Source organism: Homalodisca vitripennis, chromosome 6, assembly GCF_021130785.1.
Source record: "Homalodisca vitripennis isolate AUS2020 chromosome 6, UT_GWSS_2.1, whole genome shotgun sequence".
Taxonomy (NCBI): domain Eukaryota; kingdom Metazoa; phylum Arthropoda; class Insecta; order Hemiptera; family Cicadellidae; genus Homalodisca; species Homalodisca vitripennis.
Genome location: NC_060212.1, coordinates 123,723,227 through 123,867,405, shown reverse-complemented (window position 1 = coordinate 123,867,405; position 144,179 = coordinate 123,723,227). Strand labels below are relative to the sequence as shown.

Sequence of the window (144,179 nt, the reverse complement as noted above, 5' to 3'; positions counted from 1 at the left end):
CATGAAGTTTGTATACTCAATTAAGAAACTTTCAGTTTTTAATTAAAATAAATATAAAGTGAACTTCAAAATTGTAATTGCTTAGATTTATTAGTGTATGAAGTACAAAAGTTTATTAAACAATCCTATAAAAATCTCATGCACACGATATACTGAAGTGCAAGATATATATTTTGTGTATAAAAAAAGAGGTAGTTTAGATCATTTATAAACTCCCTTATCCACAATAATTATGACGTAGTTTATCAATGACAAGGATGAAATTGCCGGTTACATCTATACCTTAAACTAAGTAGGATTTAATTAGTATAATTATTAGCGGTTAACTTTTTTATAGTTAAACTCTCTCATCTGTTCCAATTTTAACCATGTATAACAACATTTTAAGCAGATATAATTATAATGCATATATATATATATATATATATATATAATTTTTACATAATAATAATAATGGTGATAGTTTTACCTTGAATGAATTATTAAAAGATCAACTATATAGACCTAAGTTTTTTGTAATTTTCTTGAATATTTAGCAAAAAACTACTACCTTAAATAATTGAGCTAGCTTATAGTAAATTCCAGCAACTAAATCTAGTTGTTTGATTATTGTTTCATATTAGAAGCTGGGGAGATATGATTCCGAACAATTATTATACTTTCGTCACTGCCGATTCAAATAAGAAATAACTCCTGTTAAACTTACCCGTAAACAGAGAAATAGGATTTGGTGGAAACAATTTAGCATTTGTTTTTAAAGCATAGCAGTAGGCCTACGTAGGCTTTGGTAATTGAAAGTTACAGAAACATTATAGTAATGTCGGTAGATTTTGCAGGAATGTGGTTATCGCAGGAATGTGGAATTTTATGAAGTATGTAAATATTAATAAAAGTAAATCAATTACTTGAGTAACTGACAGGTCGTTTGTTTTTAAACTATCTAGATTTGAACCATGAACCTGGGAAAAAATGTTCTTTAAAGACTAATATTTGCGAAAAAGTAAAGGATTACATAAAACTAACCGTAAGTATGACAAAAAATAAAGACTAATTTTAAGTAGTACATCTTGTCTAATTTAATTTGAGAAAGGACTGAACGAAATCTTTTTACAATATATCTTATGCTACGGGCTACATTTGAATCTTAAACTATCTAAAAGCTTATGAATCAATAAAATATCGTTCCTCGCATATAAATCTTAAATATTGTTTATCGTAATTTTTTTACATTAGAGACTTCAATTTCTACAAGGTGAACCAATTTTACGTCGCGTAGTTAATTTTCAGAAAATTGGAAAATAATTTAAATATTTCAAAGTCTTTGCCAGTTTTTCAATAATGCTATCCAAACTTTCTTGCGACAATAAAATAATAAAAAAATATCTGATAAGGAAATACATAGATAAAACTACCTCAAAATAAAAATAAAAGAATGGCAGCTAAAATTTTTCACTTATAATACATAAATACTAGAAGATAATAGATGCACTTTTAAGAAACAAAATACGTCAATAAAATAAATTTAACATATTTTTAAGATGTGATATATCACATTATGATTATTTTGTTACAGAGATCCACAGAAATGTTTGTGTTAAATATTATTTACAGGTTTAAATTAACTAAATAAATTCCGACTACCTTATATTGATCTGATACTTTCTATATTGCTATTTAGATTATGTTTTATTTGTTTTGTTGACTAAATATGTTTCTCGCAAGCAAGGCTGTAATGTTATAAATATATTACTTTGAAATAATTATTCGACTCGTTATGAACTAAAATACGTAAATATTTGTGTTATGCTACTGGCTACGAAAGCATAACAAAGGTTTAGTTTATTGCCATTCAGAGAATTTATAATAGAATTTTTTCTATTTGACTTAGAAAACGTTTATATATATATATATATATATATATATATATATATATATATATATATATATATATATATATATTTAATTTCCTATGTCTACAGTCATTTTATGTTCACAACGTACGTCTTTAGAAAATGTTACTTTAACCAAATAAGTAGGCGCAATTTTTAACACGCATGTGAGGAAAAACATCCCTCGTTATTATATTGGAAATTAGTTAATTTTATTATTTTCTAACATATCCTAGCATATATAGCCCATTAACCAAATTTAAAGTTATTGTGCATTAATGTTGCATTAAAAAAGAGAAGTACAGGTCCTTACAGGGGCAATTTATATCTTTTTTCATGTTCTGTCTTGACAGTTTTTACAAATGGATATTTCATACATTTGTTTAACTCGAAACATCTGGGCTAGTATATTTTATAGATAATTGTTTATTTGAAAATGTTAGAAAATTTAATTTTTGACTAAATTAGTTAATAATTCCTTTGGAAAGCAAAAATATTAATGCGGTGTATACAATCAGAGATAAACTCGAAAATATTCACAGTGGACGCTTGTCGAGATAACTGCGAGATAAACGTGTTGAGACAATACATAATGAATCTTCTCACTCTCCTATTTACCTCCTACTCAATTTATCTCGACTCTTTCCTGATTGCCTCAAATGCAAAGTTCAACATCAACATTTTGTTTTCCATTCGTTTTCCTTATCTATGCTTTATGTACTTTTGTGTATAGCATTTTTTTGTTAAATTATTTTGATACCGGACTGAGATGGTTGTTCGTAATTTAAAGTAAAAGATACTTAAAGAAAAAAAAATGTTTTATTTGTAATTTTTACTCTTTAAAATTCATAAAAATTATTGAAATATAATGTTATCTGTATGGACATTATTGCACGTTCTAATTTGTTCCAGGCTTGATTTTTTATAGCTTATATTTCATAAAACCATGAGTAAAGCACTGTATCGTTAATTTAAATAAAAAATAATATGTATAAAAATCTTAAAAGAAATTACATTATAAATTATGTAGAACGTAAATTAGCTCATTATTATGTGTTTACCAAACGAGGAAATCAATGTATTTCTCTATTATAAAATGCTATAAAGTACATGATTGTAAAACACGTTTGAGTAGGTTGGTTGACGAACAAGTCTGAATATAATGATGACGCAAACATTTGTCTTTCACTGGTTTACTCAGCGTTATATATGCTTGTTCTGGGCATCTAATTCAATTAACATGAAATTAAAACGTTCTCAGTCGAAATGAAATTGGGAACCAATGGATTCTAGATTTTATGTTTGTCCCACGTATTAAGCAAACACGTAATTTTAGATGAGGTATTCTGACAAAAATGCTGTTATAAATATACAAATATACATATAAAGTGTAATTTTACAAGAGAACGCAGAATAATGCTGTCTAAAATAACTTTTAATACCTACATTGTCAATTCTTGTCTACATATCTTTATAGATCTGTTCGGCTTTTAATATTTCAAATATGGCAGAGATTATAAGGAATGATAAATCTTATGGGTAAATGCGACATTTTCATTCGGAATCGATCCTAATGAGAATTATTTTTTTTACTCCTGAAATGCTCTTTTCAAAATTTTACTGGTATTTTTTTGTTTTAACAGACGAAACTAAACTCAGTAAGTAAGCAGGGGGTCAAAATATAGCTTAGTGTCTAAACTATTACGAAATAAACACAACGTTTTTTATGTTTACTTTAAAAACTGCAACGATTCTGAACATAAAAATATACTGTTGGATCATGAATAATAATTTTATTAAAAATAAGAAAAATATACATTAAGACTTTTAAATACACTTATATCTACGTTTTATATAATAATTATAGGTTTTATTTATTTTCAATAAGATTTGTTCGTGGAGCTCAAGATAACAAAATCTTTAAGAAAACTACTATACTTTACACGAATTACTATGCTCTTATTATATAAAATAAATTTATGAATGTGTTAAAAAAACTAAAATTTGCTTATAATATTTAGTTTTGCTATAAAAAAATTCTCTTTGGCTGCATACACCTACTACTAAACTGTACTTCATTATGGATTCACGTGAATCCGAAATAACCTAGTAGGCATTGAAATAAACAAATATGTGTTTTTATTTTGTAAGTTTCTAATATTTAAAGATGTTAAAAGTAACCTATTTAGGTCAGTCAATATATCATTTTCGTCGTTTTGAGTTAATTGTTTATTTAGATCATTTAATCTATACCTAATTCTTTCTCGCTATACCCTATGAGTAACATACAGTACCTTGATATAACTTAGCTAAACGGGCATTCACTATAATCAAATTAATTTTATTTGTAGAAATAAATTTTCATGCACAATTAAAATTTTATTGATGAAATAATTTTCAGTACATCCTATGAACATATATACTACGCTAACACACTGCCCCATAGGAGGAAAAGCGCTATATAAAAACTCAATGATGCGTATATCGTAATAAAAAGATGTTTCTGCCATATAAAACATAAATGTTTAAGAATAACGGACAAAGCACGAACTGGCAAGACTGTTAATATCAGCCATGGTCATATTAAAATGCTAAGGGTACGAAATAAAAATTTAATGCTTTTTATGGATGAAATAGAAATAACGAAATATCATATATTTTGTAGGGTAGCTAGAATATTTTCCTCTCTGATGTTATGAAATAAATATATTGGCTCCCTATGAATTTAGTTATAGCTTTATTATAAGTATTTATTTAGTATATTTTTGCTGTAAAATATTGATTACTTTATTATATACGGTTTAATAAATATATAATAAAAATAAAATGTTCTAATCTATGGTCAGTGCAATTACAATATAAACTTTTAGTTCCTTTTACAAAGCTCTCTACACAAGTAAGTTGAGTGTTTGGAATACTTATCAAGAGATATTGTATTTTAGTACTTCGTACTTTGAAACATAATCGCTTTTATTCAAAGTTACTCTAGTGTAAAATCAAATACCGAGTTTTTGCGGAAACACCTGGGGCAAGTAATTTCATGTTCTTTCCCTTTATGAACGTCTCTATACTAACACGTTCTGTGTAACTAATGTGATGGAAGTTTTACCAGGGTTATAATTATTTCTGTTATTAGTATTTATAGAGAGATATTTACTCTAATGAGAGAAGTATTTAATACATCTCGCAGGTGTGAAGGAATTACAGGTTTTCACTACTCTCCTATACTCATCAACAATAATATATCAATATCGAAACCCAAACAAAAATTCAAAATTCGTGGTAGCTGTTTTGTTTGGGATATCCCATGAGTGGAAAGATATTTTGCTTAATTTTGCTTGTGGGAAGGATCCTTATCCCCCACCCACGAGTATAAACAAAAAGGGGTCCCCTTGCGACAAAGTCTAGCAACATTTATGGTGCTGGCTCCTGTCCTTGAGCTAAAGACCACTATCGAATTATCCATGGCTCCAAGCCAAAAATAAAACGATCTATATGTGATGTCTATATGGATCACGGATAAATGCTCCGTGCTCGAAAAGTATATTATAAGCCCTTTATCAGATTTAGAAAAATTGTACTCTTTAACACAAGTTTTCCTCTTCTTCCTCGAAATTTCAAAATTAAAAAAAAATTTTTACAAAATGGTCCTGTATCCATAAACATATCGGTCTGTCTCAATTTTTCCTGTTGTGAGCAAAATGTTTGAAAAACACTATACGTAAAAAAAGCTCTCAGTTGAACAACTTGTTTTGAAATAGTTAACGAGGAACAAGTATATAAAGTATATATCATTATAACAAGTATCTAACAAGGAAACAACTTTTGAACTTGTACCGTATATAAAACATCACATGTTGAACCTCGACAAAGGAATTTACGCAGATGTGGTTTTCTTACAATTACGTGTTCCTTCAGAACTGCTAAGAAACACCACTTTTCGTGTTTGTATTCAAAATGACAACACGACATAAAGTGGAAATTGACGACAAAACAGTCGTGGGTCTGGTCTATATAGTTTAAAACGAAATAGAAGGTTTAAGTTTTAAGACCGGTATGTTTCTTATCATAATCTAAAGCATTCGGCTGCGTACACTACACGTCAATATTAACACATGGCATTATAGGCGTACCCAAATCGTGGATTAGTTTTTTTTAGGTTTGTACGAGCTACTTAGTATATTAGTTCCTTTATATAAATAGCAAAATTAATTATATTTCAATTAATTTCTTTTTGTAATAATGAATGTTAAAACGCTACTTACGAAGGAAAACCTAATCCGTTGGCGTTGCGTGGACCAAAACACAGAGCGGATTAATAGATAGTTTTAAGTTAAAAAAGGAGAAGTCTATAAAATTCGACGACTTGAAACTTTATTTGCTGTCTATACCCATAGTTTTTCTCTAAACCACTAAATTGACAGTAGAATAGATAATAGAACCGTCCTAGATTGGAATTTTTATAGACTGGACAAGTATCTAACAAGTAAATTACTTGGGAACTTTTTATATATTAAATCACACATACATATAGAATTACAACACAACGTTCTGAACGCTATCACATTATTATCGTGTTTATATTTTGGACACACATATAAAAGCTATCCTAATTTAACGGGACAGGAATAATTGTGGAATTCATAATTTTCCAAATCAATATAGATTTCCTAGTCTACATTACGGTTTCAGAAAACGCTTGTATAGGAGTATTTATAAACGTGATAAGAAATTGGTTCAACGAGATGTTATAAAATGCCAAAATGTAATTTCTTGTAATTCCCACTCATAATATCACACATGCTAGGGTACATACCATTGTTCATAGTAATGAGCCGAGTGAGGTCCCTATTGGAGTTATTATTAAAAGTACATACTGGATTATCGAGCAAAGATAGATTGTAGAGATGGGACTACTTCAAATACATCTGTATACATTACATCTGAATTGCTGTGAGAAGCTTGCCAGTCTGCATTAGGGTTTCAGATCATGTATTGAATCTGCCATGTTAGCGAAGTATACATTAACACACAATGTTCTAAGAATCAAAATGTAAATTGTATCTTTTTAAACTTTTAGTATCACAAAAAAATACATTTTACAGCACTGAATATGCGGCTCCTCATGAAAAATTGTGCGGTATAGCCTTTAAGTAATTTTCATTTCGTGAAATTAATATTTGTGTCATAATTTATAGTTCCTCGGGTTTAGTACAAGTATTGAAGTCTAGTTATTTTTTTAACTATATAATTTTTTAACAATTAGTGAGATTCAGACATTATTTGTAAGCCAATACAATGTGCCTATGGTTAACGTGAATAAGTGCAAAGTTTCTTAAAAAAAGTTCCAAATTATATGTTATTATTGTTATTAAAATAATAATAAAACAATTAATAGGTAGTCACCTAATGATAAATTAAATTTCAAATAAATATGAAGAATTGAAATATTAAAATAAGACATCGCTCTGTGTTTAATATATATGATTAGTTTCTCATTCAAAACGTATGATTAACTATTGGCAGTTTCTGTGAAAACCGAAACGTATCTGTATTTGATAGAAACTCACATTAAAGTTTTATTAGTTACAATTTGGTTGAGATACTGCAATATTACCAGGTTTGTAAAGGTTAATAACGTTTTACATTACTAGCTAAAATGATTATATTATAGAATTGTTAAAATTTTTCAGATGAAATATGGATTAACAAATTATTTAATCCAATCAACTTTAAAATAACTTTAAGGACGTTTATGATTAAAAATTATAATTAATGTAATGTAAATGTCACTTGTACTCGACAATAAATTTACAAGCCTTGCTAATTTTAAAATATAATAAGTTATTTATTACTTTAAACAAAGTCTCCAATAATTAAAGTTTTTATTTTCGTGAGGCCTTTCGTACTCAATGAGTACATCTTCGGACTCACACACAACTGAGTGAGTCAGTCGCACAAAAAAATAAAAACTTTATATTATTAGAGAGTTTGTTTAAAGTAATATATAATTTCCAATAAGACAAGAGCTTCAAGAATGTAATAAGTCATTATTTCATAGTATAAAATAATATTTAAATGCTTTCATGAGCGTATGATTAATCATTTGTAGCCTAAATATATATATATATATATATATATATATATATATAATGTTTATTCTGTTCTTATAGCCCTATTTATATATATTTTTATGTAATTTCCTGAAGACGGCTTAGGCCGAAAGATAGAAACTGTTTAATTCAATTGAAGAATTCTTGTTGAAGATTAATTCATATATTATTATATTATATATTAATTCAGAATAAATGGTATATTTAAAGTATGAAGTAACTCAATTCTCCTTGACAAGTAGCATAAAATGTTGAATTCGTAATATAATCGTAAATGTTAGGCTTAAAACTTCATCGTCCTTGCAAGCGACGAGCTGAAAACGCTATAAGTTCAAATCCTCATTATAATGGTTGAGCTAATATTTCTACATGCAGTAACAAAACTGTCCTTGGTCCTGTTAACAATACAGAATAATATATTCGTACCTCACATCACATGCTGCATACTGTTTTGGCGACTGTCTCGTGTCGTACCAAAAATTCTAATGTTAAAAACATTCCACAGACTCTCTTGGACGCCTCTTGCTATCCACTTTTGAGAGTGATGATACCGCCTCCTTCTGTGCGTGATAATGCTCGTTTGTCATTTCATAGTAAGTAAAACGTATTCATGAAATATTTAAAAGTTAAACCCCAGGTATTATTAGTTATTAGGTATTACAGATTTGGACTGCAGCATATTACGCGGCCACCACGTCAATTGAATAATATTGATCGTTTATAAGTATTGATACAATCAAATACACCATTTGACCTATAGCTATATTTTATTGATCATTGCCAGCTGTTTTAATTTCATTTGCGTATTGAGTACGCTAGTGACATCGACAAGAACATTGACGATGAACATATAGATATTGTCCCAAAATGTATTTCAAACATTGATCAATGTTTCAAATGGTTGCATGTCAAAGAACTTGTTGCATAATGAAACCATTTCCAAAAGGAAGAGAAGAGATCGTAGATTCCGTTTGGAAACGTATCCAGAATAAAAAAAATGCCGATTCACTTACCCCATTAATTGTGAAACATTTAAAATAAGTATCAACGATCTTACCAATTATTGAAGAGCCTATTTTGGCATAAAATAGGTTATGACCAATTTATTGCCAACCATAGTACAAAATTAGTTGATCCACTAACTTTTGCAAACACCCACTCAATTTAATCTAGTTTTAGAGCTACAAAGTAATACTTAAAAGCTGGTCTCGGAGTGACTGCAATGCTGATCATCTTGCAGAATTAATGATTATTGGTGTTGATCCATTCCAGCATTTTTTTTTTTATGCTATCACACAAATGTTTACCATGAGAAGTAATCGTAAGAACTATTTTGCTCAAAATTCATTTCAATAAATGTTAGTTATAATTTGAAACTAATATATTTCTTTTAATAAGTGAAATGTTATATAATAAAATTTTAAAAACCTAACACTCAATTCATTTTGAAATTATAATTCGAAGTAATTCAAAGTAAAGACGTGTTTGGAAATAAATTCAAAGAGAAATCATTCGTTTTGCTATTGAGTAATGGTTGCAAGAAATATATCGATGTACTTGTGTATTTTGTTTTACAAGGAGTCAGACACGTATTTATCCTTGAAATTGGTGAAAGGTAATTAAATGTTATTCTATTGTTTTATAACAACTTATAAGTTTTTATAACATATAGATTTTTAAATGTATTGTTATAAAAACTGTTAAAATGAAAAAAACAGCAAAACTATATTATTTTTAAAATATCTACTACGTTAATGTTACTAAATCTGGTTTTCAATACTATTAGATGGCCATGAATATACATGATTCGATATTTATGATTCTATTTGGTTGGTGTCCGCTTATAATACTGTAGCTTGCAATTACAACCACCACCTGCACAAATATTCAACTAAACAAACAGTACAAAAATGTATTTTTTTTGTTTTCAGAATGAAAAGAAAAACGAAATAGATTTCATACTGTGATAACAATATAGCTGAGACAGGCTTGCAAACTGGAAAAATAAATAAACATGGACAAGTAACATGTGTATTATTAGAAAACAAACAATACCATTCGTATTGACGTTGTTTGATTTAAAATAATACATTCCACAAGTTACGTAACACATGAATTTAATAGTTTATTTTAAAATCGAAAACTTTTGTTTGCCTTTAGCGTTTTATATTATTTTAATTGGAAATTGCAGCGAAGAATAATCAATAAAAAACATAAAATCAGAAACAAACTACAGTTTAAAGTACCCATAATATTTAGTAGAACTTGGAGAACTCTAATACTTGGAGATTTTACAGCATATTTACTTCTTGCTTACTAAATAAGAATTTTTGGAATGTTTGTTTGTTGTGTGCTGAAAGACATAATTTTCTCTACTAGTAGGTAAGTGAAGCTGACACAAAATTATGTACGTTATTTAATAAGTTTAATAATAATATCTTATTAATGTTTAGGTCCTAGCTACAATATAATAACAAGTAAATGTCCATTCATGAATTTATAACGCGGTTTATAGTAATATTTACAAGAGAAATGTATATAAGGATGACGGGTTCATGTTCGTTTTTTCATCTTCTACGTGTCTCCCGTAAACAGTTTTATTTAATTTGAAAATATTTTTTGACTCCTTTTTTACATTTGACGACACGATGATGTTGATAGGTTTAAAATAGGAAATAGTATTTTTTCCACCTCAAACCTCACTCGAGGTAGCAGAATTAAATTATCCTATCATATACTGAGCTCATCCACTTTACTTCTACAAATTATATTATGAATTAAATAATGTTGTGGTTGTGTAAAAAATGCATTATGTAAAGTCAATACAGATTAAATAACCACGGTTGTTTGATAAAACCTGAGACATTGTGCCATATTCGCTGATGTGGTCAAGGTGTAAATGAATATTGAGTTTTATAATATTGAATTTCCAACATGGTAATTTGGCTGAGTGCTGTTGTATTTTATCACTCAGTTGCCTGTAAAATGTATTTATTTTTCGGGCAATAAAAAATGTATACGATATATAATTGTTTATACCCATTATATATGATATTAATAAAACGAGTTATAAATATGAAATTATTTGTTCCTCAGCGAAATATGAGTTTTGACGTACACTTACCTTGTGTTCTACTTGGATTATAAGAAGATTATTATTGAATTATATTACATAAAGCTTGATAGATGTATCGTTTCTAGTTGCTGTTGTATATTATATTTTTGTCTTGTAAACCCAAAATTGTACTTTAAAGAAAACTTGGGACTACATGCATTACTAATAATTTCAGTTAAAATAGAGAGTGTACTACACAGGTGAAATTTGAGTGTGCTGAATTATTTATTCTGCGACTTTATCGTTGCCATCAAAGTTCCCATAAGAACAAAAATGTTCGATAAAGATCAGGAAAATCACACATTGTGATATGCATCATCAACGGACGGACTGTTCCTTATACAGAATTAAAACATCATGAAATGAAATGAAAATGAAAATGAAATGAAATGAAATGAAATGAAATGAAATGAAATGAAATGAAATGAATGAAATGAAAAATGACTTTATTGAATACAACGTAAAAACATATTCAATTGGCGAGGTTAGGACTATTAAGTCCTCTCTTACACCTAACCATACGAATCATGCACAGTTCCAGGTGTATAAGTCCAGTTCGTTTTCGAGATATCATGCAGAGAGGGAGAGAGAGACAGACCAATATACGGACAGACTAATATTTTGTTCCCCTCCCCCCTCAAAAGGTGAAAGGTCTTCACCCTATAATACCAATAATATAACATTATTTCTTTAAATTTATTGCTACATATACGTAAAAACTTCCTGTTATTAGTTAAACATTACGTTTGCTAATCAACGATTTAAGTCAAAACATGTGTTTTAATTACTCACGTGTACTCATTTTCCCATATTTAGATACATTAGTCATTTATATAGTTCTAGAATCTTAATAAATATTATCAGTGAAACATTCTTTAATGCAGATTTTAAAATTCCGTTTTAAGTTTATTTCCAATCGCAACGTCGGCTAAAATCTTCTAAGTCAACAGTTTAATCGTAATTGGTAGACTGAACAAATAGCCAGTTTAATTGCTATCATCAATCTGATCCGTTTGAAATGCTGAATCGTCTTACTAGCAGACACAATCTCATTGGAGAACATCGGCTTTAGTCAATCTTACCAGGATAAAGGTAGACACTCATAGCTGCTGTCTTTATAATATATGGTGTTGTATCTATATCCAGTTGGGAACTTGAATACAATTTACCTTACTGTTTTATTTATGATTAAAGAATACATTTATTATGATGATGAGATAATATTTATTTTGTCTCAATTTGAATTCTTATATTAAGATGTAGAATTATAAACATTCTTTGTGAGAAATCAGATCATATATTTGATTTATTTCATGTGTATATAAGTACTGTACGTAAACTAATTGAAGTATAAAACATTGTAAGAGTTATTCTAAGCTCATATTAAAATTTTTAAGTTTAATTTGCTAAATAATTAGTACATTCGTAAGCTATATTATATTAAATGCTTATTGCGCTCTTAATGAACGCAATATAAATTATTACATTTACATGTAATAAATTGAACTATAATTCCACGAACACCACCACACTCAATCTTACAGGTGTGGGCTATATTTAAAATATCGCGTTTATTTTTATCCCATGTAAGACATAATGTTAAAAAAATTTTAACATTGGAATCTGAATATTTATATAGGATTATTTTATTACTCAAATGGATTTAATTAAACATAAAATATCAAAGAAATAATAAAATAAAATAAGGTTTAAAATGGATATACTCGTTTATTACAGTTGTAATCTTCCAAGGGTAACAACTCATCTTATAAATACAAATTAATTGCTTAATAACTCTTGATGGTGTCAAATTGAAACATAATGAACATCCGCAGTATCTGGGAGTTACCTTAGACCGATCTCTCACTTTTAAAAGTCACCTTCAAAAGACAGCAGCAAAGCTGAAAACAAGGGCTAATATAGTACAGCATCTTGCTGGATCAACTTGGGGAGCCAACGCTAAAGTACTGCGTACCACTTCTTTGTCCCCTTGTGTACTCCGCCGCTGCTGAATATTGTGCTCCTGTGTGGCTTAATAGTGCACATGTGCGAGAGGTCGATGTCGTTCTTAATAGGGCCATGAGGACAATTACTGGAACTCTCATGGCAACACCAACACCTTGGCTCCCAGTGCTGAGCAATATAGCACCACCTGAGATTAGACGCAAAGAGGCTCTTCTGAGAGAGTTCAATAAGATCGTGTCCAATCCCGAATTGCCCGTTACGCGCGACCTTCCTCAGCAAGATAGCCGGCTCAAATCACGCAAGCCATCACTACGAACAGCATCCCAGTTGATAGAGGAGAACTTTACGCCTAATGCTAACTGGGCGTCATCCTGGGAATCATTCGATGGACGGAACAAGTTCTTGATATCCGATCCTACGAAAGCAGAGGGTTGCTTGGAAATTCCTCGAAAGGAATGGGTTTTATTGAATCGTTTTCGAACTGGGGTTGGGAGAAGCAATCACTGGAAATTCAAGTGGGGTATTCTGACGACCAGACGTGTGATTGTGGCGCAAACTCTCAGACAATTGAGCACATTGTAAACGACTGCCCTTTGCGATTGTTTTCTGGTGGTCTGGCTGGTCTGAGTGGTTTAGAGGATGGGTCTCTAACTGGCTCAGTAATTTGGATTTAGCTTTGTGACGGGAGATTTTAATATTATTTTTTAATTTATGACTCAAGAACTTTGTTCTTACGTACTTTTTAATAATTGTAATTTTTAATTTATTTATTTATGGATAGCTGCCTTTGTCCCCATACGATATATATATAATTGCTTAATGAATCTAAACGTTAATATAAGATACGCCTCAATTCGATATTGCGTAATGTAGATTGGAAAGAAAAAATACTATATACTTTTTACTACTTTTTGCACAAGTGACGAATAACCATCTAATCCTTTAGAAATATTGTTTCCACTCCGTTACAAAAATCATCTTAATAAACAAATCTGTGAATTTATACATACAAGATTACCCGAAACTGGTTGTATTCTTTGAGATTGTGTAAAGCAGTACTAGCGAACCTTACATCAAAAACAGAGGAATTGACACAACGATGACTCAGCGAGCTCATGGTAACCAGGTTGAAGTCAAAAGTAAAAGAACCGTATATCAAACATTACCTTGTATAAAGAAATATTTTAAACTATTACATCATTGGAAGCAGAACACAAGCAGTGCAAACAGGTACTTTTCTATTAAAGCATTGCTTTCAAATTTACGTATACTTACATTTATATAATTGGGATATACATTAAAAATAAATTATAACCCCAGAAATACTGTGACCAAAAAATAGACGCTTTTTTATTGCATTGAGTTTTCCAAGAATTCTCGTATGTACGTATTTTCATCATCGAGGCAAAAAAACGCAAAATCAACTGTAAAACCGTAAATAAATTTGTACAGAAATTAGCTTTAAATATCGGAATAGGCACTTTTTCAACACAGTAGCTTTTCAGCCGTCCATGGATATGTATATATTCCTAATTGCTATGAAAAAGCCGTCTTCTAGCACTAGTATCGTATTAGATTGAAAGTAGATTGTGTAGTTAACAAATTTGACCGAATCAGATCCTAAAAACCTGAATTTTTATGTGTTTTTATTGAACGGGGCAACAAGACAAACTCAACTATACCACCATTAAATGAAATGGAAGTCAATGTAAAACAGGAGGAATAGAATATTTTTAACCGAACGTGGATAAAAGGACCCTTCACGTAGGTTCTCACAGACTTACGTATGTACAAGTACTTTCTTAATCTAGACAGGGCAAACTGAACTAATGGAACTGAAAATGCCTTACAATGGAAGTAAATTACAAGGTTTTCATATACTTTGTATGTAAATATTTTCTTGATCAATTCACTTGAGATAGGCAAACTCAGCAATGGTGGAAGAAATGAATATAATAAAAAATGTAAGCTGCTACACTCACAAACAAAATATGAATAACGAACAGCTATTAAATTATATAACAGTATATAAACTATAATGCATGAAAATTATTAGAGTATTAATGTCTCTACAGTTAAAATATTTATGTAGGCTATGATATAATTTTGCTCATTTAAATATTGCAGTTATATTCAACACTAATCTTTTATACCTCTTGGTTTTTCATCATCATGTGTATAAATTTGGAATAAGCTGCCCTGAATTGTGTAAAATAACGTAATATAACATTTTTTGAATTATATTTTTAGAGAGAATGTTTTTTATCAACTGTCAACAATAATCATAAATGTTGATTTTTGATACTTATTATACTCGTACATTGTGAATAACCAAGCATATGTTGAACTGTTGAAGTGAATACAAATTTTAATATTTGAATTTATGAAAATAAAACAACAAGGAATAAAACGTAACAAGCTGAAGTAAATCATTCAGTGAAAACATTACCTTATCTAAATAAACAAAACTGAGTGTAGTAATGACACATTATTATTAATTATAATAACATACAGTGATATGTTAATATATTTCATCTTAGTTAGTTTCCTCATAAACATTCCCAGAAAGGTTAATTGTCGGATGGTTTATAGCTTCTAGTTGAAGCTTTTGAGTACAGAAAAAAACCGATAAGTCACTCATACTCGAACAACCCTAAGAACTTTCAGGCTTGGCACATCACTAAAACCTGTTCAAGAGATATTAGAGCGGAAGAGTGGATCGGCAGGTTTAGTGTACTGTACATGATAACTCTTGAGGAGGGTGTTAAAGAGTGCTGTTTCCTATTCGATTTTGGAGTCTGGAAAAGAGATGTCATTTCCTTTTCTTCAACGTGATGGATGAGATTTATTTTCCTAATTAGACCTCGATAGGAGGTGCCCGCAATCCCTCAACTATACTAATCCTGAATATATGTCACTCCGAAATAAGTGTAGTGCGATAATATGATTCTCACCTTATTGTTTTAGGAAAAAGATAAATCTTTGTAACCAATACTGTATTTATCTTAAGACATATTTTAATACACATCTCCGTTTCAAAAATTTTGTTATGTAATAAATATTATGATTGTTTTTGTTATAATGTACTGGCTTTGTAAACGGATAAAATTGTTAGTTTTATTTCATATAAATTAATAGATCCGGTGATTTGAGTGCAGGCATATATATGGCTTAGTTCGGTTCCAAAATATCATGCAAAAAATCGGTCGAAAATTACCATTTCTTCCAGCATTAGAGAAATGGCTTCCTCCCAAGCTCAGGAAACAAGAGAGTAACTATAAAAATATAGAACTTAAATATACAGTACTCTGTGTATATTTATTACAAACATCTCTTTCAACATTATAAATAAGCTTTATTATTAATGTATATCACACACAGTAAAGGCCCAAATATGGAGAAAAGTTATTTAAATTATGGACAGGGAAACTTTATGTGTACGGTACGTGTGGAAAGTCGCTTGCCTCCCTGAAAATAATTGCCGATATCAGATCCATCGCATGCGGTAATCCTCTTCTCTCACCTCACAAGAGTTACTATGCTCACATCATGCAATTGATTAATATCAAAAATATGTACTACAAACTAATTTAGAAAGTCATTATAGCTAAATAATTTATTATTTCTAAAATAAAATACATTTTGTTAAAAAAATACAACATTTTTGATATATGTATTATTAATTATTTATTGGTGTTAGTACAATATTAAGGAAAAACACTTTTGTTCTTTGAAATAACGCTTTTACGCTAACATAATTTTTTTTTCTTTGGAGATAATGCCTACATGGTTGGTTGGTAGTTCCCTCGTGTTAATATAGACCTGTGTTTGCGATGACGATATACGTTACCACATTCCTCGGAAATTAACTTTTATTCTACACTACTTTTCCATATCGCGTCTTTATAGTAACTAATTACATCCAGTCACATAATTAAATTCAATGCAATATGCAATATCTGAAAATTTAGTAAAAAAATTAATATTATTAATCTTAAAATATAACTTAAAAAATAACACATGGAAAAATGTACCTATTTACTAGCCTCGCACATAAAAGTAAACTGCAAGGATTCTAAATGCTTAAATTTGTAGTTAGATAAGTTTTTACGTTTATTAGACATATAATCTAATGCATATATTTTTAATATTTCTATTGCGATGAAAGTAAACATCCCAAGTAATAATATAAATGTATATAATATGGTCCTCTTTCCTCATTGTTGATTGCAGGCAAGAAAAATGTTAAGTATTAACGAAAGTCCAGACATTTTTGACGTTATTGTTGTAAATAATATCCCTCCCGTTTATCTTTAGCGCAAAGAGTTCCAAAGTGTGGAGAAAATAATATTACATGCAAAAGTTTCATGCCCTATTTGAACTTTATAAATATATATATATATATATATATTATATATATATATATATATAAATTTCAATAAACATTGAATCACAAAAAGTAGTTGCTCCGCCGGGAGTCGAACCCGGATCTCTCACTTGCCGGGTGAATGTGCTACCATTACACCACAGAGCGCTTACTTTTTCCGATTCAATTTTTTTTTGTATTTGGCCGTACCTGTCACATATGCGTTTTAAAATAAGCAAACTAACATATGATCGGAAGACCAAATACCTGTCAAACGACTTTTATTTACATTACACTGTAATAAATGGCAAGAGCCTTATTTTAATTTCAATATAAACATTTGAATCACAAAAAGTAGTTGCTCCGCCGGGAGTCGAACCCGGATCTCTCACTTGCCGGGTGAATGTGCTACCATTACACCACAGAGCGCTTACTTTTTTCCGATTCAATTTTTTTTTTTTTTTTTTTTTTTTTTTTTGTATTTGGGCCGTACCTGTCACATATGCGTTTTTAAATAAGCAAACTAACATATGATCGGAAGACCAAATTACCTGTCAAACGGGGACACTTTATTTTACAATTAAACTGTATAAATGGGCAAGAGCCTTATTTAAATTTCAATAAACATTGAATCACAAAAAGTTGAGTTGCTCCGCCGGGAGTCGAACCCGGATCTCTCACTTGCCGGGTGTGAATGTGCTACCATTACACCACAGAGCGCTTACTTTTTCCGATTCAATTTTTTTTGTATTTGGCCGTACCTGTCACCATTGTGTGTGTGTGTGTGTGTGTGTGTGTGTGTGTGTGTGTGTGTGTGTGTGTGTGTGTTTTATACGCAATACCACTATCTGTATTTAAGATTACATTCAGATGATTTAGACCGTCTTTAGAAGAGATAGAGACTATTTTTCTCTAAATCCACTTGAATATTCATCTTCTGAACCTACTGTACTGTCAAATGTACATCACTTATGAACATGTATAGGTCAAGACCATTAATATTTCTTTTATATTCTCTGTAATTCTTTTTTTACGACTTTATTAAAGTTTCCTTTTTTCTGCTTTTAGAATCAGTTTCAAATTTCTTAATTCCTTAATCCATCGTAAGTTCTTTATAGAATTAATTTCATTTAGTCAAACGATCCTGAAATATTTATTGTCTCTGCCACCATCTACTTCACTTGAGTCTTGACTTCTCTTTTAATGTTTATGAGTCCATCCACTGTTTGTTGTTCCTCGCTAAACGCAAACTGTATGAACCCTGTATAGGTACTGTACTGAGAGAATCCTATTATAAAAAAATCATTGTCTGTTGGATAAACGAATTTTTAAACTCCGTTTTGAATAAGTAAATATTTTGTTATTGATGTATCAATATATATTAAACATAGCTAAGCCTTGTCACTGAAGCAAGGATCACTTCTGGATGGTTTATACCTACCAGTTTAACCCACTACTTAGCACAGCAAAAACCGATGTGCCACTCCAATCTGGGCAACCTTATGGATATCCAGTAGCTGCACATCACTAACTGCAAATGTTAAGATTATGGGGATCATGGGCAATTCGATAGGTCTAGTCTACTGTGGAAGATGACTGTTGGAGTTGGTGGGGTTTGTTCCCTTACCTCACAGGTTCTTGTTAAGCTCAACAAGGGTGTGCCACCCCCTGCCTACTTTGACTGGAGAGGCTGGTTCAGAGCTGGCCTCCCCTTCTTCCGGGATGACTTTGAGATGTAGTGCCCTAATTCTTCCTCATGGATCTCGATAGGAGGCGGGCCCTACTCTCCTGAATATCCTATCACTCCGGAAGCAGCGCAAAGTTTCTTACAGGACTAAGTGCAAATTTACAAGCTTCTTGTTGTAAGAGAACAAAAAAAAGCCTTGTCACATTTATTTACAGTAGTATGTAATTATCCATAATTTCTAAAACAGCCCTCGTATTGCATTAGATTTGGTGACTTTTCGATTTTGTATTTAATAATTATATGTTATCAGAACTGTATGTTTTGTTATCAAATCTTCAATGATTGAGTATATAAGAATATAAAATATATAAGTGCAAAGTTATATAGTGGAGACAAAATATTAAAACCATTCTTACAGAATACTTGTGATTATTAAGATATAGTCTCGTTTCCTAATAATACCCTTTACGTATATATTAAAATATATGTGCTTTCCCGTATTTAAAACTGCATAACTTCTATTTAATATGTTTCATCTGAAAAATTCCCACATAAAAAGCTCTCTTGGTCAAAACTAAGAATTTAAACACAATCCTCACTCATTTTGTCAAAAGGATTATAAACCGAAGAAATCAAATATTATTTCAACCTGCAAAAGAACCAATCCATCGCACAAGCATTAACTAAAACATTTTATAATGTAGTTCAACATTATATTCTGTTTAAAACAATCACATATGGAATACAACACAAAGTGGCAACATCAAAGGAATATAGAATGCTTCACTTGTCGCTTTCAGGCCAAACTCTCAAAAACACATTACGTACGTCAGTGAGATACAGTTACAGCTGTGTTGGACACAAGGTTATCATAAGCTTACAAGGAAAGCACAGTGATTATGTAGAGGCTCGTTCCGGCTAATATTTGGTAAGCTGTATAATATCTATGTGTAGTGGATGATATAATTATGTGATGTGATCAAGTCGGTGTGGCTAGAGCATAGATTTCAACTATCAGGAGGTTTGTGCTTTATAACAGATGTATACGAAATATTAAATTGACAAAGTTGGAGGGACATAATTTAAATAAGAGATTTTCAATCTATTAGAGTTTATAAAGTAACTAGCGGGCCCGGCGCGCTTTGCTGCGCATTTCAATAATTTTTTGCAAAAGTTGCCCGCGGCTTCGCACGCAATTTCCCGTTGAAAAACAGTACACTATATTCACTTATTCTTTTTCTATCACATTCTAAACATTGCTGAGATAATTGATAGTCGTTTCCATCGTGAGCCTCTCTGGGCGTATTATGAAGGTATGTACCATATTCCTGCCTCTATCTAGCTGTTACCCACGGCTTCGCACGCAAAATCTTAAGAAACCGAAGTCCTTATATTACTTAGTAAATTTTTTTTTTACTATAATAAATTTTAGATTAAATTAGTTATATCTCCGATGGCCCAACGATTGAGCTTGCTTTGTTGTCTCGATCGAGAGAATAGTACACACGGAGTTTTGAGAACCATACTTCTGTCAAAAAAAACAACTAAGGTTGATTTTATAACATTCTTTATATTTGTAGCCAACGTAAGATAGTAATTATGATATCTGTATTACTCTTCTGATCAAGCATGAGCATGGTTTATATTAAATAAATATTGCAGTTAAAGGTGAAAATTTTTTACGTCAAATTTGAATTGTATTATCTGGATAGTAAAGTCTATGTTTAACAGTGATTGCAAAAACAGTTTTAAAACAAAAATTTGTCGTTTCTCTTAAGCTTACTCTATGCTTTAAAAACTATAGTGTAATATATGTTTACAAAGAACAGCTGATTAAAAAATTTGAAAAGACGTTAACATATGTTTGCTGCAATGCATTTCTTATGGGTATTTCTGTAACCAGTAGGGCGGAATCCTGATTAGGGAAAGGGATGGGCATAGCTTATAAACCTTCTCCGTGGAAAAAAATACATATACGTACAAATTTTCATCATGATCGGTCCAATAGTTCACGATTCCATAAAGGACAAAATACAAACATTCATTTTTATATATATAGATGAATTGTGTATAAAATAAAAAACATTATCATAAAACAGCTCATATGATGAAGTTAAGTAGCTAATGATTGAGGGTAAAGTCAATTAGCTATACATAACAATGTTTGATTATAAATTTTGGACGGTCTTTTTGTGAAAATAATTATCAACATGGTTATAATTTACAAATAGAAACTACTTCATTATTCAAATGCATATGTGGATAGAGGCTAAAGGAACATACGGTATTCACCTTGCTAAGGAACCTTAAACTTAGATGAAACGTCACTTGACGTTTTGGAAAAAATTGCAAAGAAAGAGTTGTGCAGTCAAAGTTTAAGTAAACTATAATTTTTATTGTGTAACGATTAAATATTTAAGGAAATAATAACAATATTACCTTTAGCATATCATTTATTTGCTTTTATAAATATTTATATTTATAATATAAGTTATGTACTGAATTATTACAATAATAACATCATAACAAAGAAATTGCAAGTTTTAATTAAAACCATGCCAATAAGGGCCAATGGATTAAATCTTAAACAAACCCTTTAGGTTAACATCAATCCTTCCATTTTTATGGACAAAAACTTTTATTTTAAAATATTTAAATATTTTAAAATAAAATATAATATTTATAATTAAATATTAAAATATTTAAAATGAAGGAATTACAAAAAACAGAGTAATTACAACCTATATTCTCATATAAGATGTCATATGTGCTATAACTGGGATAGGCTAGGATAAGAATATTTTATTTCTGAATTTTTGACTAATTAATTTATTTTACGAACTCGGAACTGGTTTGATCTTGTTCTATTTCAGGCATATCATATTAGATCAGGTTATCCTTTACTTTGCTCTTTAATTAATTAAATGCTAATAAAGTAAATCTGTTTCTGCCTGTTTTAGCAACACGTTTAAGAGTTTTATGAAGAAATAAACTCATAATATATCAGAGCTGTATTTCTGAACGGGAACTTATTTATATTACGATGAATAGTAATTAAAAAAATTTTAGGTTTAGGTTATTGTCTGTGAATGAAAATTTACTGTACCGTAGTCAAAAATTGCCTAAACCGGCTGTTTAAATTAGTTTCCAGTTTAATTTATTGACTGCTTCACATTTGATATTTGACAATTTTACAGATTTTATATATGTGTTATATTACGTATTATATAAATATATAACATGGCATATTTTATATCCAGTGTGTTTCTAATGAAGGGTTTGGAACTAAAAAAAACATAAACAATGGATTTTCTGTTTTGTTTTAAACTAGGAACTACATTGAAAAGTTTATATAAAACCAACACTTTTATGCTGTTGTTAATATTATAATATCTTTACCATATCTTATTTGTGATGATTATTTTTTACGGCGTAGTAAATAATGAATAAATAATGTGTTTTCCTAAAAATTTAAATGTTATTTATTTTTGGCAAAGCATCTTCCACGCAAACATAAAATACCTGACCACACTTTAATACACTTTACATTTCTTATAATTCAAACATCGTTAAGTTTTCACTCATTCATTGCCGATATGTATTATGATGCTTGTTGTTTTACATAAAAACTTAAAAATGCTTTTACTGTCAGTGTTTTGAAAATACACATTTTGTTTTAAAAAGACAGTAATACAATAATACAAAACAATTGCTGAATTTCTGGGTCATTAGTCATTCTCTTTACAAATATCATGCAAAAAGTGGGAAATTTAAGGTGTCAAAACACATCAAATACATAGCTTTTGGGGGGTGGGGGGGGGGGGGGGTGGGGGGGGGGGGGGGTGGGGGGGGGGGGGGGTGGGGGGGGGGGGGGGTGGGGGGGGGGGGGGGTGGGGGGGGGGGGATTTGAGAAAGTAGGCTTTATCACATATGTACTCAGAAGCATAATTACACTTCTTACTTATTATTAAAGTAATTGGTCTCCTCACCTCTTGTCCAGACATAGATGCAGGAGCCTCCAGTGCCACAATTGGACAGAAGCTCATTGTTCCAGTGTCTCTAAAGCAATTGCTATTTTAAAAAACACAACACAAATGTTTTTGTTATTCTCTGTTAGGACTATTGTATCAATGTGGTTGAAATAAATCTTTTTCACTTATTCAATAACACGCACCATTTAGAGGTGAGGGGGAGGAGGAAAGTAGTGAGTAAAATCACTTGGCAACACGATACACCCACCACAGCAGGTAAGTGGAGACTACATTGTTTAAAGTTGCTCAACAATGAAAATCATCACGTGAGATGGGATAAAGCTGATATAATACATTTGGTAAGAATTTTTTGAAACAAAAACCTATTGGAAGTACATAAAAATAGCACACCAACTGCTAAGCCAACCTTCTGTTGATATTAAATTACAAAAACATATATTAATATGTATATATATATTAACTAAACTAAGATATAAAAATCAAAGAAATCTCAATAAAATTTGTAAATAGAAACAATATTATTGAAAATAAAACCAATGAGCTTTCTCAACCCTTGCTATCCTGTTTCTTTTATTTGTCAAGATGCTGCATGAACACTTCTATTATAATGATGTCTATGCTCTATGTCTATTGTGGTTTTGTTTGTGCCACTCTTGTCTTTGGTGCTAATTATCAGATGGGTTTGATGATTTTTTTTATGTACAACCTTTCCATTGTTGAGAAAACCTTTGGCATTTGATCCCCTAATTTTGTTGATTTATTAATTTGTTGTGCATGCTTAATCATGATATTTTTAGGTATTTTATACCTGAAGAAGAGGACATATACCATTTATTGAATCATGGTTTAAATATTGGTAACTTGTTTCCATAAATTCTGTTATCCTTTCAACAGGTTAAGGTCATATAATGTAATGGTTCTAGAATTGTATTGGCTTGTTACAGAACATTAACACTGGCCACAGAGCAAAGCAAGGCTGAGGCTTAAATAAAATAAAAATTAAAAGATACATTTGTTCCCAGGGGCAAAGTTGTGACCATGCATGTTCTAACATCTAAACTGACTTCAGAGATATCAGAAAGGAAACAAAAGAAATCAAAACGTTGCAATAAATACTAGGCTATATACATATTTATTTATAAAATTATAAAAACTTCTTATTTAGGGTGATTCATCTTCATCGTCCTTTTTCAAGCCACCAAATACTTCAGATGGAATGATTTGTTTCTGGACCGGCATTTCTTCTGTAAAAAGATACACCTGTCATTACTAGGGACCTTTAAATATGCAGTAAATAATGTAACACATTAGTTTGTGCACAAATATTCATATGAAATAACAACTTTTTTATAAAGGATGGCTTGAATACCAAACAATTGTATAAATGTCTGAAAATCAAAAGAATAGTTTTAATTTTACACTGAGTTTTCAGTTAAACACAGTAAATGAAATGCTATTTGCTCCTTTTTTTAGAAACTCTAAATTCATTTTGAAAGCTCTCTTTAAATTTCACTTTGTCTGCATTTAAAGCAAGAGTTGTAAGGAAAGTAACATCTAAGGATGAGAAACAAAACTTAAACTGTTCAGTCCAGAGAATGAATTTGACAAACTTTTCATTTATTTATTTATCAAACTAAAGTATGCATATTTTTGTAATTGATTTGCAAATTTAAATTTTAAAATCCCAATGTTAAGGTAATTTTTCTATTTGATAACTAAGGCAATTTAGTACTAATCAGATTTTTCTCGTAGGATTAAAACACAAAAGGGCCACTAGTAAACCAACTTTCTCTGCTGAGTGCAAACCAATTACTACTGCCAAGTCAATCAGACATATTAATTACTTGAACCTTATCAAAGAACCCCCTTATTAAGGGGAGGGAATCCCTATTTGAGTTGCCTCGTTTGACACATAGAAGCATCGATCCACCCCGCAAACCAGGAAAATCAAACATCTTACTCCAGCTTTGTTCATCAGCCAATATTAATCCAACCACAACATGATGATTATAAAATTACTAATAAATCAAAATTAAAGCAAATGTTAAAGTGAAAATGATGAAGAAATAGCATGTGCATAATTGAAATTGACATTACCATCTTCATCTTCAGATGAGTCATTGACATCTTCATCATCCTCGTCAATATTGATCTCATCAGGGTTAACAACTCTAGTGGTGTCCGTGCCGTCTCTCTCCTGCCCCTGAGTCTCCCCTCGGACAAACAGGATGTTTCCTCCTTTCACCTGCGGCACTGCAACAAACCATCATTGGTTACAATCAGTACGAGTTTCAATCAAATAAACTATTTTATATGTTCATACAGTATGTTAAACAGAATCAATCGGTGTTGACTCTGGTTCTTCAGATACTTATACCCGGTTCTGATACTCAAAGTCTCATTGTTGTGTAAGCACTGATTAGTGACTGTATTGTATTTTAGTAGAGAACAGATAAATATTTTTGAATTGAGTATACAGATGTTATTCTAGGAATTCTTCAACGTTATTCAGTAAAAAAATAGAAAGTAGTAAAGGAATTTATTGTTTTTATAAAAGTTGTTTTTAATTTCAGTGTTGATTTCTTGTTATCATTCACAGTGAGAACATCCTGCGTGCTAATTATTATCCTGATTTAGATACTTTTAATTTTGTATTTATATTGTTTGTTTGATAATAGAAGATTTGTTGTGCTTGTTAGCTATTAGTTATTGGTGGTTTTTATTCTCACTACTTATACAGTGCCACTTAATTACTAAACTTTTCACCAAGGCCACTTTTACACATACATAGTACACTTTAACTAACATCTAAGTTTTCGGGTTCTGACCGTGTTGAAAAATTGCTTACACAATTACATTCTTGAAATATTTTTGCCTCATTGTGAAAAGCCATCTACAGTCAATAAATTTTGAACTGAAACATTTAAAATTAACCCTTAGCACGCCGTAGACGGAATAATCCGCGATGTTGTTTGGTCTTATAACGCCAAAGACGAAATAATCCGCGCCGATCGATAAAAATATATTTTTTTACTGTTTTTGACGTTTATAAGTTCAATACATAGGCCACAATACAAAGTAATGTACTGGCTTGACCAAATAATCCAGTTGCAGCTGTCAGCTGGCCGCAGTAGGTAAACAGTAAATTGTTTTCTTGCCGGCAGCTGTTCTCCCACTCCCATTTGTACGCCGATGACGATACTATCCGCCATTACTGACTGTCAGTGGAGCACGCATTGTGCCTTGGGGAGTGTTCTTGCGTTGTCATTCCTTATACAAACAGTTGTAAAAAGTTATTGTTACCATGTTTTAGGTGTTATAATAAAGTTTTTATTGTTTCTTTTCTGTTGAGTAATTATGGCTGCAAATCACGTCCCGAGACCCCATGGCTTCATCCCGATTTTTGTTTTGAAGTTTACCGTACAACTGCCTAAATCTAATATTATCAGAACTTATAAAACTAATCAAGATCAGCATATTACACTTTATTTGTTTTCTTATCCTTGTACATAGTTTTCATATTTTTCATCTCATGCATTTGATTACTCTGTAACCTAAATTTGATTTTGATTGTAATATTTCATTATTATGAAAAAATGTGATTATTTTAATACAAGTATTACATTATTGTAAAATTTATTTTTTTTTGTGTGACTATTAGTCATTAGGAATGAATACAAAAATTAGCTTTAAGGAATTTTCATTTTTATTTTTTCACCTTAAATGAGCGTAATCTAAAAAATGACTAAATTTATATCGGCGTTCAAAGGGTTAAGTTTATACTAGACAGGTCTAACATCTGTTGACGAACAATGGAACTCTGTAGTTAGGCCAAAACATTTAAAGAATTTAATTGTATAAGAAATGTTTTGATGCAGTGTGGAACAGAAAACTTCAATGTTAGTTATTACCACATCCTTGCACACCTATGTAGGAAAATAATATACTTTTTATGGACAAAACTTTTTGTGACACCCACTTTTTATTCAGGTTTCTCAAAAGAAATAATTCACTGAAATACCAAATTTGATTTTTTTTTAGACCATCTTATTACTTTCTCCAACACTAGGTTGGGCGCGAGTAACAAAAACAATAGAACACCAGAAAACATGAAACGAAGAAACAAAATTTTGTTCTTACCTGATCTTTCTTCAAATGCCATTTCCGCCGCCTTAGCCTCAAGCATCCGCATGCCATCCTTGGCTCCTGGAGCCAGGTCCGCTACAGTGCCTGACACGTTACTAGCAGCAGACAACATCTGGGCCGACATCATGTTCACCTATGTAAGGTACACATCAATATTACTGTACACTGCACATCACTTTGCACGCTAAGTAATATTGTATATTTCAATATTACAAACATAATAAATAATCCTAAAAACATTTTTATTAATGTTTTATACAAGCCACTAGTATGCTTTATTTCTACTTAGATGGCAATAACAAATGTATACAGCAAATTACATCAGTGAATAAAAATATAAAGCTATTATGTAGAGCTATTGTATATGATAAAAAGTAACATTTTTACAGCTTCGACCATATGCTGTATGGAGGAATATATAGAGAAGGAGAAAAAGCCAAGGATAACACGAAACATTTAAAAAAATCATCAAAGAGTTGTTTACAAATTCAAAAATGCAAAACTCATTGCCTATGATCTAGTGGCAAAATAATGAAATGACTCAAGATGCCACTGTCAACTTAAATATCAATTTTGACGGGTGTCACTGCAAGAATGTCAACACTTGTTGTATGCCACATTGATTAGGTTTAAAAATCCTGTAGGTGTTGCACATGCAGAGTTATACTACTTGTAAGGGTTCAATATTAATACTCCTAAGTACCTGTGTGTTGTACGTCGCTTGCACACTACGTTTTATCCTCAACATTTCTCTCATCGTGTCCTCGTTTCCATGGCGGACCTCGAACTCTTTCCAAGTCTGCCAGAAACTCTGCAGTAACCTAGAAACACATATAACATTGTAACATGCTTGACTGCATCATACACAACAGAACAGAATGCTGGGTGCCCGATAAGTAAGAGGTGAAAAGAATTTTCATGTAATATTTATCTTGGCTTAACTGTAACTCCTGAACCGAAATTGGCATGAAATTTATTACACATTCACTACCAGAGTTCACAGTAGAGGTAGTGTACCTTCTAAAACTGTAATTATAGTTAGGTGAATAGATCTACTGTCAACAGTTTCTATAAAAGCTCTTAATACAGGTTTTTGGAATAACTCATAATTTAATATTATTATAAAGTGTATTTGATATGGTAAAGTTTGCTTCACTACTAGTAAATAATAAGATTTCTACTTTTTTATTATCAAAATATTGACGCAAGCAAACCTTGTTCTTGTAGTCTACTATTTTCTTATAATAATAAATCAAGATAAATCGATTAGAGTTTAATTCCAATTTTAATTTCAAAAACGTTTACTCGATTTCATTATTTATTCACTTTTATTACTAACATTTTATCCTAGGTTTATAAACACACTGTATTATCTGCATACCCTTGGATCACAGATCTGACTGCAGTGTGCATAGATCGCTCTCGCTCGGTCGATTTCACCCAGTTTCGTTTCCATTTCAGCAAAGCGTAGACACATTTCTCTGCAGTTGTCCTCTTGCAGCACATCTATTGCCTTCTCATAAATCTGTCGAGTCTGTGGCACCCCGTAGATCTCTGCTGCTTTCTTTATGTATATATTGAACAGCTAATACAACAAAAAGATGAGAATTAATATTTCTGATAGTCACTTGTTGAAAAAAAGCAAAGACTAAAGATATTTATCTTTTTATGGTGTACTGGCAAAAGCGTTACTGTCTAACAATTGTTCGTTGTACGAGGGAGAGGGAGTGGATAAATATTTCAATTTGCTAAAGAAAACCAAACTAACTGACTTAAATAGTAACTAACTTTAATTCAAAGTATGTTAGTGCTGGGTGTCTTAACCAGTTCCATATCACAAAATGGAAGGACATATACAGAACTAGAGAAGTAGCCGCCCTTAGAGTAACATAAAACCACTTTTATGATGAGTAATCAAAAGTAAAACAGATTTTTAAGGTCTGTAAATCACTAATTAAAAAATAAAGAAAATCTATGCCCAAAACTGAGGACTCTATAAACACTTCTTTGAATTAAAGACACAATATATGTAGAATTTAAACTCTAGAATAAAAAATAGAATAACATTAAGATTTATTTTCTCTTTGACAAATTAACTTCCAAACTTCAAGGAAAATAATAATAATGAAGGGTTAAGGGGGGAAAATTCCATGGAAAGATGCGGTGCAAATGGGTTCAGTAAGTTAAAGACAAACATTTAAATGAGTTCAAAGGTCAAAATCAATGGAAGATTGGTACCAATAGGTTGAATAGAAACATCCTCGATGGTTGTAGCATCGATGGTTTCAGCAGACCAAAATATATAAAAGTTTATTTTATTTACAAATTATCAAATGAAAACCAATAGAAGTTGTAGTCCTAAGCTCATTAAAATTACCTCAAACATTTCTTCTGGTAGAACAGCTGCAGTTGCTCGTTCATAAACTGCCATGGCATGTCTGGCTAGACCATGATCTTCCTCCAGTTTTGCGTAGAGCAGGTAGAGAGCTGAAATACAGTAAACACATATATGGTGTTATAAACAAATAGCACTTTGCAAATTACAGTAGGGTTAGGTAATTTTAATCCGGTTAATACTGGATTTTTTCTATCAGATCCAATGTCATTACTTTACAGACAAGTCCTACAAAGTCTCTTGTCACACAGAGAACTGTCCTTTCTGGCCATAAACAAGGATGTTTTTCTGACTCTTGTACTGCTCCACATCACATCTGTTCTTGCCACAACTCACTATTTTCCTCACCATCCTCCTGAACCTCACCATCTCTTCTCTGTGATGGCAAATCTTCTTGTTGGCTGCTTGTTGCCTTAGTTTCAAGGATTCAGGAAGTGGGATTCAAGTTACAGTATCAGCTGTCATCAAATTAGGGTAGTTGATAAGATAAAGAGCACTTTCTTTGACCCTTTTATCAGTCATACAGGGTTTGTCCGGAAAGTAATAGGACCGAGTCGATTAAACGAAATGTATTGAGCAAATCATTACAATTCTTTAAAAACTTTCAAAATAGGCTCCTTCTGCGTTGATGCAGCGCTGCCAGCGCGATTTCCAAGCATTAAAGGCGTCACAGAAGGCATTCTCCGGAATAGCCTTGAGAGCCGCGGTGCATGCTGCTTGGATCCCCTCTGTCGTCTCAAAATGCTTGCCTTTCATCGGCCTTTTCAGGCGAGGAAACAAAAAAAAGTCTGGGGGGCCACATCTGGGCTGTAGGGTGGCTGTGGAAGAGTTGGGATGCCGGCCTTGGTCAGGTAGTTGTTCACAAGAAAGGAGGTGTGAGCCGCAATTTCTGGTCGTCAGTGAGCACTTTTGGGACCATCTTCGCACACACCTTGCGCATGTTCAAATGCTCCGTCACAATTTCATGAACCACAGATTTCGGTAAATTTAACATCTGGGCAATTAAATGTATACTTAGGCGACGGTCTGAGTTCAAAATTTGCGCACACGAGTCACATTGTCGGTGTTTGTCGAAGTCGAAGGTCTTCCAGCACGGTCTTCATCAGTAACCTCTTCCCGGCCTTCCAAAAAGTTCTGGTGCCACCGAAACACACCACTTTTTGCTAAAGCAACATCTGGGTAAGCCTGCTTGATTATATCAAGTGGGTCTGTCGCAGATTTACCGAGTTTCACACTGAATTTAATCGCGTACCTCTGCTCTAACGAACGCTGCATTTTCGGCTTGCACCACTCACGGAAACACGTCACGCGAAAATGCCTGTACTGATTCTTCAGGTGCTCGGAGACAACTTACCAGCCGCTTGTTCGTTAGCTAGGAACGCCCTCTACCGAATCCAGTCAGTGCGCGCACGCTCCGAAGTACAGTCTCGGCAAAAGAAAATCAGTCCTATTACTTTCCGGACAAACCCTGTATATATAGTGGAAGATTTTCAATCTTCAGATAATACAATCTGACCCTAATTCAGGGAAATATCAACATTTAATAGTTAATTTATAAATAATAACACTAGTAGTACTGCTAGTAATTATTTTTAAATTTAAGCTAATAAAATAACCTTTGTTACAGGCACAACTTTGTTTCACCGCTAACAAATCGGTAAAATATAAAAAAAATCTTGTGAATAAAGAAGAGCCGATGTTAACATGCTTCACTGCCTATCCTTTTCCATTCCATTAATGCCAATGCATTAGAGAATAAAGTAAAAATAAGGCCTCACTGACTGTACCTCCTACATCAAGTTGATGTAAGCAGGTTACACGAGTCCCACGCCAGATGAAACCTTAACGTTAGTGCTATGATGTTAGTTATTTGCCCATAACTTTTGCTAGGATTTCTGTAGAGATATTTTGTTTGTGCGATTGAGTTTCTTTTGAATTTACCTTTCAAATGGCATGTCACAAGATAGGGGTTGCAATTTTAGAATCTAAAGTGACCCCCTTTCAAAAAAGGGGGGAAAATATTTTTATCCTTCAAAAAGTCCACAAAAGTACAATTTAATAGGTATGGTTAAGATTGTACATTGACATCTCAATCAGTTTGAAATATACCCAGGCCTATCAGGACTTAATTTTATATATATACAACATTAAGATGGCTAAACTAAAAAAGAGTTACCTTTAGCAAACTTCGGAGGGCAGTTTTCTACACACTGTTCGAATAAATCTCTCGCCCTTTCCAGTTTGGTGCCACCGTAGCGATTCAGGAACTTGGTAAGATAGGTGTTCCATATGTCATAGACGTTAGGCCACTTGAAGAGAGCAATTCCTTTTTCATATGCCTGAAAGAGCAATATACAATGTGTTACTTACATGAAAGTGGCAATTTATTTTAAACTAAGTCAGTCAAATTTAACTGTTAGATGTTTTGATCCAATACAGATCCATTTCACTAAAGTGCAATATATATACAGGGTGATTCATGAAGTTCTCCCCCCACTTCTACAGCACATTGTACTAGTAAAAATAATGAAAAAATGTTATATAAACATAGGTCCGAAAACGCTTCGTTAGCGAGTTACAGCTAGTGAAAGATTTCGCCTGAATTCCTGGGTAAAGAGTAAAATAAAGCCATACTGAACTTTTGGAAAGGTTAATTAAGTAAGAAATATCGTGGATTCTTATGTATTTTTACCTGATAAAGCTAATAAAATAGGTTTCAGAACTGTACCTATAGTAGTTTTTGAGGGATTCAGGGTTAAATGCAAAAAATTGGGGCACGAAACAACGTTTTTTTAAGTTTGATGTACAATAACTTTGTTAAATTGGTAATAAATACATAAAATCAACAAACATTAATTGTAGAGAATTTAATTCTGAGAAAATTGATATAATCAAAGTCTAAAATAAAACAGAAATAAGTACCAAAAAATCGATTTTATTCAGTATAATACATTACTAGTTTTAAGCAAAATTAATCAGGTTGGGCCAACCGTACGCACCTTTTTATAATAGATGTTCGAAAATGAGGCCATAATTATCAATACATTTTGCAGCACGTTTGTGTATTGCTTTTGTTGCATTTCTTAATTTTTCAGGACTTCCCTGTATCTGCACAGCCGAATCCATAATACGGGCAATTAATTCATCACGAGAATTCACTTTTGTCTTGTATACAATGTCTTTCATCCATCCCCAGATGCAATAATCCAATGGAGGTAGATCTGGTGATCTTGGTGGCCAAGGGTGAGGTCCTCCACGACCAATCCAGTGTCCAGGAAATTGATGATTTAAGTAAGCAGAAACGGCACGTGAAAAGTGGGGAGGTGCTCCGTCATGCTGGAAGTACAAATTTTGTCTGAGATGTAAAGGAACATTCTCTAACAGCTGCGGCAACTCTTCTTGAAGGAAATGCAAATAGAACTCAGCATTTAGGCGTCCAGGTAATATGAAAGGTCCAATCAGCCGATTGTGCAAAAGGCCACACCAGACATTGACGCTAAATCGGTGTTGAAAGTTCTGTTCCACTACCTCATGTGGATTTTCTTCTGCCCATGAGTGTTCATTGTGCAAGTTATTGACACCATCCCGAGTGAATTGTGCCTCATCCGTAAACAAAATACGCTTGTAGAGTTGATTATTAATATTCAAAAAGTTGCAAAACTCCAAGCGAAGCGGACCATCCCCTAGCTGTAGATGTTGAACCTTTTGTTTATGAAACGGATAAAATTTGTTTCGATTAATTGACCTCCACACCGTTGACTGCGAAACTCCTATCCGCCTAGAAATACGTCGTTGTACTTACACCTGGACTGCGATGAACAGCATTAATAACAATATCATCATCAAGTTGGACAGGTCGTTCATAATTGGTTCTAGTACTTGGTAGTGATCCTGTTTCCCGAAGAGTACGAAAAGTTCCTGAAATTGGTTTGGTATTGTTAGATGTTTTGATCCAATACAGATCCATTTCACTAAAGTGCAATATATATATACAGGGTGATTCATGAAGTTCTCCCCCCACTTCTACAGCACATTGAACTAGTAAAAATAATGAAAAAATGTTATATAAACATAGGTCCGAAAACGCTTCGTTAGCGAGTTACAGCTAGCGAAAGATTTCGCCTGAATTCCTGGGTAAAGAGTAAAATAAAGCCATACTGAACTTTTGGAAAGGTTAATTAAGTAAGAAATATCGTGGATTCTTATGTATTTTTACCTGATAAAGCTAATAAAATAGGTTTCAGAACTGTACCTATAGTAGTTTTTGAGGGATTCAGGGTTAAATGCAAAAAATTGGGGCACGAAACAACGTTTTTTTTAAGTTTGATGTACAATAACTTTGTTAAATTGGTAATAAATACATAAAATCAACAAACATTAATTGTAGAGAATTTAATTCTGAGAAAATTGATATAATCAAAGTCTAAAATAAAACAGAAATAAGTATCAAAAAATCGATTTTATTCAGTATAATACATTACTAGCTGTAAAGAAATACCGTACGGTATTTAGTTAAAATAAAACAAAAACAAAATGTTTGTTCCTTAATGATGAGATAAATTGAGAAAACAAGATTAACTGTTATATAAATTTGATTGTAAATAAAAAATATCATGTTTTATTACGTTGTATTTTTTTTTTATAAAAATTTACATCAAATGTTCGAAAATAAATGAAGCAAACATTTTCCCATTATTGTTTACTAATCATCGAAATGCAGTTTTTGTTTTATTAATTTCTAAGTTGGTAACGCACGAATAACAGCTGATCAACAATGGTATTCTGTACTGTTACGTTAGAACTGTGTATTAGTGGTGTTTTGCAAGCTACAGCAGGAGATCGGGTTCTGTGAATCGTGCTATTAAATGCAATTTTTCTGTGAGTTATAATTCGATTGTTTATTTAGCGAAAAAATGCCTTACTTATTTACATCAGAGGAATACGCTGATATGGTTTTTATTTTGGGTTAGTGTAATGGTAATGCTAGAGCTGCTGTAGAAGAATATGAACTACGTTACCCTAATAGGAGGATTCCAGATACCAAAACAATTTCAGGAACTTTTCGTACTCTTCGGGAAACAGGATCACTACCAAGTACTAGAACCAATTATGAACGACCTGTCCAACTTGATGATGATATTGTTATTAATGCTGTTCATCGCAGTCCAGGTGTAAGTACACGACGTATTTCTAGGCGGATAGGAGTTTCGCAGTCAACGGTGTGGAGGTCAATTAATCGAAACAAATTTTATCCGTTTCATAAACAAAAGGTTCAACATCTACAGCTAGGGGATGGTCCGCTTCGCTTGGAGTTTTGCAACTTTTTGAATATTAATAATCAACTCTACAAGCGTATTTTGTTTACGGATGAGGCACAATTCACTCGGGATGGTGTCAATAACTTGCACAATGAACACTCATGGGCAGAAGAAAATCCACATGAGGTAGTGGAACAGAACTTTCAACACCGATTTAGCGTCAATGTCTGGTGTGGCCTTTTGCACAATCGGCTGATTGGACCTTTCATATTACCTGGACGCCTAAATGCTGAGTTCTATTTGCATTTCCTTCAAGAAGAGTTGCCGCAGCTGTTAGAGAATGTTCCTTTACATCTCAGACAAAATTTGTACTTCCAGCATGACGGAGCACCTCCCCACTTTTCACGTGCCGTTTCTGCTTACTTAAATCATCAATTTCCTGGACACTGGATTGGTCGTGGAGGACCTCACCCTTGGCCACCAAGATCACCAGATCTACCTCCATTGGATTATTGCATCTGGGGATGGATGAAAGACATTGTATACAAGACAAAAGTGAATTCTCGTGATGAATTAATTGCCCGTATTATGGATTCGGCTGTGCAGATACAGGGAAGTCCTGAAAAATTAAGAAATGCAACAAAAGCAATACACAAACGTGCTGCAAAATGTATTGATAATTATGGCCTCATTTTCGAACATCTATTATAAAAAGGTGCGTACGGTTGGCCCAACCTGATTAATTTTGCTTAAAACTAGTAATGTATTATACTGAATAAAATCGATTTTTTGGTACTTATTTCTGTTTTATTTTAGACTTTGATTATATCAAATTTCTCAGAATTAAATTCTCTACAATTAATGTTTGTTGATTTTATGTATTTATTACCAATTTAACAAAGTTATTGTACATCAAACTTAAAAAAACATTGTTTCGTGCCCCAATTTTTTGCATTTAACCCCGAATCCCTCAAAAACTACTACAGGTACAGTTCTGAAACCTATTTTATTAGCTTTATCAGGTAAAAATACATAAGAATCCACGATATTTCTTACTTAATTAACCTTTCCAAAAGTTCAGTATGGCTTTATTTTACTCTTTACCCAGGAATTCAGGCGAAATCTTTCGCTAGCTGTAACTCGCTAACGAAGCGTTTTCGGACCTATGTTTATATAACATTTTTTCATTATTTTTACTAGTACAATGTGCTGTAGAAGTGGGGGGAGAACTTCATGAATCACCCTGTATATATATCTGGGTTCGAGTCCTGGCGGAGCAAGCACTTTTTGTGCTTCAATGTTTATTGAAATTATGTGTGCTGGAGATCCATTGAGAGAATTATGGTTCTTAATCTTATACCTCTCAATAAACACTGTTTACTAACCAACACCCTTCCTTACTTCTCCTTTACACATACATACTCAAGTATCTACAGACAGGTGCTACACTAATGTCCACAACTAATACTCTATTATTGACTGGTAATATTCATCAAGCTTACATTCTAGTCAGTTTGGAATAAATTTACAATTTATTGACCTTACCCTGAATGCTTCTTCAAAGTAATTATGTTCCTCCAGGAAAAGTCCATAGTTGATGATGATCTGAGGAGTAGCAATTTTCAGGTCAATGATTCTGTCGTACACAGACTTACAAGACTGGAAAACAAAGATCAATGAATAAAAATTATTTAACAATGCATATACAGAAAACCATTAGTATTATAACTAAAATACTCTAATAAATTATAGACTGTACAATATACATTTTTACTTCCATGAAGAGATGGCTTCATAGCTGGCAGGATTAATAAAATGAACATACTGTTTGAAAGTAGATTGTACATAATTTTCAATGATTATCAAAGTCTAGTGCGCTGAAAATGGACGAACAAGAAATCACTAATGAAGTGCACTCAGCCATCATTACTTCAGTTCGTTGCGCATGATTTATTGGAGTGAAATTTGATTGTTTTGGACAGTTTTGCTTACAATGTTTGTCATGTTGTAGGTCTCACTTTCTGAGAAATGCATTTTGCCAAGGTATTTAATAAATACCTGTTCAATATTAGTTTAGCTTTATTTTTATATAAATTTATCATACTTAGCATTACTTTCTATCATTTACTCGCAATAATATGTATTAAGTCTACTAGAAAAGTCTACAGTCTACTGATATGTAACACAATTCATTGTACTATAAACACAAAATGAATGACCATTTTAAAATTGAATTGATGGGAGAATTGTGTAGTCAATAGAAAAGAATACAGAATGATGACTAACACTGTACTGGTTTTTTTATCGTCATCGGAAAACCACCATCAGAAATATGAAAAGTTGATCAAAAAATTTGGAACATTGTCTTTTTATAATTTCTTCTCTATCTAATGAGTTTCCCTGATTTCAATTCATCAAAACATAAAAATGAACTTAAAGACGGAATTGTCACAGTGTTTAATTTTTGCAAATATATTGCAAGGATATTCTTAAAGTTCTTGATTTCAAGAAAATAATACTGTTTTATTACTGTTAAGAATAATTAAAATTATCAGGTTTTAAATGGCAATAGGACTATCATTTAAAAACTAACATTCCATAAAACAATTCTTGAGTGATGATACCTTGAACGTGCCAAAACTCTCCTCCAAGTCAGCGTACATGGACCAGAGCTTAAGTGACTTGTAAACCCTCATCTGTACAGTCTCTGTCTCATCATGATAGGCCACTTTACGCGCCGGCATTACGGTAGCCCTCTGTAGCAGTTTCAGAGCACCATCATAGTTCCTGCAGGATAGATCATTTTATGTAGAAAAGAAGCCAACACAAAAATTAAAAAATAATATACATTTTTTTAATGAAGTGTTTTGAGATTAACTATAACTAACACACACTAACTATAACAGTGTGGGGTGTTTGAGGGTAACTATATAGAAACTATAAAAATTTACTGAATGTAAAAAATGTATGTTTCTACAGTAATTCATACAATTCAGATTGTCTTATACTTGCACTACAGATTTCTGTACAAGAAAGTAACCAAATATTCAAAACATGTTTAATTTGTAATTTTTCCAGTAAGTGAACACTATACAACTTTTAGGAGCCTAGTGCAATCATCTGGAAACGTTTTATTTGATCTTAGAAACTCATTTCTATTTATTTATAGTGGATTTAAAAGGCTATTTAACTTTTTCCCATCATTATTATGCCATACAGCTAATACTTGCTAGACTTGTAATAAAAATACATGATAAAGATAGAGAACCTCTCTTGTATCCTTCTTCACTTGCAGAAACAAAGGGACAATGCATGGAGCAAGATCAGGTGGATAAGGAGATGAAGGAAATTACAGACACCTTCATCCCAAACTTATCAAATGTTTAAAACACTTTGTCAATAGTCAATAGTCTTTTTTGTCATAAGTTGAAGGCAAATCACAGTGATATACTATAGTTTTACAGTGCCTCCTTTGTATATTATGTTCTGTAAAAGACCTGCTTGTGGTTGTGAAAAAGCTTTATTGAGAGGACTGTACACAAAAAGTTGCATGTTATATCGAGTGAAACAAAATTTATGGCTTATTGTAGGGTGTAGGGAAATTAAATTACTTGCCTTTTGTAATAACAAAAAAATAAAAATCTATTAAATAAGTTTTAAAAAATACAAAGGTTATTAAAATATATTAATTAGTTCTTTTTTATAAAAAAAAAAGAATTGTTATCACTTTGAGACCATGAAATATGTGGTCAACCAAGGACAACGAGCCATTTTGAGTGAAAAATCATAAATAAAAAACTAGTTGCATTATAAAAAAGATATATAGCTAAATTCCCTGTGTCATCTTCTTTATTGTGACATAGAAATTAATATTTCTACTTTTAATTCATAAAGTATACAAAATAATTTGATACTATTATTTGAAAAAAAGGTAAATAAAATTCCATAACAAAGTTTTTTTATACTAAAGAAGAAACATGTCTTTTACAATATTTTATTAATTTTTATTTTCACACAAAACAGTATAATGGTATAAGTACAACTTTGTTGAAGTTGGGATTTTTTTGAAATTCATGACATTAGCCATGTCTTGACTGATGAAAATAAACAAATGATACAAGATGCTTCGTAAACAAGCTGATTTAATACAATGTTCATATTCCAGTGGAGGATTGTTCTAACAATACAATAGATGTCACAGATTTAGTGGAGCCTGTAAAATTAGTTATTACATAATGTGCTAAACGTAAAAAGATCAATTCTGTAAAATTACTTAATCCTAATTTTTCAGAAGTTTCGGCGTTCTGTAAAATAGCAGGATTTATACTCAAAATGTTTTAAATTGTTCAAATAAAACGATTGAGGGTCCTATCCATTCTTGAATGAAATAAGTGTATTTAATGTGGAAATCAATTTCCAGCTGATAAATAGGAACTTACTCATGCCGTATCTCCATCTCGCCCCACTCACACCAAACAGAGGCGAGGTCATCTACCTTGACATAAGGAACCAGAGTGGCCTTCTCCATGACCACCCGAGCATCCTCTATCTGCCCGTTTTCCTCGTAGAACTTGGCAAACGACACCCACAATGTGTGAGGCTTGCCAACAGCCAGCTTAGGCTCCACAGTCTGCACCGCTTCTGTGTACGTGTTGATTATCTGGACAGGTTAAAGCAACACCCAAGATTACAATAGTGATGGAAATTAAATGTGCCTAGAAAGTGAATATCCTAGGCTTGGTAAAATATAGAGTTCCAAATTTTACATAGTTCCCTTTAAGTGTATACTTATTTTGTATAACTTTAGGGATTGCTAGTTTTTAGGACTGTGAAGCACAACTAGATTTTAATTGTTAAGAGAGTACAAGAGGTACAGAAAAAAGCATTGTCATGCACCAGAGAAATTCTTTCTTGTTTGTTGCGGGTGACACCACATAACATTTTGCCTACATCACAGTTTAGTGAAGAAATGAAAATTAGTAGACTTTCCCAAAATCAGCAGATTCATTGACTTTAAATCTAAAAAATAAACGATAGATACTGTGACATACAAGCTGAGTCTTCAGTCAACCGTTCTGCATACTAAGCCCTCGCATCTTGCCTTACTCGCTGCAGTGGCATGATGAGCTTCTGCACCACATTGTGGAGGTAATTTAATCCCTCTGCATCCTGGTTTACCAGTCACACAAGTGTGTAGCTCTCGGCTACCCATCCCTCAGCATCATGCTCGTTCTTAGTTGTAATGACAGTTATCCTTTGGTGACCCTCTAGTGATCATCATCGACTCTGTTGAGCAGAGCTATATGATATAGGTGGCAGGTGTATATATACACACACAAAATTGCAGGTGCAGTAGGCTACTGTTCAAGTGACAGCACCGAATATTCGGTCCGATTACGTTGAGTCGTGTTTTATTATTTTTGAAGGAGTAAATATTATCCGACTGTGATAAACCTCATAAATTTGGAAAGAGGAAGATTAAACTTCTCATTAATACTATGTTTTAATAGGTTTTGTACTATTTTTAGGTTCTATGGATATAAGGAAACATGGATATATTTAAAGTTGTATCTATTGTAAATATATGTTGTATCAGTGCTTTTTATATTTTAGTTGATTTACAATCAAAATGACTCATAAAATTGTTTTAGGGCCTTGAATACATTATATGTCAACATGTATATCATAGTTTTTTTGTCAAATTTTATTTCACATTTCTTTTTATTGTTTTTCGTGCATTATAAAAATTATGATAAAAAATTATCTGAATAAAAGTCTGTTTGTGTTCTTCTATGAATACAATACGTTAAATTTGGAGTATTGGTTGAGGTTTTAATATTTTGTAGAAAAATACATGAACAATTGGACTAAAACACCCTGCCTCTACAGAAAATTTACATTGCCACCTCTAGGGTTAAGCTTCCCCTGGCTATTTTTACTTTATATAATGTAAAAAGATTTAAAATAAAACGGCTTTGATCTTTTATTAAAAAAGAAAATGATAATTAAAATTTCAGAAGCAAAGTTGACTAATAATGTAATAAAACAGGACTCACATCATGCGGTTTCCCCTCGTAGAGTTTGACTCGCTTGAGCCATTCGTGGACATTGTGAGGGTTTTGTCTCAGCAGCACAGAGTTGAGCAGCAGCAATCTGCGTTCGATAAGATGTTCAAACCTTGCTAGCCGCAGCTCCAGCTCTACGTCATCTGTAAAGAATAACATCCATCAATTTCATTCATTCCTTTAGTAATTATTGTTACTGTTGGTCACTCTGAAATAAATCTTCAACTATCACAGCCAAATTGGTCTTCCAGATTAATGGAAGATTATGAAAGTACAAGGTGGCTGAAGGAAGTCATGTGTGACAAACCAGCATTTACTGAAACCACCAAGATAATTACAAGACAACATTTTAGAAGCCTAATCGATATATATTCATGGGGAAATATTGTGCGTCAGATCTAGGTGTACTTTGATTCACGGCAGGAAGTTAGTCTAAGACTAATCACTAAGCTCACTGAACTCTTTTCAAATGCCTTTTGGTGTTCAATATGTCCTATTCATGATGAGCCGCTGGGATATCTGAACGTGCTGAATCTGAATTCTTTTTAATACGATTGTGTTTGAAAAAATCATCTGTGTAATCTGAATGTCTACATGAGGACCTAACAATTAAAGTCAATAAAATAGGTAAAAGATTCGATATTCAAAATAATATTATAAATATAAAGCAATCAAGAGATCGTTATTATTGTTTGACAGTAATATGAGAGGAAGATGCGGAGGACCGTTCAAGATGGAGGAGCTTTGTTGGTGCGGCTAAATATCACCTCCGATATAAATGGCCCTGGGAGTAAGAGTAAGTAAGAGTAAGTAAAATAGGTAAAAGATTCGATATTCAAAATAATATTATAAATATAAAGCAATCAAGAGATCGTTATTATTGTTTGACAGTAATAACCAAAAATCTCTATATCCCAAATTCTATGACCTACCTTCCTCTGTGGGGTTGAGTTTGCTTGCAGTTTCCTCCATCACCTTTCCAAGACTGAGCTCCTCAAACTGCGCATATGCATCAAATACCTGTGTGAAGTCTCTCACTGTTGTCACAGTTTGGATTGCCTCCTCATATATGTCTCTCGCCTAAACATTACAATCGTCTCTTATAAACAAGAAAACAGTTTGCCCTTGGCCATATCTAATTCTAATTAATTATAGTAGGAATGTTTGAGAACAATGATTACAGGAATATAAGCAATGGACGGTGAGTTAATTAATGAGCAACACACATATTGGATGTGTCTAAAATTTTAATTACTAGGAAATAGCACAAACATTGAACCAACACACCATAACCATAATCAATAAACCCCTTGGAAAACAAAGCACAATTTTTCAATAAACAAAACATTGGCCACCATGACGTGCAAACAATTCCAAAATCCCATTTTTTATCTTTAAGCCTTCAAGAATGAGCAAACTTTGTGAATTTCATTACTTAGTAATTAATTAGTATTTTCAGTTCTACCTACCCGTTCAAAGAGGCCACTTCGGACATAGTAATCGGCAAGTGAATTCCACAGATGCCCCAACTGGTCAGTATACCTTCTCAGGCCGCCTCTTATAATGGCATCTACGTTCAAGGATCTGAAACCCAAACACAATTTATACCAACTATGAGCAACAGTTCAGCTCTGTATAAACATCCATTTATGGTAAACTGGTAATATATTTGCTTGATTCTCACCTCACTTTATCAGGATTCTTTGATATGAGTTCACAGAGTTCATTCCACAACTGATGGTTCGACTTCCCATGTTTAGACACAAAGTCCTCCTTGTTGACTATATGGGCCAGCTTCACAGCAGCCTCGTCCAGTCTACCGATAGCAGTCAAATACTCGATGTAGTCTTCTGTATCTTCTGGGCACAGCTGGAAATGTTACAACACACCATGAGTTCATTCTATCAAAGATGATTAAAGTTGCAATGTTTAGAAAAAATTTCCTCCTAGTTGATTTGTGTCTAAATATCACAGGTCAGCTTGACAGCAGCCTAGTCTAATCTCCTGTTAACAGTCAAATACTCAATGTGATCTTAACAATATTTTACTTGTATTAATTTTGTGTGGTAAATCAATTACAATAAAACTATAGGAAATATATACGTTAAACAGGAATGAATTGTTCCAAATAAATGCAATCAATGATAGCCAAAAGCAGAGATTAATAGTGGATTAAAATAAACCAAGTAATTAAACTATTCAACCAAGATTTTCACAAGTTATGCTTTTGTAATAATACCTCTTATTTCAACTAACTGACCTTGAGGTATCGGCGGAACACCCGGACTGCTGTCTCGTGGATCTCATGTTTCTTGAGGAAAGAGAGATATAGTGGCCAGATACGGTGGTGCTGTGTGATAGGCAGGGCTCTCAGTGCACGGTCGAACACTTGCCGCGTGCGTGTGATACGACACTGATCCGTTAAGAACTGGCAGTAGTCTAGCCATATGCGTGGCATCTACACATTACCAATGTTACAAATGCAAAATATCTTTAGAATTTTCAGAAAATCTTCTCAGATTATATAGTTATTCATCTGGTAGGGATACAAGTTGAGAGAACAATGAATACATTTCTAATCTAAATCAAGAAGTATTAAAAACAGTGTGACTGTGCTTTTACGTGATGATTTATATTACCTTATGCATGAACACCAAAGATCTTTCAAATGCATTGTTTACATCTTCGAATGATGGATCAATTATGCAACGTCCTTTCACCTGTCTTCTTCTCAGCTTCAGATAATTGTACCACAGCTTGTAGCTGGAAAACGTAAATTTCAGAAACTCATTAGATTGAAGAAATGTTCAAATGCCAGACTTTTAGCCCAGAATGAGTGGTCATTTCAAACTCAAAAATAATATTATCTTAAATTACAGCAAAACTACATACAGTTGATTTATGAGCAAATATAAATTGTTCAAGAAAACTATAGAAAGTATTTAAAATCAATAAATTATAAGTGTTCAATTACAATTAAGTAACCTAAATTTAATGAAAAGTTGCAAGTGATAGCTAAATTAAAAAAAAAAACATTATAAGCAAAAATTAAGGAGAAACAAATTTGTATAAATATTATTAAAACTAAAAGAAAAAATAAATACTTTGCAGGCCATTAAAGATTCTTAAATAGGTTTTTTATCCGTCTTAAAGAGCCAAAAAATATAATATTTATTATTAACAAATAATATTCTCAAAGCATTGTCATTCAATTTTTATATTTGAAACAATGTTTAACTATATAGGTATGATTTAAGTCTCAGAGGATAGTTCTTTAACACGTTCACGATGACGTGTACCCCATCGGGTACATGCAATTTTTCACAACTGCCATTGTGTACTCGATTGGATACACACTAGGCTTTCGTTCGCCAAATGGGGTATATGTGCTATGCATTTCATTATTGCGTTTTATTGTTTACCTGTCTTAGTTGTTTGTTAAATTTAATCCCATGCCTAAATAAATACCTCAGACTATCGTGTACCCTGTCAGGCACATGATTGTTTAATAAATAAATACATTTTTTAATTTTATTGATTAATTAATTTATTTATTAACTGTTGAAATAAGATACATTAATTTTTTGGATACCCCTTGAGGTTCACGAAGATAAATTGAAAAAACATGATAAAATATTTGTTTTTGTGCAAAATTTTGAAGCCTAAATACCTTTCTTGTTACACTTAAAAAAGAGTTTGACGTAAAAAACCGATTATGGTTTTTTGCCATTATTACTGAAAAATCCGACAGCAATTAAAAAATTCTGGAAAAACACTGACGTCGTGAACGTGTTAAGATCCTTCTCACATATGTATATACATATATGAAATACTTGCAGCATTTTCGTCCCATCTTCTTAATTAAGTTCAATGTATCTTAACTAATGCTTACCTGAAATTATATGACTTACCTCCCAGGTAGCTCTTTAAGAGCCCTCTCGTATATAATGTTCACAGCATTTTTCGTTCCATCTTTCTTATGTTCAATATACCTCAACCAATGCTTAACAGAAAAAGGATTTCTTAGAATTTCTTCCTCATAAGGCAGGTCCTCTTCACTCTGTGTAAAATATTTTGTATTTAATTTATTTTCAGCTATAGGTTTATATTATAAGAAAATCTAATCTACAGAGTTTCCAAGTACAAGAGATGTTTGAACAGATTTGGTATAATTGGCTAAGTAAAGCAGGATAGTAAAAATAATGTTATTTTACATGTAGAATACGTTACTATATATTCGCCACTTTCACTGACATTCATTATATATAATTTTAAAAATAAGTTTAAAGAAACCCTTCTGACTAAGATCTGATGCTTATAATGCCAAGAAAGGTGAATCTTGCATTGATTAACTATACTTGTGATACAGTTCACTCTCGTAGTCCTAACCAACCATAGATATCTCATGTGAAGGAAAAGCTTAGAAGATGACATCTAAGAAAAAATGATGATATGTAAAATATATGTAGTATGAACATGCAATTACATAACTATATTATTACTGTTCATAAAAGAAGAAAAACAAATAAAAAAGTGTGAAGATCAAACTCTGAGGTGGTAATGTTTATACCATGTGTTGATTTGATTCAGAATTATCCTATTAGATTATTTTACTCTATTTTATGTCGCAGGATAAAAAAAGTTAATATATTTAAGATTTTACCACCAAGCTATTCAATTTTTTGATTTCTACACAGTTTTTGATGTTACTCTATACTTTATCATCATCAATCAGAACTATACCGTGCATTACTATTAAAAATTGTACGTCTTACTGAAAAGGTTTGTCTGTCAATTAGTTATACCTTAGTTATTTATAGTTATAGTGAGTCGAGCTGTATCTAGTATTGTCAAACCAACTATCATACTGTGCATCATACCTTACCAGTACGATAAAGCTGAACTCAATAATCGGATATCAGATGCAAATTAGGAATTTAAAGATAATTTGAATCTATATAATCTTATTATTTATAATACTAACTTGGTTTTGCTAAATACCTACATTTCTTTCATAAATAAAAATATAGCTGCACTATAGTACAGTCTTAAAACTCTATAATATAATTGGGTATGAGATTATTACAAATTAATTCAAAGTAAAATCCAAAAGTATGGTATTTGAGTAATGGCCACTTAAGTACAATGGTGATTTACATATGTTATTTGGATCTTAAGATGTCAGAATCGTTTATCCTTAAAAACAGTAAAAAGTAACTAACTTAAATGTTAGAAAGAAGACATTGTTTTCTTTGTTAGATTTTGTAAATAGTTTTTATTCATCTTTAAATTATTACTGTTTAATACATAAAAATAGCTGAAAAATACTATAATTTGGTCCAGAATTCCGGTTTTAGTAGCCTACTTTTAAATAATCATAAATATCAAGGAATTAATACTTATGATCGATTAGATACTTATGATTATCGATGATTCAATTGACGTGGTTGCTGTTTATTATACTGCAACCATTCAGACATCTGCCCTTAGACATGGTGGAAAGACTTTAATAAGTGGCCTAAACTCGTTGTTCGGTGAACAATTTAATATATATATCCAACTTCGATATGTAAAAATTGTACACAATATGAGTTATAATAAATTACCGTGACAAGAAGTAGGCCTATCTTGTACATTACAATTTTAAACACATCAATTTAACAGTAACATTACAAAACCAACTATGACCTAGATTAGATATCAAAGACACCTTACAATATTCTTTGTTTGAAGGTTATTTTTGACGATGGAAGGATTGTGAAGGAAATAGGATTTTTCCGGACATTTGCCATCGTTCAGTGAAACAAGAAATCAGTAACACTACGTTTCGAGATCTGCAATCTGATCTCTTCTTCAGGTAAAGAACTAACCTAATACATAATTTGTTGACAAAAAATTATGTATTAGGTTAGTTCTTTACCTGAAGAAGAGATCAGATTGCAGATCTCGAAACGTAGTGTTACTGATTTCTTGTTTCACTGAACGATGGCAAATGTCCGGAAAAATCCTATTTCCTTACAATATGTATGACTTTGCCCAGCTTAATATAATGAGTAACCGCTTTTGTGAAATAGAGGAGAGAATTCTCCACACGTGTTACCAGGAGCCAAACCCACATGTTGAAGTCACTTAAACAAATTTCATCACTTGTGAGAAATATTTTACATATTTTCCTCATATCCATCGCCATTTTCAGTCTCAAAATATTAGTTACTTCTTGATATTTATTATTTACATTAAAATTACTATAGCTAATAAGTTGAAATCATATGCTAATTTAAATAAATTGTAATATCGAATTATTCTCTTAGATAAAAACATCGAGCCATTCGAAAAAAAAAAGAAAGGATACGAGTGAAGGCCACTTTTAAAGTCTACCCGACATAACTGGTAGTATTTTTTTAATAGGCACATGGGCTAGGGTACGATAAGCGGACCCGGTCTTTTATATCGAAGAATTTAATCATCGATACCTAATATTCGCATCTCAAATCCTAGACTATCAATCTATATAAAAGTATCTATAGTCCTCAATAACAATCATAAGTTTTAAATTTAAATATGAATTTAATATTACTGTAAAGTAATCAAACAAATTATTATAATCAAAATTATGAAAAGTGAAGACAACCATATTTGCTCCTCTCACAGTTACAGTTGTTTCTTTCCCAAAAATTTCACATATACCTAATGGGTTATTCGGTACGAGTCCAACATGTTGAAGCCACTAAAAACATGTCTTATCATCTTTCAAAGCAATGTCGTGTAGTTTTCTAAAATTGACTGCCATTTTTAATAATAAATGTTACTTATGTAAAATTGAAATTACTGAACGTGTATTATTTGAAAGTGTTTACAGCTGCTGATATAGATTTTTTAAGTTAATTGTTCAAAATAATTAATCAGGATCGATTGATTATATCGATGGTTGTATTAAGTAATATCGTTGGGTACGGTCCAATAAGCGGACCCGGTTTTTTATATCGAAGAATATAATCATCGATACCTAATATTCGCATATCGAAATCATAGACTATCAATCGATATAAAAGTAATAACAATCATATGTTTAAATTAAAATGTGAATTTAATGATAACAAATAATAAATGAACATAACCATAACTCATAACTACTAAATGAAACAGAACGAAAACGTTTTTACTAAAGTTGTGTCCACCATTACCTTCTTTTTTTGCATCTGAAGACGACCATGTTAGCTCCTCTGACAGTTACATTATTGTTACCTTTCCACAAATATCACATAATGGATTCTTAGGTACTAACCCAACATCCTGAAGCCATAAAAAACATATTTTATCGTCTTTTAAAGCAATTTCGTGAAGCTTCCTAAGATTGACGGCCATTTTAATACACAATGTTACGTGAAATTTAAAATATTACCTTAATTGTATTATTTGAAAGTGTTTACAGCTGTTCATATAGATTATTTAAGTTATTAAAAATAATTCATCAGTATCGATTGATTATATCGATGGTTATGATTAAGTAATATCGTTTGCCAATTTCGATATAAAAAACCGGGTCCGCTTATTGGACCGTACCCATATCGTTTGCCAATTTCAATATAAAAAACCGGGTCCGCTTATCGTACCCTACCTGGCACATGACTATCATGTTGGTCATTATAAATTCGATTGCGCTAAATGGTACTGAAATAGGCTGTAATACACTTGATAGGCATTACTGTAGCATACTGAGAGTAGCATGCAAACATCTCAACTAGCCTAGGCCTTGTTTAAAATTTATGGCAACTTTGGTTATTTAAAGCAATATCGATACAAAAATTTGAAAGCACTCAGGAATCTGTGCCCTAAATATTTTACATTAATCACTATCGGAATATTAGGGCTAGACCTATTGTATATTTATAAAATATACGACATTGCAACATAACCTAAAATATGAAACAGTGTACTCACAAATATAAGATCGACTGATTTATTCGTGTACTCAGGCATCTCAAATGAAATAAACAGACAACTTCAGTTAGGTTAACTTAATTCAACCATAAATAATACAATATATACTAAAGAACTGATTATATATAAACATAAAAAATTTTAGGTTAGAAATTAAAGCGGTAGCGTTTTCATTCAATGTTTTGAGTCACAGATATTTAAGTTTGTCAACACAAGAACCAATTTTTATAATAATCATTTCTGTGGTCTTTGTTAATAAACAAGAACTAGCATTCTAACTTTTAGCCAACTGTGTACTGCTTTTACTAAATTAAAAAAAGAATAATATATACAAGAAATGTTCATTATGTTGAAGGCCCTTTTTATAGAAAACGTAATTTTTCTATGCTTTGATTATTCCTAAGTAAAAAGGGCCTTCGTGTTTACCAAGCCAAAATTCTTCATTAGTCTTTACGATTAAAGAAAAATAGGTAAAAGATATATAGTAAGTTTGAATAAGTAGATTAAGATTAATTTACTACAAACATAGGCTAAACAACTTTATCTCAAAACATATAATTCTTATTACAATAATAAAAATAACTGCTTATTCGTTATCATTATCAAGTTCTACGCACAAACCGTGATTTTCGTTGCCTCCTGTCATTGAGATTTTCTTTGAAAACAGGGTTCATATTTGTATGGCCCTTATCAACACTGTTTTAACTGTTTAAACTCTATTTTCGTTTAGAAAAGGAAATAATGACTGCAAAGCTATGATATCTGCCATTCTGAGAACCACTTTTCTTTCTGGTGTAAAATTAATTTCTTCATGCAATGTTCTTAAAAAATTTAAATAACGAGTTTCACATACTTTTGTAATTTAAATTTAGATTTCCTTTGATGTGTTGGGTTGTTATTTTCTGGGCTTCTAAGAAACTCTGAAACATATTTTCCAGCCAAACACTGGAGCGTTTTCTGTTCAAAAAGGAGATTTTTGACAAATGGTTGGGTAGGGGAGTAATTTTTTCAGCATTCATTTATTTGGTGCATTTCTTACAGTTCTATTTCTTCACACTTTTAATAGACGATTAAATTCTACAAAAGTTTCCTTCCCATAACGTTGCTATGGTTGAAAGGTTTGATTCGTATGTTGAGTTTAGTTTTAGCTTGCCTCTCTCTTAGTGTAGCGTCTGGAATCTGACGTGAGATTTGTCTCCTGGACTAGAGTCATGTTCGTCTTAAGAGATAAACAAAATCGGAGAAGAAGAAGTTCTACATGAACTCTTTACATCGTTGCGACATCATGGACATCTAGATCGTAATATATAGTATATTCTAAATACATAGGTATTCTCATTGCCCCATCAGGTGCACAATAGTTGCTTTATTAACTGTATCAAGCACAAATTAAGGAACCCATCGTAAGGAACCTCCCTCCCCTCTTAATGAAATCCCTTCTTGGACCGTTCTTAGTATATGATTAAACAAATATTAAAAAATACGATGTATCATCGTTGTGGATAGAGCAGTAGTATAAAATATTCAACGATAACAGTCATTTGTGAAGTAAACACGAAAAGTAAAGTTAATCCGGCGAAGAACTTTTGTAGGTCTTATACCATGTTGTGTATAGGTCTACCACATTTTTAGAAGAAACGCTTTGAAATCTCTCTCACACACACTTGTGGAATTAAATAAAAATGTAGGTGAGGAAATGAAAAAAGCTGTTTAACCTTAAGAGTTTTTAAGACTATTGATAAGGATAAGCTCAAAGATGAATGTTTAGCATTGAAATGGGAGGATCTTTATAATAACGATTCAATTGAAGATAAAGTTAATATTTTGTGTGAAAGTTTGTTAACATTATATAATAGATATATTCAAGAACGGCGTATTTATACAAAGAGAAACCCATGTCCATGGATTGATGGGAATTTAAAAGCATTAATGAACCAACGAAACTCTCTATAAAAGCGCTATGTACTTACTACAGATCCTATTACATGCGAGAACTACAGAGTGATACAGAATAGTATCAAAAGAGAGAGTATTAGAGCAAGTCAAAGACTCTCGAAACAAACACTGATAATTTTTCAAAACTGACGTTTCGAGTAAAGTTTTGTGGAAAGCTATTAGAGATCAGGGTGCGGGTAATGAGTTTAAGAAATTGAGTGATCCTGTTGTTGATATTAATAAATGACATAATTTTTTTTTTTGTGGAATTAATAATGAATGATATTTGTGTTGATATGATTATTATAATGGTATAAGAAAGTTCGATATGAGAATTAGGTAATGATTATTTTAGTTTTAGTCTGGTTAACACAAATTTTATATGTAAGGTTATTTCACAAATATCTTCAACAGCTATTGGAAGTAATACTAAAGATCCTATTACATGGGAGAACTACAGAGTGTTACAGAATAGTATCAAAAGAGAGAGTATTAGAGCAAGTCAGAGACTCTCGAAATAAACACTGATAATTTTTCAAAACTGACGTTTCGAGTAAAGTTTTGTGGAAAGCTATTAGAGATCAGGGTGCGGGTAATGAGTTTAAGAAATTGAGTGATCCTGTTGTTGATATTAATAAATGGCATTAGTTTTTTTGTGTGGAATTAATAATGAATGATATTTGTGTTGATATGATTATTATAATGGTATAAGAAAGTTCAATATGAGAATTAGGTAATGATTATTTTAGTTTTAGTCTGGTTAACACAAATTTTATATGTAAGGTTATTTCACAAATATCTTCAAAAGCTATTGGAAGTAATGGGATACACTTGAAATTTTTAAAGTTGATTTTTAACGAAGTTAAAAATGTCAAGTGTTTAATTTTTCTTTATTGAATAGTGTATATCCTCAGCAATGGAAACTTTCTCTTATATTACCTTAGCCTAGGATACCAGATCCAAGAGAGTTTAAGAACTATAAGGCTATAAATATCCTTTGTGTATTTGGAAAAAGAATTGATAAGATAGTTTACCAACAAATGTGTACATTTTTGTGTGTTAACAAATTATTGTATAAATATCAGTCTGGTTATAAATCTAATTATAGTATACAAACGGCCCTTATAAATGTAACTCATTATATAAGATGAGCAATGGACAGTAAAAAATTATCGGTGTTAATAATATTAGATTTTCTCGCGATTTTGATTGTGTTCATCATCATGTTAATGCTATCATTATTGCGTTCCTATTGTTTGAGTGATAATGTAGTTATATGGTTTAGTTCATATTTAAATGGTAGATTGCAAAAGATTAAAACTGGAAGTGGCCGATACTCAGATTGGAAGAGTAACACAGTCGGTGTACCGCAAGGCTCCACCTTATCAGCAGTGTTGTTTTCCTTGTATGTAAATAGAATGTGTGATTCTTTGATGTTTAGCTAATCCGAGGCATATGTAGATGATCTGCAGTTATACATTCACGCTTATGTTAATGATATAAATAATGTTATACAAAGTTTAAAACTCAGATTTGAATACACTCCTTATATATATATATATATATATATATATATATATATATATATATATATATATATATATATATATATATCAGGCTTGTTTCATTGTTTGCACTAGTTTAAGCGGTTGAGTTTCAATACATCTATTGTAGTTAGAAAATTGTTGGTATCAACATTGATTTGCTAGTATAGCTTATTGTGATATAAACAGTAATTTAGTGGAGAAATTACAAAGAGTACAAAATACTTGTATTACTGTACAATATTGTATACTTGAGAAATATTCAAGCTCAGATTAGATGAACATGTAACAGGTTACTATAAGCAGATATGATGGCAAAAAATTAGGGAGCGGTTAGATTACAGTATGCTTTCTTTGTAAAAAAAAGAAAAGAGCGCTGATATTTACATGAAGAATGTACGATTATGAGAAATGTAGACTTAAGAGAAACACGGTTTGGTAATGTAATAGTTAAATATAATAACTCATTTACAATTGATGAATGTATAACCACAACTCAAGTGTATAATAACTGATTGTAATAGTTTTATGCCTACTCCTGTTGAAGAGTGGATCTCTGGTCTAAACCGGAGCAGGTAAAATAAAGGAAATGTCAAATCTCTCTCTCTCTATCTCTTTTCCACTCTCTACCCCTCCCCATCATACCTTTTTAAATTTAGAAATGTGTCCTGTAGCTTTTTACTACTTGGATTGTAAAATCCATTTAATATTGTTGTCAATGTTGATTCCTACCTTCTAAATATTTATAGAATTTGACTTTACAACATTGTTTTATAAGCTGAAATAACTTACCAGCAATCGATTATACTTTTGCTACATTTCACTTCCACGTTTCTTTAATTGGAGCTTAAACTTTTATTTTAGCTCCGTTTCTTACATTTTTCCACACGCCACCTTCACCACTATTTAAAGAAAATGCATTATATTCACTTGATTTGCTCATGAATAAACAATAAATTATAAGCAATAAATACAAACAGGAAAGACTAACGTTATTTGCAAAAAGGGCCTCCAACATCATCTGGTTTAAAAAGCTGCAACTTTCTCATTTCTGCTTATACACATGTTTAGCTCAAAATTTATATTTACAGATTATGCGCTTGAAACTATAGAGAGTTGGAAAACGCGTTCTCTGCAAAATGACCGAAAGCGCTTATTACAGGCACTTCACCACCTTAATCACTACTGAATCTGCAAAAATCAGGCCAGTATTCAGCAAACAAGCTCGCAAGCCTAGCAGAATGACAATGGAATTTAACATGGCCTTTTTCTCTTTCAGTTAAAATCCGACATCATAGAATTGAGAAAATAATCCCATGCGAAATATCTTGTAGCACGATCGTTGACAATCAATGAAAGGTTTTTAAGAAAGAACCAGCTTTAAAATAGCATATAAAATAAAAAATAATAAAAGGGGTTGAGAAAAGTTGAAAAAGGAATAGAATCACCATTGTATTTTGATTGATCAATGACAGATGAAATAGTAATCGTCAACATGTTAGCATATGATTAATTTCTAGTTTATTAGTCTACAAAGAAAACCATATAACAATACATTTCTCATTATATAGAAAAACCTAAGGAATAGTTCTGGGTTTTCACTAATTTACTAAATTGACCCTAATTCTTCATGTACAATTCACATTACAGAAGGAAAACTAAAATTGATTTCTTCTTGAAAAAATAAAATAAGAACTGTGTTAGTGGCAAACTTCTAGGGTTGAACCTCAGTGGTTTCACGAGAACCGCCAGCTTCTCACCGAGAGAAAACATAAGTTACTGAGTGTTGCATAGCTGAATAATTGGTTCGTAACACCAACTCTTTTATTACTGGAAATAAAGAAGTGACGTCGATTGTTGGGATAAGTATTGGGTAATCTAGCCATCTCTCAGACGAAGTTATTATTTGAGACCATGAAAGCACAAAAACCAAATACGCTTTAAAATGAGAAGAAAGGATATTTAGCTATAAGAAACTGACTAGTTAAGTAACATTATTATTTTCACTCATATTGATACCTTAAGCAATTTTTAAGAAGAGGCCTATCCTCTTTAAGCTCTATTCTAACTGCCCTTACGAGCCACTGTGAGGATCTTATCAAACAGAATAAGGGGAAGAGACGTATCAGTATCAGATTGAGTCCTATGTGCTAAGATTTGCTGCATAAACATTTACTTTTACATACCATGGAAAATAATTTAAAGCCTCTTCTCAGACCAAGATGCAAAGTCAAGAAATGGGGTTAATCTATTGTATATTCTCAATATATACACCAATAGCTTATAATGTGTTTTTATTACTCTATAAATATAGTGTGCACACATATGATACGGTTTATTATTACAGTAGATACCATGTGTTCATATGTGATGCACAGAAAAGCATTTTAAAAAGCTGAAAATCGTATTTACAAATTTTAGAAGAATTATTTATTTTACGTGAAGATATAATGAATATAATTGAAAGTGAGGTAAATGAGAAATACTGAAATAGCCTATAACCTGGCTGCTTGCCCATGTAGGCTAATTTCTATTGTAGACTATATGTTAATCTGTAATATATAGTTTAATAACTCATTTTTTTTTAACAGAGGGCCAGGTTTCCTAGGCCTGGTAGTTGCCTCTCAGCCATCCGGCTTATTATGCACCCTCTTCCAGGTTTGAGCTGTATCAAATCCCAGGCCTTTACAAAACCATGAAATCTTCTGAACAATGCTTTCCTGTTCCAACCCCTCTTCCGTATGCATTAGAACACTTAGGGATCTTGAGCGTTTGCTCTGTAATGCCGGACATTCAAATATGACGTGCTTGGCTGTTTCGTCAGCCTCGCCACATTTCCTGCACAGTGTTTCCTGAACTGGAATACCTATTCTGTTCAGGTGGCTTCGGAATATCCAATGACCTGTAATAAAACCAGTCACCTTTCGGATCTCCGTTCTACTCATTCTAAGGGCATCTGCTGCAATGTTCCTTGATGGTCCCTTGGTCATCCGCTTTGCTTGTACATTCCCCTCAGTATTTCTCCGATGTTGTAGGTGTTTGTTAACCATCCACTTGGTAACTTCTTCATGTAGTCAGGCTCACCTTTTGACCATTCCTTCCTTTCAACAATGTTGACTTGAAATGGTTTTTCCCAGTCCGTAACCTTTGCCATTCTGTCAGACATCATTTCTAGAATATCCAGTTCGAGAATGTCAACGATCTTGGAGTGCTTACTAGCATGGTGATGATGCCAGTTTCCATTGCACTTCAGTCTGTAGGCAGCCATCCTAGCCTCTCCTATGACGAATATGTCTAGGGGTGGGAGGTTTAGCACTACTGCCATAGCAACGGTTGGTGTTCCTCTAATGGCGCCCATTGTCCCCAAGCATGCCAACCGCTGTACCTTTGACAGGTTTTTTGCTGCAGTCACCTGTTGGACTTGAGCCATACACCATCATTGGTCTGATGACTCTGGTGTACAGCCAATGTGACATGTCGGGTCTAAGCCCCCATGTGCATCCTACCGCACGTCTCACCATCATCAATGTAGTCTGAGATCGGCTGATTATGACGTATTCCAGATGACTATTCCAAGTGAGTTCATCATCTAGTTTGACTCCTAGATATTTGAACTCCCTGCTTATCTGTATCTGGCCCCCACATAGGACTGGCTGTGTGATTTCCAGTTTCCTCCCACTTGTAAATGGTATGATGACGGTCTTCGAAGGATTCACTGCAAGTCCAATAAAAATTTCCAGTCTATAATGTTCGAAGTATCATATCCTATACGACACACATGTGCCATTTTTAGGTTTTGTTTTTACGAGACTTTGTCCAAGAGTATTGTGTGTTTTAAACGCGGTTCTAATGTTGTACTTTCTACCTACTCTTCTAATTTTCTCCGATAATCCCGTCACATAAGGGATTGACATAAACCCAAATTTATCACTATTCATTTTTTCTGACTCAGGAATTATTCTTCTGGTTCGTTTGCACTTATTTATTACTGACTGAGGGTATTCTTTGCTTCTAAGATCCGATTCAACTTTCTTAAATTCCTCTTTTAATCCATCTTTATCTGAGTATAAGCTCTTTGCTCTATCAAATAACGAGTAGGCCACTCCTTCTTTGACAGATTTTTGATGGTTGGATTGATAATTTAAATATTTTCCTGTGTGTTTTCTTTCGAAAACAGTTGTCTTAAATACATCCCTATCTCTTAATACACACACATCCAAAAAGGGAAGCGTTTTATCACGCAAATTTATCACTATTCTGTTTTTTTGAATCAGAAATGATTCTTCTGGTTCGTTTACACTTATTTATTACTAATTGAGGGTATCCTTTGTTTCTAATATCCGATTCAACTTTCTTAAATTCCTCTTTTAATCCATCTTTATCTGAGCATAAGCTCTTTGCTCTATCAAATAACGAGTAGGCTACTCCTTCTTTGACAGATTTTTGATGGTTGGATTGATAATTTAAATATTTCCTGTGTGTTTTCTTTAGAAAAACAGTTGTCTTAAATACATCCCTATCTCTTAATACATACACATCCAAAAAGGGGAGCTTGTTTTGGACTTCCACTTCCGTTGTGAGGCGGATGGAAGGAGAAATGCTATTAACGTGATTCAAAAACTTATTTAATTCAGTGTCTCTATGTGGAAAAATATTATCCACATACCCCTACTAAATCCTCGGTTTGAACTCAGCTGAAGCCAAAGCTTTTCGCTCAAATTCCTCCATAAAGGTATTGGCGAAAATAGGTGACAGTGAAGAACCCATTGTCATCCCCTCATCTTGACGGTAAACTTGACTTACTAATTTTGAAGTTTTTACGATTAATGGTTAAGAGGACCAAAGGTTAAACAAATTGTCACTAACTCTTATCATTTCAGGTTTTAGAATTCTAATTAAAATTTAATACATTTCCAACGCAATATTGGAGTTAGGTATATTACCCCCAAAACAGTGTGTGTGTGTGTGTGTGTGTGTGTGTGTGTGTGTGTGTGTGTGTGTGTGTGTGTGTGTGTGTGTGTGTGTGTGTGTGTGTGTGTGTGTGTGTGCGTGCGTGCGTGTGCGTGTGTGTGTGTGTGTGTGTGTGTGTGTGTGTGTGTGTGTGTGTGTGTGTGTGTGTGTGTGTGTTATAAACTCCATATTACAGGGTTATCTTTGGAACAGAATGAATATCTGTTCATTCCGTACTCTCAATTTCTAGATCTGGCATTTATGTCTGATATACCTCCTCATATTTCTTTTACTTGCATTCAACTGACTGGCCCACCTTATAAAATAAACACTTTCTAATATTCTACCATGAACAATACAACTAAAGTGGCATTAAATTAAAATAAATAATAATTTTCATACAGATTGCGAAATCAATTATTTCCCCGGGCACCCCAATCTCAAGTTACTGCCATGCAGGACAGCGAAAATGCAAGTAGTTTCTTCCTTATGAAAAACCTTGACCGAAATTCGATGAGATTACTTAGGAATGAATCATCAGCGTCAAGAAACCTGTTTCTTCGCAGTAAAACATGAATGCCAGAACTTGTAAACGTGTGACAACCTTGTCAGCATTCACCATGATCAACGTTATTAATAGCGTTTATGCAATGCTATTAACCGACATTAGTATTAATACTATATTTACAAAATATCTATAATAGAGTCTCTAGGAAGCATTAGTTAAATAAATGTTCTATATTAAAATTCAAACGTTTGATCGTAATTACACATTATTTTGACAAAAACGAATTATTTACTACTGACGCCACAGCAATTATTTTGTGATAGACTGAAGATTGACTTAATTATTGGGAGAGCACACTAGATACTGAAAACAACTAAAGTGCTGTCGATACTAGATTGTAATGGCAGTATAACTGCGCTAGATTACAGTAGCAACAACAAACTGTTAGGCAGTTATTAGAATAATTTTCCATTACAATTTTAGCTCCTGTTATTCCAGTTCTTGTACGATTTCCTGTTTTAAGCACGTTTCTCCAACATGATGATCAGTATTATTCAGGACTAAACCTTTACAGTTAATATAACAAATGTGTTAAAAAAGAAAAGTTATTATATAATGGTCACAAAAGGTATAACACAACATTTCGAGGATTGGAATCTATCCTCTTCCTCTGGTGGGAGAGGTATTATATTAACCTGACGAAGAGGATAGATTCCAATCCTCGAAATGTTGTGTTATACCTTTTGTAACCATAACGATGGCAAATATCCGAAATCCTGATATTCTGTCAAACCTTCCATCGTCAATAACAAACTTTAAACAAAGAATATTCCATACTGTTGATTTAGTTTTTGGATTGTATTGGCTACCAACACCCGTAGGCAACTAACAACATATATCAAGACATACATATTCATCATTCATCATACGAAAATGAAATCTACCAAATTATTTAAAGTTGGTTACTAAAAACCTTAGAAAGTAATGTTTACTTAATTATGATACATGGGAAGCAGCACTAGTAGTAGACTAATAAGAAACACAGGAGAAACCCAAACAATAATACACGACAGGACGCTCGAGGCAAAACCCATATAAAGGCCGAGAGGCCATAGGAAGGAACAAATAGGAAGCTAAAGGAGATTCGGCATTATAGTGTGATCCATATAAAGGTACATGCCAAGAAAGCACGGAGGCAACCCATGTAAAGCTCCACGCCGAGAGGTCATATGGGGGAACAAATAGGAAGCTAAAGGACTTTCGGATTTATAGTGTGATTCATATAAAGGTACACGTCAAGAGAGCACGGAGCGGAGGCGATCAATGTAAAGCTCCACGCTGAGAGGCTATATGAAGGACCAAATATGAAAGTAAAGGACTTTCGGACTTTAAGGTACACGTCAAGAGAGTACGGAGGCAATCAATGTAAAGCTCCACGCCGAGAGGCCATATGAAGGACCAAATATGAAGCTAAAGGACTTTCGGATTTATAGTGTGATTCATATAAAGGTGCACGTCAAGAGAGCACGGAGGCAATCAATGTAAAGCTCCACGCTGAGAGGCTGAGGGAACAAATATGAACCTAAAAGAATGTAGTCATTAAGAGGTGCCATGTAAATGTACATGTCAAAAAGCACGGAAGAACCCATGCAAATCACGCTGGGAGGCCATAGGAGGAAAATAATGTGTAGCTAAAAAGACTATAGACATTAGAGTAAATCACGCCGGGGAGCAGTGTAAGGTTCTAAAATAAAGATAAACAGTGAAACCTAAATAAAGTTCGACGATAGTGAGCACTCATATAAAAGGAGAGAGGTCTTAAGAAGAAACTATATATTGATACATGCCGGAATGCATTGGGGAATCTTATAGGAAGCTATACGGCAGAAGCTCATAAGGGACACGCTTATAGTACTATACTACTTCAGTGAAGGGCAGTTTTATGCACCATCATACTTATCCACATATCTTTAGATCTATAACAATGTATATGTGTATAGTGCACAAAACTTTACAAACATTACTAAATTTTGTAAACGATTATTCACTCAAACATCTGTTAACTAAAAGAATAAAACACGAAGAACCGTTTCTAATTTAATTACAAATTTAATATTTAATAAATATTGTCCCCGATAGCTGCGTAGGGAAGTCTGTTATAGCCCGAAGGACCCGAGTTCGAGTCTAGGTTTTGGACATGGCATTTGCTCACGCAAACAAAGAATCGTTCGAGCCCAGCCTAAAGTAATGTGATATCAGTTCTGCTTTAGATCGTACTTGTGTTAAAGGCATGTGTTATGGATTTTGATAACATAAACGTTAAGAAGTATTTAATTAGAAAAAGAGAATTAAATGTTAACTTAAACTTATGGTCGTTAATTTTTAAAAAAACAACTTGTTTCTCAAAATTATTCATAAGTGCTTAGGATACAGTAATGGTAATAAATTTGAGAATGGAATAAATACACAATCAAACAGTACAAAAAAGATAAATAAAGATTATTACTCCTTATAGATACGAATCGTTTAAATTGTACGATCATTAATATTCAGTATTTCTTATTAAATTATTTTTTATTCGGAGTTTGATTATTTTTTACTTCCTTTACTTAATTACTTTACTAAATTACCTATTAAGACTATTTTCATCAAATTCTTATTAACAAAATAAAATACCATAAAACCAAAATATTAAAAAGATATTACCATAACTAGATTACTAGATAAAAAACAATGCATAACTGTCAAACTATGCATTATAGTGTCAGACCACCGGACCACCATGAATCATTATATTTTCGACGCCCCCCCCCCCCCCGAGCAACAACTCTGTTTCATGCTCCACAAGAGCACTTTTGAGAGATGGGTTTTGTCCTTTTTTTAATACGTTTTACAATAGGCCTACCTGCGAACGCTACTCATAGTAGCACACATTTTTAATTCGGTTAACCGTATTAAAGAAATACCTTAGAGAGGAATTTTTTCCCGTAATATATTCCATAAAAACAACTTATAAAATGCTTCTGACAAGAAATACGTGACACGCTGTTTAAAATTAATTTTAACTTCAGTCACAGTCTACTACTACATGAGACTATCCTTCAACAGTATCGAAGAATTCGGGATATGACATTGTCTAATCTTTACAACGATCAGACGAGTTATATTCGGCTGAGGTGGTGTAAAACCATAAAAACAGAGCGAATCAACTGTTTGCTAATGTTTATATCACACAGAGCCGTCTAGCGTTATCTACTGCATATACGATAGTCTTGATATTCTCTAAATATAGGATGCACATATGATGTGTGAAATTAACTGAAAGGCTACTATGAACAGTATGCTGTACTTTATTCTATCATCTATGTTTGAACCAAAAGCGATGATAAATACTCCATGTGGTCACTCAGATTAGACAGGGCCCAGATGATTTGTGGAGAGATAGTTAAAGGAGGTATTCCATAATATTCTTGATTATTGAGATTTATTTATGAATTTAACTAAATAGAAAAGAGAATCATGGTGGGGGGGGGGGGGGGTGGGGGGGGGGGGGGGTGGGGGGGGGGGGGGGTGGGGGGGGGGGGGGGTGGGGGGGGGGGGGGGTGGGGGGGGGGGGGGGTGTGGGAAAATTATTAACAAACTAAGGAACAACACACAATGGCCCACAATCATGAATTTGATAATAATACTGAATTGGCAGAAAAAATTTATGAGTCATATTGTTCCAGATTATGTAGCTCAAGTCAATGAAATTAACTACCCCATAATCAATATTACCAGTCAAGGAAGCTTTCTTGAAGATAGTTTTTAATATGAAAGAACTTCATAATGCTATTTATTCTAAGAAAAAGGATACATCCCCAGGATTAGATGGAGTCACATATAGTATGATAAAGAACCTCCCAATGAGTGCACTCTGTATTCTGCTAAATTGTTACAATAATATATGGAAACTATAAAGTGGAATTACCTAAACAATGGAAAGAAATTAAAATAATAGCTATTCTTAAACCTAATAAAAATAAAGGTAATGAACAGTCATATAGGCCTATCTCATTAATCTCCTGTTCTAATGAAGATCATGAATACAATGATCAAGAATAGGTTTGAGTGGCTAATTAACAAACAAAAATTAATTCCTGAAAATCCAATTTGGATTTCGGGAAGAAGCGTGGCTGCTCAGATTATTTACTTACCTTAACTCACAGATATACAAGGTTGCGCTAACTCAAAGAGAAAATGTTATTGTTGCAGCACTTGACCATTTCAGGTGCTTATGATAATGTAGCTATTCCACTCCTACTGAGAAAATTATACATGCAAGGTATACCAACAAAGTTTTATACATCATTTTAGTAAATGGCTCATAGGAAGAAGTCTACATCTGATTCTTCCAAATGAAAACAATTACCAGACATGCCTACAAAAGGTTTGCCTCAAGGAAGTGTAATAAGTCCTCTTCTTTTTTCATTGTACGTCTCTGATTTAAAGAACATCCTACCTGAAGAAATACAGACAGTACAGTTTGCTGATGATATATCTCTTTACACTTGTCATAAGAACTATGACACAGCATTCAACAATATGCAAATTGCACTCAACCAACATTGTTAAAAGCTTTGATAAACTATATCTTGAGCTTAATGCCACCAAAAGTAATATTACAGTATTTTCAAGTAAAAGAAATAATGATAATGAACAGTACGGATATTTTTATGTTAATTGGTCAACAAAGTAACACCTAAAAATACTATCAAACTGTTAGGTGTGACAATAGATAATAAACTGTCATTTTTCAGATCATATAAATAACCTATGCAACCAATGTCAAAAAGACTTAAATATCCTTAAAACTGTTAGCATGTGGAAGACAGGGATCTCATCCGGACTTCATAATTAAAGTATACAGAAGTCTCATACTGGCTAAACTGGATTATTGTAGTTTTTTGTTTGGTCATGTATCTGCAAAGTTACTAAATAAACTTGAAGTTATACAAAATCAAGCCTTGAGGATAACCAATGGATGCATTTAAAATCTACACCTATCATAGCTTTACAAACCGAAACCTCTACATTACCATTAAGTATGAGGCGTACTGCCATTGCAGAAAGAGTCATATACAAAATAATATATGATGAAGAACATCCAGCACACTATAAAATTAATTATCTCAATCTATTAATCAGCATGTCAAGTTATTGGAAGAATAGGAAAATCCCTCTGTATATAAAAGCCATACATAAGATTGGTGAAGTGGATCATAATTACTTTGACCATAAACTTAAAATACCAAACCACTGGGATTTGGACTGTCCAATTTTATTGACTAATCCAAATGTAGTATTTAATACATTAATAGATAATGAAAGTTACAGTAAAAAGACCTGTAATGCGGCGGTAATCCATCAGGGAATAAATAGAATGTTTGTAACAAAATATAAAGATTGTTTGGCAGTTTTCACAGATGGTTTGGTTCAAAATGCAATGAAAAGGTTGGAGCTGCTGTTTATATTCCATCACTACAAATAGAACACAAATTTTAAGCTAAGCCAGTATATGTCGAGTTACTCTGCAGAAATATATGCAATTTATTTAGCAGTTGAGTTTGTTCTACCATTAAATGAAGTCATCAGCATAGGTTATATGCACTGACTCTTTATCAGCCATCATAGCATTGGGAAAACTGCAGTAAGGGACATAAAAGAAAATGGTATTATCATGATGATTTTTAAACTGTTGGTGGAAACACAGAAAAGAATATATATTCAGTGGATACCTGGACATATAGGAATCCATTATAATGAAAAGGGTGGATAAATTAGCTAAGGAAGCAGCTAATGATGGAGTGGAAACACAATACCTGCCAGTACCTATTGATGATTTTAAAGCCTTTCCAGAAAAAAATTTTTATGGTTTACAATTTACAAATCTCTCTTACAACAATCCTCAAAAGCTGGGTGGTTTAAACAGATACAGAGCCAATTTACAAAATACCCATGGTTTAAATCATGTAATTTTAGCAGGTGGGAAATCATTAATATCAGTAGATTGAGGCTTGGTCATGGCAATGTAAATTCATGTCTATACAGAATAAAAAAATACTTCACTCCGCTATGCCTAAACTGCACAATGGCTAAGATAGAGACAATGGAACATGTTTTGCTGGAATGTCCCAAGTACTCTTATGCCAGGCAACTTAGTTACAAGAAAGTAAATCAATCAAGATACAAAGCCAATCAACAGAATTCGAATATTATATTAATCGATTTGCTGCGAAAAGCAGACACTCAAATTTATAAAGAAATTAATGATTTTTTAAAAATAGTAAGTAGAACCATGTAAATTTGATTAGGTTGTGGAACACTTAGAATACATTCAGTGGCAGTGAAAAATATCAAAATCACTATCATATAATCCAATCAAAGAGATTTCCTTAGTTTTTCCTTCTCCTAACTAACCATAAAATTACACAGAACATGTTAGAAATTATGGTTCTAGGGTATGGATTTTACTCTACATAACCTTCATAGAAAACAAACAAAATGAAATAAACATCTGATAAGCTAATAGCAATATAGTAAATTACAAAAAAGAAGAAAAAAAACACATGAATTGGAAAATGCAAAGACTAACTAATTGTTCATAGCTTGGCCGGCAACCACAAGGTTCATATGTAAAAAGTGAATACGGCAAATAACTAGAAAGAAGACATAACAAGTGTACTACGTGGCCGCATTTATAAGATTATAAAGGCCAGCCAACAGGCAAAAAGAAAAAAAAAAAAAAAAAAAAAAAAAAAAAAAAAACCCTTTTGCCATATTTGAAATATTACCAATAAGATTTATTAATTATTAAATGTTGATAATTGTCTGCACAGATAATTGTCTAACAGATTGTCTGCATTCTTCTTGAAATGAGAGGCCTTTAACAGGCTAAGAAAATTAAGATAGGTCTTAATAAGGTCCAATTTAGTAAATTAACGCGCGCATGTGTATTTCACTTATTGTAATGAAAAACAACGGAAGTTTCTATGTTTCATAGGATTCTATACCCACATCTTCAGGAAGCAGGAAACATACAAAAGAATAATATAAAATTAACAATAATCACAACAACAAGAAAATAACCATAACATGTAAATACTGAGCTAAAGCATTCAAATGCCCAGCTTTTATATTATTAGTGTCATATATATTATTGTCACGTGTGTTTTTTTCTACATATTTGTACACTGCAAACTTATTTTATTTCAAACCAGAATAGAACGATTTATAATCAGTGTGTTTTATTTTATGAGAGTTATTATATTTATTACTGTTCGTTGTAGTTAATATAGTTAGGTAATTGTTGTTTGTTATTTTTTAACTACAATACTTTTTATTTATAAATTGCGTTCAGAATCAAAATGCTAAAAATAAACATACGCCAAAAAGGAAAAACTCCTAAAATAATGTATAATAACTGTATAGTTTACCGCAGAAAAAACAAACAATCGCGTTATGTTCGGCGTCGTTGGAAAATGTGACTTTTTATACTTATAATACTTTTTAAACCAGACAGTTTTATAAGTATTGACTATTGACGTATAGTAGGGGTAAGGCTGCGACTCTCTAACCAACACGTCACGCGTTCGATTCACGGCGAGGTTTTAATACTTGATACACGGCGAGGTTAACTGTTTGATACCGCTACAAACTGACATTTCCTTCTAATTTTAAACCTGTTCGAACTCAAATACAATTTTACTGTCTATGGCGGGAATATTTTTTATTTTCAACTTCTATAAAGATGTTTTTAATGCATTAAAAGCAGATACAACTAATTACAGCAATTTATAACGAAAATAAATTTAATTCTTAAACAAAGGTAATAAATAAGTAGTGGCAATAATTTGTAGTGGCAAAAAGTTAACTCTGGGAGTGATATCCAGATATATAATATTTGACGGAAACAGAAGTTAGCTGTATCTCGACTTTTTAGATGTAACTTCCACGTAGATTATTCTAGTAGTAGTAACTACTCATTAGATTCTAATTTGTTCCGGGCTGGATAAGCTGTCCAGTCCTGGGTTTCTTCAGCCGTGATTCCTTCTCTTTTTGGGGAAGACTAGCTTAAGGGCCCCTGGCAAAATGACAAATTCCGAAGTAATAGAATATTCCTATACAATCATCACTAAATACATTATAATCTGTTACTGACCCAAACCATAAAACGAGATTGTATTGAACTAATAAAATTACATTGATCTTATCACATTTGAATACAGAAGTAATGTAACTTAAATTATCTCATCGATAAAACTAAAATGAAAAGAATCAAATTAAAAATAATTATGAGTATAAGGCAATCACACAATAGAGACCAACGAAGCAGCACGGTAAATTTCGTAAGCCTGCCACAATAGGAGTAATCGAGTAATGTATTTTGTAAACAAAATTAATATAATTAGGGACAGTGTGAGTATAATAAACAATAATAATAATACTGTACTTAAAAGAATGGAACTACTACTACCCTTCGACTAGAAGTGACTGTAACTGAAAACGGGGAATTCCTCCAAATCCAATAAAAGAAAGTATGTATTTGAACATCTACTAATGGAGTAGTTTAAGCAAATATTCAGCATCTGGTTTCCATGGCAGTTGCGAGGTTATGTCAAATTGAGTTATTAACCTTACAAATTAAGCCAATAAAGTAACTTCTATTCTGGTAGACCTATTTTGAGTTTTTGCAAAGATTTTAACCCTAAAATTTTAACAATTATAAATACTTCGATGTTATATGCAATAAGAACTATAACACATTAACAACAAGAATAATACCACAATTTTTAATTAAATACATTTTTAGAATATAGGTCATTCCATTTCAAATCCTGTAATTTTTTTAAATTATATATATATATATATATATATATATATACACAACACACACACTTGTTTTATGTTTTTATGCTCTGTGAGGCATTTCTTAATAATTACCATGAACATAATGATAGATGTTAAGAGTTAAAAACCAATTTATAATAGCCTACAATACACAGTAATATGCACCCAAATTGAAATATGCATAAGTCCATACTCACGGTGGGAAAAAATTTAGTCGTAAATTTCGACTTTGCCAGTTTTAAGGATAAGTAACAGGCTCAAAAAAGTAGTTTTTGATCACGTCTTGGTATTTAATAAACAACGTAATTATAAAACTATTAAAGCTAAAGAGCTCTAATTTACTTAAGTTACTACATTTTTTTTCATCTGCAGTATAATAAGTGTCTAACTCTCAAGTGATCGATAATATCAATCGTCAATTTGAACGATTTAAATGCTGTCAAACATTTTTACTGTGTTAAGTAATTGTAACTACCCAAATTTAATAAAAAGAAAGTTGCATTATTTTCTATAATCTAAAATGCATATACTTCTTTGACATATAAAAACCATAGCATTACTATAATACAATCTTAAAAGTGTATAACTTATTTCTGTTCAACATTATTTTTTCAAAGTAATTGAAACAAAATTTAAATTGTTTATATGTTATTTGAGTATTGGCCGCTAGATATGGGAAATGCTGTTGTTTGTCAATACCAATTACAATATAATGTGTTGAGTTATTATGTTACTGTAACTTGTTTCCATGGTAGCATGTTAAATTTAAAAAATTTAACTAACTCACTACAATGTAATGTATACTACTGATAAATGAGCTGGTCGGAATGAAAGTAGCATAAGTCCACATCGGTTGCTTTTGAGATATTGAGTGTTTTCTAAAAATAGCTATAAAAAACATGGGATGAAGATTTTGTTTCTTCCACAATATTGTAATTATAACTAGATACCACTGTATTTTCTGATAACAAATATATTGCTTTTTGAAAATTATTCTTTTGGTTTGAGCTAAAAAGGGACTTAAGCCATTTTCATTCTCAGGAATTCTGAGGTTTGGATAATTAAACATTTTGAGTATGTGAACAGTTTAATTTTTTTAGTTAAAAATTAAAAATCCAGATATACAAAAATAAGCACAAAAAAAATAAAAACTTAATACTACGTCTACTAAATATATTTTTGTACTAATAAAATTTGTTTAATAACTTAAATACAATGAGAATTCACTATTATCTATTTTCATTAAAAGAAAGAAGGCCCGTGGTACAATGTCTTATTTATAATTTCAATTTAAATATTTTGTTATTTAACACAAGGTAATGGTCTATTATCTTCATCTGGGACTTCTGTTGTTTTTAAATTGCTGAAAAATTCATGGTACAAAGGTGGTATGAAAGGCAAGAGGTCCAACATGTCTTGCTTTTTCAACACACTTATTGGCTTGCTGTTTGAATAAAGATTCTCCCAAGGTACATTGCTTAATGATAGAGTTGGTCTACCCCTCTTATTACTATTTGGAGTTAAGTCCAGTACCTCAAAACCAACAAAATCTTGTAAAGTTTCTTTGTATTTCACTTGAAACGGACAATCTTTCTCAACCCTGATCCACTGGATTTTCAACCAGTTTACAGGTACTTTATCTGTATTCGTTTTTCTTCTGGTAATAATGTTTTCTAAATTTTTGGTCGAAAAGATCCAAGTTTTCATGACTTCGTACCAGTGTTGTGGTAGGTAGATTATCTTGTCCTTAGCTGCTTGTTCCACAGATCCAAAGTCTGAATCATTTGGCAAGAATGAGTGCCCAGACACTAAAAACTTCTGATCAATAACCTCAAGGCTTGTTTTGTTGCTCTGGACAAATCTCATCAATGCTAAGGTCACTTTTATTTTTCTGTTTTGTCCGGTGCAAGTATCACTGTAAATGGTAAGTTCCTTTTTGTTTCCAGCCTGTAATTTTAAATGTTTTATAATACAAGATGAAATTTCCTGAGATCCTCTGCCTCCTATGGTTTCGTTCCACACAGAAAAACCCATTATCTTTTTCAAGATCATGTACACCAAAGTTGTAACAGTATAAATTTCTTTTATAATATGTATCTAATACTGTTAAGACTGGGAAAGGGAGAGTCTTTTGAAGATCCACACTGCAGACATAGTTGTCTGGATTTTGTTTTGCTAATTCTGTATCATTTTTCATGCACTCTCTCGCTAGCTCTGTCTTCCTCAAATGAAGTCCATGTTCAGTTTGAAACTTTGCCTTTTCTTCTGGTCGTAGATCAGGATCATTAATTTTTACTTTTAAAATATCGCCCACGAAGAAGAAGCCAACGTATGTCGGAGCAAAGCTGTGGAACGCCATCCCACTAGAACTGAAGAGGAGAGACCGGCTGCAGTTTGGACACAAACTAAAACTCTGGCTTCAAGACCATCCATTTTACACGATAAATGAATTTTTAAATTGTACTGTTCTCTAAGAATATGTTCAATAAAGAATTATTATTATTATTATCACATCTTTTGCAAGTGTCTTTTTTAGGAACAAAAAATGCAAGTTAAATTATGTATTAAATATAAATCTATAATAATGTTCCTTCACCGGAGTTTTTCCTTCTACCAAACATTTCTCCTTATACAGCAAGAACATTTTTCTTGTGACTCACATAGATACTTCCTGTTTCCGTTGTGCATTCTTGTGTAATAGCTCACGTAAGATGGGAATGAACCTATGTAATCTATTAGTATACTTAATGATTACATCTATCTATGTATCTATACTTAATATCTTCTTCTGGTATTTTCCTAGATGCACATTTAACTCCACGAAGATCCTTACCTTGTGACTTACCATCTTCAAGTATTTTTAGAGCCCTAATAACTCTACCTTCAGACAAAACAAGTGTTTTCAAAAAGAAGTGTTGACATACTTGGAAAGACATGTCTTCAGCTGTTTTTAAGAAATATTTATTCATACCCTTTCTTAATAAACTTCCTTCCTTTCTTGGGCGCCTCCTTTTCACTTCATTTTTTTTTAATCAAACCACAAATATAAGAATTTTTGATTTCCAAAATCTGCTATATTCCAAAATGATTAAAAAAGTTCTTTCTCTCATTGCTTGATATTTTCTCATAACTTCATTTTTTCAAATATATGTTATTTATACTATAAATGACTACATATATGCAAATCTTCAGAATAGGACATAAATGGGACCTATTTTAAGAAATAGTTTGCTACTGGAGTACACACTAGTTTGGTGTGAGCAGCTAATGTTATGTACATTAAGTAAGGTACTTTGTTCTGCCATCAGTTAGGTATGAAATTACCTTCTTTTACTAGAAAATGTTTAACATCTAATTTGGTTAATACTTCTAAATTTAAGAAGTTGGATTGTACATTACCTTCGCCAGGCAGGAATGATAATCATCATCACCCACTATTAATAAAACTGTTATCTAAAAATTAAACGAAAATTTGTTAAGAATTTAATTTAAAATGTTTCCATGTATAAAATTAGAATTATTAATCAAATTAGATGTTAAAGTTAGTCAACCCAAAATGGATTCACCAAACATTGACTGACAAAGGAACATAATTTCACACCAAACTGATTGCAGAACACCTTACCTTACCTTACCTTGTATTAACTACAATTACTTGACTTCTTTTTGTCTCTGTTTCAAAAGGTATTTCACTATGAACTTGATCAAATGTTAAGTAATAATTACACAGTTATTAATGTCACATATCATTGAAGGCCTGTTCATCTTACCGATGACAGTTTACACAAGACCTATTTTTATTCTCAGATTACCTCAAAATGGGTTTTATATCAAATCTAGACATTGATTGTCTATGCTATTGCAATACTAGTTCCGTTTAGATGTGGTATGGAAATGCTTATTCAGTACATTTTTTATTACAGGAAGTTAAAGTCAACATTTGTCCATTAGCAAGCAGACAAATCGTGAACTGAAATGAAAATGTTTAAGAAAAAAAGTGATCTATCTCTACCTCCGTTACCAAAACCACCAAAAACCGAACAGATGATTGAAGACATCAATTCTGCTGATGATAATGATCCTGTGTTTCTAGGTATATAAGCTACCAAATTATGTTAAACAGTTAAGGTTGTTAACTACTTAAATCTTAAGAGCTATAAAGTAGAACTTAATGTCATAAACCCACATGAAAAAATGCCAGGCACACACAAGTGTAGTTTGTGTCTACACTTTGATTAAAATGTTGCATACTTTGTTGTATTCATGTCATTGTCAGAATATCCATGTGTTATCGAGTTAATAATCTGTTACTTTTTGTAAGAATAATAATTACATTTAAATTTGTAAAACGCAAAAGTAGTTAATTTAAAATTGTATATTTTGAAACGTTTCATTATGAATAATTCACACTTTTGATCAATATTACAACTATCAGATATATGCAAAATTAGAATGCATTGAAAACAAAAACCTAGACCTAGAAAACATTTTTAAATGTTATATATATATAAAATCACTACTACAGTATTAATAATAATTTTTTCTAAATGTTTCCTGAGTAATAAGACTATAGGTAAACCACTAAAAAGACCCTGAGCGATTTTAGTTCACGCAGGCTGCGTGAACTAAAATGGCCACTGCCACTGCATAGCTTAATCTCACACCAAAACACAAGCTTCCTGGATACGTCTATGGCTACATTAATATTTTACGCTTGGACTGCATTATTATTATTATCGTTTGTACTTTTTTGTGTGTGTAAAAATACACTTGTCTAAATTGTTATGAAAATAAAATTTTTTATAACAAATTATCAATCATCCAAAATTATAGTGTTCAATTCATTAAGGTTTAGTAGGGTCTACCCATAACTAACTGTTTTATTATTTTATTTTCAAACGGTCAGAATTACCAGCTGTTGCATGTAGCTCAATTTACAGAAAAAAACAATATTTTTATAACTTGATTGCAAGTGCTGAAATCCTAGTAGAGAAATCATATTGATTTTTCTAGTGATATTGGACCACGAGATGATGCTGTGCAAATATTCTTGTGTGTACATGACACTACATGGTGTGCACCCATCCAAGTAGACTATGTCAATTTATTAGACATAGTAGGCATTGACATGATTGAAGCGTTGTTTTAAAAATCTTGAAATTTATGCCAAAAACTTGGTTTAGAGAGTTAAAAAATTAAAACTAACTCCAATAAATTGAAGAATGTATCTAGATCCTCGCTAACTGTACATATGCCTTATTTAATCAAGATTGGACTATTGATTTAATAACACCCCACCTTAAAGATATACTACATAAAGATAGAAGTGCTATTTTATTTGACTAGGTTGTCCACTAAAAATCCAAACTAAAAGTTTTTGACAATCATATTACTTTTTCTTACACTATATGTAGGAGAAACAGAAAAAATATGTTTTTCATTGCTTACTATGTTAATAATTTGTGTTACAGAAGGGTCATGTAAAAGAATGTTCGATGAACGAACAAAAACGGACGAAAAATTTGAAATAGTCAAGGAATGCATTGGAGCCAACCAAGATTTAAATGGTTTAATCATCAAAACTGGAGAAAAACTAACAAGGCTTCAGAACAGCAGAGATGAACTTCAGGAAATGACGGAGTCAATCAAAAATAAAGTAGCTGGAGCTTTGGATTAGTAACATTTCATCCAAAATAACTTTTGGAATCAAGAATTAAAAGTTACATTTCCTCTGAAACTAAATACTTAACTATAACTTTTACAAATACTTAATACACATCCATAATATGCAAAACTTTAATGTGTTGTGCCATTATAGATTTTTACAATTGGAAAGGCATGCAAGCAATATTTTACAAAATACTAATAAAACATGTATAAAATACATTTAAATATATAAACAGATGGCACACTAAAAATGTATTTGAAGTGAGTCATTGGTTAGAGTGCCTATAACCATTAAAGCTACAGGTATTGTTTATAACTGTAGCATGTTTTAAAGGTAGGCCCATCAAACACTTCTAATAGGAACACCATGGTAACTGTAACCCATTAGTTTTGAATTATATAATTAATATTCAGTTTCCAACAACTATTCATATAAAATAATTGTTATACATATGTCATCTTTGTTCATGTTTGTCTCAAGTTATTGTAAGGCTTTTTATAGACACTTGTTATTAAATTCAAATTGTGTTATTTTTATACTGTTTGAATGTATCATGTCTCTCTCTCTCTCTCTCTCTCTCTCCCTTAAAAATTACTATACCTCTCAATATAATGGATAATAGCAACAATAATTATTATTAATAATAATAGTCATCAGAAGTGAATAAGTAAAAATAACAATTTATAGTGCTAGCAATGTGCATGGGAATCTGAGTCGTGTATCGGCCATCTGAGTCATGTATCGGTCATCTGAGTCGTGTATCGGTCATCTGAGTTGTGTGTCAATCATCTGAGTCGTGTATCGGTCATCTGAGTCGTGTATCGGTCATCTGAGTCGTGTATCGGTCATCTGAGTCGTGTATCGGTCATCTGAGTCGTGTATCGGTCATCTGAGTCGTGTATCGGTCATCTGAGTCGTGTATCGGTCATCTGAGTCATGTATCGGTCATCTGAGTCGTGTATCGGTCATCTAAGTCATGTATCAGTCATCTGAGTTGTGTGTCGGCCATCCATCAGCCGGCGGATCATGTTTAAAATTTGTCTTAAACATGAAGGGAAAGATATATTTATTATTTGCTTTAATGAACATTAGCTAAATGAATCAAATATTAAAATTTTGAAATACTTAAAGGGGTTTAAATTTGCATCTTACTTTGTAAGAAAAACAACCCTTAGAGGTGGATCATGCGGTCAAAACTGGTATTAAATTTGAAGAAAACATTAACCCTAGATGGAAATGCTCATTCTTGGAGCACTGGAAATATTTATTCATTTGTGAAGTTGCCTGACGATGCAATCCTTGATTCAGAAAGGCCTCGCAAAATTAAATTAATTATTGGAATATGTATTGTAATTCACTAGTGGTATTTAAATTAACCCTAGATGTTTCAAGGCTGACTTTCATTTTGAAGGTCACTTTATAAATGTAATTGATTATAATGTTAATAGCGTCTATTTATATAACTCCACATCCAGCTAAATACTGTTGATCAAATTCCTCAGAAATCTTTTAAAATAAAATATGGAATTGGTTGGATTTGGTTAGCCAACATAGAAATAACAGAGTATTAGTGGCTTCTGATTTTAATATCAACTTTTTGAATGAAAATGTTAATAGTGTTAAAACTTTTTAGAACATTCTGGCACAAAATGGGGTTTTTATATAATTTTTTGACACCAACCAGAATTACAGATGTCACAATGTCATGCATAGATATTTTCTCAAGCATAAAATGTATAGTGGATAATAACAAAATAAATTTTGAAATGGGGTGGTTAGATCATAGTTCTGTTTATTTCCAGTCAGTTACCTGAGAAAACTAAAAAATAATTAATTTTTACAAGTAAAAGATATTTTCTGCAATAAATGCCTTTAATTTTGAATCAAGAATAAAAAAAACTAAATTGGGTCTTGGACCTATCTGATAATATTAGCAGTAACTTTTGCTAGAATTGCAATTGCAATGCAATGCTTTTTTGTCAGAATTCTTGTTAATATTTAATGAATGTTTTCCAATGAAAACCGTTAATGAAAAGACGAGAATGACAAAAAACTCCTGGTGTACTACGGGGATAAGAATTTCAAGTATAAAAAAAGAGAGTTATGTTTAATCCTCTGGCTGGTAATGTAAACTTTCAAAATATTTGTATATATATATATATATATATATATATATATATATATATATATCACTCAATTTAAAATCACAAACCAATAATTAATTATACTTTTATTTTGTGAGGCCTATCGATAGCAAGCCTGTCTTCATCAGACACATTATAATATGTTTTGTATTAAGTAAGGCATTATTTTAAATTAAGTAATATCTATGAATTAAATAACCAATATACCAATATAAGCTCCATCTTTATGATTTCAGAATAATGTTGCTTTTTGGCTCCATGGCACTGGAAAAATTAATTTTATATGAAATATGATATGTAGTTGCTGTGCAATAGCAATAAAAAGTTGAGAGGCGACTGTGCTGTCTTTATTAGTTCACAGTGGATATAGTGCCGAAATATATACATGTGTAAACTATGTTTCTGTTATTGTCAGAATCATTTCAATTAAGTATTGTATTTTAACATTGAGGTAAAAATAAAATAAATGATTTTTGAATGTGAAGAAAATAAATTTATTTAATTTTAATGAATAACAAACATTATAATAATAATAATAACACAGTTTAGGCACAGATAACAACATACAAAATATCAACAAATTTCAATCAATCATATTACCACAGAACAAATGTTCAACTGTGTTATCTTTGGACAGTATGTTCCGAGTATATGAATAATACCTAATAATACTTAAAACTTTGAGAAGAGCAGTAAAATAATACAAATTTAATAAATAAATGAGTTACATACATAAATATTGCAATTATCACTATTATAAATACTTAATTAATACTTGAATTTTACATAAAGCTTAAAATCAATATTTAGTCGTAGTACAATAAAGTTGTGATAGTTCAAGGTTATGTGTATTTCAAATTAGATTAGATTGTATTATAACATAGGTTACCCAAAAATTGTTTTACAATTATTGGCTACTTGTGTATTTTACAGGTATTTCAAAACGGTTTTCGCACCTAAAATTAATCTGTAGTTTATTTTATCAATATTTCTTTCTAATTTCACAGTTTTTAAAAATCAGTTAAAGTGTTGTCAATCCCTGACAGCTTGAATAATCAATACTTTACTGTACTAACTTTGGTGCTTTGTATATCAACTCAAGTGATATTTATCCTATTTTATTAATTTAATTACAGTAACTCTTGTAATTTGTTTCACCGGTCTAGACATTGTAATACTTTAACACACATTTAGATAACTAAATTGTTGTGACAGTTGGCTTTAGCAAATACATATACCTAACTTGTCAAAAAATGTGTAGAACTACACACAACATATTACAACACAATAAGCAAGTTTGTATAAAATACATTAAAAAAAGCAGACAACACATATTTTTAAAATTGAATCTTTTTTAGAGTACTCACAATGGTACAATACATATTTACTATTATCTATGCTACAAGATTATTTATGATTTTGTGGAATGCTTTAAAGATGTCAAAAAACATCTATGGTAAAGTTGTTATGGTAACTGTGAACCATTCATTTTCAGTATTTAAGTCCAGCAGTTCATTATAGTTCCTAAAAATATATATATTGCTTTTTACCAAAAATGTAGGTAAAATATTTAAGCTATGTATAGACAGGCACTGCAGTGTGTTGAAAGTTGAAGGCACCTCCGTTAATACATAAGGCCCATTTGGAAGTGTGGATCTTTTTCAGGAGGACCCAGACCGCAGAATACATCTAAAAACAACTACAAATTAGTATAAAAATTAGTTCTTATTTTTAATTTAATTATTTTCAAGGTATTTAAAGTGTACTACTGTTGTGAACATATTGTATCTTAAACAGAACGTAACCTATTATCTAGGGCACCTAAAATATATTGGAATTTTATGTTGATCATCATAGGTTTAGACAGACAATAAATAAATGGGTAACAATGCTGAATTTTTAAAAAGAATTATTTAATTTCAGTTGAAGAATTATATTATTTAATACTTATAGTCAATATATAATATCAGAATTACCAAGAAAGTAAAATGTTATTTACTGCAAATTTCAGCTTCCTCCTTTACATCAGCAGTGTACTTGCCTCATTGCACAGCTAATTTTCGTGTCCCTGACAGTATATACATCTATAGCTACGGTATATGTGGCACACTGGTCATGTACTGTCTTTAGGATAGCCAGGATAGTAACAGTGACTATCCACCGCAGTTTCATTTCTTGAAAAAAAAAAAAAAATCAAAGCTTTCTATATTTTTTCCATCCAATAACATGTTAATTCTCTAAGTCCAGGTCTGGGATGTCCTCAAGGTGGCATCCTGTCACCTCTACTGTGGAATCTAGTAGTAGATGGTCTACTTGAGGACCTTACTAACAACGGAATCTATGTCCAAGGATATGCAGACGACATAGTCCTTATGGTACAGGGAAAATACACAAATGTTGTTGTTGATATCATGAATACCAACCTTCAACATGTACACAACTGGTGTCAGGGAGAGGGACTGAAAGTAAATCCCTCTAAGACAGTAGTTGTACCATTCACTAGAAAAAAGAAACCTAGAGTCTCTTTCTAGGCTGAAACTCGCATCCACTCAGCTGGAGTGGTCAAAAGACAGTCAAATATTTAGGACTGACTCTAGACCATAAGCTTACGTGGAATGATCATCTTAATAATATCCTGCACAAAGCAAAGTGGGCGCTCATGACGTCCAGGAGACTTGCAGGAATCTCATGGGGCCGTAAAACCCCATATAGCACTATGGCTTTACAAAGCAGTTGTAAGGCCTCAAATCACTTATGGTTCATTAGTCTGGTGGACAAAGGTGAATCAGGTAACTGCCAAAGCCAAGCTTGAAAGCTTACAAAGGCTTGGCACAATCTTTGTAACGGAGCATTCAGGAGCAGTCCCCTCAGCGACCCTCGAGGTGGCTTTTAGGACTTCTACCTCTTGATGTTCATATAAAAAGCTGAAGCGCGTAAGTCAGCTTATCGGCTGATGGTTGCTGGCTTGTGGAGGAATGGCGCGTCTTAACGCGAGCCATGGCGCCATCACTGAAGCTGTAAACCCAAGCGCTATTCTCGAAATGGTCTCCGACACAATGAGAACGGAGTTCGTATTCAATAAGCCATTCTCTGTTGACTTCTACTCCAGAGATGAAGTGGAAATCGCAAGACAACATCCCCAACAATAAGAAAGAGCTTTGTCTGGTACACGGATGGCTCGCTTATTAAGGGTAGAACTGGATATGGAGTGTTTAGTCAATCCCCTAGAACTGCCCTTAGCGGCAGTTTGGGTCGGAACTGCTCCATATTTCAAGCCGAAATCTATGGTATCCTAGCCTGTGCCAACCTAGGCCTCACCAGAAGGTACCAGGAAATGATACATCTGTATAATGTCAGACAGTCAGGCAGCTCTTAAAGCTCTTGACTCCAACAGCATTTCATCCAAGCTTGTGTGGGAGTGCTTTTAACACTCTCTGCAAGCTTGGATCACGCAACTGTGTGCGTCTTGGTTGGGTACCGGGCCACACAGGCATAGGTGGCAACGAATGCGCCGACAGGCTTGCCAAAAGCGGAGCAAGCATGCCATACACCGGTCCAGAACCGAGTTGTGGTATAAGCAAGTCAGCCGCTTATCAAAGTATAAACAAATGGTCCAGGAAGACACACCGCTTGCGGTGGCAGAGTCACCAAGGACAAGCACTCGGCAAAAGACTGCTTGCCGATTCTAGCTCCGGATTCACCAGATGGCTGATGGGGCTGGGGAGGGATCGGGTTAAGCAAGTGATTGCCTTGATCACTGGACACGGCCACTTCAGGAAACACCTAAACACTCTAGGTTTACGAAATGAGGACTCGGAGTGTAGACTCTGCAATAAGTCTGAAGAGACTGCAAAACACATAATACTGGACTGTGAGAGACTGGGAGCAAGGAGAAGGGCTCTTTTCGGTGATAAACAACCAGGCGACGAACCAGATGCTAGTATCGGGGAAAAGCTTCTTAGCCTAAATTAAGGGCACGAAGATAGGCTTACCCCCTCTAACATCAAAGGGGCACACAATAAGCTCAGGTTGACGTGTGAGGATCTAGGAATCCACCCCAATATCCAAAGGAAAAAAAAAGTCCCAGGTCTGGTGGTCACATTTACTATTCAATACAATTAATGCCCGGAGGCCCATTTACTCAGTACAGGAAGAACATATAATAAACTGGCCTACCAGGATTATTTGATAGTCTCCTCGATATTCAAAACAGCAGTACGACACGTGCAAATTAGTAATGGCTGGAATGGCCAAGTGTGACAGGAAATATATAATTCACTTCTTTGGGACTGTGCAAGGCCATGATCGTGTTTAATTCTTGGATCACTGATCCACTTAAACTGCATAATCACAAAATCACCTAGTCTGTACAGTGGTTAGTGAAACACTAGACAAGATTTTGCTCATGAGATACTCCCAATTACGAGTACTGTATGGTTCTCGTAAGTGGCAGTAGAGAAACGTTGACTAGAATAGAATCTTAGATGATTTTTCCACTTTGGTACTAATGTTAAAACCTGTATTAAAGTGTCATGTCTTAAAAGAAAGTATCACCTGTACCTGAATGTCACACTGGGGTTATTAACTTCTGCATCATATGAATTTAAGATTTGAGAGCTGGCTGTAGAAAATCAACCTTCAGTTTTACCCAATAAGAATGACATAAAACTTATTTTTGTTTGTAAAACTATAGGAGATATATAATTTTAAAGATATGATTAGTATGCATCCAAATACTTTTTGGTTTTTGTTGTAAAGTGTATACTTTTATAATATTTAAACAAAAAATACAAAATAGTTTAGTTTTTTTTAAATCACCGATAACCAATAAAACATCGACAAACCTAAAAAGTGTTTGCATGCGTAATAATCATATCTTTAAAATGAGACATCCCAAATAACTACAACTTAAAATAAGGGTGTAAAAGAATTTTAAGTTTAACATTTTTCTTATAGAGTTAAAACCTAGGTGGATACTAGTATAGCCACCTGTCCTGTCAGTTTCTCCGAGGCGATAAAAACAAACCAAAATGCTTCTTGATTATATACATTTTTTTGCACTGAATTTTATATGATATCCAAAGATATCATGGAATTTGTACTTTTGATGTAGTCTAACTTGTTAAAGTTCCAGTGCATTCATTTTAAATTATACTCTTGATATAAAGTAGTCTTTTCATCATCATGATAATTTATTTTTGTAACTGCTCACTAAAATACAAAAAACAATATACTGTTATATATATAGGAGATATATATAGGAGTTATATATAGGAGATATATATAGGAGTTATATATAGGAGATGTTATATATAAACTGTTATTTTAAAGTTTTACATAATCAGTTAATAAAAATCCATAACAGACAAAAATTCTTAATGTAATCAACCTGTCAACAATGGATTTGCTGTATGAATCCAAACAATGAGCGATATCATCAACTGTCCGAACTCGGTTTGGACATACAGAAGCATTTATTTGATTTTGACTACTAAACTAGATTATACTCAATGGGAACTCAAAGAATCAGAGAAATAATGTCCATTGTGTACATTCTGTATGAAGTCCTGTCAAATACAGGTAAGAAATGCTGAATTGAGAAAAAGATGACCAACCATGTTTTTAAAACTGTAGTGAATGCAATAAAAATAATAGGTCTGTCAATTTCATGTATACCTTAATCTCTTTTACACTCTAAACATCAACCTCTTATTTTAACGTGCAAAACATGCATACAACTTTTTATTAAACATGCACAAATAGAGTGAACCCAATAAAACTAACTATAACGCTACCACTACTGCAAGATTACAGCACTAAACTACACTTATTAATGAAAGAGATTAAATTAAGTAAAAAAAGCAGTGCTGAATAAACAGTAAGTGTTTATGCAGGCTAGAAATAAAGTAGCCCACCTCCCTCTCGGTGTATTTTGACAATAAAATATTGAAAGCCAAGATATTTATTAGTTTCTAAATTTGTTTTTAAGTTTTTTTTCCATTGTTGTCCCTTTTTCTGAAATGGGAGGTTGAAAAAGTTGTAAAATAACAACCTATATTTTACAACGTTTTCAACTAAAGAACAGAACAAATTTTAAACTTTATAAGAAACTGTTATTATTGCCCATACAAAATAGTGGGTGTTTGGAATGTTTGGAATCTCATACTTTAGTTTATACTAAAATAAAAATTTATTAGAATAACAGTTAAAATTCATTCAAATTTAATACTTTTGAAAAATCTACTACATAACTAAAGTTAATGTTAATGTGTAGATAACATTTTCCTTCCAACTGAGTGCTACTTAAAAATAAAGAATAATTTTAATCACACCAAAGTACCACTAATTACATCACCAATCAAGTACACCAAATGTTTTAAGGGGAAACATTCCAAACCCACTAGATAATTTTAATTGGCCTTCTTGGAAACTGAGTCAGCGACCTTTCAATTATAACCTTAACTCTAAGGTATAGAGAGTGAAGGTAATTGTTATTGGTTCAAATTAGAACTTTATATACATTTTTCAATTTTTAATTGTTATTTAAAGTAAAGTTATGGATGGAGAGTTTCTATCGAGTTGCCTAATAATCTCCCACCCATTGACTGAAAAGGGACAAAAATAAAAAAAAATACACCAAAGCAAATTTTAATTTATTTAATGGAGTTATCCTAAAGCACTTTGTTTTATTTTCGTTGATCTAATAGATAATCTTATAAAGGAAAGTAAATTTACTTGAATTATATCAGCTACCCCTTTTTGTATGGTGGCAAAATAAAAGTTCTTTCATTTGATAGTTAAGAGGATAGAGGTTGCTATTTGTAAATTTTGTGATAATTCCCAAATTTCAGGAAAGGGACCAAAAATAACGACTATGTAGTCTAATAAAAATGTCTAAAAGTTTATTTTATTTTAACAGATTAAGAGGGCAACACATTTATTTCCATCATGGAACACATAGAAAATAACAGAAATAAAGAAGTGATATAGAACCATAAGGACCAATTTACCAAGGAAGAATAGCCAAAAGATTGTGGTTTAATTTCATGCATTTATTTTTTTCTGTAAGCAATAATAATTCATTTATAGTACTCTATTGTATAGGAATCAACCAAAATTGTATAACCAATGGTTGATTTAAATATTCATAGTTGATTACATGATACGAAATATGTCGGTAACGATCACTGACAATATTCATGGTTTGTATCAACATATTGTGCTTCTTGGGTGTTGCCATTGGTTGATTGGATTAATATTTTTATATTATACTAACATTAAACTTATAAATTAATTAGCAGGTTAAGATTACTCTTATCAAGTATTTAAATTAAAATACATTAACAAATGTTTGTAAGAAAGTCCATCTACATGTACACCATTCAATATTATTATGGAAAATGGTGTTTCACTAAGAGAAAAATTTTAAAATAATGAAACAAATTAGTAAGTGTTGAGAACCCATGAGGAAGGATGGCAGGTACCATCTCTGTCATGTAAACTATTCTACATTGGGTTCAATAAGGCTAACTGTTTTTGCATGCCTGATTCAGATAATATAATTATTTATCAAAAACATGTATGAATACACAACTGACCTTCTGATCCCCTTAGCAAGCAAGTTCGAACATGGCAGCATGGTAAGGAGTTACATAAGGACCTAAAGTGGACATTACACATTATCAACAAGTGAGACTAAAATATAAGTTAGCAAATAATAAGAATGGAAATCCTATCCACTATTTGAATCTACTCGTATTTGATTGATGAATTAGGTAATATCCAGTTAAAAATTCTACAAAAATGATTGTACTATGAGTTTAAATAAAGAATTTGTATACATCTGTACCAAAATTGTTTCTCACAGTTTTCTTAAAAAAGATTCCTAGCAGTTTGTTCACATGACATTCGTAGATATAAAACATGTTTTCTATTTATGAATAAAATTTGTTCAACCATGTAATACCTACATTTAAATACTTAGCAAAATCATTTCTCTTATGCGTATATTACCTTATTAACTGATTGTATTTACTATAGGGTCTATAAACAAGACAGAAACCTGATACTCAATTTCAGAGAGTCATTGACCTCTTCGAATTCTGATTACATAAATAGAGGAATGTATAAGTTGGTGGATGTTCAGACAGACTCACAGTTATCCTGCTTGTTATAACGAGTTTTGCATATTCTATATTTTTCTCTGAGACGACTAGCCTTAAAATAACTCCTAAGCTTCTCAAGATCAAATGGAGAGTTGAATAAGTTTAGGTACAGGAAATTCATACCTGAATATCTTGATTCCAACACAAACTATGCCATATGGTGAAACTTTTACGTTAGGCAGAGTTGATTTTGATATTTTTATCTTTTATTTAACATTAGCAAATACTATTTTTGGATTTGTTTGTTAATTTCAGCTCCATTATATATACTTCATCGCAAGTTGCTTCTTAGGCTTTCTGAGAACAATTACAGGAACCTTATTTCGTGGTCAGCTCCAGATGTATTTGCCTTCTTTCAAATCCTTTTGATATAAATTTGTGATGTGCTATCACATATGCAGAACAAATGTGCATCTTAGACAAATACAAATTTTACTTAGTTTAAAATATTAGCTTTTACATATCAACGGCAAAACTCTTTAACAACTATTAAGGCCTCGGGCTTGTACAAAAAGAATTTCAAAAAATTGGCTCCAATCATATACCTTCTGCATTTTAAATTATCTTCAGATGTCGCATTCAAGTTTTTGAGTTAAAACGATGATATAGTAAGAATTTATGCATGTATGACAAGAGTACTTGTAGTCCTGTTGTGCATAGTACAGCATTATGTGACCGACTGGCTGTGCTACTTGTTGCTTAGTACTAAGCTCCATTTGGCTGACAACCACGCTCCACTACCATTGGTTACGGGGCTCAGCGACTACAATCTGGCTGCCTAATAAATCATATAAAAGATGTTTTCCAGTGACAAGATTGGTGACCGGTCACATGACTAGCTGTGCAGCCTGGTTGTCTAGTGTGACAAAGACCATGTTGTCAATTTTTCGTTCCATAAAGAGTACACATATAAATGATTGCAAATCATGCTGAGTAATGAATCGTGCATAGCAATTGCCTCTTCCCTCACCATCAAACATTACCCTTCCAGTGTATAAACCATTAGGACCTTCTTGAATATACTACACTTGTTATGTGGATATGTTTTTTGCCAAGATGCATTCAGCTCTTTTTTTTGTTTCTAATCTTAGGCAGTTTGTGCACTCAAATTCAGTAAGATCGTGAGAAAGATCAATGAAGTTATCTATACTCCCTTAGTAACACTTCCTTATTTGTAATCATCAGGATCACATGATAAACAGCCTTAAGGGGTGGGTCTTGGCTTAACCTTCTCCATCAGTCTAGTTTTCTCCAATTATACAATTAAAACATTCTAATCAACTTTAGGTACCTACCCCTATCAACAGGAAGTTACATGTCCTATGAATGCCCAACTTAAACCGTGGTTAGTTTAAGAATTGGGTATCTGTTGCACTTTGAGCTTCACCGATGGAATTTAATGAATTTCCACAAATAAACTTCAATTGCATAACACTTGTGGAAGTGTATTATTTTGTTTTGGTCAAATCCATCTACAAGTGTTAACTGTGATCAGTGTATCCACATTTGGTCTACATTTTGCATGTACTTTTTAAATGTTTACTTCTTTACAGGAGTTCCTCAAGTCTATATTGAATCTCCTTTTCTTTATTTTTCATTAATGATCATCCTTCTTCATTTATATGATGTCACCAATTGTTTCGACCGATGACATCTATTTATGCTAATAACACTGATTTTTAATCATAAATAGTTGCAAATTAATTGTTATGTCAACTTTTTAATCGAATTTTCAAAATGGCTCATTAGAATCAGGCTCTTTCCAAATTTATCCAAACCACAAATTGTAAACTCCTAAATCAAACAAAATACCAACAACTTACCTGTTTTTCAATTAATAACCATAAATATGGAGTGAGAATTAAACAAAGTTTTTTCAAAGTATTACTATATATTTATACGATTATTATAGTGATGTTAAAATGCATAGTGAAATCTATAGCCATAACACTGGCGGTAAAAACTGTTACAATAGAGTGAGACCTCAGACTTATTAAGTAAATGGAAACAAAACTAATATAGTCAGATTATATTAATAATTAAATAAACAACATTGAATTTATAAAGTTCAATGAAGATTTCATAAAAAACAAGGTTATATATTCTTAAGTTTGGATTCAATTTACTTGTTGACACTATTTACTGTACAACACTTTGTATTTGTAATTAAAGTTATTCATCCATACAGGGTGGCTTTGACCTAGTGTTAAAATATTTTATGGCTTATAATACAACATAAATGTGACTCAAATACAAAAAACTATTTTAGTTTTTTAATAAAAAATGAACATTTTGCCAAAATTGTAAAATTACTATGAAATTTTGACACATTTCTCAAATTTTATTACTACCATTGTATTCTAACATTAAATTTTGAGTAAATATGGATAGCTTTAATGGGCCTGAATCACCAAACATATTAATTAAATCGACTTAAACTAAGAAGTAAACATTTTTTTTTATTAAAAAAAAGATGACATTCAAAATTAATTACAAAAAATGCTACAGACTTGCAAATGTCATAGAAACTGCTTCAAAACCTAAGCTTTCAGAAAGTATGATACATTGTTTTATTTAAGTACAGTTATGTGAGTTTCAATAGTGTAAAACTCGATATGATCAAAATTTCGCAAGCAGAACATAAATGGTTTTAGATATTTTTAGCGTCACAACTTACATTGAAATTGAGACATAGTTTACAGTTATATTCTGATTAAAATAAAATATCTAGGTAGTAATTACAACAAACAAGAATAGCTAGCCTTACTTAACCATATCTGACTATCCCATCTTATCATGGGATAGGTGCGACATCAGTGATATATTTGGTTTGGATAATTTTTATTTGTAGTGGATTTGGGTCATTTACTATTTGGCAGTGATTTCAGTATATTGTGTACACAAATCAGGAATATGCAGAAATATATTTTGTGTATGGTTTCTGTGATGGCAATGCTAGTGCAGCTCAAAGGGAGTACACTATCTGATATCCTGTTCAGCGAGTTCCCAGTACACAAGTATTTACAAGACTGCATCAGCGTTTGGTAGAATGTGCATCTATGCACAAAGATCAGAGTGAGTTGGGGGCAGCATCATTGGATTTGAACACAGAAAAACAAATATTGGACAGAGTTAGACAACACCCGGAGATTAGTACTATGGATCTTGCAGGTAATACCGGCATGAGTAAAAGTTCAATTTTGAATGTTTTACAGAAGAATAAATTCTATCCTTATAATTTTACAAAAATGCATGGCCTTGAACTTAATGATTATGCTGTTAGACGAGACTTTTTTCACTATTTATTAAATTCAGACATTGAACAATATAATTTTTTCAAAAAACTAATGGACCGACAAAGCTCTTTTTACAAGACAAGGGGTATTTAACTTTCACAATATGCACTTGTGGAATACTGAAAACCCAAAAGCTGCAGTCATTTCAGAGAAGATTTAGTATTGTTTGGGCAGTGGTGATTGGTGATTGTTTCTCACATTTTTCAGGGAAGTTTAACTGGAGTTATGTATCTTGACTTTTTGCAACACAATTTGCCTCAAATTTTGGATGTGTTCGACCCTATACACTGCTAAGACATTATTAAGATTGCGCTCCTCCTCACTTTACTATTGACATCTGAAATTGGCTAAATGCTATCTTGGATAGACAATAGACAATATAGACAATATACTTTTATTTTACATATTCTTTGAGAACAGTAAGAGAGTCATAAAAAAGGTAATTATACAAATCAAAATTTTATAAAACAATTTACAAATCAAAGCTTTGTAAATGATATAGTCCAGTCACTGGTTGATGTTCAAAGCTCTCCAGTTTAAAAACTCGTCAATTGAGTAGAAAGGATGTTGGAGGAGCCATCTTTATCAGCATTTTCTTGGGGTTTTGTTCTGTCTTAATGTCGGTAGGTAGGGAGTTGAACAGCTTTTGCACCCATATATGAAGGCTTCTCTTCAAATAATGCTGAATGGTGTTCTGGTAGTGTAAAATCTGCTGCTCGACGAGTGTTGTAAGAATATAAATCAATGCCTCTGGTCAAGGCCATTTTCATGAGCATACAATTACTGTTTCTAAGATGTACAATGAAACCACAGTGAGGATTGACAGCTCAACAAAAGATGTTCTACAACTGTCTCTAGGCTGCAGGCCTGCCAGTATCCTGATACATTTTTTTCTGTAGAGTCAAGGGTCTTTGTAAGTTGGCTACACTTGATTTCCCCAAACAGTGAGACCATATCGGAGGTGTGCTTCAAAGAGTGCATAGTATGCAGTAATTGCAACTGTGACATCCACTTATCGATTTTATTCGACGAACAACATAAAGTCCAGAGCTTAGTTTGCTACAGAGGTTGTCCACATGAGGTGTCCATTTCATTCCATTGTCCCATTACGATCCCCAGATACTTGGCTTCTTCCACAGTGTCAATGTTTGGCAATGGTCCAAAATCGTTCTTTCCTCTTCCAAAGACCAGTTGTTGCGTCTTGGCTTCATTGACTACCAAGTTGTTACTATGGCAATACTGAACAGCCATGTTCGTTGCTGTGTATGAAGAGACTTCCAGCAATTCAGGATGTTTATTACCTAAAAGTAGAACCGTATCATCTGCATACATAATGGTTTTTGAAAATTCTTCCAAGTAACCCGGGAGATCGTTAGTAAAAAGAACAAATAAGACAAGCCCCAGAACTGAACCTTGGGGTACGCCACTTGGTATTAGTAAAGGGCTAGATCTTATTGAACGGGACGTTACTCTGTCTGTGCACACCAAGTCAACCCACCTGTTGCCTGTCTGTCAGATAACTTTTAAACCATCTTGCTGCTGTTCCAAAAATCCCAAATGCTTCCAGCTTCTTAAGGAGTTGGTTGTGGTCAAGACAATCGAAAGCTTTGGTGAAGTCTAATAGTACTGCAGTTGTTGTGTTGCCAGCTTCAAGTTGATCCACAATAAACTCCACCAAAACTAGTAATAGCAGTTGTTGTGGATCGGCCCTTTATTATAAAACCATGTTGATGATTTGTAAGCATGCCATGTTCTACAACATGGTTCATGAGGCGAGAGAGTACTGGCTTTTTCAAACACCTTAGAAAACGTTGAAATCAGGGAAATAGGGCGGTAATTGCTTGCCTCTGTGGTAATGCCATGTTTGAAAAGAGGTATTACTTTGGCCAATTTTAGTCTAGTTTGGGAACTTTCCTTCTTCAAATGACTTATTAATAAGTTGGGTTAGTGGTCCAGCAAGTTCCTCACTGCACACCTTTATTAGCTTTGAAGACACTTCAATCAATTCCAGATGATGTTTTGGTTTTTAAGGAGGAAATTACTTTTTTCACTTCTTCTACTGTGGAATGATTAAGTGTCAGAGGTGGAGCACCGTAGTTGTGTGTAATTGTAGTGAAGCATTGTCTTGGATTTGTAGCCAAAGCATTTTTAGCTGCAGTGGTGAATGTTAAATTAAAATAATCTGCAATGGTTTTTTGGGTCAGTGATTTTCTCTCTATCTGGAATTATAAGTTGCTTTGGATTTTGGTGTGTTTTTGCTTTCCTTTCACCATTCACTATTTCCCATAAGGTCTTGGTCTTGTTATCAGAGCGAGCAATTTGGGAAGATATTTTCTTTACGCCTTAATTCTTTAAGCCTTAAATCATAAGCTTTCTTTTTGCAGGCGGTTTTGTTGCTTATAATCTAAATTTCCAGTAGTGTTGTAGAGTGTCTGGGCTCTTTGGAAGTCCTTCCTCAGTCTCTCTCTGCCTCTTCATCTGTAATTTTATTCTTCTTTTTTTTTCTTCACTCTTGATCGTTTTAGAGGACAGACATGGCTTATTATCATAGTTACTGTTTTACTGAAAAAGGTTGTAGGCAGAGTCAATATCTGGGGCTTCAAGTACATCATCCCACGATTCCTGACCTAAACCTTGCCTTGATTGCTAACAAATTATTTTCAGAGAAATTTCGCCTTACAGAAACGGGTGTGTTCTTTGTTTCAAATTGTTGGCAAACTACTTTACAGAACTGAGCTGTGTGGTCAGAGATACCTACATCTAGCACTTGAACAGATATCTTCATCTCTTCCAAGTTGGTGCAAACACAGGTCGATAGATGTCTGTGATGTTGGTGTTATTCGCGTAGGAGGAAGTGACATTCTGGTCATATTGTGGCTTCTCAACATTTCTTCAAGCTTGATGCCATCCCGTTCAGGAATTAGACAGTTAATATTTATGTCCCCCATAACTACGACTGGGCAACTCCATGTTGGTATCACTTCCAAGCTTGTGAAATTATTTCAAGGGATTCTTCCAAATTACCTTTGTTTCTGTAAGTGCCAACTATATAGATACGTTGTTTTTGTATTTTTACTACCATCATGGTTATTTCACAGACCATTTCCACACTTATGTCTTCAATAGAAACAGGTTCAACGAATGTTTTTTAAAGAATCTTTACAGAAAATCGCAACCCCACCTTTTATGTGATGTAGTCGACTGAATTCTGTAATTAAGGTGTAATTAAGGAGGTTAGTATTGTGTAGCTGGTTTTTCTTTAATCCATGTTCTGTTAAAATTAGCAAGTCAGGTTCTGTCGTTTGCAAGAGATGGTTTACTATGTCTATTTTATTTTTAAGTCTATCAACATTCTGGTGCAGTATAGTCAAGTTTGTCTTTCTGGTAGCAACTTTGCCAGAGGTTACGTTCTCTTCAGTCTGTGGCAGACACGTAACTAAAAAAGAAGAAGTGTTGTTATTGGGTGGTTTCTTGAACTATTAGCCTTAAATGTTTCAATGTTTCTGTTGTAAAATTCTTCTATTGTTTCTGATGGTTCTAACTTTGTTGCAGTGAAGGGTGGCCCTTTCTTCAAGGAGAATGTCCCCTTGTTTAACAGATAATAAGTTGCTCTCGACAGTTTTTAGTTTCTAAGTCCACCTTGTCCAAACCAAGTATGTTTGATGTCTGAGGGTTTTTAAAAGAAATGGGCTGGCTATTGAATTTGACTGGCAACAAATTTAGCAGTTTGAAGGGATATAACTCATATGGTTTGTTTGTTTTTTCTTTATTTTTTCCTCATAGTAATATTGGATGAGCTTCCTGTTGACAAATAATTTTGAAGTGAACTCTCTGGATCTTGAAGCTGTTTGTGTTGGAATCATCGCACTTTGAGTGCTCTGTTCATGAAGGATTGTGTGTATGGAAAAAGTAGACCTGCTGTTTGAGCTGATCATTTAGGCTTTTAATTGTTTATTTCCATGTTGTCTTGCCTAGATTTCATTTCGGCCAACTCTAATATAATGTTTGGCAGACTTTGAAATTTTGTTTCCATTGGTGTAAAACTTGTTGTAGTTTGAGTCTCATTTTCTATGGTTGTTTTAAGTTTCGAGTTGCTCACTTTCTTTTAGGTATAACTCTTGTTTAACTGGGAATTTTTGTGTTTCAAGGTATTTAATTCTGGTGATTTGATCTGCATTGAGTTTTTCTTGTTGTTTATCGTGGTCTTCAAAGATTTTTTGAATTTCCTTATTTCTTGTGCTTTCTTTTTGTATAATACTTTGTAAGTCTGATAACTCTTGAGTCAAGGCTTCAATCCTACTAAGATATTTGTCTTCTCTACTGGTAAAATTCTTCGATCCTTGCTTCACTGCTTGCCAGATGGCATTGAGCACATGCCAACTTGTTTTCCAGAACAGCTAGATGCTCTTTTAATAGCTTATTCTCTTCAAGCAGTGCCGAACCTATTTTAGCAGCCATCGTCAGCTTATCATCTTCATTTGCATTCTGTTGTAGGAGATTGTTATCCACAAGGCAGTTTTCCAAAGTTTTAATGGAACTATTGAGAATTTCATTTTTCAGACTATTTGAGTTAACAGATGTGCTTAGAGAAAACTGTCATTTACTTACATCACCTAAATGGTCAGCTAGAATGTTTTCTGTGTTAAAACGAGGGCTGGGTTGCTCTGTAAGTGGAAGCATTTTGCATTGATTGCATTTCCATGTAGTATGGCCAGCCTTCAATAGTTTCCTCAGATCACCATTTGAAAGTCCAGCGCATTTTTGCATGGAACCAAAGTTTACAGTGTCCTGTGCAAGCTAACCGAAGAGTACTTGACTCCTATACTGTATACACCACATGGATTCTTAGGACATAATGCAATACAGAAGAAAAAGTTGGCTCAAATTGGGGTTAAGTATGATATAGAGAATAGGTCAAAAAATAAAAATTGGGCAGCTTTGGCAGGTTCCAGTAGTTAATTTTAATAAAAAAGGTAAAAAGCTGACAGTTCTTTATATCCTTTATATCCAGTCCTTTATATCCACATAGAGTTCATGTTATGAAATATATTTTATATTTTACTCTATATAATTTTCAATTGTTGCCCTATTTATATTTATATATGAAAATTAAAGTAAAAACAAATACACAAATAGAATGTTTTTGAAAATATTTAAAATTTGTTTACAGATAAAATATGAAAAAGTTTGACAAACAACATACAAACAGATAGACACTGAACAAGAAAGTTTGTTTTAAAAAAATACACACAAACATATACAAGAAAGTTTGTTTTAAAAAATACACACAAACATATAGACCCTGTAGTATTGTCTTTGAAGGGTCAATGCTGATCACTGATTTTATCTACAGTCAATGTATAGCCCAACTTGACAAATGAGGCAGTTGTTAATGATGTTTACTTAATAGCTTGTCAATGTCCATGGATACCAGCATAGATCAGCATTGGGACTGTTAGACAATGACAACAGCTGGTTTTCAGTAGTAATCAACCAACTTTCCTGCAAGCTGTTTGTAGTGGGGTATCCTGTTTGGAGAATTCTGCCACAGGAAGACTACAGTAGTCAATCTCTGGATAGTGTTCTTTTTTATTTTAAAAATATAATTTAATTATTTAGATTTTATTATTGGTACTTTAACAGCACATGCTCTGATTTACAAATTACATTTTAAGACACATTAGTCTCTTTTAGTAGGAATTATAACTTTTAAATTCAAAGTTAAATATTACAGTGAAACATGTGCTTCCAACAAATGGTAAGTGAATCCAGATTCTTCATTAATTTAATAATATAGTTGTTTATAAAACTTGAAATTTAAGACTTATGAATAAACTTTATACTTATCCAAAACTTTTGGTATACTTCAAGTATAGCAATACTGAGTTGAAAAGTGTTAAAAATTGTTAAAGAAAACTGTCCAATATTCGCATTATTTCATACACAACACCTCATTTTGACTCTCATATAGTTAGAGAAGACCTTGGCCTGGAAGATCTCCTGATCTCAATCCCATGGACTTTTTTGTGTGGGGACTCCTAAAGTCTGAGGTGTGTGCAACATCTGTAAATAATGAAAAGGAACTTCTAAATAAGATCCATGTTGCAGCACAGAAACTTAGGGAAAAGCTAGGCCATAAAGTGACTGTTGGAGCAATGAGAAAGAGAGCCAGAGCCTGCATGAGAGAACGGAGGCTATTTTGAAAATAAACTGAAATGAAACTCTAAACTGGTGTGTAGCTTCATTTAATAAAAAAACTATGTCCGACATTACTTTGTATTATTAATATTTAGGAATCTAAAAGCAGTTGTGTTCTGCTAGCGAAATTTTGATCATATTGTGTTTTACAATATTGAAACTCACATAACTGTTCTTAAATTATAAAAAACAAAACAATGTATCATATTTTCTAAAAGTTTAGGTTTAGAAGCACTTTCTATGAAATTTGCTAGTCTCTTTATAAAAAATCATGAATGTCAGCTTTTTCTTTTTATTTTGTCAAAAAATGAGTACTTCACAGTTTAAATCGATTGAATATCTGGAGATTCAGACCCATTAAAAGTTATCCATACTCACTTAAAATCTAATGTAGAACACAATGGTTGTAATAAAGTACAAGAAATGTATTAAAATGTCATAGAAATTTTACATTTTGTACAAATGTCCATATTTGTATAGAAAAAAAAAACTAAAATAATTTTTCTCTTGATGCGTGAGTGAAAAAAACTTTTAATTTCCGTATTTGAGTTACATTTATGTTGTATTACCACCCACAAAAAATTTCACTCTAGGTCATGGTCACCCTATATACAAAATTACATTGAGTGTCATAAATTCTAATGATGCAGATGAGAAAAGTGACTAGCACATAATTGTATAAGAATTTAATTAAGTAAGATAGCGTTTCTTACAATAAATTTATTACAAAATTGTAACATTAAATTTAGTACTTTTATAGTTACAGTATTATTTAATTAACACAACACAGTTTTGATATCTGTGACACTACCAGAAATCAGTTTGTCTTGTACAAATAAAAACTAATGATTACTAAGCATGTTTTGAAGGGATCAATTTATGGAAATCATAAAACGACAAATAAAAAATATGATCGCCCTAAAAAACACTTAAAAACTTATATAATTAATATTATGTACAATGCAATGAAAAGAGAACTATCACGTTATTGCATAAAAGTATGTGGATAATTTTTATTCAAAATCACTTAACATTTTTTCTTATAAATCAGCAAATTGTTATATCTAAAAGTGAAATTTTCATTTTCAAATGTGATAAAAGAATTTAGTTTCACTATTCTATTCCATGAATTAAAAATTAAATTATGTTGTGAGAAAGTAAAATAGACAAATTTAACCTTGCAAAATGCTGTGGTAACAGAACAAAAATTAAAAAGAGGTGTTAAAAATATTTTAAGCAACACAAAACGTTCATTGCAAATATTAGTTTTCCATTGTCCTCATCGTTATTGAAGGAGATAACAAACAATGCCTAGATCTATCACCTTGCCATGATATGTGCAAAGAATGAAGGATCTCAAGATCCGTGCAGAAGCGTAAATGCTAGAATCAACAAACTCAAATATTTACCTGAAACTGGTTGCTTATGACATCTCCGCAATGCCTGAGGACAACGACTTACCAACACATCTGCTGCTGGATACCACTTGATCACGGCCTGAAAAACCTATTGGAGGAATAAAATATCTAGTAATGTACAGGTGTCTACTGCTGCTGGAAATGTGCGAGTTGAGACTTGCCAAAATGTTCCATTCAATCGTGCTCTTAAAAAGTCATCAAACCTATTGTTTTAAATAGTTTGCAACAGTTATCTTAAGTGAATTCACGATAAGTTATTGGTTAACATTTACTCGTTTAGTTTACTTACACGGACAAATTCAAATAAAATTACTACATTTAGTTGAGGTAAAAGTAAGTTTGTAATTTTAATCTGACAAAAAATTGTGTTTTTTAAAACATATTATGATTTTTAGAGATAATTAAGTTATGAATAAAATATTAATATTTGAAGACACATACCTGTATATAGAATTAAATATAAAATATTTATTTTAATTTACTTAATATCAAATTGAGTTTTGGACGATATAACAAACCCAGTTATTGAATATGTAAAACTTAATTTTTAACAAAGACAAATTAATGTTACATTATCCATGAATAAAAGCCTTGTTTAAGTTTTATAAAGTTATGAATGGTATTTTCTGCATCTTTATAACATGTAACAATTGTTCCATGACATACATAATATTTGCCAATCATACAAACCCATATAATTAAATTAATTGAAAACATGTAATGCAAGGAGCACATTTTATTCCAAAATAGTCCAATAAGACTAAGGTGAAAAATAAACATGTAATTGGAATCAGACAACCATTTAATTGATACCCTCCCTCAAATTACAATTCAGTTCTTTTCAACATTTTTAAGAATTGTCTTACCCGAAACAATAAATTATAATGCAAAATACTTATCACACTTTTTAGTGTCTAAATCAATTATAACATTTTTATCAGCACACTAGTTTTAAAAACTGGTTACTTCTTTGCTAGCTAATTTACTAACCACACAGATTGTTGACTATCAGTATTACTTGAAACCGAACAATACAAATTTAAATTTATGATAATATTATGTAATGTTAAAATGCTATTAGTTGATATTTTCTTCATTGTACAGTTCTAGGGCATACAACATTAACTTACGTCTGTGTACCCAGTAATTTATTTTTGAGTTAACACTTCTTGTAAAAATTACTTAAAAACCTCAGTAGAAATTAAAATATCACTGTCCAAAATCGAATTTTTCAAATTAAATTAAAATAGTGAAGAGATAAAAGCATAAAACTGTGCATGATAAAACAACAAAATTGTACACAAATTTTCTGCATCTGTGCCATTAGGAAAAAACACAATTAAAAGCAAGACAAACATAAACAGCCTAACTTTTAGTAACAGTATTCTTAACAACTGCCCCACCTCTTTGATTGTCTTGTGGTTATATAACTTGGTATTATGGATATGTGTCAAAGAACTTCCTTATCTATTTGATTTGGATGTGAATGACAGAATTGCCGACACAATTCATTTCTTTAGGTGTTCTTTCTATATCAATGCAATTTTAATTGACATCAACCTTTTTGTAATGGGAATGAGTCCAACCATGTTTAAATTTTTACTTATCTCCCCAGGAAATTAAATTCTATCTATTGATTACGGACACAGTCTTACCCCTATGCTATTGTGTATGTCGTCATAACACAAGCCTTGATATCATCATATATTACAAATGTGTCTTGTCCAAGATGGATTTTAAAAAGAAAAAATGACAGCAAAATGATGGTTCCTTGGTTACAATTAACCAAGTAATGGGACATTATTACCTTTAAGATTTTTATAATAAGAAACTGATAGATAGTATAATTACTTGCAAACGCATTATATTATTTGTAGAATTTCCATTGTACAAAGATGGCTTCCACATGTTACAACTATCTACACATAAGTATTGAAGTTTTGATACAGCAATAATAATTTACCAAAGCTTTGCTCAATTTTAAAACAAACTCTCCAATAAAAATTAAATTTTATTTCTGTGAGGCCTTTCATACAAAAAAAAAAACATTATCAGACCCACATAACTGAAATAAAAGTGGTTAAAGTAATAATTATAGATTAATTACACAGAAATTAAATTAAATTATTACTGGAGTTTTTGTTTTTAAATTAAGTAATAAAATTAAAATCCGATACCAAAGTTTTGTTTCCAAACAATAGATAGAGCTATGATATGTTTTCAAAGTCAGTTTAAAGTCAGAAGATAAATACATTCACTGATAACAAAAGCCTTTTCATCATTGATTAAGTCAACCAGGTGGTTTTTCTGAAAGAAATTATGTTTTATCTGAATGTGGAAACAGGAACTTTATGATAAAGTAACAATGAGATAAAGACTCAATTGGTAAACAATAAAAACTGATATTTCTGGCATAATTTCTACCTTTTCTTCCTGTTCATTCATTGTTCTGTTGAAACAAGTTTACGAATAACTACTGTGTGAATAAACCAAACATTGTATGAGAATCATCTAGCCATTCCCTTTTTTGTTTGTTTTTTACCAGGCTATATTTGTACTACTACTGTTTTGTTTATTCATTTCCTGTAATCAGTCAATTGTTTATGCAAGCACATACCACTATTCACATTTTATAAAGAAATTATGAAAATATACTATTTCATGACTTGGAATCAGAAACAACATTTTGCTGTCAATTCTTTTCCTACCGAACGTGATTTAAAATAACACATCACTACTAAAAGTTAAGACTGTTGAGAAAGAGAGTTGATAAGTGTTTTGCTGGTGAAGAGGTGCAGGTGTGGTGAGAACGCAACAATCAGTGCACTTTTACACACAAACAGAAGTGAATGAATAGAAATGACTCACACTTAAGCCCCCACAAGGGCAACGGAGGGTTTTTTGCTCAAGGCTGCATGAAACATGTGGTCAATGATTATTATAAAACAAAGACTGTCATTGGTACTATATAGTATTCTGGAAATATGTATAGAATGAAATATAACCGATGAGAAATACAAAGTTCTTTTATTATTCCTTGTTTTAGAATCTGTTAGGAAACTATTCATAGTAATATTATTTGAATGTCTAACAGTAAAAATGTTTCCTCTTAATATTTTGTATAAAAAACATACAAGAACCAAAAATTAAAACTTTTTAAGCTAGTTACTTCATTTGTGTTAATATCTAACAGAAATAAATTGAATTTTTTTCATCCAGTGATAAAATACAACTGTGATTCTGTATATTGCACTTAGTAGGACGTTATCTACGAGGGCTGCCCAGAAAGTAACAGATGTTTTGACATGGCATGGCAATTTTCAAGACTAGTGTCGCCATCTCTTGTGAGAAAAATCACAAACCAATTGAAATTCCCCAGATTTGTGACATGTACAGTCGAGGAATAATGAGTGAAAGCCAAGAGGGAAAACACACATTCGCCCAAGAAAACCGAGGATGTGTCTGCAAACACTCTCTGCAAGAAAAATCATGGCTACTGTGTTTTGGAACGCTCAGGGAGTGATTCTTGTTGATTCTCTTCAGGCGTTCCTGATGAGAACTGAAGTGAACACCTTCTGTTATGACATATCACTTTGTTTTATATGTGGGTGCCAAAATTAGAGAAGCTGTTCATTTTTAATAAATTGTAGAATTATCATATTTATTACTCAGATTAGGTCATAATTTTCATTAAAAATTTTGACTGAAGAGTTTGAATGCTTAGGATTGTGTGCAATGTGTGGCACAGCTTGTGACTGAAGTCTACAGAAACAAGAGATTGGGTCAGGATTAAAATATTTTCTATATAAATCAAAAGATTAATTCGTAAAGACTAAAATGTAACATGGGTCACATATTATGTTGATGTGAAGAGATAAATCAGCCAAGGAAGTGAGACTAAATTAGTTAATCCTTCATCAAAAAACATTTTTTGTTCAAACCTGATGAGACAGAAAAAAATTGATACTTCCTGTTTTTAGGGAAAAGGTTTTACTACGCTAAATAGACTTGAGAGTTTTACTGCGAAACATTAAAAAAACTCCTGAGCGATGCTATCTCATAACCTACGAGGTTTGAGGTAGGTCTTGGAGATTTGTATAAAGGCAATCTTAAATTTTGTTACAGAGGCTCAAAAAAGTCATATGTTAAAGGAATAATTGATATACATCCAACATTCTTTTGAATTTTGTACATATTGCTTTTACAAATAAATATTTTTATGACAAAATATCTTAAGATCATTCATTAACTAATAAAGAGAAAACATTAAAGTAAATGGGATGCATATAAATCATACATTAAAAAAAGCATTTCAAAAAACTCTGCTATAAAATTTAAAGAGTTAAATGCTTAACCCATTGGCCTATCAGTTGTTTGAAGCCTGTAGGGCCTCTGTACTAACAATTACTGTACAATGACCAAAATTGCAACATTTGACAGAAATTGTTCTAGTTTTCGTTACAAGCATAGCAACTAATTTTGGTTTTCAGTCACTTCTTCAAAATTAAACTACCTAAATATTTATATCCAATATTTTTTTTAATATGCTCTTTGCTATTTTTTGCTCAGTTAAAAATGTATGCAGTATAAGTATATAACATAGATTGATAAAAAAAATAATTGGTATTTGAGGTTAAAAACTATTTTCACATGTTATATAGATTTTCTCCGTTTTACTTAAAATACACATAATTTTGTTCATCAAACTGATTTGAAAAATAATGATAATATATATACTAATACTAAAACATTTACTTTGTCAACAAGCAAATTAAAGTTCAGAATAAATGCTTTAAAACAGCATAAAACCCTAACCAAATAAATAGCTGCTAATTTTTGCTATTTCCCCGACGTTTATTTCATTATACAACAGAGACTGTCAACACTGCGATCTAGCGGTCAAACTTTGAACTAGTCACAAAAACGTTAGATTAAGGACTTTTTTCTTTATAACTGAAATAGTGACATAATGTCTAGAAATAGGTGCGTGCCAAGCGGTCTCGCAAGTCTAGACCAATGGGTTAACAGCTTTACTTCCGATGTACACTGAGTAATATTGATTAGTCATACAGGTCAATGACATACTTACATGTCTGCCACATTCAATGTATTAAAGTTTAACAATGTTCTCAAGGAACAAAAATAAAGATGATTTCCACCAGTATAGTCAGTTCTTAGGATAAAGTAGGAGTGATATAAGAATTACAGAATATAAGTCCTTCACTATTATTCTGAGAATTATGCAATTGCCATACATGAAAAATAAGCACACATGAACAGTAAAAAGGTGAGATTTGATTTATGATACTGAGGATAACAGCGGCTGCTGCATGATCTGCCCTGTTCTGCTAACATAAAAAAGTCAAATCAAAATTATAAATGTTAAAAATGTCATTTTAATTAAATATATTGTCCTATGATTCTAGCATACAGACTGCTTTTTGACAGACATAACATTATTCTAAATGAGTTTAATAAAATATAAAACAATGTGATTTCTGGACTTAGGGACAAATGATTTATTATGAGAGTCTAGAGTGTAAAAGACAAAACCCTACAGTAAGGTATTAAAAGAAGATGACAACAAGATAAGCCAAATGATGGTTTGAGAGCAATAGCATTCACAGTTACAACAATAAAAAGGCATGTCTCTGAAACAAAATCATTCAACTACAAGGGATATTTTATGTTATTAAAACACTGCATAGTAAAATGATAAAAGTATATGTATTAACAATATTTAAACAACAAATTTTCAGCATTTACATAATTCATCGATAAACATTTTATAACACATTATAATCATAATAATCTTTCTAAGTACATAACTAAGTACATGGTTTACTCTAAGTACATTTCCTCATGTTATCACACGTTCTGTATGGACGGATGAAATACTATAACACTGATTGAGCTAACACCCATGTTTTGATTCAACTGCAGTGTAACAATTAAATGCGCTCATCTACAACACTTGTATATAAAAGTATAATAAAATAACATGTCCTAAACCTACTAAAATATATAATAAAAATTAATATAAATGTTCACCTAACAATTCAATAAATTTGTCATCAACTTGAATGCAATAAATAATAAAATTCACCATTACATGGTTATAAAAATACTCAAGATTAAACTTTGAAAAGTAAAACTATTAAAATACTGCACAGTGGACACAACTTATACTAGATACTATTAAAAATCAATACAACCAATAAATTCAAACGAGATGCCTAAATTATAATTATACCAAGAACCATAGTAACACAACACTGTCTTTCATATTTCAAAGCAAAGTAGTTAATTATTATTATTTACTATGGAATAAAAATACAAACCTAAGCGGTACAGTCAACTTCATTTCAGGTACACCAGTTCACAGTGTCAGGACGGTGCCTAATTCAACACCATAGTATTGTAAAGGTTTTGAGATTGAAAAAGTGAGGCCAGAAAGAATATCTTTTGTGAAAATACAAAATATTAAAACCGAGGAAAAAATAATTTATAATATTGATTTTGAAAATTACATGATTTTTGTGTATGATTCTGCTGGCTTTCCTTTTGCCTAGCTTTAGAATATAAAGGATGGCATATTACATATATAGTTTTGACTTTTACTGTTAATGATTTTGCTATTTTTATTTCAAAATCAAAACAAATCACTGAAGTGAACTGTAATTTATCCTATAAGATCAGTTCATTTTCTTCAAAACGCACTATCTGAAATAAATAAAACCATATTTCGTGGTGTTTAAAAAATATCTAACAAATTCAGCACTATTGTAATTTTGCCATTGTTTTTATGGTGTCTGATTATATCATACCTCTGAGATTCTAACATACTGTAATTGATTTACACATTTCATAAACAACTTTCTCCGAGATTCTAAATACAGTCTAAAAAGAAGTAATAAATTATCTTAAAACATATGTCTAAAAAACTATAGTTAATACTTCAGAAGCTGCCATTATCTGACGAATTTTGATGTATAAATTAATTATTTATTATTTAAGGTAATGAGTTTTTCAGTAATGAGAGATAATAAGATAACTACTCCACTGAGGAACATTAATTTATCATAATTATAACAATGAATGACATTTTTTAAATTCCTATAAAAAAATAAATGAGTTTACACATAAGTATAATTTACACATTTGCAATCACATTGTTACTGAAATACTTTCAACAGAACCGTAATACTATATGGCAACAAAAGATGTTATTTTGATAACAACAATGATATATTTTGATATTTATATTTTAAATAGGGCTGAGCAGGTACCAAAATCACTTATTATTATAGTTATCACAAATGCTGCATTGACATTGGTTGAACGGTTCAGTACAGCATAAATGTGAAATACACAAATGGCGCAATTATTGTCTTGTCGAGTGAGGATAATCAGTCTCTAAAAAATATAATAATTTATCTGACAGACTATGTGAGTTTAGTTTTCCTCCTGACCTTGACATTTTTCACCTAGAAGTCTGGTTTAAACTTATCATTTACTTTGAAGTTACATTATCTAGTTTTATTACACATTCTGTGAGAACAATAATTTATTGGTGCGTTTTCTATCGATAAATAAAAGTAAATATGTAAAATACTCTTGGAATGGACATGGCTAACAATAGAAGAAGGTAATGTAAATTTTTATCCTTTCAAGCTGAAAATTGTATCCATGTCAAATATGAACTGTATTTATAATTTTGATTTATAAATATAATAATGCATATTTTTAAAGTTAAAGTTGTTGGAATATAGTTTTGTTACCAGTTTTATAAGTTTCATCTTGATAAAATGTTCACTTTGATTACACTGCTAGTTAGCTGAAAAGATGTTTACAGATATTTAAATAACATTTATAGATAAAGATAAAACACATAGAAAATCTTTAAAACACAAACGTTTGACATGGCAACAATAAAACTTATGAAAATTAATTTTTGGATATCCAAATCCGATTTGACAAAATACCGGGACCCACCCAGCCCTTATACTGCACTGTACAAGACCTATTCTAGCATTTGCCACTTCTCAACAGTAGATATATAAATAACATGTGATTGTATACAATATATAAAAAATATATTCCTAACATAAATACTAAAGTATATAAGTTATCCAAAAGTATGTATACCAGAGCTGTGTTTTGAGTGTGAAGGCACAATAATCACTAGCAACAACCATAGTTATCAAGGCACAAGTTGAAAGAGAGAGAACTGCCACCGAGTTAGTAGTCCCAGTCCCCAACACAGTGAGTGAGTAGACCCGAGCCAAGCTGAGTGAGAGACTACTGACAAAGAGGTTAGCTCGGTACGCACGTGAGGCACAACCACTTTTAACACTCATCCAATGTGTACAACAAAGGGAACAAAATAATCAAAAGAATTTTGTAGAGTGTTTGCAATGATAGAAGGCAACCCTCAATACTCCAAAACAGAATTTTGACATAAATTATTGATAGATGGCAGAAGCTGGGTGAAAATAAAAGATAAGAAATGCACAATATAAAATATTTAAAGTTTTTTTTTTATGATGAAGGTAAGGACTGTGAATGTAACAGGGGTTTTCTCAGCCATTTGACACCATTCAGTGATACTAAAACTCATCAACACTATGTTTCGAGACATGCAATCTTATCTCTTTCTCAGGTGGATGACTAAACTAACCACTATAAGATCGTAGTCGTGTGTTAAGTTCATGATCAACATTCATTTATCTTTTAGTAAACAAGTTTCAATCGACATAGTCAAAAAAAATTGCATTAGTTAGTTATCCACCTGAAGAAGAGATCAGATTGCAGATCTCAAATCGTAGTGTTACTGATTCCTTCTATCACTGAACGATGGGAAAGGTCCGAAAAAACCATCTTACTTTCAAAAGTCTAAGTTATTATAAATTTGTTACCTCTTTTGACATTTACAAAGAAAGAAAGAGTAAAACTCTTAATATCAACTGCCAGTATTTTTTTAACACCTCCAATTGTACGGTAGGTAACCTCTTTGAGAGTGTTTTACTGAAATGGAAAATCAGGAAGGCAACAGATTTGTTGACACGACAACTTGCCTCTTGGCTTGTACTTGAGGTGTTCCTCTATGAACTGACACGGGCAGCGGGCGGAGATGCAGTGACGGGGGGGAGGGGAGCCGTGCGATTGGTCGACACACAGGTCTAGCCGCTGGCGCACCAACAACTTCACCCAGCGCGAGGAGTAGCGCAAGAGAAGCAGGAGGGCACGTTCCTACAACCCACCACCACCAACAGGCTGTTAGTCGTACAACACACCAACAGTACAGACATCAATTGTTTCAATTCCCGTCAATGTAACTTCATATAAATGTCCGGATTTCAATTCAGTGATATTCACATTTAATCATGGATTATTGCCTACTTAATATAAATCTAGTTGAACGATTTAGTAAAGTTGGGATTTAAAATATTTCCAAGTTAATTTCAAAATATAAAAAATACAAATTTTGTAAACAGTTAAATTTATGTAGCATACAGAACCATATTTTCAATTTTGAAAATTTATTATTTTGTAGTTGAAGATTTGAAATACATCTTTAGAGATGGATCCAAAATAGTTTACATCTACAATAAAATGGACAATCATTAAGCCTTAGAATCACTCACAAAAGAAGCCTGAGACAAGACTAGACAGCTAAAGCTGAAGCAATCAAGGGGAAAGTAATTAGTGTACCGAGCCGAGGTCACGCAGCCATACAACAACCCATATGTGTACTCAGGCACTTCTGAGTCGGTACAAACAAATTACATTAACTGAGTGAAAATAAAAACAGTAATCAAGGCTTACACTTGAAAATATTCATCAAATATTGTATTGGTGAGATACAAACTGATGGACATGGAGAAATCTGAACAGGGTGAAGCTTATATTCAAACTTCAACTACTCATGTTATTCTTTAATTCATTATACAATTTGTATATAGATAAATCGTTTTGAATATGTTTTGATTGTTGACTGAATCCATGTCCCGCTGACAATATATTGTGATTTGAAATAGAAACAAACATAGGATATTGTTGGTGAGCAAACAGTTGAAACTCGTCTGACATTTTATACTGACAGAAGAAATCATTGAGGAGAGTTTTGTAAAACAGCTGTAACATCAAGATTACCTCAACCTATATTTGTGTGAGATCTGGAGATATAGAAATCTGTATGTATATAAATATATATTCAGAGTTTTGAAAAACACTTCAGTCTTTTAATGCTTGATTTTTGCTTTTCTTTGTTCTCGAGGCTGATCTCCTGTTTGGCCTTATTCTACCCAATGAGAAGGCCAATGACCTGTACAAAAACCTTTGTAAAACAGAATAAGGAAGAGAGTCAGTATAGTAAGAGGTGAACAATACTGATTAAGTGTGTTACAGAATTTGAACCTGCACTATTTCTAACTTGAACAAGAAGTCCACTGCCACAGACTATGCAAACACAGTACCTCCTCCTTGAGAAAAGTGATATTTAATAATTCTTGTTCACTACTATTAGATGTAACAAAATCTCAAGAACTAATTGATTTCAAGTGTTAAATGTTAATTACTTGCGTGTTTCATTCTAAACAATTGTTTGTGGTCGTTGGCCATCCACTATCCCTTATAAACCTACTGATCATACTACTGCCTAACCAATTGAACTCTTGATGATTCAAGATCCCACAACAGCACTGTGCTCAAAAACACACATCTCTCTGAAGAAGTGGAAGTCTTAACCTTTTGGGGCCAATAGTCACATTAATTTTACAGAAGTTCTTTTGTGTCAGCAATAGATGGACAAGACATTGTTTCTAGGTGATTAATTTTTTTTTTAGTAATAAACTGCAAAATAACAATGAGCAAATAAATACAACTTTGGAGCCAGTTTCAATGATTCCTCAAGGGATAAAACAAGTCAAGCATGATTTAGTAGTAACAAATACTTCAATAAAACTTGCTAAAGCTTGCCAAAGTGGTTCCTTAAAAGTTAATTCAAGAATTTAAGCAGCATTAGTATGTATGATGCTATTTAAATTAAATCTTATATTTTATATTGTTAGCAATGATAACCTTTTTGAGGATGAAAAAAATAGTTATTTTGCTTAATAATGGATTTTTCAAAATACTGTAGAATGTTTTGACATTTAGAATGAATCCCAGACGCTCACATGCAGCATTAATAGCATATTTATTCAAAGTATAGTAAAATTATCCAACTTTACTTGAATTTTCAATTTTATAAATATCCCAAAACAAGCAGACACCCACATCACATGCAACCAATACTACTTCAAGCAGAGATGACAGACAGGTTAAAATAAGCAACACTTACTAGCAAACACAATTTCTATAGCTATGAAATAAGATGTGACCAAATTTAAACACAGCTCGGACTAAAACTAAACATGACAATTCCAAATACTCTCCAAGCAATGCTGTTTTTCTTGACAAATGCTGTATCACATTTTTGTGATGTATTCGCCCTGTATTGCTTGTAATTTTGTGTGATTCAATACAAACATTTGTTGGATCTAAGTTTAAAAATGCAACAATAAGGATTAATAAAAAGCCAGAGCAACTAATGTACACTTCATTTGATTTTAACCCTGTTTGGAGGTTTTGTTCATAACGTATGCCTGTCATGGCTGTAAAACTATGGTGTATGTGTTCTCCTGAAGTGAAACGTTCCTTAAACAAGAGTCACATGAATACCTATTTTGATCTGGTATATTTATAGAAGTTCCAACAATTACTTACAACTCAAGCCTCTTAATAATTAAACCCTCTTATTGCTTCCTATCCCATGTGATCTGACCAAAAAAACATTTTTTTACACAAGGGTGTATAATATCTCAAGTTTGAATGGAAGACAGAGTTAAAAGAGCCCTAACTCCACCTCAAAATAGTCATTTTTCATGTAATTTCAAAAACACATTTTTACTGCTCAGATTGGGATTTGAACGCACTCTCTAACAAAACTTCTTAGCCAAAGAAGACAACACTTGGACCTCCAACAACCAAGCCACAAAATGAAATCTTGTTTAATTGAAATTTTAGACAATTACCAGGGTGATAAACTGATCCGAGTTCTTTGTATTCCTCAACTTGAGAGGAAGGCTAGGTAACACAAAGTACTAAGTTGTCCACACCTAGCCTTCACTGACAGGATGTAGTGTCACAATGGACTGAACATGATGTCACACCTCTCTACAAGGTTATTTTTTATAATCATACTAAATTATTACTTCAGAATAGTCATACTTCTCAAAGCCTAAGTCAGAACTGGGTGGATCTAAAAACAATAATACATTTTCATCATTATTTTATATCAGTCCCTGCTATAACAACCAGACCAAGAACACTAAATAAAACATCACCATAGACAATATGAAGGGCTAACGGAAATAAAACAGGCTAAGTCCATTTTTCTCAATTTTTGATTTTTTTGGCTTATATGTTGGTACTCCTGTTGCGGGCATATGTAGCATGTGCTAGTTTGGGAAATATCAAGCTCAGTCCCGAGAAAAACAACAATTAAAAAAAACACCAAAGGGAAAGAATAAGCTCAGTCCATCCAGTATTGGAAAGAACAGGCTCAGTCCATAGTGCTTGTGTCTGCCACTACGCGCACCACCTGACTTCTTTACACTTGAATACTGAATTAATGTGAAATAATGGTGTTATAGTGTGGTGGTTTTCAATGCTTAGTGAGTTTAGTATCTAATTATCATTAATATTACGTGCTATTTTTTAATTAAACTATGGAAGGTGACATTCCCTCTGATGGTTCTCCAATGAAGCTTGAAACTTCGAAGAAAAGGAAAAGGTATGGTAGGATGTCAGAGGTAAGAAAGAAAACTTAACCTATCTTCACATACTATGGGGTGAAGATTGCCAATGTACCTTGAAGTGCTTTGAGAAAGTCCCAGAGGCGACTAGAAATAGTATTTTAAAGGAATTTAATTTACTAAAACTCTGTTGACATGCAAAATAGTTACTTGTGTGGCCTAATTTCAGTCTTGCCCATTCAACGTAGACGGCCTAGAAATGCAGAAAATGCCCGACAAAACAATGCCTCCTACAAATATAGAGTAAGGGTGATTATTAATGGAACTGTTGAGGATACTGTAATTTGTCGCAAAGCTTTCATTGCTTTTCATGGCATAACTAAAGGCAAAGTTGAGTATTTAGTGTCTAGTTTGAGGTCAAGTGGTCAATCCCCTTTAGATAAACGGGGGGGTAAACACGATAATAGGCCTTGGAGGCTTTCAGACGTAACTAGAAATTCCATCAAGGCCCACATTGCATCTTTTCCCAGACGAGGCAGTCACTATGGATTAAAAGACTCAAAGAAAAACTTATCTTTCTGAAGAGCTGAATACAACAAAGATGTATAATTTATTTTAAAGAAGCATACCCATCAGTTAAAGTTTCTTACCAGTGTTACAGAGAAATCTTTTCAAGTGAATTCAACATATCTTTCGGATATCCTCGCACAGACACGTGCAGTACTTGTGATGAATTTTCAGCCAAAGTTAAGGTATTAGAAAATGAAAAAAAAACACATAACTGACAAAAATTGTTTGACAAAAATTAATAAAGAAATCGAACGTTTACATGTTGAAAAACCAAGTCCATAAAAGAAAAGCAAGCGCATTCTATAAACAAGAAAAAAGATGCTAAAGAGTTTAGTAAGACTCATGCAGATTATGAAGCTATTGCTTTTGATTTTGGCAAAAACCTGTCTTTGCCCAACATCCCTACTAACGATGTGTACTATAAAAGGCAATTGTCTGTTTACAACTTCAACGTTTCATATATTAGCAAGTAGAAAAAGCGTCTTTTTCATCTACCCAGAAATGTTCAGGAAAAAAAAGGGAAGCGATGACGTATGTTCAATGCTTCACAAATTTGTTTACGATGAATTGGACGAAAGAGTAAGGAAACTGGAAGTGTTCTGTGATGGATGTTCAGGACAGAACACAAAATTATACATTGGTACGTTTTTTCCACAATTTAGTTCATACTGAGCGACGCTTTGGACTTAATAACAGCAAGTTTTCCAGTGAGAGGACATAGTTACCTTGAGACTGACAAAAAACTTAGGGTTAATCAACCAAAAAACTCGTACTGAAGCTTCCACATGACTGGATCGAGGTATTTTGAAACAGCTGCTCGGACAAATCCGTCACCCCTTTATCGTGCACGAAGCCCACGATTGATACATTTCGTCAATGGGACTGCACACACTTAGCACCGTTTTACAAGAAAAAGTGTCCCTTTGCTACCCGCCCTGTCAGAGAAATTGTATTTGAAATAAATCTCAAGAAGGAAGTTAAGTTCAGAACAAGTTTTAATGGTGCTTTTGAACTTGCATCCATTACCACAATGGATCTGCCACCACATGGAAAAAAATGAGGGAGAATTCAACCTACCAAACTTTTCATATGAAGGTAAGCAATATTATTTCCACTAGACACAATTTTAACTATTATATAAGGTTGTATAACTTAGTTTATTATACTTTCAATACATTTGAATGTCAATTAAAGTAAATACTCATTTAGCACCTGGTGGTGTAGCTACCTAATCTACACTGACGTAACCTCCTTATTCAGTTATAACTTATAGTTTTAGGTTAATGACATAAAAATACATGTTTTTTGTTGTTGTTCTAGGTTTCTACCGATTCCATTGGCCAAGTACCAAGATTTGCAAGCCTTGAAAAAATTCTGTGGCCCACAAGCTCAAGAATACTATGGAAGTTTGCCTCATGAATAATCTGGACATCAAAACTAAGATTGCCTAAGTAGAGTTTACCTTGTATCTTTATTTCATTTGAATAAAAACATAAATTTCTATTTATATGTGGCTTTTATTTTACCAGGTTTGGTAAAAAAACTGGGTAAGCCCATGGACTGAACTTGTTTTTTGCCGTTCTGTTTTGTACTTATGACTTTTAAGTACGAGTTTTGGGAATAAAACAATACAATAATGACGCTTTTGTTAATTTAAAGCAATGTAAAACAACATTTACTAGGCATAATTATTATATTCTTGTAGTTATTACCCATTGGTAAGGTTTTATTTAACATTTAAACATTAAAAACGCTCTCCTGTAAAATTACTCAAAATGGACTTAGCCTGTTCTTCTTTCCGTTAGCCCTTCATATGTCATGGATAGATTGGAGTGAATGGTCACAAACTAACATAGATGATGATCTCATCCTAATAAAACACGTGCATTTTATCAATTATTGTGGCACGATAACGGTCGATAGTTGGTTATAATATATATTGACATAAATAAAATATATTACTAGTCAATAAAAATGTCAATGCCTGCTAGATGCTTTTGTTCGTAAAGATGGCTAATTAATATCATTGTATTGAATTGTAGTGAATACATATTGTAAATGTCAATTTGACACAATAACTACTAAATGATCTTAACACTAGTAATCTTTTAACTAGGGCCAGGCAACGATGGTGGTGGTGGACAGTCAATCGATGCCTCGTTCCTTTAGAAAGGCACTGAAAGAAGGACAACAAGCCCTGGGGTCCCGCCTAGGCTTATTCCTCAGGTGCTCCTCGATGTACTGACAGGGGCAGAGGGCAGAGGGTAGATGACGAGGGTTGGGAGGGTTACCACCCTCCTCGTCTATAGTCCAGTCGAGGCGCCGTCGCAGATAGTCTTTGCACCATCGTTGGAGATAACGACTCAATACTTGTTCTCCTCGCCCCTTCAAACAATTCTATTTTAATGGTCTGCCCAAAAAGATCTGCCCCACTAAAAGATATTCAGAAAGTGTGGTTCTTGCAATTTGAAACAAAACACGATTTATTTTTTCAACTTACAAAAAAAACTATAAATATATCAGAACTCAGACTTAAATTAAGAGTTTGAAACATCTAGTCACCTGTTTCCTGGAGAGCCGTGTAGGGTTGCTGCCTTGTATGATGATGTCTTGATCTTCTATGTCCATCCTCTGAGCGAACTGCCGCCTGTTACGCTTCTCATCCGAGGTCTCCTCGCGGCCGATTGGCCTTCCTTCTGCCTCCTCTCTGTCTATCACTTCTTGCAATTTTTTCTATTCAAAAAGAAACAAAAATCTTCAAGTAATACAGCTCAGTTACTGTGTGTAATTATATTCATAATGTAGTCAGTCCATAACAAATTGGTGTTGTGTAAATAAATTAGATTTACATGGTGACGAGATCCAAGATCTAGGATTAAATGAGGATAATGCTTTGCTTTAATTCAGAGGAATCACACTACAACCTAATATTAAGTGGAATAATCATATTAACAGTGTTGCTGCTTGTTTAGCCAAGGGACTTTTTATCCTAAAAGATAATTATACTGCCTGATGTTATGATGACAACATACTATGATAATATTCGTACTGATTTGACTTATGGCGTTTCCTTGTGAGGTAATGTTGGATTACTGAGTAAAGTGTTTGTCCTACAGAAAAGAGCTGCAAATTTAACTTCTGGGGTTCCAGTAGATGCACATTGTAGGACAATTTTAATTAGTCTTAGGATTATAAATCTGCAATCCTTATATGTACTGTATACTGTTCTATACATCAAATGTAAGCTTCCTACATACACAAGGTCAGTTGATGCTCGTTATGATAAAACCAGTCACAGGCACAAGTTAGTACACTCAGGTGCATGTACAGTAGCACCCAGTGTTATTTAATTCATAAACACAGAATAATACATTTATGACCTTAAATACGTTAAGATCAGTACTTAAAATTGTGTTAATATTCACGTGTCCCTACAATATTATTTGTAGTGTTTGTTTTAGTCAATTGTAATTATTTACTGATTTCTTAACCCTTTGCGCTCGAAAGGCCAGCAGCACTGGCCACACCAAGGTTGTAGACAGTTCGCGTTAGTTAGGTGTAGTTTGTCCTCGCAACTCGTATGGACATATTTGTTGTTTGCCTTCCCAGATCAAAATTATTTTCCAATTTCCTCCGCGTTATTTGCATAGTAATTAAAAATGTTAAAAAAAGAAATGAAAACTAATTTAAAACTTATTTTTAATGAATATTCCTAATACAAAGATAAACATACATTTGGGAAATTTAACTTTTATACGTATATTGTTAAAATGATATGAAAATAAAATACTATAAAGTAGGCATTTACAGTTATATTATACTCAGACATGAACTATTTTACGTTTTTCTCAGTCTTTACATTATTTTAAGGAATAAAACTTTAAAAATACACAACTATGAGTAGTCAAGAATAGTTGGCACTTCTAGTAAAATTCTCTAGGTTTCTATCCCTTCAGTGTATAGGCCCACTACATGTCATTCGTCTTATTTGCACAGTTAATGTTTAGAGGATAATTATAGGCTAATTTAAAATTTACTGCTTTGCCTAAAAATTACTTTAAAGAACAGCTGCTCGATAGGTTTCAGCAATCACCATTCATTATAAAACAAAAAGAATATTAGAAAAAATTAATCCGCGCTACCGACAAAATGGCGGCAGCCAGAAGAGCTGTAGAGACTTTGAGATAACTAAGTTTGTTGACACAGAACAAATCGTGCGTACAACAATGCTAAAGCTGAATTCAATTACCGAGGAACGATACTCACAATACAGTCAGTGGCATCGAAATAGATGAAGCACAAGTTGACTTTGTGACAGCTGATCTTTCCTCTGTCGTCTAGCCCCAAGATAATCTTATGTCTTAACAGATGTTTGTTCACATTTGCCATACATCTTTCCAAATTGTGATTGAGCTGAAACACAAATTTGTATTGTCATTGACAACAATAGCAGGGAACAATGCCAGAGTACTACAATACACATACGCCAGTGCTTAAATTAAAATTAAGTTATTGTTACCTGAAAAATATGATTAAAAAAAGCAGTAAGTAAGCAAAACATTGTTTTAGGAACTAATATATTAAATCTCAAACAATTTGGCATTAGACACAATACATAACTAAATCAGCATTAATACACAGAAGGAGGAGCTCTTCTTATTGGAAAAAACTATTTTATAAAATAAAACTCATAATTATCCAATAATTTTTATATTTTCACAAGAGGCCTTTCGACACCAAAGATGCCATCGCCAGGTGAATCTGTTAAAGTTATGAATTTTATTAACCTTTGGTAGACCTATCCAAAAATAAAACATTAACAAAATCCTTTACCCGTTTCAAAATAGCGTCTGTTTAAAATGTTTTAAGTCTAATAACAATTTAAGTTAAAGTTATGAATTAACCCTTGGTAGACCTTTCTGAAAATAAAATATTAACATTTTTTTAAACTTCCATGGTCTGTATATATCAATTAGTTTACTAATATTTTGATGTTGTGACAACCGTTATATCCTAAAATAGGGTTTGTATAAGAGAAAAATAAATAAACAATTATACATTGGAGTATTCAATTATTCTATATCCTCTATAAATATGTTTTGATTAACATGTCTTTTTACACTGCATTTAAACCTATTGTACAATAAATATTCAAAATGAGTTCTGCAGTAGGATCACAAAGACTGTGAAAATCCACACCACTAACACACGTTTGCAGCAAACACTTTATACAAACCTTAATCTTGATCCACATGCAGAGGAAGATGGCCGCAGCATTAAACACGAGCCACATAACTCCGAGCCCAAACAATGTGAGACCAGTGAGCCCTGAGAATAGCAGACCCAGCAGGATCACAAAGGCTGTGAAGATCCACACCACTAACACCCGCTTGTAGCAAACGTTGTATATGCTGAAGCGGACATCATTGGTCAGAAGGTCCATGATATTCACATAGTCTTCCACTGTCAGCTGCAATTTCAGATAACTATTATAATACTTATGACATTTTATGACATCATAATACCGAAGGCCACTTTTTGGAAGTTATTCTTACTGCACACTATATACCACACTATATATATATATATATATATATATTCTTACCGCACTAGTTATATTAGACCTAACACACTACATTATTAAAAAGAACAGACTTTATTTTACTTACATTCTTGAAGCTCTTTTCTTATTGGAAATTAGATATTAATTTAAAACAAACACTCCAATAATATAGGTTTTTATTTTTTTGAGGCCTTTCGTACTCCATGAGCACATCATCAGACCCCCACAACTGAATAAAAGTGGTTATACAATGGGTCCGATGATGTGCTCATTGAGTACAAAAGGCCTCACAAAAATAAAAAACCTATATTATTGGAGTGTTTGTTTGAAATTAATATTTATTTGACTTACTGTGAGAATTACATGTTATTATGACGGTTTGTTTTTGTTATCTGAACTTAACTTTACTTAATTTCAAAGTGCTGACATCGTGGCATCCAATGTCAACAAGCCGTCCAGTAGTGCCAACATAACTAAGCGAGGTTAGGTCAACATTTACCACTATCACTTTAACATCCATAATTGATGATATTTTTCAATGTACCTTATATAGTAATAAACAATAAAAATGGCACTATTAGTTATTCACAAGTTATTCAATTTTTTATTTTCCTTTTGTGTTTTAGTTCGGATTTGTAGCTTCTTTAATCATAACACAAGTCAGAAATATGTAAAACACCAAAAAGGACTCACAGAATATTATTTCTTACAGGAATCACACTTTATACGAGTTGTTTTGTTAATGTTGATGACAAAAGTAGTTTTTACTTACGTGTTTTAGCACATTTTTGTTTCTGTGCATTTTTTCTAAAAAATAAATGTCTAAGTTGTATACATTTCTTATTTTTTATTTTGTACATTTTGGATGTTTATTTGAGTGAGTTTAGTAAGGGCTATGCTATGCTAAATGTGATAAAAGAAAAAAAAATCTCAAAAACGATAATTAATCATTTTTTAGTATATAATGGTAAGTAATTATAACTATTATTGTCTTAGTTTGATCTAAATTTGTTTTTCTGAAAAATATATAATTGTTGCACTTTGTTAATTTTTATGTAGAAGTGAATATATTCAGCACTTGGAGAGATAACCAAGTGTTAACTGTGCTAAGTATATCATTGCTATATCAGTGATAAACCATTTTCAAGCATGACATGGGTTTTTTACATTTTACAAGTTTTACAAATACAAAAATCCGTTAAAGTACTGTATCATAAATGATTTTTTTACAAGAATATGCCTAAAAGGTAACAAAAAAACAAAAACAGATGTTTTACACTTTAAAAAATGCCCCTGTTGACTGGCAGATCAAAGAGTTTTTTTCCTACTCTTTAAGGTATAAATATATTTTAAAATATATAACAAATATTAGAAAATAAACAAAATGTTTCAAATGTTGTACGTAAGCTTTTTTAACCAAAATTACACAAACCAACTTAAAAAACAACAACTATGTTCAATAACTATGTAAACAATAATGTTAACTAAATCATAAGTACTTGGACAAAGAATATGTATTCAAAACAAATAGCAACTATTTGTAAGTTTACTTCCACTTTCATTGCAGAGGAATCTTTCCTACGTTTTACTTTACGAAGAACTAAAATATTGAATAAACCGTTTGTATGTAATACAACGAAACAAAAACATAACGCAGTCAAAGTTCCTATTGACCTTTAACCATCAAAGTCATCACTTTGAGGGTTAAGGATTAAATTTGAAGAATACTTTTTTATAACATCAGGACTTTCATATGGAAAACATGCAAAGTTTTATTTAACCAATCTCACAGAGTATAAATAGTGATAATTTAATTAAAATAGACATGAATGTAAAATTTATGAATATATTATACTATTTACAAGCTAAAAAAATGTAGTATTTGGAGTTTTATTCACTTCTTACATTTGATGAATCAAGACTGAAAATTAATTAAAGTTTGTGCAAAAAGAAAGAAAATTGACATATTATAATGACTAAATTGTAAAGGAATGTTTGATGCACAGAACCTACCGTTAATCCTTGTGCCATAAGCTCTTCAGGCACCAACTCGGGGCGGAACTTGGCTGGTGTGATCCAAGGTAAGCTGGAGTTAATAGGCAGAAGTGTGACTATAATGTCCCCATTAGCTGAAAAAGATCAAACCACCATTATGTTGTGTAACAAGAAGATATATTGTGGCAAAACATTTGTTCAAGGGTTAGGCACAGGTATATTGTTTCAGTTTATGCTTCCATTCTACTGTAAACTTTGAGACTCCCTTAATCATAGACAGATTCATGTTTATGTTCTGCAATTGTTTATACAAGGTGCTACTAGGTAACAATTAACTTCAGATATCACAACTACCATCAAACCTGAGTTCATGTCAAGGCAATACTTACAAGCCCTACTGTTTGTCAGCAGATTTCAATGTCCCCCTCTGATGTACAGGAAAAGCAAGTATGTATTCCATCTATCCCCAGAGGCCAATATTAAGTCTTCTCTCTGCATTTCATTTGCAGGTGCAACCAAATCATTACATTACTAGAAATCCACTATCAGAGGGAACTGTCTGTTTCCTATGCCACTAGTCTTCCTCTGAAGAATTCCAAACCCCCCCCCCCCCCCAAAAGAGATTCCTGTACATTCTGACTCGACTGGCCCACATAAACTGTGTTATGGATACTGGATTTTTAACCTTTGTTAGCTGAAAAACATCCTGTAAGCAAGACTAATCTACTATTGCCCATTTCAACCGAAACAGAGGGATTTCTCCTCATCCAGAATCTTGTTTGAATAAGGGGAAGCAAAATTAAAACCTGTAGTTTGGTTTGGAAAGTTCAGAACTATCAAATACCTCTTGTACAAATGGAAAGTGAGTGTCAGAATCATAAAAAATTATGGTATCAAAACAAAAAATGTGAATATTATACTGACCGAAGCCCTGTCGAATGATGCCAGTGGCGGGTGAGGCTGTATCACCATTCTGTAAGTTGACGGTGCGCATGTTGATGGTAGTATCAGGCGTATCAGTGGACGTATCGTGTGCAGATACGGACCGGTTCAAGTTCCCACGATCAAGGTTGATATGTACCGACTCAGTTGCTATCACTGCGCCACTGTACTGGGCAGCAGACATGGTGGGCACTGACAATGGTGTCTCTGCTGACTTCAATCCACTGCCATTACTGTCTGCTACAACTGCGACACAAGCATGACATGGAACAATAGGTTGTCAATCTGATATTGCTATCACTGCACCACTGTACTGGGCAGCAGACATGGTGGGCACTGACAATGGTGTCTCTGCTGACTTCAATCCACTGCCATTACTGTCTGCTACAACTGCGACACAAGCATGACATGGAACAATAGGTTGTCAATCTGATATTGCTATCACTGCACCACTGTACTGGGCAGCAGACATGGTGGGCACTGACAATGGTGTCTCTGCTGACTTCAATCCACTGCCATTACTGTCTGCTACAACTGCAACACAAGCATGACATGGAACAATAGGTTGTCAATCTGATATTGCTATCACTGCACCACTGTACTGGGCAGCAGACATGGTGGGCACTGACAATGGTGTCTCTGCTGACTTCAATCCACTGCCATTACTGTCTGCTACAACTGCAACACAAGCATGACATGGAACAATAGGTTGTCAATCTGATACTGCTATCACTGCGCCACTGTACTGGGCAGCAGACATGGTAGGCACTGACAATGGTGTCTCTGCTGACTTCAATCCACTGCCATTACTGTCTGCTACAACTGCGACACAAGCATGACATGGAACAATAGGTTGTCAATCTGATACTGCTATCACTGCGCCACTGTACTGGGCAGCAGACATGGTAGGCACTGACAATGGTGTCTCTGCTGACTTCAATCCACTGCCATTACTGTCTGCTACAACTGCGACACAAGCATGACATGGAACAATAGGTTGTCAATCTGATACTGCTATCACTGCGCCACTGTACTGGGCAGCAGACATGGTGGGCACTGACAATGGTGTCTCTGCTGACTTCAATCCACTGCCATTACTGTCTGCTACAACTGTGACACAAGCATGACATGGAACAATAGGTTGTCAATCGATATTAACTCTGTCTTTTTAGTTCTTACTTGTCTGATAGGTACCAGTTTGTCAAACTAAGTGGCCAGAACTCTGATCTCAAGAGAGTGACTAGGGGGGTTCCCCAGGGCTCTGTCCTGGGCCCCTTTTTGTTCGTCGTCTTCATTAATGACCTCCCAAAATTTCTACCAAACAAGAGTATCTTATATGCTGACGACACTACTTTGATGTGTTCTAGTAAACTTCCTGAGCTTAATCTTGTTATGATGGACTATATGAAAGAGAGATCCTACCTTTGGTTTACTGCAAATAGTCTAAGAGTTAATGAGGATAAGTCAGAGGAAATAATATTTAACCTAGGTGTCAACTCTGTAAATAAGTCTGTTAAGTTACTAGGTCTCCATCTTGACTCAAGACTTACATGGAGAGCACATACTGATGCCTTGTGTGCTCGTCTATGTAGAGTTATCTTTTTACTTAAGAAACTTAAATTTTGTACTAGTTGTAATTTAGTTTTAAAGGCTTATTTTGCTCTTTTTCACTCTCACCTTCTGTATGGCACCCTTCTCTGGGGTGGATCTAGTGGTGCTAAAGAGGTTTTCTTGTGCCAAAAGAGGGCTGTGCGTACAATTTTTAATATTAGCTATAGTGACACCTGTAAACCATATTTTATAGAATATGATATACTTACGCTTCCTTCAATTTTTATCTTACAAATTTTATCATATGTAAAAGAAAACTTAGAATTATTTAATTTAAGAAGCTCAGTCCACAATCATTATACTAGAAACCAACATTCTATTGATCAGAGGTTTGCTAGACTATCTAAAACACACGGTGCATATCTTTATTTAGGCGTAAAACTCTTTAATAAGTTACCATTAGTTGTAAGAGACATTTCATGTAAAAATTTTAAGAATTCAATGACTAAATGGTTAAAAGAAAAAGCTTTTTATTCTGTAGAAGAATTTTATTCCTGTAGTATAAGTGATTGCATTTTCATGTAAATTTTGCTATGTTGATTTTTATGTGCCATGTGATTTATAAACTGTTTTGTTGTAGGCTATTTTAATTTTAATTTTAACTTAATTTTAAATTTTAATTTTAATTTTTAATTTATTTATGTGCTCCTATATGTTGGTCATATTTATATATTTATTTAGGCCTACTAGTGCTATTCTGACGTTGTCAATACATTGTTATGTGGGATGACAATAAAGATTCTTGATTCTTGATTCTGTCAATGAAATCAGATTATCTCCCTGATGAAGTGTATTTGGGTAGAAACCTGCAAACACCACCAGTTATTTTATTCTATTATAAAAGTAAGGTTCAGCTTCAACTTTAAATTACACCACAAAAATATCAATAATACTAAAAAATAAAAGTAACGTAAAAATTGCTGTTATTAACAAAAATGCAATAAAGTAAACTGTAACTGTTACTGTAAATATATAGCCCTACTATCCGCTTTTACTAAAATCATTTCTCAAACTTATTGAAGAACATAAAGTTCACATCCATGCGTACAATTTACAGTGTACTTACATCTGCTAACAATAGGAAATTGTGATGCTATTTACGACAATCTTGTGTACCATTATCTCTTGCAATGTCCTTGACGTATATGCTCGTTGCCTTTATTGTGTATGATTCATTGCCACAGAGGAAAACCTCTAGCCATTCAAATATCAAACACACAAGGTCATTTAAAATTACCAAAATGTATTTATTTACTAGTGACAATAGCGTAGTATGTTGATTATGCTAGGTGAATAGCCCTAGTTCAAATTCTCAAAGCTATGATAATATTATTTTTAATATTTTACAATACGTGACAATGATGTGTAATGGCAATAGTATTGATTCACGAAATCAAAATTCTTAAAACAACTAGTCTCAGACGTAAATGAGCAACAAAGGACCTCACAAATAAAAAATAAACTATAAAATTGTTTGCTTTTTTCTTTGGAATTAATAAAGCAGTATAATCCAATAAGAGAAGAGCACCTACAATGTAGTAATATTAGGACTAACATAGGGATGTTAGAAGTGACATAATTAATTTTCTTGTAGTTATTTTCCCCACTAAAATTAGAAATTTCAGTTAAATTTGTATGTTTTATTAATTTTTTTACTTTATTTATTCATTTTATTAGTTTAAAACTTTATTTTAACTGTTTTATCGTTTTTTTTCTTTATCTCTGATGTGTTGTATGTTTTTTTTCTTTTTTTTTTTTTTTTGCTGTCAGTTGCAAAAAATCATACAAAAAAATACTCAACATTAAACTTTTTTCATAATTTAGATATAATATTTTAGTATTTAATATGTAATATTTCATTGCTAATTTTATGCTGTACTGTGTAAAACAAAATTGAGTACATTACTGATGATTGTCTGGGAACACTCAAACAACATACATAATACAATGTACATATATCTTTAATTATTTTTAAATAATTACAAAGAAGCTGAACCTAAGATCATAGCTATGTATGTATGTGTCAAGAAAAGCAGATATGTTTGTAAACAAGTCCAAAATATTCATTGGCCCGCTGTTAGCAGATCCTGTCATTTGGGTGCTGGAAAAATTTCTGTTTCGTCTGTCTGTCTGCAGGAACAAACTGAACTATAGACTTGAAAGTTTGCATGAATCTGAATCCGTGGTTCTACTAGGCAAGATCAATTTTGATGAGGTGCAGTTAACCTTGAGACTTAATAATTCAGCTATAAACTTGAAATTTTTCATATAACATCATTTCTAAATAGGCAAGATCAAATTGGATGATGATTCATGTTCCTCCATTGGTTGTCTCTCATTCTACAAGTAACAAACCCGACTTCATCATTTTCTATTTTTTTTAACGGTTAGTAGAGTACAAAGATAATGTAAGTGCCTTTACATAACAAAAACATTTGTTCTAAAACTTCCAAACTTAAACTTAAAATTGACTTAAATGTTAAAAATAAAAACAAATCAATTATATTAGTTTACTGTCTAGTTCACTTTCATATGATAAAAAAGGAAAAATCTAAACTGCTAAGATCCAAACATAAGGTTTTAGCTCCATGTGTTTAATAATTATTACACCAATAACGTATTAAAATTAACTGATTCTACATTTTAGCACTCATAGTTTACAGTAGTCAATAATTATGTTGTTAACAAGGATGTAACACAGACCTAATATCAAACACTTGATATGGTACCAACAACAGTTTATGTATTTAGGTGAGAAGATGGCCTTGGTGAGAGCAGAGCACCTGGGCGGAACAACATAATCAATCAGTTGTGAAAGTTTCATATTTTATAATAATATAACAATCCAACTGTAGAATATAACACTTGTCAATCTATTAACTTTAAAAGAGTAGTTAAATATGTCATTTTAAATCTTTCAAGAAACAACAATTACGCTTTGTAAGAGTATTTTGAAATTACATGATTATAAAAAAAAAATAATACTTTTTAATTTATCCGTTTACATTTATTTATTTTTTTATTGCCATGAAATGGCTTTAATAATAAATAGATAGTAATATTTGTTGTCATATATTAAAAAATAAATGCTGTGCAAACAATAAAAGATTTTTGGAATTTTTGGACATTTTAAAAATAATACTTGTTTTTGTGCACAAATAGTATAAAAGACCATGTACAATGTTGTTGCTTTTATTTTATTTCAACTTTATTTCTCTATATAGAAATACAATATAACATGTCTATGTGTATATATATATATATATATATATATATATATATATATATATATATATATATATATATATGTACATGTATATGAGCAAGATTTCTCAGAATAAATATTCTTTCCAAAACATTAAACATTTGAAACATATTTTTTCTCTTGTAATACACTATGATTGTTTTGGTAATTTATTAATTATTTATATTTAAATTAATTTTAGAATTGAATTTTTGCTTAAGTGTTATAACAATATTAGTCCAACCACTATAAACAACTCCCACTTGAATAACGAATGTATAAAATCAGGGAGTGTTTGTTTACAAACACAAATCAGAAGACAACAGTTGTGCGAAGCTATAAGTCAGGCATTATAGATCTGGTGGCCAGACATTGCAATATAAAGCAGGGTCAAACATGCAGGTTCTGGTCTCAGTAAATGAATGAAACAAGTTCAATGAAATCTGTGCTAAAAATTAAATAGGGTTTTACAAAATTAGGTGCCCAAAAATATGATTTTAAGAGCTCCAAAACCGATACTGAAGCCAAATAAAGGTTAATTTGGCAATTTAATAGCAACTTTATTTCATACAATTTTAAAATAACATACTGAAAAACAGTACAATTAAAACTATCTTATATAAAAAATTTTTGGTCTTTATCGGATCGCATTTGCTTCCAATGAATGTTAAAGACGTAGTTTGGTTGTAAAGCGCTCAAAACCCATACTCTTTTTCGTTGTTATCGATATAAAAACTGGACGTTAATGTTTGTAAGTTATTTGCCTTATTTATACTTCTAAAAAAAAATAAATAAATAAGCTAAATTTAATGTCCTATTAACTCCCGTTATTGTAGGTCTACTAGTTAGCTTGTGGTTAACATTTAAACTTCAAGTATCTAAACTTAGGAGTGGTGTGAGGAAGTAACAAAATTGTAGCTTCGTCATACCATCACACAATAAAAAATTACAAATAGAATTTGTTAGTTACACGTGCCCAATTGTCAGTTTTTTTTTTCACAGTTATAAGGCTGTAAGTAACATCACAAAGTCACATACAACCCTACTATTTTCATCAAATTAATTATAATGCATTGTGTTTTAACCCAAAGGGTTATAGGCTATGTAGGACACTTATTATATTTTTTCTTTAGAACGATTAATGCTAAATATCTATGACTACTGTTTAATATATAGATACTCCATAAAACTATTTATTAAACCAAAGCAGTACAAAGAATTAGAGGTGTAAAATTTTAAACTTTGAATATCTCATTAAAACAGAAAAGTCACTTGCTACATACTCTTTATTAACGTGAACAGATAGAAGATATACTTATAGTTTTACGTTCAAAATATATTTCAAAGACCTTACAACATCACGCTGTTCATTCTATGAACTTTATATGAAATTAATCTAATAATATGTCATCACAAGTAAATTAACTTAACTAATCACAATTTAAAATTCATATAACACAAAGGGGAGAGCGCGGGCTACACAAAAACACTTTGTTAGGGCATCATAATATGTAAATCCGGCACTGCTTATGTTTCATAAACTTACTTATCTTTGTTTTATCGTTCTGTTCAGATAGCAGTGTTGTGTTAACATCAATTTTACACTTGATAATTGTGTGATAAAAGTCAAAACGCCTTACTGCACATAATACACATTCCAAACTGTCAATTAGGCAAGCATAAAAAATACAAGGTTACAAGTACTGTTCATTCATTGTAGTAGTAAATTTTACTAAAGTTGAGATTCCAATGTTTGTTAATGATCTCAAAACAGATGAATATTATGCCATTAATTCGGCTTTTATCAAACAAAGTATAAAATCGGCGTAAACATTAAAAACATTTTTTAAGAAAAATGTAAGCCTATATAGAGAAATTTTTCTACACAGAAGACATATAGATTGTACAACAGGCAAACAAAAATATCATTCCATATACAAATTCTCCTAAATGCCAAAGTAAAATATTTAAAACTGCACAATATATTTTATTTATTTTATATTATATTTAGCCAGAACCAAGCAATTTTGTGAAGTGGAGTGTGGCTTCTTCAGGCATATGTCATCATTACTTTGTGGACCACGCAACAATGCTTCACAATTTAGTTCACTGTCCAAAAGCTTTGATTGAAAGTTAAGGATCGCGACACAACAAAACAATTTTTAATTCCTAGAAAAGCGTAAGTCTTAGAATTGCCAAAAGGAATCAAGAGTCCACAGACAGTCCAGTAGGTGGTGTTTGTTAGACTAGATGACTTCATTCCAAACTTGCCTCTATATAAATAAAATGTTCACTAGTGCCGTTTATTCTAAAACATAATTCAATACCTCACTATCATCATAATATATGTCGTACATGAACAAAAATGTTTAACCTTTTTTATAAAAACCCATTTCATTTAATCCAAAACTTGTAACCAATGAATGTCATCTCTAGGCATGTCCTTCACTGTGCCATATCACGGTACACATGCAAAGTATGTGACATACAGCAATGGATGGCCCAAAACACGTACTTCTTGTAACTGCGGTACACACGCAGTTATTCAAGTTAAATCAATGGCGGCTCACCTATGCCACACTTGAGCTCACAATATACTCAAGGTCACTGAGATACTACAATGCTGGTTCATCGTGCAAGTCTTCAAAATACTGTAATTCCGGCCACCCCGACCGTACCGTACTTAGTCTAACAGGACAAGAGTGGGTTTTCAGTGTTTAGCCATGTCGTCCCACACGTGACTCACTAGAAAGTGCTGATTGAGATCAGCGCCAGTTGGTTTGTACCGTGAGCGGTACAAGAGTTTTTAGAATTCGGTCATGGCTTCCCGACGTGCTAAACATATTTGATCCCAGGATACAACCATGGGTCTGGAGATATCAGTCCCTGCACGTAATCCAATACGGTATTCACACTTTTTTCAAAGACTAACGGGGATTCAAATTCACATCCTATAATTGTGGAAATATTCCAATTTATTTGCATTTCCGTACCCGCCTTACCTTTCAAACGTCATCTTTTTTTAGATACATTATTTAGATTTGATATGTGATATTTTTTTATTTACAGAACTTAAATGGTTTGATATATATATATATATATATATATTATATATATATATATATATATAAAATATTGTGAAAAATTCAATACTTTTTTTCAATACAAGTTTTTTCTGGTAAATCATATATATTTTTAGAGTAAATTGTGTTAACTCAATTTTAAGTTTTTTCACTAAAGATAAGATATTTTTCTTGTATTCTGATTCAATAACTTTAAATCAAAATATTAACGAATTAAGTCTATCTAACTTGAGCCAACTTTAATTCAAATAAGTTTCACGATAAAGCAAATAAGTTCATTTCTATTGCACCTACATTTCCATCACAATAATTTTATAGATCACTTAATCTTGTTATAAATTTCATATTTGTATTGTAAAATATTGTATTAATTTATTACTTTTTTATTGTTATGAAATATAAATAAACCGTTTAGTCCAAGGTAAATGGAATAGAGCACCTTCACTTATAAGATGGCAATACTATTGAAAGAATCTGCTCTGTATCTGTTGCAGTCCAACCATGCCAGCTGACACACATTACCACGTTTGATAGCTCACATACAGATAACAGCTTGTGCTACTCACCAGAGTGGCATGTAATGACTACGAACACGACACTTCCACTTCGTCCACTGCCTATTACTGCTACATTATGTGTCCGGGAGTTCAAGTACAAAATCTTACAAAATGTCATAAAACCGAGTTTAAATAAACATTTAATTTCTGTTTGTTTAGTTATTGACAAAGTATAAGTAAACATTAGATATTGATTCGTTACAAATCAATAACTCTTTGTTTGAAGTTTATTTTTGATGTGATTTTGATTTGTTTGAAATCAATAACAATAATATTTAGCTTAATTAGATTTTCTTTATGATGCAGCTGTAATCTTTTTAAACAAACCGTTTAACAATATTTTAGAAAATATCATAATTTATTACCCATTGAAACGAATAATAATATTAACAATTAAAAATTGTGTACTTGGTTATTTTAATGAAGCTGTAAGCATGTTAAAAGTTACCCAAGCAAAAGAAATCTAATGGAATTTTATTCCTTCTAAAAACTGGAATATTTTTCCGTTTTGTTTTTTTTTAATAAACCTTCTATGTTCAGTGAATTTATATTAAAAAACAATACAAATTGTGTTATATGTATAAGAAAACGTTACTATAAGTAAAGTGAATTTTTTATTCAATAAATTGCAATATGTAAACCACATCCACTTAGACACAATTGAATTATAATAAGTATAAAAATGAACTTGTTTTGTAAGAAAATATATTATTAAGGTTGTAAGTACGCATTGAAAAATGTTATTTTTTATATAATTTTCACGTTGAAAGTTTTATTTCTGTACCATTATAAAAATTATACTGTATGTTTATTTTTCATGTTATAGTAAACAAATTGTATCTTCAAATTTGAATCTAAGAATTTGAAAGAATATTTTACGCAGCTAAAGTGTACTCGTTAACATTTGTAAACCCAACAACAGCCACTACAAAACAACACTGCTACAGGCAATGAAACCAATGGCTGCTGGGTAGAAAGTTCCTGCTGCATTCCCCCCATGCCCATCACAGGTCTATCCTCCTATCAGTAAGTTGATAAGAAGTATTACTATTATCTATCTTTTGCTCTGGCTAGATGGAATTTTATTACAAAAGATAAGGGAGGGATATATATACCAGGCAGGAATCGAGAACCTATACAGTGAGACCAATAACACTAAAGACTGGCACAGTTGACATTCTGTCTCCATCCATAATGGAGGTAAAAAATTAAATGAGTGCTGCAGACACTAGGAGAATTTAACTTAATCTACAATAATCGGAAAGCTTGGTCCTTACTTAGAAAGCACTTTTCTGATAAACCTTTGAAAGAGTGTAGCATAAATCGCTCAGATCCCTGTGACATACGTACAGTTATCCAAGTCTGTCTGACAAAGTTAAAAACAACCAAGGGAGTAAAAATTACTATAAACAATCATTGAAGTCTTCAGACATCTTACAGCTGAGGAACTTGATGTGGCTACTTCCGCTTCACCAACCAGGAAAGTAGCCAGCTTGGATATCTTTCCTGAGCTAAACCGGGTAGTAAAGTACAAAGATGACATCTTTCCTGAACTAAACTGGTAGTAAAGTACAAAGATGACATCTTTCCTGAACTAAACTGGTAGTAAAGTACAAAGATGACATCTTTCCTGGACTAAACTGGTATTAATGTACGAAGATGGCTACTCACCGTCTTTAATTCCGTACTGTCAAGTAGTGAATTACTTGCAGCTTTAAAAACGTCTAAAATTGTTGCAGTAGTACCAGAGGCAGGAAAGAAACCAGTTCGTCAACAATATTATTATTTAAATTACTCCAAAAAGCTTAGTCACAATAGCTACAAAGCGCAGTCAGTACAGAGTCTGTAAAGAGAGCAGTGCTTAGAAGTTAGCCTTATGCGTAGAGTTTTACAAGAATATTTTAGTTGTTGAAATTTACCAGTAAAATTTAGAAGTGTTTAGATAAACGAGCAATAACACATAATGATAGACAAAAATATGAGTTTGATGGTGGACTAAATACCACTATTTCAGAATAAACCAGAACTAGTAATATAAAATGTTTTTATTCTGCACAGCCATTGGTTGTCCTGTAAGACAGGCCACATGTAGATGCTCAGCCTCTGTCATGCATTGAGCCCTAAGTACTGTGAGAAAGGCCATACAGAAATATCATGTCCTAATCCAGTTTGCAAGTTTAGTCCATCATAAAAATCTCCTAACTGTGAATTACCAGACCTTAACTAGTTATATTTCGCTCACTATGCAATGAATTAAATTCTTTCAAAATTGAGCTTTTAAAAATTTATTTCAATGGAAATAAAATAAATAAACAATGTCTTTTTTTTAAGTTACAACAATAAAATTCAGTTACTGATTTCAAATACAATAATCAGTTGAATGGAATTATTCATCAGTATTGCAAATTGCAAACAACTAAGAGAGGGTCTCTAAAAATTGTATAATTAAATAGTACAATTGTAATTTTCCAACAGTATGTACATAACTTAATCAGGGGTAAAAATGTTTATTCTCTCAAGAATCGGTTGATAATATTGATCAAATAAATACTAAAGGATCCTTATGTCAATGTATTAAAAATTTAAAATCCAATTGGTCAAAAATTTACAGTAATATAAATAAATTAGTAATATTAAATATCAAAGGGTATTTTAATGAAAAACGTCCTTATTAGAGAGCCGAGATAGGAACTTTTTCTATCCTCTTTGGCCACTAAACCTATAAAAAAATGTCACTGGTTAAAAAGGTTAATTTGTAAGAACATCAGTACAATTGCACATAAAATTTTAAACGGTGATACCAAGTTATTACTGTGATTTTTTGTCAAAAATTAAAATAGATTGTCGATTTTTAAATACATTTATGGAGAAATTTTTTTTATTTGGTGCCAACAAAAATTGTTGTCGCTGACCAAAAATGTGTAGTATTCCTCTATTATTAGTCAAAAATGTATCATATTTGAATCTGTAGTAATTGTAACATATTGAAAATTCAAGCTTTTGGCGCTAAAACACTAATCCAAAAACCAAAAAACTATCCAAAACTTTATTTTTTAAAACAGGGCCATGTTTATTGTAGATGAAAGATGATGGAGGAAGCACATTTTTAATACAAAAATAACAATACCAAATCCACTGTCACTGGCACTTGATAATATGAAAGAATCCACTTCACTAACCCAAGGAAGTGAAATCAATTTTACTTTTTTGAAACTGTAATGCATAAAAATGACTTCCTAATTAGAATTATGAATTTGACAATAAAAATATTGGTAACTGTATTGTGATAAGAAAGTACATAAAATTAAACAGAAAATATTGTTTTCTGAGGAGTGTCAAATAAAATATTTTTCTGATGTATAATAGTGATTTTTTACTAGTCTTTTATAAAGGTGTACTTTAACTTCCTCAGATGAACCTCTATCCAGATTTTACAAATAAACTGAGGAAACAATTTTGGAACTTATAGTATACCAAGTATTGTGATACTATCCAGTTTCTTAGTAAAATATGAGATAGGAAATAAAAGATTATTACTTCCCATACTTAATGCTTTGTATAACCCATGGTCTGGTTATACAAATTATAATAAAATATTGCGATATTTGCCTCCAAGTATAAAAGTGGTAAATTTTAAATGATAAACACATTTTAAATAAAATTTAAGAACAAGGTGCTCACAATTTACGCATATTTTGCTTTGTGTGCAATTATACTGAATATCTTATATGGCTACTATAATTATCACAACAAAGGTGCTATTAATCAACGATTTTTTCAGACTTGAATGCGTACCACCTTTACATTTCAATATATACATATGACACTGCATTGTTACAGAGATGTTTTGTTGTATATGAATTCTAAGACAGTATTTATTTATAATAAGAAATATGTTAAGTGGTTCACCATTCTGAACATTTTACACAGTTCGGCTCATGAACTTGTAAAAAACATAAATGTGAGTATCATGTCCACTTTGGATAGAATTAGTTAATCCATTAGCTTACTTGTTTATTACAACCTCTGAGCTTCACAGTAAACCTATCTTATTTTTGAGGCCAAAGAAAAAATTTCATTTTTGTCTGTCTGTCTGTACCTGCATGATATCTAGAGAACAAACTGACCTATAAAACAATTTTGCATTTAGGTCATTTTTATACAGGCAACTGACCTATAGACTTCAAATTTTCAATGAAGCTTCATTTAAGGAACATCAAGTTTGATGATGGTGCATATCACTTCATGGGATTAGGCTGAGCATTAGTTAACTTTTTCACATTGGTCTTATGGGTAAAGCACGGTGGCAATGAGAAAAATCGTTAGAATATATGAATTTGCAAACAGACAGTACAATCATATGACAGGTGAATTAGTTGATAAGACTTTTGTTACATTCTATAATGTCATTTGATATCCCAATGTATCAGTTTATTCGATATATAAGATAAAGTTCGATGATGGTGGTATGTCCCTTAATGGGATTTGGCTTGAACATTAATGAAGATAATATCTCAAGAATGAAGCTTTATGATATTTAAATATGTTTTGCCAGATTGTGTGTCGTCTGTGGGACATCTTAAGTATGAAATGAGCTGTACTGTAGATTTGAAATTTCGAAATGCAACTTCAGCGAAACCTGTTCATATGGTCTTGCGTACCTTGTTCATATGAAGAAGAAGCCAGATTTCAAGTTTGAAAAATAGAGTGTATGTTTTTGTGTAAAACTCTAAAGACCAACACAATTAAATATAAATTTTAAATAAAGAACCCAAATGTTGTGTTATCCTAAAATATACTATTTGCTTAACTGATGACTAACTAATCAAAATATTCATATGAGCATTTGATTATGCTGAGGTGAGAAAGCCACTAGACACGTCCCTGTGATTTCCATGCCATTAGATGACTGTGTGCACCATTTGCTTTGGATTCAGTCAGGAACTGAAGGTCACTTGTGAATGAGACACGTGCAAAGTGTGCTAATTGGACAACTGCCATATAGCCTACTTCAGTGTCCTAACCTTCTCTTCACGCATAAATATTCTTTTTGGACACCACAAAAACGGTATATAAAAGTCCTAGACAGTATTTTACTAATCTTTGCTCTAGTGATGACTGATCATTAGTTGACATGTTTTATAATGTTTTGATGAGCTTCTTCCTTTTTCTACATGAACAATGTAGAATGAAAAGGATCTTAAGTTTAGTTTTTCCAAATTTTACCAACTTTAGCCTCTTATAAACAGAAATTGGAACACTTTTTTGTAAATGACATTATTACATCTTACGATATAATTAACAATTCCTGCACACCAAAAGTGAAATGTCTAAAACGTCATCTTCTAATTCACTCCAAAATAGTAGTGACATTACAAAATATCTTCTGTTTAGTATTTCTGTAATTATTTTTATAATTCCATTTTAGTCCCCATTTAAATAACAAGATTTTTATAAGAATATTATTAGCATGAAACAAAACTGTATATTTTTTTCATTATGAATAAAATAGAAAGAGAACAACCGAAACATGAAATCTTTCTACACTAGCACTTGTAATGTTCAGATACAGGTAGCATACAGGTTAAGACAACTATGCAGTTACCAATGTAAACTATCAGCTGATTCTAACCTTTAACAAACATGAAGTCTCTTACCCGGAGTAAACCATTATCAACAGAAACTGGCCAAAATAGCCAACTCTCTGTAGTTCTGTAGTCACATTACTTTATTATGCTAGTCCTATAGTGTGCCATGGTCATGGTAAGAACAGAACTTATCTGTTTGAATAACTCTTTAACTCTACCTCAACTGTGTTTGCAAGTGTAATGCCCAGCATAGAGCATTATTCATGAAATTGTTTAGGGAACCATATCTGTACTTTCATTCTTTTATTTTAATAAGAAAAATAACTATGCAATATTTAAACCAATAACAAACTTTTTAATCCTGAAATATAACAAGTCTAATTAGGTGTTATTATAAAATTTATAATTTCCAAGAAACTAACAGTTACAATAAAAAAAAAAAAACCAAATATATTACAGTTTACAAGGAAATGATGGATGCTCTTACCAGGAGATTTTGGAGGTGGCATTGCAATTTCAGGAAGATTTTTCCGCTTTTCATCGTCCTCAAACTGAACCCACTTTTTTGTTGGTGATTTCACACCTAAATCTCCGCTATTTTCTTTTTCTGAATTTGCAGAACTCATAACCAATTCTATTAAATCTGAAAACAAACAAATAATATGATACTTAAATGGGTTTACAGATAAGAAAAAAAAGTTTGAAATTGATAGCAAGCACTGGTGAGACATCATCTACATACCGTCAAATAACTTTTCCTCACATAAATCTTCCCTTACTGCTAATGTCTATTTCGGAAGTAGTATCATAATCAAGACTTATCCATGAGTCAATGCTTAAAGTACCAGACCTTTATACTATAGGTGTATAGTATTATTAGTTATCGCCATAACTGAAACGCTATTTTTTACTGTACATAAATAAAGAGATATATAGTTTAATTAATTGTATCCTTAATCTATTCGACCTGGTTCCAATTTGTTGGTAATGAGTCTGGAAGACTAACTGGCCTAATTGACTTGTTGGAAATTAAACATTTTTAACCAGCACTAAAATTATTTTTATTTTTTTTACATAATTTAAAATTTTTGAAACCAAAGTACTTACTAGAAATACACTTTTTTCCTTTGGCCATAAATATTATATATTTTTTATTAAATTAGTAATACAATTTTAATGAAACTGCCCAACACTTGCTCCTTTTGATTGCCCTTCAATAGCAAGGGAGCGGTATGCCATCTTTTGGTAGTTTGGACAAGGTTGGTGAATTTCCCCAGGAGGGGACCAGATAAGTTTTTCGGTGGTTTGTGGAACTGCTAAAATCATAGACTGGTAGGCTTTTCATGGTGTGGTTCTGGGGTGCGCAAAACGCCCTTGAGGCTTAAGTGTATGGCAATATTAGATTCCGCCCTATAGAAGAAGAAGAAGCAAGAGAAGGCCGACTACTGCACCTCCGATTCTCATAATGCACATTTGTTTAACCACCATTGAACGTTTTAAGACCCACTTTCTCACCATTCCTTCACTCATCACGTCTGTCATGTAAACATCTCGAAGTTGACGATAAATTTCAGCCGATTTCATTCCTATGCGTTTCAAAAAATCTTATTACAGAACGAATCTCACAATTGTAGGGATCACTAATTGTCTTAGAACATTTTTAAAACGTTCAGAGAAAATTGAAAACAACAATGTATCAACAACTAAAATGGCGTGAGTTGAAAAAGCCAGTGAACAAGGACAACTATTGGCGCATGCGCGGAACACCGATTGCAGCACTAATGGCAGCAGTAGAATGAGACGGTACTTACTTTCTGAACACGCCTCGTATTTCTATTTCTAGCTTCATTGCTTACATGAAATTGCCTCAGCTGTTACTGCTCTCTGAATAGCCCAAAGAAAAACCGTTATGAGAACAAATCATTCACCACAGATGTTACTGGATACACAAACAAATGGTATCCATCGGTAATAGATTAACACTGAATTTACCTGTTACTGACACTAAAACTGCTAATCTGTAATGGGCACACTGGTTATGCAGACATTTTACGAGGGTCGTCCAGAAAGTAAAGAACGTTTTGTTATAAGTAAATAAAAAACAAAAGATAAGAGCATGAAAATTTATTTATAAATACTTTATAAACTTACTACTATTTTTCTACAAAATCGCCGGAACTGTCAAGGCACTTGTTTGTAGCGTGGCACCAGTTTTTTCTATACCGACGTTATACTGTTCTGCCCCGCCAAGGAATGAAGCCACGTTTTTACTCCTTCTTTGAGGTCTTCGTCACCCAAAAAGTTTTTTTTCCCGCCTAAAAACACTTTCAACTTTGGAAAACAAGTGATAGTCACTCGGAGCCAGATCTGGACTATAACGGAGGGTGTCCGAAGATTTGTCATTTGAAAGAAATTGAGTTCTGCTTTGATTCGTGCACTGCAATGAGGCCGAGCATTGTTGTGGATCAGCACCACTTTCGACGACAGCATTCCGCGTCGTTTGTTCTGAATAGCGCGGCGAAGCCGATGCAAGGTCTCGTGATGTAGCCACTCTGAGTTGATTGTTTTTGACGCCTCTCGGCATGAACTCCACATGGATTATTAGGCCCTTTTTCGGTCCCAAAAAACTGTTGCCATCAATTTCCTGGTGTTCAAATTTGGTTTTTTTCTTTCCTGTTTTTTGTTGTGTGAATTCGAGTGATGCCATTCCATTTGACTGGAGCTTTGTTTCCGGGGTTCGATAGGAAACCCAAGTTTCTGTCACCCGGCGTTACGATGCCGGTCAAGAAAGGGGGGGGGGGGCGCATCACCCTTCTTCGTCATACTGAGTCAAAAACTCAAGAGCTGCTCCCATCTGTTTGTAGTCTTGTGGACATCAGTAAGAATCTTAGGCACCCAACGAGCACACATTTTCTGATAACCAAGACGTTCAGTCACTATTTCGTGCAAAAGCGACCTTGAAATTTGTGGAAAAAATTCCACTAGACCATTCAAAAGTGAAACGACGGTTTTGTTGAATTTTTCCATCAACTTTCGCTGCCAACGGCCGATCGTCAGTAACGAGTGACGGCCTTCCACTTCGTTCCTTCCTCGTCGTGCACATTAGTTCGACCTTCCCTTAAATTGAATGCACCATTTTCTCACTGATTATGACTCGTTCATCGCATTGGTCACCGTAAACTGCCTTAATTTTGCCTATAAATTTCAATAGGTCGAACATTTTGTGCATTCAGAAACCGTATCACACTACGCACGTTCACACTTTGGCGGGATTTTCAATTAACGCCGCCATTTTAAACTTTTCACAGGAGACGCAAACGTGACCTCAACGGTACCGCTACTCAGCTCACACTGAGGCAGAAGTTGTGGCTAATGAACAAGCTATCTACCGCGGTGGTGGGGGAACTGCGCCCGCCCGTGATGCGCAATCGTTCTTTACTTTCTGGACGACCCTCGTATTTGTCTGACACGTTTAGTTTTGTTTGTTATATATTTTATAAAAATATATATCCTAGATTGTTTTTTTTTTTTTCACCATAATATTATATTACTACTTTTTATACTGTATTTTGAAATACAACCTAATTCAGTTTAAGTAGTTGTAGCGAGGATTCTTCACTCATGAATATCGATCATTCAATATTACCGATCATTCAAAAGTTAGACATTTTTAATCTACAGCCAATTGTTTTGGTTGGCAAATAGGAAATCCGGCTGTAGTTTGCTCTAAAAATGAAAACTTACTAATGCTTGTTAACAGCTCTATCAACCTTTCCCCCAAAACCTGACATTACTCACTAAACTTCTTTCTGGCTACAAATCAGAAAGTGATTACATATGACCTGACAATTGAAACCACTTTATGAGTTATATGAATCAGAAAACGGGTAGACTTTAATAAGCGGCCTACACTCGTTACTCGGTTGTTTTTATCGAATGGTTCAATGTTTTTTTCCGAAGGAATAATTCGATATTACGATTTATTTAACTTAGCATATGATTTCAACTTATTAGTTATAGTAATTTTAATGTAAGCAATAAAAGCAAGAAGTAACTAATATTTTGAGACTTTGAAAATGACGATGAATGAGGAAAATGTGTGAGATATTTGTCACAAGTGACGAAATTTGTTTGACCCTAGAACTGGCGGTCATTTCATCCTGTAGTGTAGTGGGCTGTTTTAGAGCTTCACGCAAGGTTTTTAAAAAAAATTATTAAAAATATAAAATAAAATCAATATTATATAAAAGTATATATTTTTGTGTTCAGGATTAAACATAGAATTACACTATATTGTAAAATTGACCATACAAGATTTTTTAACTAAAAACTTTTTTTAATCAATATATAAAATTTTACGAAAAATATTTCTTAAATTTGGGGGGACCATACCTAGCAAATGAAGTGGGCAGACGCTCTTACCAAGGAATTTTATAGGTTGCGACTCGCCCGGGTTCAGCGTCAAGCTGCGCTCCGGTGTGTGTTCCGCCTATCGAGCCTGTATTCGAGCCTGGTGGTTGCCGGAGTCATCCCTGTCAAGCTCTTGGCAGGGGAGAGGAAGGCGATTTATCAGAGACAAGGCGAGACCGGCAAGGACGCAGCAAGATCCGAAGAGCGTGCCCGAAACTTCCAGCAGTGGCAACACAGCTGGGAGCATGAAACCCGAGGACAATGGACTGCGCGACTCATCGAGCAGGTTCAACCATGGGTTGAAAGGCGGCATGGCGAGGAGGTGGACTACTACCTCACGCAGTTCCTGACAGGTCACGGCTATTTCAAGTCGTACCTGAACCGGATGGGCAAGACCGGTTCACCGGGATTGCATCTACTGCCCGGGCGTTCCCGACGACGCGGAACACACCTTCTTCCGCTGTCCACATTGGGAAAGGCCCCGTCTGGAGGCCACAAGAAAACTCAGGTGTTTTTTTTTTTCGGTGGACACGGTCTGCGAAAAGATTAAGGAGGATGAGGGGAACTGGGATTGTTTGTCACAGTTCGTCCGGGGCATCCTCCTGGAAAAGAAACCCGATCTGGACCGCGAAGTGACCCAGATCCCTTGACCGAGCGGCTGGATAAGGAGCGAGCCCCATGGCCTTAAGCTAAATTTAGGCCTAGCCTGAAGTAATGTGATAAACAATCGCAGGTTAGAATCCTAAAGAGTAGAGGAGGTTTTTTAGTGGGTAAACCCCGTTTTTAAGGGAGTCCCACACTACAGGCTGGCCACCTGCATGCGTAATTGCATTTTTCCTGCCTCCCCCTCAAAAAAAAAAAAAAAAAAACCTAGCAAATGAAGTTATAGTGAGAAATATTTAAAAGTGAGATAGCCATTCTGTGTAAAATTGTATCTAGTTTCAGAAAAACATAAACATTATACACATTTATGAAAGTATCATAAAGCTATAGAACAAAAATCAGTGATGCGCATAAATTCTGAAAATCTGGTGTATACGTAAGACTTTGGAAAAACAAGTTTTGCTAATACAATTGACCATGAATACGTGTTATATTGCGTATTTTATTACCTTTTTTTTTCCCCTTGGGGCACCCTACTGCCATGCACTTAAGCCTCAAGGGCTTTTTGCGCACCCCGGAAACACACCATGAGGCCCACCAGTCTACAACTTCAGCAGTTCAACAAACCACTGAAAACAACCTATCAAGTCCTCCTGGGAAAATTCACCACCCCTGTCCAAATTACCAAAGATGGCATACCGCTCTCTTGCTATTGCAGGGCAATCAAAGAGCAGGTGCTCAGCAGTCTCCTCCTGCTCATTACACCTTCCACAGAGCGGATCCTCCTGAAGGATGCCAACTCTGTGAAGATGCTTCCTCAGGGGACCATGCCCCGTAATGAGACCAATGACCTTAGAAGACATTGATCTGTTTAATGAGAGAAGGTCCGAAGCCACCTTGGAGGAAGGTGACTGTAATACCATTCTACTCACTCTCAAACCCGGATGCAACCTCCACCTTCTCCCCCGGATGCAACCTCCACCTTCTCCCATGCTCCGCGCGAATCCATTTCGAGACAACCCTAGAGGATTCACACGTTGGAACACCGCAGAACGTTTGAGGGCCCGTCATAATTGTCGCTGAGCCCTGGTTGGCCAGGGCATCAGCTCTTTCGTTCCCAAGAATCCCCTCATGACCAGGAACCCAACAAACGGTTACATTGTTGATTCTGGCAAGGGAGGAAACGGCCTGATAGCAATCCCAAACCAGTTTTGATTTGATCACGTAAGAATCCAGCGCCATCAGCGCTGCCTGACTGTCCGTGAAAATATTAATCGTCTTGCTCCTATATCGCAGACGACGATTCTCACGAGCACATTCCATAATAGCTGCGACCTCCGCTTGAAAGACTGTTGGATACGGACCTATAGGGACCAACCAGCTCCCTACATGGTCTCACTCCCAGAATTCCAGCGCCTGTGCCGCTTTTTGTTTTAGAGCCGTCTGTGAACCATTCGAGCTCCGCTGGTGGAAGAGGTTTCTTTCCCTCTGACCAATCATCCCTTGAGGGTAAAATAATCCTAAAGGGTTTGTCAAAGGAAAATTTTTGTGGCATCTGATCAGAGATCATGTGCAAAACATCCTCCTGTATCAGAGTGCTAATTCTGCAGTGCCCACCGCTGCAGCCCGACCAGAGTCCCATCTGCTGAAGACAGTAGACACTCCTCCTGGCCATAGCCCGAATGACAATGTCCAGGGGGGCGAGGTTAAGACAACAATCCAGAGCCGCGCCTGGCGCACTAGGAAAAGCCCCAGTGATAGCAAGGCAGGCCATCCTTTGGATACCCGCCAGACGAGCTACCACCGTCTTGGCCTCCGTTTTTGGCCACCATACTACAGCTCCGTACATTAGTGCTGGTCTGACCACGGAAACATAAAGCCAGTACAAGAGCCTCGACTTCAGTCCCCACGGCCCACCTATCACACGTCTGCATTGCACTAGAGACCACTTACCCCTGGCAATGACCCTTTCTAGATGAGGTCCCCAGTTTAGAACTCTATCTAGGATCACGCCCAGGTACTTGAGCTCAGACTTCAGCTCAACGGGTGAGCCTTTGAATAGAAAGGGACCAATGCCCTCCATCTGTCGCGCCTCCTAGAATGAAATAAACTGTACAGCACCAATGAAATAATTTCCATAAATTATTTTTTGAAAAGTAAAAAAGTTACATTTTGCCATTATTCAAAACTTTTGTGAAAAATTTTCACTCAGCAAAATATAAGAATGGTTTTGAAAGCTTGTACTATACCAAAATTTATGGTTTATAAGTAATGGAGCATTGCTAGCATCTAAAAGAGTACTATAAAATTTATAGTAACATTATTTAATAATGTTTAGTAAGTGAAAACGATAACAAACTACATGAAATGAATTTTAGCTTGGAAGTCATTTTGCCATAGCCTGAACGGCAGCGGCAACATGGCGGTCACTACAAACTGCGTCGTTTTTTTACGTTCAAAATAACAAGCTTGCTACGTCATAACCATAATACAAAGAGGAATAAAACTTATCTGTTCCCTAGCATTGTTCTTTCCGAATCCAATGGTGCATGAATTAAATCGATACGTTGCCGGAGTATATTGTAAAAAGTAATTATACGAGGGAATGTTTGACCAACAAAATGTTGTGGGTTAACACTACAGAAGCGGCAATGACCAACAAAATTTTGTGGATTAACAGTTGGAGGGTTAAGTGGCTTCAACATGTAGGTTTGGCTCCTGATAGCCCATGGGGAAAATTCTTTCCTCCTTTTCACAAAAGCGGTTACTAATTGATACATAGCTGGACAAGTTATTAATATTATAAGGTTTCTTTGATATCTAAGTCTAGGCCATAGTTGGTTTCGTTATTTTCAAACGTTAGTGTTAGACTTGAGTTTTTTTTAATTATAATGTACGAGATTTCTTGTTTCTGTATTTTCTTATAACTTATTGTGTATGAATTGTACATATCGAAGTAGGATAATATATAGAATTGTCCAATAAAAACAACCGAATAATGAGTGTAGGCTGCTTATTAACCCTTTGAGTGCCAACATCCGATTCTATCAGACGTCAAAATGATGTATGAAAAGTGCAAACGTCCGATTCTGTCGGACGTCGAAAGTCGGCCGAAAAGTGCCAACATCCGATTTTACCGGACGTTCGGAAAAATATTTGTAAAAAATCCAAATACTAATATTTTGACTTAATTATAGTTTATATTTGTTCATACAGAGTTGGTTTTCATAATATATCGATTTAGTTGTCTTTGGAACGATTTATATTAACAAAGATGACGAATGATGTAGATATAATTGACAGCTGATCTTCATGACGTCGTGTTCCAGTTCACTGTAATTCGCGTTGCGGAATTGTACTTTGAGGTTATTTTTAGTATTATTTTGTGTGTATACATTAGTTATATGTTTATATAACAGTTTATTATCCTTGTTTATGTCATTATGGATCGTTCTAGATCCCCTCTAAGTGAAAATGCAATAGGAAGAGTTATTGATGAAGAGTTCCTTGACGATAGTTTTGTAAGCAATGTCAGCGTGTGTTCAGAAGACAGTGATAGTAGTGAAAGTGGTTTATTTGGAGACAATGCTGATGATGATCCAGATTATATACCTAGTTCCGACTTGGACCAACCTGGACCCAGTAATCGAAATGTGCAAACTAGGCCTACACAACGTTTTGTTTCAAGTGATGAATTGTCAGATGAAGATGTTAGTCCTCAACCTAGGCCTAGAGGTAGACCTAGAACTGTAATCCCTGACAGTTCAGATGAAGATGGAAGTGGATGGATAGAAGTGAATGAGGAAAATGACCCAGGTTATAATGAGAATTTTTCTTGTAGTGATAGGCCTTCTGTAAAACACTGTCCAAATCATTGGACAACACCGGCCCACTTTTCCCTGATTGCTAGACAACATTTGAATGAAGTGTATAGAGATCGTCGGATTGGACGTGGAGGTCCCGTCCCTTGGCCTCCACGGTCACCTGACCTCACACTCATTGATTTTATACTTGTGGGGACACATGAAGCAATTAGTGTATACCACTCCCATACAGAATGAAATGGATCTAGTAGCTAGAGTTGTTGAGGCTGCTGCAGTTATTCAAGACAGTAATCCTTTTGAAGGGGTGAGAGAATTGTGCTTACGACGCTTCAGAATCTGCAACGAGTTACAAGGACGCCACTTTGAGCAACGATTATGAAAGTTTTACAGTAATGTAATCATTGATTTCTTAATAAAAAATATCATGTTCAATAAAATTTTTTCAAACACATTGAATTAATTACGCTGTTTCACACAATTGCCATGTAAGAAAAACCCTATACCCAACCATAACGTAGCCCTATTAACATTTTTTTTTAAGATTTAAAAACCAGGATTCACAATTTTGGTTAAGAACTTTTTTTAAATTTACCTTAACAAAAATTAAAAAAATAAATATTAAATTTCAGGTTATAATATTGTTCAGAATTTTTTAATAAAGAACCTTAAAAAGTTTATTCGTAAAAATCCACTACATTGTTGTATGTACTTGCAATGCATGGATTTAACCCGTTTTTACGTTTGGTGCTATAACTCAGTTATTTGTTATTCAATCTTTTTGAAACAAAAATTGTTGAATTGGTAATAAAATATGCTAAAAAAAGTTATCCTAGTGAATTTGTTTTCAAAGTAGCCGTTTTAAAGCTAATACAATTTGAAAATTTTGACTGGCTGCCATTTTGAAATGCAATGAGATATTTGTTTTATTTTTTTCACTGAAAAGGACCAACACTAGGTTAACATAACTGTTAAGTTTGAATTCTGTATCTTAAGTGGTTTTTGAGTAGTAATTATTTTCCCAAAAAACACATCAATAACAGACAGACAGACGCTAAACGAAGTGAAATAGGGCACCTGTTATATTGAATTATTTGTTAGTTTTGGCCTGCTGAACAATGTGGCAAAGTTTGTTCGAATGGTTGCTGGACACCCTTGTATATATCACAGTTTTGAACATGCTTTGTTGTCAGGGCTGATAAATACAATTTTACATTGGTGCGGTAAAAGTGACATAACAATGTTAATTTTAAAGATTTTGAAGTGCAAATGTGTACAGTTATTCATAATTAAATGCTCTCAGTTTTTATACATAGTTACAAGTCTTGCATTTTTTTCATTGATGTTATTGAGTGTGAAAATGTAAAAACAAAAAATATTTGGAAAAATTAGTAAGTAAATTTTTTTGTATTCCTAGATATAGTTCCATGGCAGTTTATATTATGTTTTTGGTAAACTGCAATTTGTGCAAAGAAAATTACAAGAAAAATTAGGTTGATAGCTAAATAAATAACCAAACTATGATTTTTTTTTAAACGCTTACAAATTTGCTAAAATAGACCTGGCACTTTTCGGTACACTCACTGGAAAAATACCGGGCACTTTTCAGTACACCACCCCCCAATTATGCCCGGCACTCAAAGGGTTAAAGTCTCCTCCAGAAAACATTTAACCTTGTCTCTCAAAAAAAAGTAAATCACAAAATAAAAATTCCTAGGCCTGTCTCTCTTAAAAATATTTAGTTTAAAACCTTATAAAACCAATCTAAACTTCACTTCCACACCCAACTAATCATCTTACTACCCCAGATAAACCTTTGGTCTATCCTACTACCTACACCTCCCACAGCCTATAAGTACTACTAGTTACTGATTTTTTCAATAACTACAAATCTTTAAAGGGAAAGTACTAAAACTTTAAATAATTCGTTAAATAAGTCTTAGTTTATACCAAATTTACATCAATAACCAAATAGAAATAAAACTTACTAAAACATTAGAGCGTAACTCCTGAGTTGTCTAAGGCACAAATATCACTGATTAACAATAAAAACCACTCTTTCCACTTCCCTTTATATTTCAGTCTATTTATTGTTATACCTTTCTAGAGTTTAAACCACAATTACCTTTTCACCCGCCAAAGTTTTCAATAACGCAAATAATGAACTAAAAACTAAGAAATTAACGTTTACACCAACAGTACACTGCCCACTGCCAAGGAACACGAACCTGTCAATCAACCAGCCGTTCTAGTTTTTGTGTATTGGGGAGGCAACTTACGTCACATGACACAGTTTACAAACCAAAGAACACAGAAGATAGATTTTATGATGCCAAAGACCACTTTTATCACAACCGCTGTACTATTCAGTATTTCTATTTGAAACACAAACACAATACATTTGTTTACATATTATTTATAATTTTAGTTCAAATGTAACAACAGTTTGTAGCACAATTACATAAAAAAGAATATGTAAGATTATGCAATTATATACAACAAGAGGAAATATGCTAAAGATCTGCAGAGTTATATTCCTTTATTTCTACAAGCGAGAAAGGAAAGGAACCTTGATGTATCCAAACCAGGCTGAAACCTCTCCCTAACTGTTTTATCTGTTAATAAATAATACTGTTACCCACTCAATTTTTCTGAAGACGACCTGCTTACCGCTCGAAAACCTACTGCACGGCCAAGAAGAGTCTGATCGTCTATAAGAAGTCGGATTTCACATCAGGCCGCGTGCTCAAGGGAACCCGTAAATAAAAATGTAACTAGTTCTAAATTTTCGACTTAAGAGCCATAACAAAATAATATTGGTTCATCGACACAAATCAGTTTTCTGAACTACAGTAATAATGGTAATTGATATTAAATAAAGAGGTCTCTGCACTTTTATGAATTTTGACACCAAATCTGTATCATTTCCCAGTGGCATGTCGCGGCGCGGCGGTTCCGCCACACCGTTCGTGAAACGTCAGCGCGGTCTTGTATCCTGCTGATATCTGTAGCAAAATAGCTCTTTATTACGATTGTGCATCGAGAGAGAGAATACAAAAATAAACAAATATTGTACCTATTGTAAGTTCTGATGTTTTAATTTTGTGGTTATACTATAATAAGAAGCCCAATATAAGCTCCATCTTCAATCTTACAAAAACGTATTTACGTGCACATATATTTTTTTTTGGAGGCCCCTAAGAAAATTTGACCTCAGCAGTTCTAAATCTGCAACTGACTACTAATTATTATCTATTTTCAGCGACTTCACTCATTTCCAGCAGGATATATTATATGCTTATTATATGTCAGTGGCACCATAGACAGGCATCTCTTTTTTAAATAGCATACCAAGCACTCCTAAGATAAGTGATGGGTCACTAGAAATTTATAGTTCCGTGTCCTTACCCAGTTTCGATTACTTGGATATTATAAAGTTTAAAGGGCAGTGTATCGAAGCCCTGAGGTTAAAAAAAACAGTTTCTGTGGGTACCAGTAAAGCATCAATCGTATTTTAATTAAAATTCATTGTAATTGAGTATCTCCTGAGATTTCAGTAGTTACTTTGGAATCGTTTAGTACCAATAGGGTGGAGTCCTGAAGTAGAGTACCTATATAGTTCTTTCTTAGTGAGCACCTACAATGTAATGATGAAACCTTACAATATTAAAATAGACATTTTTAACTTAAGTATTAATTCAGTGTTAAACCTACAAATCTCAACACAATCATGTTTGTGAGATATTAGCACAAAAGTGAATTTTATGACCTTAGAGAGAGTTATCCTAATCTGCTTCGTTTATAACCTTTTTATTTGCTATACTTGTTCACACAGTCAGCTTTTGTAAGTATCCATACTCTCTCTGTACATTTATATCCACAAAAAGTAATTATCAAATTAGTTACTATATATTATTTGGTGGAATAACATTTTGTAACTAATTGGATATTGATTCTTATCAAATTTTTATTGTCTTATTAATAATTAATTAAATGTTTATAAAAAAGTTAACACACATACATTTAAAGTTGCCTAGGAAATGAGTCTACATGGGCAGAAAAGCCTGTGTGAAGGCTCTAGTTGCTTCCTTGGAAATCTTGGATGAATAGTATTTAGATTATTGTATAACGTTAACCAAGATACTACGCGGGTGTGCAGGGGCACACACACAACCACCCCCTTATATTTCCCTATGGAATGCTTAAAAACTGTGCTTATAACATTATGAGGATATGTAACTGTCCATTCCATATAAAAAAATATTAATACTTCAGAAATACTTTCTTTATGTCATTGCACGACTGAGTAAAAAGAAAACAAATTCAAAAGTAATGCTTATAAAACACTATTCATGAAAAATTTACTTATAATTGACTCAACTCAAATAATGACTTACAAAATGAATCTATAATTAATTAAATATTGTGCTAAAATATTATTTGGCAAGCACTATGATAAAACTTGATACAGTATCCAGTAACTTAATTTTAAAACAAATTAATTTAACAAAAATATAATGTTGAGAAAAAGATAAATCCTCAATGAATGAATGGATGTAAGGACAATGACATGGTCAGGTGAATAAATCAACCTACGATTATTTTGTTCAATAAAACTGTATTTGTTGTATAGTACAAGACTTTAGAACGATTTGTGCTAGAAGTTAATACTTATTGTGTAACAAGAATTGTATCTTGCAAACTAGACCATTTATAAAAATATAATTCACAAGATAAACTGCATCATAGACACCTAAACGGCACAAAAAATTTTAATGGTGTTGAAATAAGGCTTAAAATGATAATCACTACATTCATAGTAAATTCTAGTAGAGAAAACAAAATGAGTATCATAAATGAGTAGGTACTAGAAAAATTGTTGTAAAACATTGATACTATCAAAAAAGTTTTTGTAACATGCTAATAGTCAATGCAATTTAATCTAGATTGTGTATTTTCAATAAATTAATTCCATATTTTAAGCCTTTATTTTGTTAGTTAAGGTGACATTAGATTTTTTAAACACACAGGATAATATTTCTTACCTTTACAAGTCATTATATTATACAATGTTAATTATTAAAAGTGTGACAACAAAGTACACTATAACAGTCATAGACCTCATAAAATAAAAAAATGTCCTTGAACAATATACAACAACTAGCAATACTACTCATCAACATTAGACTAGTTTTTAACTATTATAACAAGTATTGAATACAGAATCAATATAGAGGTCACAAAAAAGTGACCAAAAACACTATATTTCAGGATTTGCAATCTTCCTCAGGTGAATCATATTAGAGTAGGTATTGTGAAATGCCTTGTGGAAATTGCCTCGGGAATAATAACAAATGTGTTGTATATCAGTTTTATTCACACTATCTCTGAAACATGCACTTAATAAAACTGACACTAACATAAAGCTAAAGAAACTCTGGTAAAAATAGATCTGCTCACTAACCAACCAAAGTCAACTGGGAAGTCATTGGCCACTGCTCAGTTGTTAGTGGTTGGTTTATTGCAAGCAGGCCTATTATGACCAGCATTTTTTAGTAGTTTACAATAATTACTTTAGTATTAGTTTCATTACGTGCATGTCCAAAATAGTATGCATGACCTGACACACACAAATATGCGTCTATTTTGATTCCAGGTTTAGGCGTTTCAATTTTTGGTATGTTCTTTTTTAAACCTTGATTGTAATCACATGTTGGTTAGCCCTTCACCAGAGAAAAAAAATCA

The 144,179-nt window shown here is 32.7% G+C and overlaps 3 protein-coding genes across 4 annotated transcripts; 1 reads left to right on the top strand and 2 right to left on the bottom strand.

Annotated features, from left to right (window-relative positions):
- Window positions 1-24,240: 24,240 nt before the first annotated feature.
- Window positions 24,241-49,117, bottom strand: LOC124364907 (pre-mRNA-splicing factor syf1 homolog). The gene is given in 18 exon segments (XM_046820715.1): window positions 24,241-24,371; window positions 25,225-25,380; window positions 27,268-27,406; window positions 27,977-28,084; window positions 28,637-28,858; window positions 29,651-29,760; window positions 31,845-32,007; window positions 36,472-36,585; window positions 37,551-37,713; window positions 39,366-39,586; window positions 40,983-41,134; window positions 41,924-42,071; window positions 42,461-42,575; window positions 42,676-42,860; window positions 43,252-43,449; window positions 43,631-43,754; window positions 44,903-45,051; window positions 48,933-49,117. Coding segments are annotated over 18 exon segments (2,589 nt in total). The 5' UTR covers window positions 48,972-49,117; the 3' UTR covers window positions 24,241-24,288.
- A 17,229-nt stretch (window positions 49,118-66,346) lies between these two features.
- Window positions 66,347-72,962, top strand: LOC124364906 (UPF0449 protein C19orf25 homolog). 2 transcript variants are annotated; one of them, XM_046820713.1, is made up of 3 exons: window positions 66,347-66,445; window positions 70,682-70,851; window positions 72,230-72,962. In XM_046820713.1, the coding sequence occupies exons 2-3, from the start codon at window positions 70,734-70,736 to the stop codon at window positions 72,433-72,435; spliced, it is 324 nt and encodes a 107-aa protein (XP_046676669.1). In that variant the 5' UTR covers window positions 66,347-66,445; window positions 70,682-70,733; the 3' UTR covers window positions 72,436-72,962. The 2 variants fall into 2 exon arrangements, with proteins under 2 accessions (XP_046676669.1, XP_046676670.1); XM_046820714.1 differs by having other exon boundaries at window positions 66,419-66,519.
- Window positions 72,963-76,129: 3,167 nt separating this feature from the next.
- LOC124364905 (transmembrane protein 268-like) lies at window positions 76,130-115,785 on the bottom strand. Its single transcript, XM_046820712.1, has 8 exons — window positions 115,500-115,785; window positions 114,594-114,709; window positions 112,254-112,487; window positions 111,284-111,430; window positions 109,580-109,750; window positions 102,725-102,899; window positions 82,169-82,230; window positions 76,130-76,259 (listed from the first exon to the last, which is right to left on the bottom strand). The coding sequence occupies exons 1-7, from the start codon at window positions 115,699-115,701 to the stop codon at window positions 82,181-82,183; spliced, it is 1,095 nt and encodes a 364-aa protein (XP_046676668.1). The 5' UTR covers window positions 115,702-115,785; the 3' UTR covers window positions 76,130-76,259; window positions 82,169-82,180.
- Between the last annotated feature and the right edge of the window lie 28,394 nt (window positions 115,786-144,179).

Bases quoted from the DNA above. Each gene is read 5' to 3' on its own strand.
- LOC124364906 (XM_046820713.1), top strand. From the start codon at position 70,734: ATGAAAATGTTTAAGAAAAAAAGTGATCTATCTCTACCTCCGTTACCA. The intron at 70,852-72,229 runs GTATATAAGCTA...TTTGTGTTACAG, and splicing joins TAATGATCCTGTGTTTCTAG to AAGGGTCATGTAAAAGAATG.
- LOC124364905 (XM_046820712.1), bottom strand. From the start codon at position 115,701: ATGTCTGCTGCCCAGTACAGTGGCGCAGTGATAGCAACTGAGTCGGTA. The intron at 111,431-112,253 runs GTTTGTATAAAG...TTTGTGTTTCAG, and splicing joins GCATGTGGATCAAGATTAAG to CTCAATCACAATTTGGAAAG. The intron at 102,900-109,579 runs GTGACTAGATGT...GGTGGGTTGTAG, and splicing joins CACGGCTCTCCAGGAAACAG to GAACGTGCCCTCCTGCTTCT.